Source organism: Aythya marila (genome assembly GCF_965140915.1).
Source record: "Aythya marila genome assembly, chromosome: 22".
Taxonomy (NCBI): Eukaryota; Metazoa; Chordata; class Aves; order Anseriformes; family Anatidae; genus Aythya; species Aythya marila.
Window position 1 is genome coordinate 4,216,804 of NC_139063.1, and position 109,851 is coordinate 4,326,654.

General features: G+C 57.4%; 4 protein-coding genes across 16 annotated transcripts in view; 3 read left to right on the forward strand and 1 right to left on the reverse strand.

Moving 5' to 3' along the window:
• The window catches only part of SESN2 (sestrin 2), a 10,227-nt gene extending 4,309 nt beyond the window's left edge, over positions 1-5,918 (forward strand). For 2 of the 4 annotated variants that reach the window (XM_082777484.1, XM_082777486.1), the window contains exons 2-10: positions 390-455; positions 1,296-1,493; positions 1,868-2,050; positions 2,341-2,550; positions 2,767-2,917; positions 3,056-3,171; positions 3,386-3,576; positions 3,733-3,877; positions 3,981-5,916. In XM_082777484.1, the coding sequence (XP_082633610.1) occupies positions 390-455; positions 1,296-1,493; positions 1,868-2,050; positions 2,341-2,550; positions 2,767-2,917; positions 3,056-3,171; positions 3,386-3,576; positions 3,733-3,877; positions 3,981-4,067 (1,347 nt within the window). In that variant the 3' untranslated portion in view covers positions 4,068-5,916. Of the gene's footprint in view, positions 1-389; positions 456-1,023; positions 1,150-1,295; positions 1,494-1,867; positions 2,051-2,340; positions 2,551-2,766; positions 2,918-3,055; positions 3,172-3,385; positions 3,577-3,732; positions 3,878-3,980 lie in introns of those variants that run through there. The other 2 variants (XM_082777485.1, XM_082777487.1) reach the window with 2 other exon arrangements.
• Positions 5,919-34,624: 28,706 nt separating this feature from the next.
• On the forward strand, positions 34,625-73,178 carry PHACTR4 (phosphatase and actin regulator 4). 8 transcript variants are annotated; one of them, XM_082777577.1, is made up of 14 exons: positions 34,625-34,671; positions 36,212-36,282; positions 59,048-59,224; positions 59,693-59,773; positions 62,722-62,886; positions 63,015-63,374; positions 65,942-66,521; positions 67,162-67,385; positions 67,823-67,973; positions 68,521-68,576; positions 69,449-69,510; positions 70,255-70,392; positions 71,073-71,149; positions 71,734-73,178. In XM_082777577.1, exons 3-14 carry the CDS (start codon positions 59,083-59,085, stop codon positions 71,747-71,749), a joined length of 2,052 nt encoding a protein of 683 aa, XP_082633703.1. In that variant the 5' UTR covers positions 34,625-34,671; positions 36,212-36,282; positions 59,048-59,082; the 3' UTR covers positions 71,750-73,178. The 8 variants fall into 8 exon arrangements, with proteins under 8 accessions (XP_082633703.1, XP_082633702.1, XP_082633706.1 ...); XM_082777580.1 differs by having other exon boundaries at positions 34,645-34,671; positions 36,228-36,282; XM_082777578.1 differs by lacking the exon at positions 34,625-34,671 and adding an exon at positions 35,095-35,116.
• Positions 73,179-74,367: 1,189 nt separating this feature from the next.
• Positions 74,368-83,185, forward strand: RCC1 (regulator of chromosome condensation 1). 3 transcript variants are annotated; one of them, XM_082777369.1, is made up of 14 exons: positions 74,368-74,401; positions 74,665-74,710; positions 75,123-75,160; positions 75,831-75,893; positions 76,790-76,856; positions 78,027-78,111; positions 78,231-78,418; positions 78,737-78,916; positions 79,013-79,109; positions 79,648-79,770; positions 80,002-80,157; positions 80,493-80,612; positions 81,036-81,188; positions 81,780-83,185. In XM_082777369.1, the coding sequence occupies exons 6-14, from the start codon at positions 78,039-78,041 to the stop codon at positions 81,953-81,955; spliced, it is 1,266 nt and encodes a 421-aa protein (XP_082633495.1). In that variant the 5' UTR covers positions 74,368-74,401; positions 74,665-74,710; positions 75,123-75,160; positions 75,831-75,893; positions 76,790-76,856; positions 78,027-78,038; the 3' UTR covers positions 81,956-83,185. The 3 variants fall into 3 exon arrangements, with proteins under 3 accessions (XP_082633495.1, XP_082633496.1, XP_082633497.1); XM_082777370.1 differs by having other exon boundaries at positions 76,795-76,856; XM_082777371.1 differs by lacking the exon at positions 76,790-76,856.
• Positions 83,186-90,479: 7,294 nt separating this feature from the next.
• Positions 90,480-96,862, reverse strand: OPRD1 (opioid receptor delta 1; the record flags this gene model as incomplete). Its single annotated transcript, XM_082777511.1, has 3 exons — positions 90,480-91,012; positions 91,701-92,050; positions 96,645-96,862. 3 exons carry the CDS (start codon positions 96,860-96,862, stop codon positions 90,480-90,482), a joined length of 1,101 nt encoding a protein of 366 aa, XP_082633637.1.
• Between the last annotated feature and the right edge of the window lie 12,989 nt (positions 96,863-109,851).

Here is a 109,851-nt window from a genome sequence, read left to right on the forward strand (position 1 = left end):
GGTACGCCGTGCTGTGCCTGGGACCCGCCACTGCCCCCGGGGGCTCCGATTTGATTTTTATTATTATTATTAATTAACCCCAGGGGGGCACGCGGGGCTGCAGCACCACCCGTGTCCGTGTCCCGCTGCCGTCACCGTCACCCCATGTCACACCTTGGGCTCGGCCACCGTGCCGGGGGGGGGGGATGGTGGCAGAGCAACACCCCGGCAGGATTTCATCAGGCACGGCCGGGACTGATGCAACAACCCCGGGGTGATGGTTATGGGGTGCCCGGCCGGCTCGCCGTGTCCCACGGGCCTGAGTCACCCTTCCGGGGCCACCCCCGCGTCCCACGGGGCCACTCGGGCACGGCACTGATGCCACTGCTTCTTCTCCCCCTCCCCCTTAGGACAGAGGGATCAAAGTCCCCCGGCAGCTGGGGAGGGGGCCCAGCGCCTTCATCCCCGTGGAGGAGGTAAGAGAACGGGGGGGGGTACACGTTGGTGGCTTTTTGGGGTGTGGGGTCCCTGCGCTGGGGGGGGGAGCAGCTGGAGGGGGCGAGGTGGCAGCACAGTGGGTTATGGGGGGGTTAACTGGTGGGGGGCACCCCTGGGGGGGCTGGCACCCAAGGGTGGGGAGGGGGTGTGTGGTGGGGGGTGGGATGGGGAAGGGTGGGGGTGAGGTTTTTAGGGTGGGGGTGAGGTTTTTAGGTGGGGGTGAGGTTTTTAGGGTGGGGGGAGCGGCTGTGTTGCCTCTCCCTGTGCCTCAGTTTCCCCACTTGTCCTAACACAGCCATGTTCCTCCCCCCCCCCAGCACCCAAGGGTGCTCCCCCCTCCTCCCGCCCCCCACCTGCTGGGGGGCTGTGCCCCAAACCCCCCGCTCTCCCCGCAGCCCTATCGCGGGGCCGCCGTCCCAGATGGTTCCTCCTCGGGCAGAGATAAGGCCGGGGTTTCGTCACCGCGGGGCTGGGGGGGGGGGGCCCGAGCCCCATCTCCTCCCCACCAAACAAACAACCCCAAACGACACCACCGCTGCGCTGAGCGGGGCCGCCATGGGGACCCCCCCTCGCCACCTGCCCCGTGGGGCTGCGGGGACGGGAATAGGGGCTGGGGGCACCCAAGGGTGCCCGTACCGGGGGAGGGGAAGCTGGCTGGGCACAGCCGGAGGGGTGAGTGTCCCCCCCCCCCCCCCCCCAGGGGGCTGGGTGCTCCTCGGCGTGTGGGTGCCACCACCGGGTGCTGCCCCGTGGAGGTGTTGGATGTTTTGGGGTGGGGGGCGGAGGGGGGTCCTGAGCTCACCCCCCGTGCCCCGCAGATCCTGCAGGAAGGCGTGGAGAGCAGCCGGCGGCAGCTGCTGATCGAAGCCTTCGTCTCGGCGGGGCGGGTGGACAACATCACCATGGTCATGGGGCTGCACCCCCAGTACCTCAGCAGCTTCTGGAAGACCCAGTACCTCCTGCTGCGCATGGACGGGCCCCTGCCCTACCACAAGCGCCACTACATCGCCATCATGGTGAGCACCGGGGGGGGCACGGCCTCTTAGGGGGTGTCCCCTGGGGTCCCCGAGGGGTTTGTGTGGTCCCAGCGGGTCTGCTGGGCTCCTGCTTGGAGGTGTGGGGGTGTGGGATCCCATGGGTGGGCACCCCTCGGGGTGGTGGTCCCGAAAAGCTTGAGAAGCCCTTCTGGGGTTGGTCCTGGGGTGCGCATCCCCTGAGCAGCTGGGGGCTGATTTTGGGGGGCAGGACCCCCCTGTCTGGACCCTCATCCCCAGGGAAACCCCCTGTGGGTGATGGTGGGGGGGTGGTGGCTTCTCCAAGGGCTTGTATTGGGGTTGGGGGGTCCCTGGGCAGTGCTGGGGGGGGGCTGACTGCTTGGGTCTCCCCGCAGGCAGCAGCCCGGCACCAGTGCTCCTACCTGGTGGGTCTGCACATGGGGGAGTTCCTGCAGGTGGGGGGCAACCCAGCCTGGCTGCAGGGGCTGCACTGTGCCCCCCAGAAGCTGCGGAACCTCAACGAGATCAACAAGCTGCTGGCGCACCGGCCCTGGCTCATCACCAAGGAGCACATCGAGGTGAGAGCGGGTGCCCAGGGCACGACACCCCCAAAATACGTGGGATTTGGGGCCGTGTTCCAGGGTACGACCCTTTTGGGGCTGGGGGGGTTCCATAAGCTGGAGGGCAGGGTCTGTGCTGCGCTGGGTGGATGGGGAAGGGGTGGCTTGGGTGCTGGGGGTGTCCTCCTGTCGAGGTCCCTTGGTTTTTTGGGGGGGCACATCCCAAACGCCCTCCCGCCCCCCTGCTTATCCTGGCTGTGGGGTGTAGGGGGACCGAGCCCGACCCCGTTCGCATCCCCTCCCCGCAGGCTCTGCTGAAGACGGGGGAGCACAGCTGGTCGCTGGCGGAGCTGGTGCAAGCCCTGGTGCTGCTCACCCACTACCACTCGCTCGCCTCCTTCGTCTTCGGCTGCGGCATCAACCCCGAGGCGGAGCAGGATGGGGGGCACGGCGCCAGGCCCCCCTCGCCCCACGGCGACAGCAGCCCTGCCTCTGAGGACAGCATGGGGTGCTTGGGGGTAAGGAAGGGGGTCCCTGTGTGGAGAGGGAAGGGGACAGCATTTGGGGGGGGGCTGGAGCGTGTCCCTGTAGGGCGGTGGATGTCCCCTGGTGCCATCACCGTGCCCGGAGCAGCTCCATCCCTTTGCAAGGCGTTGGGGGGACACACACACTGTGCTTGCAACCTCTCAGGGCTCCAAGCAGCATTAATTCTGCTCTTGCTCCCCCCCCCCAAGGGCAAGGACGCCCTGCAGGAGGTGGAGGCGCTGATGGAGCGGATGAAGCTGCTGCAGGAGAGCCAGCAGGAGGAGGAGGGCGTCACGCAGGAGGAGATGGCCACGCGCTTCGAGCTGGAGAAGACGGAGAGCCTGCTGGTGGCTCCCTCGGGTGAGGAGAGGCGCGAGGGCAGCGGGGTCCCTGCGGGCTGGGGAGCTCGGGGGGGGGGAAGGAGATGGGGTCCCCGCGGTGGGTGCAGGATGTGGCGCAAGGTGCAGGGTGCTGGGGGCTCACGGCCGTGCCTTGCAGACCTCGCCGACCACTCGCTGCAGTCCAGCGTCCTGTGCTTCGTGGAGGACCCCGAGTTTGGCTACAAGGACTTCACGCGGCGGGGCGAGCAGGCGCCCCCCACTTTCCGTGCGCAGGTGGGTGCGGGGTGGGGGCTCCTGCTCGTCCCACGGGGGTACAGCGGGGTCCTGGCACCGCCAGCGCACGGGGCTGGGACCAAGCTGGAGCCACCTCGGCTCTGAAACCAGCTGCTAAGATTTGGGGGGACCTAAACAGAATGGGAGGGGGGATTGTGACCTGATTTTGTCCCCCCACGGAGCACCCAGCCCAGCAGCATCCTTCCTCCTTCAGGATTACACCTGGGAGGACCACGGCTACTCGCTCATCAACCGCCTGTACCCCGACGTGGGGCAGCTGCTGGACGAGAAGTTCCAGGTGGTGTACAACCTCACCTACAACACCATCGCCATGCACTGCGGCGTCGACACCTCCATGCTGCGCCGGGCCATCTGGAACTACGTCCACTGCGTCTTCGGCATCCGGTGGGTGCCCGAGGAGACCCCAAAACCTCTCCCAGCGTGGATGAGGCTCACAAAACCCTGTGCCAACAGGGGACGGGGGTGTGGAGGAGGTCCTGGGTGTGCAGATGTGGGGGCTGGGGTGACGTGCTGTGTCTTTTTTTCCCCCCCCCCCCCCAGCTATGATGACTATGATTACGGGGAGGTGAACCAGCTCCTGGAGCGCAGCCTCAAGATCTACATCAAGACGGTGGCCTGCTACCCGGAGAAGACGACCAAGCGCATGTACGCGCAGTTCTGGAGGCACTTCAAACACTCGGAGAAGGTGCTGCCCCGTCCCCTTTACCCCTCCCCTGGGGCTGGGGGGGTGCTGAGCCCCCTGCCCTGATCCCGTTGTGTGTTTTTTTTTTTTTATTTCCCCCCCCCAGGTTCACATCAACCTGCTGCTGCTGGAGGCTCGCATGCAGGCGGCTCTGCTCTACGCCCTGCGCGCCGTCACCCGCTACATGACCTGACGGCCCCCGCTCCCTCCTCATCCTCCTCCTGCCCCCACCGCCGGGGGGGGGGGACACGGGGGGGAGCCGGGGCCTTAAAGACTTTGCTGCCGCGTCGCCTCCTGCCTTACGGGGCGTGGAGCTGGGGAAGGAAAAAAGGGGGGACGCCCCCTGCCCCGTATCCAAGAAGGGGGGGACCCCCGTGAAGCTGCCGGGGCCGTGCCCGTGTGCCCCCCCCCCCTCCCCAGGGGCTGTGGGGGTGCTCGACCACTCCGTGCCTTGTTTGGGGTGAGCCCTGATGAAGCCAAACCCCGATGAAGCTGAACCGTGCTCCTGGGGGGCTGCCCCCACCCCCAGCCCCACGGGGTGTGGGGCCGTGCTGCTGCCAAAAGTCACCGGGGAGCACCCAGAGCTCCAAGCCCCCCCCTCACCCCGGTGTTTCCCCCACCTTTGGTGCCCCAAGGACGTCCCCTTGGTGCCTGGGGGGCTCCTTCCAGGGCCCTGCCCGTGCCCCCCAACATTTGGGGCTGGGGGTGCCCCTGAAACGGGGTCCCAGGAACGGAGCCAGGTGAGGGGTGGCAGAGCTCCTGGTGCCTTTACCCCCCTCCTCGTGCCCTTTGGGGTGGGGTGGGGGCTGCTGCTGGGGCTGCACCCCCCCCCCCACTGCAGCAGCACTGGGAAACTGTGAAAAAATCCCCCAAATGCCCCTAATTCCCCCCTGCTCCCTCTCTCTGCTTGCTGCTGGGGCAGAGCCGGAGCCTCGCCCCCCCCTGCCCTGCCTCTCTGTGCCCCCAGCCCCCCATCCTGGGGGTCCTGTCCCCGTGTGACCCCCCCACGCTGAGCTTTTAGGCAGGAGGCGAGCTGCATCCCCCCCCCCACCCTGCCCTTGTCCTGCTCGGGGCTGAGTTGTTGGGTGTCACCCTGGGGTGCTCAATGGGTGCCAAATCCACCCTGCTGCTGCACGGGGGGGGGCAGGTCCTGCTCGCCCCCACACCTGGCTCATGCATTTGGGTGCCCCCACCCCCTGTGTGCTTTTGGGGGGGGCTGCTCCTGGTGTGTGGGGCTCACCACCTGCATCCGCAGGGCTGTTTTAAGGCAATAATTCCCTTTTTGGTGTGTGTGTGGGGGGGTGGCAGCAGCTCCCCCCCCCCCCCCCGCCAGGTCCCTTTTGGGCAGCCTGGCTCAGAGCCATGTGTGCCCCCCCCACAAGGCAAGGGGCAGTGCCTGCCTCTCACTCCTGCACAGGGCATAAACCTGGGGGGGCTTTTGGGAAGAGGGAAGGATGAGTGGGGCTGATTTTTGGGGGGGGGGAAGGTTTTGTAAAGGGTCAGGGCTGGAGCACCCCCCCCCCATCCCACCCCTGTCCTGCAGCTACCCCCTACCCCTCTCCTTCCCCCCCCTCCTCCAGCAGGGCCCCCAGTGCCCCCCCCCTCCCCTCCTGCACTTTACTGCACAGCCCCTTCCTTTTTTTTTTTTGGGGGGGGGGGTCCTTGGGGAAGGGGCTCGTGCAGCTGTGGGGGGGCCGTGCCTTCACCCCGATGTGCCGGGGCATTTCCCCAGGGTGCGGGTCGCCCTGGGGGTGCCTTGGGGGGGGGAGAGCCCCCCGCTCCCCCCTCTGCTCTCAGCATCTCCTCTTGGCTTGTCCCTGCTCCACCGTAGCTCCAGTTAAGTTATTTCTATTTTTGTTTGTTTTTTGTTTTTTTTTTTTTTGGGTGTATTTACTCCTGACCGGGCATGGAAGTGCCACTGTGACTTTGCTACAGATCTCGTTTGAAAAATAAAATTGTTCTTTTTTTTTATTATTATTGTTATTTTGTGCTTTCTGACTGCCTCAGAGGGACACTTTCCCCCTATGGGGGGGGGTTTAGGGCCGTGCAGAGAACCAAAAGGTGGAGGTGCATTTTCCCTTTCCCCTTGTTCAGCTCCCCATGTTGGTGGAGCATGGGGTGGGGGGGTTCCTGGGGTGCAGCCCTGGCTGAAAAATGTGTCTGCTTGGCTGGGGGGGGAGAAATGTGGGGGAAAAGCACACCCCCCATGCTCCAAGGTCCCAAAGGCACCCTCCTTGCACCCAAAATCCAGGCCCTGGGGTGCCCCTGCTCACCCACGTGTGGGTGTCCCCGGGGGGAGCAGCACCGGGAGCACCCCAGCATGGAGCTTATCAGGGTGGGGGCAGCAACCTCTGGCAGCCACTGATAACAGCCTGGGGGGGGGCTGATCCTGCACCTACCCCCTGCCTCCAGGTCTGGGGGCATCCTGCAGAGGGGCCGCATCCTGCCCCAGTGCTGCCCTAATGGGCACGGGGGTGGCTCAGAGCTTGGGGAGGGGAAAAGGGGTGCAGGGGGAGTACTGGGGGGGGGTCGGGGGGGGACACGGAGCCGTGTTTGTGCACGGAGCCAGCTGGGGCTGAGCCCTGCGGCGCTGACTCACCGCCTCCAAATTCCTCCCGGAGTTTTTCCAGCCCTGGCCGGGGCTGTGCTCGGCCTCCGAGCTGCTGACAGCTGCCTCTGGGCTGGGGACAGGAATGCAAATCCCCCCCCCCAGGTGCTGTTTTTCCATCAGGGCCCCCCCTGGGGACAGCACAGAGCACCCTGGGGTGCTGGGACCCGCGGGGCTTGGCACCAGACGGGGACCACGGCCACGTCCCCGGGGTCCCCCAATTGCTCTGGTTGTGGCCAGCCCAGCCTCAGCTGGGGGGGGGGGTTGGGGGCAGCATTTCAGCTGCAAATAATTGCATTTGCTCGTCAGGTTTTGAAAAGAAATGAGAAAAAATCTCCTCTTTTCGGGAGCTGGAGCAGCTCGGGAAATCAATGGCAACCATCAGAAAAAGGTCACGGGGGGGATTCAGAGCGCGCCTCCGCCCTTTGAGGGAGCCGAAGCGCTTGGTTCAAACGGGAGAAAATCCTCTAAAAGTGCCGCTTCTGATCACGAAGCCGGGAGGGGCCGAGCCTTTAGAAAAAGAAAAAAAAATAAAAAAATAAAAGTAAATTAAATCTCCTTTGCTTCAGCTTCTGGCAGAGCCAGCCGGGTGCTGCTGCCAGCGCTATCGGGTGTCCGGGATGGGAGCGAGCCCTGGGGGGCCCCGGCAGCGACGTGCCCGGCGCCGGACAGCCGAGCTGGAGCCCTGCGAGCTGAGCTGGGTGAATTTTGGAGCCCCGGGGATATCTCAGCTATGGCAAACCCGCGGCGGCCGTAAACACACGGCCGGTGTGCGGCTGGTGCCCCTCGAGGCTGGGTGGGCAGAGGTGGTGAGCTTGGGTCGGCTCCTCCAGTGCTTAAAAACACATCCTGAGCTTAATAATATGCGTTATATACAAAAAATCTGTGTGATATGTGAAGTATCTGTACGCACAGGTGTATTTGGGGTGGCTGGCAGCTGCCTGAGCACCAGCACCCCTCCGCACCAGCCAGCAGCACCCCAAGGATTTCTCCCTGGGAGATGCTTGCAGCCTGATCCCCACGGCAAATTCCCATGTCCATCCCACAGCAAGGAAGGGAAAACCCTTTTTGTGATGCATTCTGTAATTTCTGCCGGTCCCTGGTGGTGCCTGCAAGCTGCCAGCTCTGGCAGGGGCACCCAGCAGGGCTGGGTGGTGGCGCTGCGCCCCTTGGGCACCCCCATTCACTGCCAGGCCCCGCTGCGTGGCTGGGTGTAATGAATCCCTTTTGTTCCCCCAAATGCTGCATAACTCGGCCTCAGCATCAAGCCCTCATTTGGGCTCTGAATCCTCCCCCTGCTTATTTTAAACCCAGTGAGGATTTACCGCGGGCTCTGCTGGCGCCCAGCATTTCCCCTGCTTCTCCCCAGGGCACGTGGGAAGGATCCGGCCCTTCCTTGATTCTTTTCCACTTTCCACCTTCAGCACCCACCAAGCGGGGGGCGAGCAGGTGCCGTGGGCCTCCTTTAACTCATCTCCAGGCTCATTGCATCGCTTTAACCACTTCCTTTATTTTTTTTCAGGCATTCACGATTATAAACTAATTAATTCTTCACCTGGCACCAAACGGGGGCCTGCAATTTGGGTGCGTTCGTGCCATTTATCGGCAGCTCCCGTTGCCTGCCTCGCAGGGCAGGAGGCGTGTTAACAACCTCCCTACCTGTGGCTGGTGGCTGGGACCTGAACGCGGCGCCGAAATTGAGTGCGATTGCCCTCAATTGCAAAGCCCGGCGTGGTAATGGTGTTGGAGATGCAGCAATGCGGCGGGGAGATAATAATAATAATCGTGGGCTGTGCCGAACGAGGGCTTTCAGGCTGATGGAGCCCGAAGTGCTGCGCAAAATGTGCGTTACCCGAGGAGAGCCGTGCGCTGAGCTGCCCTTGGCACCGTCCTGATTGCTCAGCACAGCACCCGGGGGGGATCCTGAGCATCCCGAGGGATTCCCCGGGCAGGGATCGTCCTGTGTGGGGCCGTGGAGGGGAGTGGGGATGTCTGCAGCCCTTGTATCATCCTGGGGAGCAGCCACCTGAAGGCTCTCCATGGGTCGAGGTGCTGAGTTTGGGGCAGAAGCAAAGCGGCTGCGTGGTGGAGAGGGGGAGGCAGAGCTGTGGTTGCAGCACGCAGCTGGATTTTGTGGGGTGCTGGGGGCACGGCGACAGGCAGGGGGAGAGGGACTGGCCCTGCTGCTGCTTTAGCTCATGGGAATGGACCGTGTCCTGCCCCTGCGGCCCCAAATATCCCCGTGGCACCTCCTGAGCCTGGTGCCAGCCCCGCCGCCCTGCATGCCCCACACCATGCCCAGGCTGTGCGCATCCTGGGGCACTGCTGCGGGGCAGGGTGCAGGAATCAGGGCACACACTTGGCATCATTTTCTCAGCACTGAGCACTGCTTTTCCAGGTGGGTTTTACCCAAGAAAGCAGCTTCGCACCCAGCCTGTGCACCAGGGGCAGCCTGGGGTGGGCTCCTTTGGGTCCCCTGAGCAGCAGGAGCCGTCCCGATGGTGGGGGGGGGGGAGTCAGGGCCCCTCTGCAAGGGGGAGCAGAGCCTCCAAAACCAGCTCGACCCTTGCGGGCACAGAGGGGAAGATTTGTAGGGTCGGTCAGTGCTCTTCGCAGCAGGTAACGAGCTGCTGGCCGCGGGTTTGGGGGTGACAAGCTGGCTGTCACCGGGAAGCCGAGGCGCTGTCCTCGCTGGGGACAAACTGGGCTAATCCCGGGGGAACGGCGTGCTCCGGGCAGCGGGAGCTGTAAATCCCAGAGAGCTGCTGGAGCATTTCAGCTGCTGACAAGCAGCCAGGCAGGATCGATGCCATGGCAGCCTGCGAGCCATCCGGGGAGGGGAGTGGGGGGGCTGTGATTGATGCGGTGTCACCGGGCTGCCGTGACACCCCATTTGGGGTGCCCCCCCCCCCACGTCCCCAGCTCCAGGCCAGCCGGGGGCGAGGCACGGCGAGGGGTGCCAGACGATCCCAGCACGTCCAAAGCAAACAAACGGCACAGAGCTGGGATTTCAGCTTCAGAGGGGCCGCTGCAGCCCGCATTTCTTTGCCTGCCCTCGTGTTTGAGGCTCGAAGCACTGCCTGGCACCGCTGCTGTTGCATCAGCCGGTGCTGGGGAGGGGTTGGGGGTGTTGCTGAGCACCCCCCCCCCGGGGGCTGGGGCTGCGCTGCCCGCCTGCAGCTCCCCGGCGGCTCCGGGGCTTCGCTGGGTCGGCAGCGCCACTCGCTGGGAGCCTGCGGCAGGGCTGAGGGAGAGCTGCAAAGCTGCCCTGCTGCGGAGCTGTCCTGGGGTCCTGCTGCAAGGCTGTCCCGTGTCCCTGCTGTCCCGTGTCCCTGCTGCAGAGCTGCCCCTTGTCCCTGCAGCAAGGCTGTCCTGTGGTCCTGCTGCAAAGCTGCTCTGCCGCAAAGCTGCCCCGTGTCCCTGCTGCAGAGCTGTCCTGCTGCAAAGCTGTCCTGTGTCCCTGCTGCCCTGTGTCCCTGCTGCCCTGTGTCCCTGCTGCAGCTCTGCTTTGTGTCCCTGCTGCAAGGCTGTCCTGTAGTCCTGCTGCAGGGCTATCCCGTGTCCCTGCTGCAGAGCTGCCCCTTGTCCCTGCAGCAAGGCTGTCCTGTGGTCCTGCTGCAGCTCTGCTTTGTGTCCCTGCTGCAAAGGTGCCCTGTGTCCCTGCTGCAAGGCTGTCCTGCTGCAAAGCTGCCCCATGTCCCTGCTGTCCCGTGTCCCTGCTGCAGGGCTGCCCCATGCCCCTGCTGCAGAGCTGTCCTGCTGCAAAGCTGCCCCATGTCCCTGCAGCAAGGCTGTCCCGTGTCCCTGCTGTCCTGTGGTCCTGCTGCAGCTCTGCTTTGTGTCCCTGTTGCAGAGCTGTCCTGTGTCCCTGCTGTAAAGCTGCCCCGTGTCCCTCCTGCCCCATGTCCCTGCTGTCCCGTGTCCCCCCCTCAGCCCTGCCCCGTGCTCCTGCTGCCCACCAGCCCCGCAGCGAGCTCTCCCCGCATCCTCCCCTCCCACCCCCCCGCGCCCCTGCTGCAAACCTTCCCCACCACAAACCTGCCCCCAGCCCTGCTGCAGCCCGTCCCCATGTCCCCATTTCACAGCTTTCCTGCAAGCCCTGGCTCCCTGCTGCAGGTTCCAAGCCCCCCCCCGGAGCCCTGCCCCATCCCCGTGGGGTTTGGAGCCTCCCCTGCGGTGTGGGGGCAGCTTTTTGGGGTCTCCGTCCCATCCCCAGCACCACCCCTGCTGCAGAAGCCAGGAGCGGAGCAAACCTGGGGGGGGCACCCACGGCTGCCCCGGGTGTGGGGGCACAAGCAAAATGCCCCATTCTGCTGGGCACGGGGCTGGGGTGCTGCAAGGGGACACGGGGGACCCCAAGACTAAGGGGGGTGCCCCCTGCTGCAGCCCCCACGCTCTCTGCAGCCCCTTTCCCTCTCGTCCTTTTTCCTGACACCGCCGTGTGGGGGCTGTGGGGTCAGGGGGCTGCGTCCAGACTGGGGTCAGAAGTGTGGTTGTGGGGTCAGGGGGCTGTGTCCGGGTCGGGGTGGAGTGGCTGCATGACCTGGGGCTCGTTGTGGGGGGCAGGCTGCGCCCCGCCGAAGCCACGACCCAAAATTTTGGCTCTGGATCTGTGCCCATATTTTGGGGGATGTCATGGGGTTTGTGCCCCCTGGGGTGGGCTCGTCGCCTCGCCCAGCTCCTGTGTGGTGTTGGGGGCTTGGCTACGAGGTGCACGGGGATGGGGAGATTGTGGTGGGTAAAGTTTGGGGTCGGAGCGATGGAAGGAGGCTTTGTGTTTCCTAGAGCCGGCAGAAGAGAATTAAAGGGATTTATCGGGGGCAGAAACAGCCCAAAATGGGGTGGGGAAGAGCTGCAGCCTCGGTGGACCCCCTACAGGCACCCCGAGGTGCCAGGAGCACCCCGCAGGGCTCCGCAGCGCCACGGGGAGCGCAGAGCCCCCCCGGAGCCCCCAGAATTTATCTGTGGGGCAGCTTGAGGCCAGCGATTAATGGGGTCACACCGAGGAGCCGGGGGATGCCAAAGGGTTTGCGCCTCCCCAAATTGCATTTTTTGACGGATAAAGCCTCTCCAGCGCCCCGTGTCCCGTCCCTCCCGTGGGCAAACCCCAATTGCCCCCCTTCATCACTCACTACAAGCCCCCAGCAGCCCCCAAAGCCCATTGCCCCCCCATCACCCACCCCAAACCCTCAGCGACCCAAAAACCCCCAGCACCCCAAAAATCCCCAACACCCCCCAAACCCCATTGCCCCCATTATCCACCCCAAACCTCCAGCACCCCAAAATCCCCAGCACCCCCAAAACCCCATTGCCCCCGGCACCCACCCCAAACCCTCAACACCCCAAACCCCCCCAGAACCCCAAAAACCCCTTTATCCCCCCATCACCCACCCCAAAAAACCCCCATTACCCCCCCAAGACCCCATTGCCCCCATCACCCACCCCAAACCCCCATCACCCCCAAAAACCCCTATTACCCCCATTACCCCCATACCCCCCCCATTCCCCCCCTTTACCCCCAGTCCCCTCCCACTGCCCCTCCCCTCGGGCCGTGCCCCCGGGACTACAACTCCCGGCATGCCCCGCGCCCCCCCTTCCCCTCCCCTCCCGGCTTCCGGCGGGGCCGGCCCGGGGGAGCGGCGGCGGGCGGCAGGTGAGGGCGGGAGGGCGGCCGGGGAGGGGGGGGCGGCTGCGAGCGGGGCCCTCGGGGGGGGGGCTGGGAGGGGGTTGTGAGGGGGCTATGTAGGGCTGGGGGGAGTTATGAGGGGCTGGGGGGGTGTGTGAGGGAGTTTAGGAGGGGCTGGGGGGGGTTAGGAGTGGGGTTATGTGGGCATTGGGGGGGGTTATGGGGGTGGGGGGGGAGTTAGAAGGGGCTGGGGGGAGTTGTGGGGGGGTGAGGAGGGGCTGGGGGCGTTATGAGAGGGTTTAGGGAGGGCTGGGGGGGTTATGAGGAGCTGGGGGGTTGTGAGGGGGCTTGAAGAGGGTTAGGAGGGGCTGGGGGTGTTAGGAGAGGGTTATGGGGGGATTAGGAGGGGGTAGAAGGGGGGTGAGAGGGCGTGAGGGGGTTGTGAGGGGTTCAGGTAGGGATAGGGGGGTTATGAGGGGGGTGAGGGAGGGTCTGGGGGGGTTTTAAGGAGGGTCAGGTAGGGATAGGGGGGTTATGAGGGGGGTGAGGGGGTTTAGGAGGGGCTGGGGGGTTATGAAGGGATATATGAAGGGGTTGTGAGGGGGGTTAGGAGGAGCTGGGGGGGTTAGGAGGAGGTGAAGCTGGGTTATGAGGGCTTGGGGGGGTTGTGTTGGGCTTGGGGGGTTATTTGGGGGTTGGGGGGGGTCCCACTCCTCCTGCCCCAGTGCTGGGCCCAATCCTGGGGTCCGTGCCCCGTTGTGTGCCCGGGGGCTGTTTCACCCCTGGGTCTCCCCCAGCCGGGGCCGTTCAGTGCCAACACCCGGCTGTGCCGTCCCGTGGTGGTCACAGCCTGCGCCTCGACTTCTGCCCTCTGCGGCAGCCCCGGTGCCAATTCTTTGTTTGCTCCATCCCGTCCCAATGCTGTGTGGAACTTAAAACGCTCCCGCTGCGCTCGTTTAATGCTTTCCTCCTGATTTATTCCCCTCTTCGTCCCACGCCCGGCTGTGTTTGTCCAGGTGGAGGCAGGTGAGGTCTCGGTGCCCCTCCGGGCTGGCACCAGGAGGTGTTAGGGCTGCGGGAGCTGTGTGTCCCGGGACAAATTTAAAGCCCTTCTCCATCCTAAGCGTTGTTCCCACAAACTAGGAAAAGAAATGTGAATGCCTGCGATTGCTCCTCTGCTCCAGAGTGTAACGAAACCTTGACTTGGGTAGGAATGAGTGAGTCGTAAACTTGAAAGTTGCCTTTGGAAAACATCATCGGGTCCCAGACAGGGTCTCGTTGCGAGGGGAACGCTGAGGTTTTGTGTGGTGCTGCCCTGGCAGGTAACAGGATCGGCTCGGCTGAGTTCGCCTGACATGCTAGTGCTGTGGAAGTTGCACAGAAGTGTAATTAAAGTCCTCTGCCTGCTCTGATTTCAGTGTAAACGCCTGTTGCTCTTCAAACGCACTATTTAAATTAATCCAAATTACCCTTCAGAGCAGACAAGACCTAAAACTGTAATCTTACATAGCTTAGATTCCTTCTTAAATGAGAGTGGGGGGAATACAGCCAAAAGAAGGCCAGTTATGATGGAATCTTGTTGGCACGCGGCTGTGCCAATTTAAATTAATACCTTGGATGGTGACAGTAACAAATCCCTTTTCTTGTTCGGAGTTGGTTTAAACTTGTCCTTTCCAACAGCACCACAAGCAGCTGATCTGTCCTAAATTAACGTGGTTTTGAGCGTGTCTGTTGTGCTTTCGCAGGGCTCGCTCTGCTCTCAGGTGGTGCCTCGGAGGGTGCTTTCGTAAGGGAATTTTCCCTTCTGGAACACCAGGAAACAGCCGGATGGCCCTAAAAAGCCCTAAAAGATGGGGAGGGTCAGTCCTGCCAGGGCACGGGGCAGGGCAGAGAGGCTGCCACCAACAAGGGGGCTGTGATTGCTTCCTTGTTTCCATGCCGCTGGATCGGTGATCTGTGCTTAGGCAGCCTTCTCCTTCATTCAGTCCCTGGCTAATTTGATTTCCAGTTTAATTTGATGACAGTTTGGGGAGCCAAATCACTTGTATTTAAACAAATGGCTTCTATTTTGATCAAATTTCATTGTGTTTGGCGTGTGGTGGGGTATCACGTGTGTTAAAAACCGCTGACACCGCAGCTCCTGTAGGTCTGTCAGCCGCTGCTGAACATTCAGTTAGGAGCCGTGCAAAACCGGGGTCTGGCAGGGGATGTGCAGGGCAGCGGGGCTTCGGGCCGTGCTACAGTGGAAATTGCACTGATAATATATTTTTTTGTGTCTGGGCATGAAACAAGTTGGCAGATATCCCCGTGGTCACCTTGACGTGTTCAGTTTTTGGTGTTTTTTTTTGGGGGCTGCAGGGAGCGCAAGGACGGGGGGTGATGTCGGCACCTCGCTGCTGCCGTGGGTGGTGGTGGGAGCACAGCGAGCTCAGGGAAGGGGAGCCCCACGTCACGCTCACTCCGATTCAGTTTTTATTTGTTTGGGATGTCCCACGTACGTGTGCTGTGTGGGTTTGTGTGTGGATTTTTTCCAGCGGGATGGGAGCCCGTGCAAAGCCGATGGATGCGCTGCCATGGCAGCGTTAGGCTTTGTGTCGAGAGGGGAAGAAAGAAGTCCTTTCAGAGGTCTATTTTTGGCGTTTAATTAGTGGCTCTTGCTGACTTGTCGGTGCCGTGGTGAGAAGTGTTTCCAGTTCTCCTCTGTGCGCGGGGTCGTGTCCGTCCCCTGGCAGTCCCACCTGCGGCTGGGGGCCCCGGGCGCCCCCCGAAGCCTGCCCCCAAAGCAAAGGGCGCATTCCTGGCGTGCCTCTCAGGTGAGGCAGCGCCGTGGGGATAGGACAGCCGGGATACACGGCTCCTGCAGGGTCTCAGAGGGCTTTTTCTGGGCTTTCACATCCTTAACTTCTCTCTGCCCCGGAGGAGTTTTGTGTCTGTAAGGGCGTGATTCACCGATGGGTTTGGGATGGGTGTAAAAGGCTGCGCGTTTCCTCCTGTCCTGATCTGTTGTGGTCAGGGGGTGACCACGCAAAGCCTCGCAGGGTGACTAATTACTGGCATTTCTGCTCCTCGCAACTGGGGAATTGTCTTGGTGATGCTGTAGTGATGGAGGAGGTCACCAATCTGAAGGTGCTGCTCGTCCTGGTGCCCGTGCTGTCGGCTGGGTTCTGGCTATCAGCTGTGCCGAGATAGGGAGGTGAGAGGCAGCCTTCCTGCCCAGCTCCAGCCCGCCTGGCACGCCGGCTGAATTTCTTTGTTTACCCAGGACTGTGTGCTCTTTCCACGGCACACTGGGGACGGGGTGGGGGAGGGAGGACTAATTATCTCCAGAGAGAGGCTTTTAATGCTATTAGCCAAAGGAACGGGCTTCGTCTCGGAGCTGAATGAGTGGATTGTGTGAAGTAACACCAAGCACCAGTGGCAAAGATAGGAAAACTGAGAGCGCTCCAAAGGAGTGTTCTCTGCTCAGCCCTGGGAATAGATTTATTTTTTTCCCCCCAGTCCGTTGGCTAGCAGCGGCCGTGGGAGGAGGGAGTGGGTAAACAGATTGTTAACTTTTTTTCTTTTGTGTTTGTGCTTTGGGCACGCTGATTACAAAACAGTTCGGGATGGCTTACCTGCCAGCTGCGGGGCTGAGCTCCCAAGCGGAGCCGGGCGATGCGTTATCAGCAAGTAATTAACCGTGTCTGCTGGATGGTGGGGCACAGAAGGTGCCTGTGATGAGGTTGGGTTGTGCAAGCCCGGCACTTCCCGACCCCCTGTGCTGAGCTCCGAGCCTGACTGTTCCAGCTGCCTGCCTTCGGAAGCAGATTTGGGGAAGATTGTTGGACTTTGGTGAAGTTGAGTGGGATTTAACTGAGGGGTCTGAACCTTCTCACCTTGCGGGCTCCAGGAGGCTGCTGCTGACAGCACGGCCCCCCTGGCAGACAGGTTGGGCACTGACAGCCCGCTTTCCCTTTAGCTAACTAATCCACACAAGTGGCCCCCTTCGAGATGTGCTGCCACGGACTTGTCTAAAATCGATGGAGATTAATCCCCGCCATCGATTTTAAGCTGGAAGCAGCCTCCTAAGAGGTCCGGGAGGGCTTCCTTCATTGACTGCCTGTCTGCGGGAGGGGTGCATCCTTGTGAAGGTGTCTGCTTGTCTGCCCTGCAGACAGTAAGCTTGCAAGGGCGTAAGCAAGAAGAAATTGGCCTGCTGAGAAGCCTTGATTTGTAAACTTGGCTCACGGTTTGAGAGGCATCGTCTTGTTCCGTACCGGCGCAGCGTTTAGCACCAGGGCTTGCTCAGGGCTCTGCTGCCACAAACCCCGTGTTGTGGGGGGGTCCCAGTGAAAAAAAAACAAAAAGGTTCTGACCCAGGAGGTAAGGACTGCCAGCCAGCACTCCCTGCCACTTGCTCTGGTGCCTGTGGCTTCACAGAGGCTGCTCGTGGACGTGAGGCTTCCAGAGGTGCTTATGGATGGGGGAGAAGCCAAAGGTCGTCGCCTTCAGGGAGTGAGCTTTGAACAAAGCGTGCAGCTGTGCCTGAGCCAATTTTAAGGGGACTTTGGCATCTGCTGTGCTCACATGCCTTTGTGACGGTTGTTCTCTTCTCTAATTCTCCCTCTCCTACTCGCAAAGTCAAATCAGGAATTTTTGTGCTGCCAAGTAAAAGTCACTGGTACAGGCTGGGGGTAGTCGTCTGTTCGAGCAGTGCCTGATGGAAGCGTAATTCCTGTCAATATTACTTCTGTCTTGGCAAGACCACCCTGCAGATACACAGAGGGGCTGCTGGGGGGGTGTTATTGATTACTCGGATCTCCAAAGCTGCTCAAAAGGTTTTGGTGTGTTGTCAGGATCTGCGGGAAGCGGGTTTGCAGGTATGGCCATCGCCAGCGAGCCCACTCATCCTGGTGTGGGAAATTTCAGCAGGTTTCTGCAGGGACAGAGAATTTGGATAGGGCTCTGGCTGCCTCGGGTTCTCTGGGAACCCATTTCCAAGCTGCTCCATCGCAGTGTGGGCAGCAGCAATTGTGGGACCTGCAGAATTTTGGTTGCTGATCCATGCACAGGGCACCCTGGGGAGTCTTCATCAGCTGGGACCTAGCAGAGGACACTAAGGGGTATGCCAGCTGATTTGTGCTGTCAGCGTTTGTCTTGTTGGGGGTATTAAGTGTAGCCTGTCTGGTGCAAACCAGGTCTAATTTGCTGTTGGGTAGGAAATGGCAGAAGTAGGAGAAGTCCACTGGGGTTTGTTCCCTTGTAAAGGGTGTTTGGTGCCAAAAGAGAGCAAATAATTAGAAGCAAACTCTTATTCCCTTAGATCTCTGATTAGTAGCAGGAGAGAAAGGGGCATGGTCCCTGTAGGGTCACTGAGACTTCATTTACTTTGTGCTGAGAGGTAAATTAGGGCTTGTATCCTGCTTTAACTTGACCTGGATCCTGTTCCTCCTGGCTGTGGATCAGGCCCACAGGTGAGCAAGGGCACAGAATTTTTCATCTTGTACCTCCAAATCAGCTTCTAACGTACAGTCCCGTAATGATTGACTAAAAAAAGCCAACAGTGAGATTGCAGGCATGTTTAAACATGATTTCTCTTGGCTCAGCTGCGCCTTTTTAGAGCAATATCAACCTTTGGGGTGGAATTGTCAGATGAGTGCTGTCGGGCTGTCTTGGCTTGTGCTGTTTTACAGCAGTTTTGAAATTAGCTGTGGCTTTAGGCCATCTGGCTTTTCTGTTACCTGCTCAGTGCAATGTGAGGATAGTTAAGAGAGTGGATGCTGATGGAGCAGGGAAACTGGAGCAAAATTCATACCTGCTAACTCAGCCTGGCACCTGATGTTACAAGGAGTGGGTTTTGCTGCTGTTATTGTTCTGTTTCACTTGTCTCATAAATACCGGTGTGTTTTTTTTTCTGGATTTGAAGATAAATGGGGTTTACAGGAAGGGAAGTGCCCAGGCTGGAAAACTCTGCTCATGCGTGGGCTGCTCAGCTGCTCTGCCTGACGCCGGGATTCAGGCTGGCTCCTTTGCACCTCGTCTCGTAACGCACCCAAGTGACAGCCCCGCCGTGTCTTCTGGAGGCGTTGGTGGAGAGAAGGTGGGAAGTATTCCAGGTGAATTCACCAAACAAGCTTTTTGGGCTGTCTTGGTCATGCTGCAGTGCGTTGGGAAGCTGTCACAAGGCAGGGAGGTCGCTGTGTGAACACAGCAGGTTTGGAAGGCAGAGCGAGGGAGCGCTGCGAGACTGCTGCATCTCCGGAATCAGGCTGACACCGGTGATTACCTTAATCAGTAGTTCCCATCTGCTTCTAGCTTCAGAACGAAGCCTTCAATCTGAACCCTAATGGCTGGGTTCTGTACCCATCAACTAGTCTCTGAGCACGGGGAAAATAAGGATGTTTGGGTGGACAGGAGGCCTAATTTAGCTCCCAGCTGTGCCGCTGCCGTGCTGTTTGATGTCAGGCAAGCCACACTTTCCTGTACCTGTTTCATCCTCCGCAAGATTAAAAGTGCTTAGCGAGGGCGTAGTCATGCTCTTGTTCGTAGCTAGAGGGAAATATTAATTGCCTCTCAGCCTTAAGGGCCGTAATTAGCAGCCAGGTTATACTGGTCTGGGTCCCATCTCTTACGTGTTGCGCAGTGTGTCGATGCGGCCTTTAGGAAGGAGAACGTGAGTAACAGGAGGAAGCCTTTATCTGAGCCTCGCACGCCTGCGTTGGGTAAGGCCAGCAGCGTGGAGGGTAACTGCTGCTGTGGTTTGGCTGAATCAGTGGCGTTCAAGCAGTTGCTTCTTCGTCTGCACCATGTCCGAATGCATGTTGGCCACTGGGAACGTGCTTTTAAAGTTTGAGCTCTGCGCTTTTTCTTTATGTGAAGGCTTTGCCAGGCTTCACACTGGAGTTATCTGCCCGTGGGTATTGTTTTCAGTGGTGTTGCTTTACGGGGGAGGATTTTTCAGAGCTTTGCGAGTGTAATAAGAGCAAGCTTGCCTTGATTCTTCTGTAAATTACTGCTACTCGCGGGAAGTGGTATTTATAAAGCTGTTGTGCTGTGTTTCAGCGTGGAAAGGGAGGTGGCGGGAGAAACTATAAGGCATCTGTTTCCCTTTCATATAAACGGTGTAGGTGATGCTCTTGCATGGAGAGAGCAGCAGGCCTTGAATAAACACTGGATATATTAACATCTCTAACTAGTAAATTTCTGGGTAATCTCTTCTTTTAGGAGATTTATTCTGATTTGAGAGCAGCAGTCTCCGGGGAAAATGAAACCTCCTTTTAAATCCACTTTGTTCAGCCCTTAGACTGGGACCTGCTGCTAAGCCAGTCTTCCCCCAGCCTTCCTATGGCCCTTAAACCAAGCAGCCCGGAAGGTGAGGAATGTTAAAGGTTTGTGGGATCTCAGTAAAGCCACAGGTCTGCAGATGCTGGGGGTCCCATGGGCTGCCCACAGCGCCGGTCTGTGCCCTGCTGCTGGGCACTCCCGTGTCGGCCAAGACGTACCTTTGTTTCAGGTAGCTGATTCATGGCCCTGCATGTTTAATCACAGTTTCTATAGCAGTGAAATCTTTAACGAGAGGGTGGAGTTCGCTCACAGTTCACTGCGGGTTTGGGGTGAACATTGTGGCTGATTCGTGGAAGTTTTCTGCTGATGAGTGATTTTTATAGGACTAATGGTGTAGGATGTTCTGTGTTTGTGGTGCGTTAAGCACAAGCATTTCTTCAGTTTTTGTACTGTGCTGCCTTGCTAAGGACATGCAGGAGGAGGATTCCTTCTGTCGGTGTGATAAGTTTGGCTTTCCACCAGGATTTCAAAAGGATTATCAGTCAAGGTAGCAGAACCACTGGATCACACGTAGGTGGATGGTGCCGTGTCCTTCCAGCACTCTCCACAAATCGTTCCTTCAGGCTCTGGCATTATGCAGTCCCTTCTGTTGGCTCACATGCTGTCAGGGCACTCTTTACAACTGCTGTTTAACCCCACCTTCCTGAAAACCTCAAACTCCTAGGTGTTCCCAAGGTGACTTTGCTGCGGAGGCAATTCGAGCCTTCATTCTTAGTGCCAGGAGCAAGGATTTTCATTTGCATAATCAAGATAACATGCAGGATAGGGTTTCTTTGTGTATTTAAAGCTGTGCAGCATCTTGCTCTTGTGTCCTGGCAAAATATGGTGCGTTGTGGAGCTTATATTGCAGTGTTGGTCCGGGAGAAGTGCTTTAGCCGAATGTGTCCTCAGGAGCTGGCTGGCCATGCTAGCAGTGAGTCGGGCTTGAACAAAAAATTGCTAATTTGAAACTTCTATGAATTCTATGAAAACCTCGTCTTGAGGCTGGCATTAGCAGTTGCTTTGGAAGAAGTGTGACAGCTTGTGCTGTTGTTTGCCTGCACCACTGTCCACTCTGTGCATCCTCGCTTCCCTTTGGAGCATCAGTGCTGTAGAAGCAAACAAAGGGAGCCTTCTGGCCCCAACCTCAGGTTCTGAAGTGGCACAGGACTTGCCTCTGACAGCGAGGGCAGCTGAAACAGCAATGTGCTGGGAGAGGATTTGTATCTGCGTGAATCAGAACTGGTGAATTGTCAAGAGTCTGCCAGAGACACTGGTTAAAAGTCCTGGTGCTCAACTGCATGCAAGGTTCACTGGCGGCAGGCTGATTTTTGCCCGTGTCCCATGGGTGTATTGGGTTAAACGGCTGTTTGTAAGTGCCGGCAAAGCAGTCGGGGTCTGTGACACACGGGGAGGTGTGTGCCAGCAGGCTGCTCAGTGCTTCCCTTTGTGGTGTGGCTGGGGACAGCCTTCTGTGCCTGTTCCTTGGGGTTTCAGGTGCAGAGAGGCTTTTCCTGCTGCTCGGAGGCATTGCAGGTAACATGAAGGTCTCAATTTATTTGCCTGTTCAGATTGTGTTGGAGGGAGAAACTCACTTCGAGTTCTGCTTGTCGTAGTTGGGGCATGAGATTTTCTCATGGCTTGAGTCTTAATTTCAGCATCCCCACAAGCTCTGTCTTCAAGAATAATGACTTGCTAGAAAGCTGTACTTCAGGAAGCCTCTAATGGGGCTGGGTGTGTAGCAGTGGCCATTTGCCTGCCTTTAAAGTAGCCGGCACGGGGTGCAACGTTTGCTGTCCTTTAGGGAGCTCAGCAAACAGTTTCATTCAACGTCCTCCTGGCTTTTAAGCAGATGGGGTAGATTTTGTGAGCCTGGGCAACCAGAAAGGTGGTTCTGTCAGGTGGGACACCAGGTTGGGTGGGATGAAGTATAATGATGCGTGCAATTCGTAAGAGCGAGTCTCTGCCAGATTCCCTTAAGAGCTCGTAGGGGGCCACAAGGAGAATGAGGAAGATTTCACAGCCTCTGGTGCTTGTTGTACTCTGTGTTTGTGGCAAAGCACGCCAGGAATCTCTTCCTGCAATGACTTCTCCCCTCAGCAAAGCCAGCCGGCCCTGCCATGACTCCCTGCAGGCCGCGGGGCCTTTGCTGGTGGCCATGAGGGAGGCGTGAGGCCGGCCCCCACTTCAGCATTTTATTGCCCATTCTCAGGGCTATCGCTTCCTTTTCAAAGGGCTTATTTCCTTCCTGTACCGTGGTGTTGAATGGGAGGAGGGCACACAAGAAAGTGACGGCCTGTGGGGGTGTCCAGGGCAGGTCGCACCTCAGCCCAACCAGGACCCGCTCTCAGCCACAGGCCCCACAGCCAGAGGGGTGTTAGGGGATGGAAGTTTAATCAGCCTGCAAATCAAGCTGATTTGGGCTGGAGCACTGCCGATGTGTGTCATGGTCCCATAACAGCACGGTTTTGTTAGGCAGGCTCTGCTGTGAGGCTTTGTGTCCATGGTCTCTGTGGGACAAAGGCTGTGCTGGAAGCGGAGTGGGGCTCCTGCATGGCACGGCCAGCAGGAATCTGGAAATGCCTTTAATTGTGAGGGGAGCAGGTGGCTTTTCCACCCCTGTTTATTCCAGCGTAGAGTGGGGTTTTGTTGCTGGCTGCTCCGAGGAAATGGGAGCAGTGAGGGGCAGAAGGAACTGGTTGAACTGGAATCCCAGTGCTGCCAGCCTTGGGCTGGGAGCTTGCTCAGGGAAGCGTTTCAAAACCCGGGGCTGGCAGCGGTCGGCACTGCAGGGTTTTGCTCCACAGCACATTGGGAGGGTTTAATGGTGCAGCTTTGTAGCAGAGACCTCAAATCATCTCAGAAACGTGAGCAAACAAATCCTGTTTTGTCAAAATCGTGGATGCTCGGGGGTATTGAGCTTCGACAGGCACAGCTTGGTCTGAGTGGTGCAAATGGCACGGAGAGGTAAGGCTGGCACCTTGATGTGGAGAGGGTGAACGGAGGAGCAGGCAGGATCTGATGGATACCAGTGGGTTTTTTCAAGCCTGTTTGTGGTGCTGGGAGCCTTGCTGCCCTCCTGCCTTGGTCTTATCCCTTCTCCGGGACCGCAAGTGGCGTGCTTCAGTGCCAGACCTCTGTTTTGGGCTGCAGCTGTGTAAACACCTAAAACCGTTCCACGCAGAGAAGAAGAGGCCCTGTGTATTCACTCCTTTCCCTTATACTGGAACAAGTGTTTGTGGGCCATGTGACAAACAAATTGAGGAACTGAATTGGATTAAAACCAGCTGTTTTTTCAGCAGACTGGTTTCGGCTGGGGTCAGCTGCTCTGTGAGCTTCCTGATGCCAGCACAGAGGAGGGCCAGGCAGAGCTGCTCCCTGCAGCCGAGTCTGACACCATGACTCTTTCCGTGTGAGGCATTTGGGGTTCAGGTGTGGTTTCTCTGGTCTGTGCCTGGTTGTCCTCTCCTGGTGCTTGCACATTGACTTGTGCTGCTCCCTCAAGGAAGCTTTTCTGTTCAATTGTTTCTTCAGCTTTGTTTTCAGCTCAAGCTGACCTGCAGTCCGTGACGCTGCAGGCACGGAGGAGCTGAGCTGAGCTCTGTAGAGTTCAGGTGGTTGGCTGTGGGGGCTCCTCGGGGCTGGTAGATCTTGTGGGAAACCCGTTCTTTGCTTTGGGTCATGCAGGTGAATGCTTCCTCCTGTCAAAAAGCTTATTTTGTCCGAAATTCAGTCTCATGTTATCAAGTCATTGGAGAAGTTGGGGTGCTTTGGCTCTTGCTGTGGTGAGCTCTTTGCTGCAGAAACAGGAATGGGACACAAAGACCTCCTTAGTTTGTGCTGTGGCAAAAGCTGCCTGCAGCTTGACTCCACAGCAAGATGGTTAATATCCAAGAGGTAGCCTGAGACCAAAGGGGAGCCAAATGAAGAAACTGGCCGCTTCATTCCATTTGGCTGTTAAAATGAGGATGGAGCTGGGGAGGTGTCATGGTTGAGCGGCCTGAGCTCATCCCAGTGGCTCCCTCACCCATCCCAGGGACAGGAGAGGCCACACAGGAGCAGTTCCAGACCCCAGCAAGTGGCCCTACATCGCCAGCAGAGCGTGTGCCTGGTAGCTGTCCCTGCAGCCCTGCGTGCTGGCTGCTGGGTTGTGCAAGCACACGCGTGTTAGCTGGTGTCCCAGCGAAAGTCACGGTAGGTTTGTGTTCTTTGGGTGTGGGTGTTTTACAGCTCACCTGATACCAGCGTGGCTGCTCGGTGCTGTTACCCAGCTGCTGGCTGTAAGCTGTGTGTCCAAACACTGCTGTTTGTAGACACCTCTTTAAGAACCGGAGCGTTCCTCACATGGAGTCATTTAGGAAATGCCTATGTATAGGCAAACCCCAGAGCTGGCTGAGAAGCACCCTCTGGCCTCAAGTGAATTGCATCACCTGTCCAGCTGATGTCAGAGGAAGGATGCCAACCAGTCCTGAAGGCTGCCGTGAGCGTCAGTAGTTGTCAGAGGAGGCTCAGGATGGTTCAAGCTGCAGTTCCTTTTCACAGCGCGATAGCCAGTCCTCGATGACCTGTTCTTACTGCAGACTGAGCTTCCCTTTAACAAACCTGTCACCGTAGGTTGGTGTAATCTATGCAAATGCAAGCATTTTTTGTCCGTGTCCTTTCAGCACGGCTTGGCTGTGTGTTTGGAAGCGCGGAGAGACGTGCTGGGTGTTGAAGGCAGCGAGGCTGGTGAGCTGGGAAGGCTGGGACCGAGCCTCTTATCTCACATAGCAGAGCGATGCGGCAAGGCTGCTGAATGTGTGCCCTGCACATGTGCCAGGGCCCAAGTACGTGTGGGAGAGGGCTGCTGGCAGCCAGGCACTGGGATCTGTTCCTCAGAAGGGCACGGGGCCGGGGCAGGGATGGAGAGGTGCTGAGCCCCACGTACATCCAGCGGCACTGCACGTGAGCAGGACACGCTGTGCTTCCTCCCTGGAGCTAAGGGCATCGCCTTGGAAGCATGGGCTGTGCCAAAACATCTTTCTTCTCTTTCAAATGGGAAATTTCACCACCTGCTACCACCTTCTGCTGGAGCTGACCCCAAGAGGTTTTGCAGGACAAATGTCAGCTTTCATTTAAAATGAAGCCATTCCCCAGCTGTAGGTAAGGACACAACCCTCACGTGATTTCAGCATCTCTTTCCGTTTCCAGATATGCTTTCGGCTTATACGTGTAGCTTCCAGATCTGCATGCAGCTTTCTACCTCCTGCAGCTCTCTGAGTTGCCTTTGAAGTCTTGAAAGCAGAGTCAAGTGGGTTTAGTTTCTCTAGTTTGTATGGGTCAGCAGGGATTTAGGTCCCGCTAGGGTTAACATCTCTTACAAAATGCAATATGGAAGAGGCACATTGAGTGACCACATCCTTCATTTTCACGCCTTTTTTACAGTTTCACTCCTTTTTTACATGTTGGGTTGTGCTGATATAGGCGAGTCCCTTCCCTTCTTGATACTCGTCGGGAGCGCTGCTGGAGGCGGTGGGGTTGGGGTACTTGTGCAACCATTCCTCATGCCGGCACCTATCAAGAGGCCTTGTTTGTTGAGCAAACCAGCAGTTTCTGGGCTGGTTGATAGCCGTGTGGGGGGGTGAGCGTGTTAACGAGCCTGCTCCGATGTCCAAGGACACAGCACTTGAACAGAACAAAAAGGCTGAGCCTGGCATATGAGAGAGATCACCAGAAAGGCGCAGCTTCCAGCTCATTTTTAAGGGTTTTTCCCTGTATAGATTTGGATTTTAACTCTTGTGTGAAGCTCCTGACGTGCGGTCACCGATGTTGACTCGTGCCCACCGTGAGAGGCGTGCATAATTCTTGCTCAGCTCTTGGATCTTGCCGAGGTGAGGTGAGCCACCTGGGTGTGCGGGGCAGTCCTGTGCCTTCGCCAGGCTCCTGCCTGCAGGCACCGCCTGGGATCAGTGTGGTTTTGTCACCCTTGTTACAGTGGAAGGTCCTTTTGTGGCTGAGAAGCAGCAGTGGTTCGTTTGCTTGAGCTCTTACCGCAGCTAAATGCCTGGAAATTGTCCTTTCTGAGCTTGGGTGAGTGAAATGGCAGTGGGAGGAAGTGTTCCTGTTCACGGGGTGGGTGTTCAGGAGTGTTGCTGCTTCTGTGCGTCAGTTCTGCAACTGTCCCGAGCCCTGGTGAAGGATAAAACCTGCAGCAGGTCTGGCAGGAGAATGGCCGAGTGTGAATGAGCAGTGGAGTTGATCCCTTTCTTATTGAAGCTGGAGCTGTGGAACACAAGCAGAATAAATTATGCGGGGAGGGCTTCTGTAAGGAAATGTCTCTTAATCAGAAATAATTAAATTCTACAATCAGGCGATTAAATAATTAAATCAGGCATAATTGAATTGTTACATTGAGATTGGGAAGGACAAAGAAGGCTGCAGCTGAACTACAAACTCCACCCAAACTGTTTAAAACACTGAACCAAAAAAAAAAATGCGATTTCAGGTTGCTGGAGAGGTGGTGGTGTGACTGCAGGGTGCCCACGCAGAAGGCAGGGGTTTGGTCCCAAGCAGCTGAGCTGTGTCCAGCTCGGGAGCGCTGACTCGATGTTCAAATCAGCGAAGTCCCCTACACAGCGCAGGTTTCCAGTGCATATTTTTTTTTCCAAGGAGTGCAAACGTTGTTGTCTTTCAGTGCAGAATTTTAGAGGTGCCTCTCTTGTTCTTCACTGTGCACCGGTGGGAGCGTGGAGTTTTGCCAGTGGGTTGCTTTTCCTGGAATGCAGTCGGGTGTGCGGTGGTGGTGAGGGTGCCTGCGGTGCCTCAGGGAGGATTTGGCATCCACAAATGCCCAGCAGCAGCTCCTGACTCAAATGCTGGCTTCTTTTTGAAGCCCAGGTGAGCTGCTTGGGAAAGGGGAGATGCTCCTCAGTGTTCAGTCTTCCTTTTCAGGGTCTCAGCGCTGCTCCTCCCCTGATACAATACAGGACTCTGGCAGGGAGCATCAGGCTTCAGCTTTGGGGCCGCATCTCTGCTTGCTGACATTTGTGAGAGCTTGACAGGGGCTAAACTAATTCCCGTTGCTTCTCAAGCCAAAGGAAACACTTTGCAAGCTGGCCTTGCGACGGCTGAGCTGAAGAACGGCCTCATTTCGGGGAGGAAATGGTGGTTGCAAATGAAATCTCCTACCCAGTCATAATTACGGGGGCATTACCGCAGCATTAGCGTGTGCTCAGCTACTTTGTTTTCACTGAGAGCTTGACGAAAATGGAAACCACAAAACTAAGGCAAAGGTGGTTTGTATTTTACCCCAGAAGCCAGAGGTAGGTAACCCTTCATTACATGCCCTTTGGGTGCGTGTCCTGGTGGTGTGCACGCCGTGACGGGAGGCTCGCCTCGCTCCGACATCCTGACAGGCTCAATCCTGTGCTTTGGGGCCAACAGCTGCAAGCAGGGAGCTGGGCTCGTGCTTTTTTATCCTTTTAAAATGGGTTTTGTTGTCTGGGTTCTGTGGGGAGGCCCTGCTGGGCTGTAAGAGCAGCTCTTGCTGCTCGGAGAGCTGCAGGCTTCCCTGGGGACAGGGAAACCTTTTTGCTGAATCCATGCTGCACGCAGCTGAGCCCAAGTGGATGTGGTGGGAATCGCTGCTTTGTCTTCAGCAGGGGGTGAGGTTCTTCACTGGTCCCTGCACAGGTTCAAAAAGAGTGGGAGATGTTAAAAACAGGGGAAAATGGGACTTCACGTGTGGGTCATTCATTAGGAGTTGGACTTGATGATCCTTGTGGGTCCCTTCCAATTTCTATAATATGTTTGGCTGGCAGGTACGTTTATTTCTGTCACAAAGTCGCTGTCACAAGTCTGCTTTGTGGCATTGGGTCTGGCTCCACGTGGGCTGTCCTGGGCTTGTGGGCTGTGCAGGTTCCTCACCTCGCAGGCAGGACTCCTGTCGCTTCCAGTTGCATCTGCACTTCTCGAAGGATAACGTAGATCTGTTCTTCTTAAAGTAAATCGATGTTCCCTGCGAGGTGAGGTACGAGGAGGAGCTGCTGGGCGAGCAGGTATGCACTGATCACAAGGAATTTTAATTTGTTGGGATGGGTTGTGTGTTAGGACATGGTGGGAAGGTGCCAGCTGCGGAGCTGGACCCAGCTGCGGGATGAGCAGGGGCTGGAGCCCTCCTCCAGCCACATCTGCTCCCCCAAAAAGCCAGGGTAGTGGTTTGGGGAATGCAACAGGATGGGAAAGATCGGGGAGAGAAGGAAGGCTTGTGTTGGTGGCCGGCATTTAGGGTGGTTTAGGGCGGTCAGGCTGAAGCCTGCCTTCTGGGTGTGAAACCAAATGTTTAGTGTGCTGCGTGTTGGTTTACAGATCTTGGGTGGGGGAAATTCAAGACTTGGTTCTTCTGAATATCCACAGGCCCGAGGAACAGGGACCACGCTGCTGAATGCCTTCCCTTTACGCTGGTGTAGCCCTCTGAAAGATGAATGGGATGCCAGGCATTTCCCGGTCTCCAGTGTGCTTCCCATTACCGCACTAATTAAATCTGTACAGGCCTTGCTCTGCTGCAGGAACCGAGGCTGGTACTTCTGGAGCTACTGAGGCATGCTGTGGGAGCTCAGGCAGTGATGATATTGCTCCTGATATGGGACTGCTGTACTGGAGAATTCAGTTTGTCATCTCGTATGTTTTGAAAAGCTGAAAGAAATAGTATGTACAGCCTAGGTTTGGGGCAAATCAGCTGTATTTGAAATATTTATTGGCCTTTGCCTGCAGCATGCTGAGGCAGGGGCTGGTGAGTTGGGGTCATTTCCTTCAGCCCCACTGCAGAAGTGAGTTGGGCAGCTGGAGAAATGGGGTCCTCTGTGGGAACTGCTCTGAACACCTCGGCTCTCCTCCTCCTCTCCTTCTGGGGTGCCTGGGTTCGTCAGGGCACGAGCAGAACGTGAGAATTGCCTCTTCACCATCCAAATTTATTAACACATTTTGGTAATTTGTGAGCATTGATAGATTTAAGTCCTGGCTCATGGTTTTGTGGATGACCAGAACATCTTCGATACCTGCTTTTAATTACATCAAGCTTGGTCCCCCGGCTTTTTTCTTACAAATTTCTGCTCCGGGTTGCCTTTAGTTCCCATCTCAGGTCTGTGCAAATGGGTCATCTTGCTCAGCCTGCCATGACTGTGTGTACGTCTTCCTCTAATGTACTGGAGAGGTTTTTGCAGTAGAGCTGTTCTGGGGGCGTGGGGCAGTTTCTGAGCGATGTGGTTACGTGCTAGGTGTGCCCGCCAGCCCGATCCTTGTCTTTTAGGAAACCTCTCCAAGCTGAATTGCTAAACTTTGGGCAGACAGAGAGGACAGGGCACTACATACCAGCTGCACACAGACCTGTGGTGAGCTGCAGGTGTTGAGCGCATCTGTCAAGCCTTCTAGGGAGACTTCCACATCTACTCAACAGCAGAGGTAAAGCTCAAGTTTTACAATTTGCTGTCATCTAGGAATCCGGAGGGGACAGACTCTTGCTCTTGGTGGCTTGGGGGTTGATCAAGGAATCGCCGTGCCTCGCTGCCTCCCTTGGGATGCTCTCATTCAGTCAGCTTCCCCAGTACGTATGGGCACCTGTGCAGGAAGGAGAGCACCTGCCCTCTGTGCTCGTCAGCCCTTCTGCTTGAATTTTGCACTGCCTCTGTCAGGGAGATCATTTTGGTCGAGGCAAGCCCTTCAGCTGCTTCAAGGGCAGTGCGCAGGGAGGCTGCTCCGCTCTGTTCCTGCTGCAGGCTTTGTCCCCGAGCACTTCCACACCTCCAGAGCTGCTGAGCGGCTGCCAGGAGGTCTGGAGGCGAATTGGTGTTTGCTGTCCTGCCAGCTGCATAGAAATAGCATTTGTCACCGGGAGCTGGCTCTGAAGTAACACCACATTCGACTCGGTGCCATGCGTTCTTACAGGCTCCTGGCTTTTTTGTTTTGGGTTTGGTAAACACGGCTCGCTCGGTGAGCTGAGACGCCTGGGAGAGGCTGGAGGGGGCTTTTTTTGAGAGTCTGTGAGCTGTTTCGAGCAGGACAATGGAAAATCTTGGCTGTTTGGCACGTTAGCTGAGTAGGCTGGCCAGGTGGGAGTGCTGTTTGGGAGATTTCGTTTCTTTTTGACGTGGTTTATGATGGAAATTATCCCGTCTTGAAGAGGGGGAAACTGAGGCACGGCCAGCCCAACGCCTTGTCCGAGGCTGAGCACTGCTCTGCAGTGGAGCTGCAAGTGCTCAGAGGTCTGCACAGCGTGCTGGTGAGCGTGAGGGTTCACAAAGAGCTGTAAAAGTGATGAAAGAGGTGAAAAAAGCCCCTGGCCGAGCACACCTCGCAGCCACAGAGGACGCAGCTCCCTTCCCATCCAAAATCCACGCTGGTAATGTTATATTACTGTGCCACCCACAGGCAGCTGCCACGCTGCGGAAAAATATTTGCTGTTTACTTGGGGAACCCGTTATTAAATGCTGGATCTGTGACGGAAAGCTGCTGGTTTCATCTGCGGTGTCGCCTGCTCTGTTCAGATTCCTCAAAACCAGTCGTTCGAGTATTCAATTTAAATTGCATTTAGGGTTGTTATACCTCCGAATTTTCCCTCTCTTCCCGTTACACGTGTCGTTTCTTCTACAAAATCTTTTCCTTTTGCCCAGCAGCCGCCGTGTTTGGCTTTTCTCAAGTGGAGCCATGCTGCAGGTGGCAGAGCTGGGACCCTCATGAAGCCGGGGAAGCTGCAGGACCGCTAATTATCGGTGCCACGATCCGTGCTCGTTGATGCGCTGCCAGCTCGGGCTGCGAGAACGACTTGGTTTAATCTGTGTCACTTTACTGAGTGGGAATATTCTGATTTACCTCCGGGATGCAGAGGAGTTGACCTCCCCTGCGCCCTGTCTGCGATTTGCGTGGAACAAACTGGGTCAGCGGAGGCTGCTCGGAGGATTTGGGAAGCAGCGTTTTGTAGCAAACGATGTTGGAACGATGATAATTGAAGGACATGAGCAAAGCAGGAGGTTTTGGAGGTGGAGATCATTTGTTACTAGATGAAGTCAGAAAAACAGAGGAGCGTTTTGGCTTCTGACCTGCAGAAGGGCTCGTGCGTCTCCTCCTGTCTGTCCTGCTTGGTCCAACGAGAGGCTGGAGCTCCCCTCACACCTTGGCTTTAATTTTTAGTAGTGCACTTGGTGTGCTTCCTCTGTTCTTTTTTTTTTTTGCTGGCATGCAGAAACTGTGTGCCAGGAGAATTTCCCTTGTGATATTTAAACTCTTCTGCACCCGTGCTATAAGCTGCCCCTTGGGAGAACCGCGCTGTGCCGTTGAGTTATTTCGCTTTGTGGAAAAGAATTTTAATATTGTTTACCATGCTCTTAATCTTAGGGCTGGCGGATAAATTGAGTTACTTTAGCCCTTCCCCTGAGGACTTCACGGGGCTTCATGGGCAGCATACCCCTAGTATTAGGTGGAGTTATCTCAGCTTTGCAAAAATCCTCTCTTCTGTCTTCCCGGAATGAGTAATTGAGGGATGAGAGAATAAAATGTTGGTTTTACAGTGCGTTTATGAAAAGGGATGGACAACCAGCCCTGGTGGTGCAGTTGGTAAGGTTTTGATGTGAGCCCAGCCATGGGCATTTCTGCAAGGCCGGGCTTGGTGTGCTGAGAGAAGTCCTTCTGGTGGCTTGGTTTGGGTAAAATTTGGCGAGCTTGAGGCTCAGAACCTGCCCGGACCGATGAGCAGGCTGCTCGGTGCCAGCCTCGGTCTGCCGGCCAGCCCTGTGCGTGGTGTCCCCGTGTCTGTCTGTCTGTCTGTCGGCTCCTGCGGGTGCCCTGCGGGTCTCGGCTGTCCTTGGGCCCAGGGGGAGCCGCTCTGCAGCGCGCATTTCACAGACACGGCCGTGAAGCAGGGATGGAGCTGGCGGCCTGAGCCCAGCTCATGTTTCGCTGATTGCCTGACTTTTTCCAGCAGCACACCGGGTCACGGGAAAGCGTCTTCTGGGAGGTCAGCGAGCGAGCCTGGGTTCGTTTTGTGGGCGCTAGCTAATGGGCTGTGCTAATGCCAGACCTGGTCCTCGGGCTAGCTGCTGCTTATTAACACCTCCCTCTCCCTCTCCCCTGCTAATGGGGACAGCTCGGGACCGGTAGGAGAGCATCCTGTCCCTCCCCCACACCCTTTTCTTTTTTTTTTTTTTTCCAAGCAGCCTCTGGTTTTGTCTCATTACAGTCAGAGCCCTGTGGTAGCTGCCCAGCCGCTGTCTGGGCTGAGGGCTGGTGATTTAGAGCTGAGCCAGCACGGAAAACGGCTTCTGCACGCCCAGGGCGAGCCCGCTGGGAGCCGCCGCGGAGAGGCAGCGTGCCACCTCGCGTTGGAGGAGCTGTCAGCTCTCTGCTTTAGCCAGGGGGAAAAAAAAAAAAAGCAGCCCACGCTGATTTGGTTTTAGTTGGACTTTTTGAAACATCCCGTCGTCGTCTGAAAGAAGTGATTTGGTGTCAGAGGAGGAGCCGGGCAGCACTGGATCAGAAACCTGTGTGAGGAGAGCGGTGCAGCTAATGAGCCTCGCTGCCAACGCATCCGAAAGCGCGCAGCGGCCGAGGGCTCTGGGCAAGGCTCGCTGCTAATGAGAACACAAAGTGGGGGAGCTGTGATCAGCTGTGATCAGCCCTGCCTGGCTCAAAAAGCACGGTGCTGCAGTGTGCAGCTTGGCAGTGACTTGGGGTCCGGAGCTGGGGCTTTTGGGGTCCTGCCCCGGCCCGTGGTACACTCCTGCAGCGGTTTGGTTTGCATCTGGGTCGGCTCTGCCTGGGTGCAGGGCAGCTGGAGCAAGGAGCAGTGACGTGCACGGAGATCTGGACCCTGCAGTGCTGTGGGACTGCACACAGTGGAGCTGAGCCCAGGGGCAGAGCTGGGGCCGGCCCCGTTCCCTGCTTTTCCTAGCAGAATCGGGGCAGAAAACGGCTCAGGAAGCACCACAGCACGGCTGCGAGGCCGTCCTCTCCTGTGTGAGCTGGAAAAAAGCCGTCACCTTGCTGTTGCGAGTTCAGAGATGGGTCAATGGAACAAGAATATATTCTTAGATTGGTACAAAGAGCTAAAAATAATAAAAAAAAGGGCAATGTGTTTGAACTAGCGAGCCAGACAAAGGCTGTGCTCCTGCTGGCCGGGGTGCCGAGGGGCATCGAGAGCAGTGGCAGGAGCTGTGCGGGGAGCACACGGCTCGCTGGGCAGGGGAACCTCACACAGCCACCGAGGGAACAGCCGAGCACTCGAGGACACGAAGCATCAGTGGGTTTGTAGCATGGGCGGTGCTCAAAGAAACGCAAAATCCAGGTTTTCTCAGACTTATGGACCTGCTGCCTTCAGGGAGGAGGGGAACGCCTGATGGTAGGGGCTAACAGTGATTGTCTCCTGCAGGCAGCAGTTCCCAAATAACCCGCTGCTGCTCAGCACTGGCAGCAGGGCACACGCTGCTTGCTCCGTGGCTTGGGTGAGCAAGTGCCCGTTCCCTAGCAAGGCAGAGACAAATCCAGGCTTTGGCAGCCTGGTGGAAACCTGGGAGCCCTGCTGCTGCTCGCTCTGACTCTGCTGTGCCTTTTAAGCCGGTTCTATTAATAAGCAGCTGGCTGGCTGCAGCGCTGTGCTGCGAGCATCCCTCCTGGTATGGGCAGAGGTGCTCGCAGCCGCGCTGGCAGGCGATGACAGATGTCCTTGGTGCCTGCAGCCGGTGTCCAGCGGCGAGCGGGCTGCCAGCGTTAGTATTCCAGGCACAAACGTGCCCCCTGTAATATGCAAAGCTCAGCGCAGCCTGTGCAGGAATGCCCTTGAAAGGCAAATTAAAGCCAACTCCCTGGTGGCTTCGGGGGAGTAGGAGGGCTGCTGTCATCTGGGCTGAGGTTAGCGTAGGCTTTGAGGTGTCTGCTTGTGTTTCTCTCCTGCTTTCCCTTCCCGACGGGGCAGGCAGGGAGACCTGACCTGCACACTCCCCGTGCGGTGGAGCTGCTCTAAGGGGGGGTTTGGTCTGTGTGCAGGGGCTGGCTGGATACCCATAAAAACCTTTGTGCTCTTCTGCCTTCGGTGGGGAGCCTTCAGCCTGGTTTTTGCACGTGGTGTCCTTGTTGACGCAGGCTTTAGGATAGGCGTTGTCCATAAGGTGTGAGTTAGCTCTATTTTAGTGGTGTTAATGGGTTAAGCTGGGGGGATTCTCAGCGTGTTTCCTGAGGAACTTCATTCAGCACAACCCGCCTCCGAGGTGAAGACCGCCTGATGTGCTTGGGTGCCCGACTCGCTGCCCCTCTCCGCACGGACAGCACTCCTCCGTGCAAAGCTTTTCAGAAGCTGTGCTTGCCAGCAAGATTTTGAGCATTAATTAATTAATATCGAGGAGCTCTCCCCGTCGCAGAATGCTGCCGTGGTGCTGCTCCGGCTGCAGCAGAGAGGTAGCCCGGAGCGTGGCTGCCTGATCAAAGGAAGCCTCTCGCCCACGCAGCTGAGCAGAGCGAAGCCCCAAAGCCCTGCTGGCGATGGCTTGTTCAGAGGCACCTCCAGCGGGGCCACCGCCGCCGTGGGAGCCAGCACGTGCTGGGAGCTCAGCTGGTTGTGGGCTCCTCAGGATGGGAGCTCCCCCTTTCTGGAGTGCTCAGCATGTTTTTATGGTGCCGCACGTGTACGTCAGAATCGAGATGTCTCCTGATTTCCCCAAAACGAGTTCCTCTTGCGCCTCATTTCAGAAGTTTCTCCAAAGAAAAGCTGGGCTTGCTGCTAGCCCTGCTTCCTCCTTCTTGTCCTCTCTCCCCAGTACAATCAGATCTGTCTTGACATTACGTGAGCTCTGCAATACTTCCGTGCACGTGCCGTGCTGTCTTTGCTAGATAAGCATTAGCTGTTCCCTTTTACGGGAAGCACATGTCCTTTCGAGGAGGCGCACGTGATTTTTTTTTATTTTTTTTTCCCTGGGAGGGAAGGTTTGATGCTTTGCAGTTGTCACACCTTGACTTTGTTTCGCTTTTCTTTCTCATTGACCACAGAAGTGCTCAGAGGCTGCTGACGTCTTCACAGAGGGGTGAAGGCACCACGCTCTTGTTCCTAGGTTGCTGGGGCAGGATTCCTGCTCTGGGTTCTCTACATATCAGTTAGTGCGGGCTGAGCAGAGCTGGTAGGGAAGTGAAATGAAACCCAGGCTTTGGTCACGCTTGGAAATTTAATTTGTCTCAATTTTGTTTCCTGTTTTTGCAGGAATTGCTCAGACAGCTAGTGAGCAAGAGGAATGGAAGAGAACACCGGTGAGTACTTTGGTGCTTTACCATCGGTTGTTGACCTGTTCTTTCTTCGTCTGCTCAGTACTGTAATGAACCTTGTTATTTTAAACTTCATGCCTTTAATTCAAATGTAGATGAGTAGAAAATGAGATTGTTTGGCAGATGCATCAGTTGCAGCTCTACTGCAGTGATGGTGCGGATCAGAACCGACCAAAGCTGCATACTGTACATCTGGAAGATCTTTTTTGAAATCTCCCATCTGTGAGAGCTGGAATACAAGTTTCTTGAATATCCCAAGCTCTTGAAAACAAACAGCATCCCCTTTCTGAATAGGCAGGAGGCTAGGAGTTCTGAGCTGGTGTGTGATTTGAGCGAGGCACGTGGCAAGCCAGAAGGAAGGATCAGCTCATGGTAGTTCCTGATTTCTTTCTGATTTTATTTCCCTAGGCTGCTCTGTCTTGCAGAAGATGTGAGATTTTTTTAATTAAAATTTGGCTTTAAAGCTCTCGCTTTAGGCACTGCCTACTATTCGACCTGAGGCAAGCAGACTCCTTGCTGTGAGGTTTAACTGATGCAAGCATTCGGTTGCAACTAAAACTGGTGGAGTTCTGGCTTAAAGAATGCTTCAGTGACTTTTCCAACTGTTTGGCTAACATGGTGGTGGAAGGCACTGGCTATCCAGCCTTTTTTTCCCCTGCCATTGATGTGGGATTTGCATGAAAGCTCTTGCCTGCCCCGCGGGAAGCCGGTCTCCATGAAGCATGTTAACCTCGCATCTTGTGGACCACGTTGGGGCAGTGGGTGAAACCTCCCCGACTTGTGAGGAAGGGCAGCTGCGTGACCACAGCTGCTATTTCTAGATGACTCCTCTGCAGTCAGGTGATGCCATCCTTGAAACGTGAGAATCGATGTACTCGTCAGCAGCGTGGTGTGCTCGGCCTGGCAGATCTACCAGCCTGTCCGCTGGAGGCTCGGTTTTGACTCGCACAACAGCTCCGAGCCAAGTGCATGTGCATAAAAACACGTCAGGCTTATAATCCTGGTGGCAGGAATTGCTGCTGCGGCCTCTAATTGTTAGCCTGGAAGGTGCACATTCAATTTGTGGTGATTGCTTTCCCGTACGGTTTGCTTGTGGCAAACTAAGCCCAGCTGCTGCCTTTCTGGGGGAGGTGGGTGAAGGGAACGCGGTGCTGGCAGCCGAAGCAGTGGCTGCGGAGATGACAGCTCCCTGCTCAACCCCAGGACGTGGGCTTGGAGCCTCTCGAGGTTCCTGGGAGCTCTGGCTCCTGATTTGAGCAGCGCTGGTGGCCTGGGATGGGAAAGGCTTCGTGTCCTGTTCACATTGTGCCAGCTGAAGAAGAGCTGCCTCCCCTCTCCCTCTGAATTCAGCTGTGAGGGTTGAGGATGGAGCATCTGTGCTGGTCTTTGCATGCACAGACACCTCGCACAGCTGGCTGTGGAGCTTGGTGGTGGTAGCGCTGGGAGCTCCGAGCCCCGCGTTAAAGGCAATATAAACAGATGGGTCTCTTATTACTATTTTTTTAAAAATTACTTTGCTTTTAAGGATGCTCATTCTCCAGGTGCTGCTAAGCTCAGGACTCCTGGCTTGTTCCGGGCACTGAGGCTGGAGATGAGGTAAGGCGGAGCTGCGTGCAGGAGCTGTGCTCAAGTCCGTGCCCTTTGTTCCTTCAAAGCCTGGTGCTTTTTGATGTATGGCTGTCCTTCCCTGGTTGTATATTAACTGCACTCACAATGCTGCATGGCTGGCTTTTGTTTTAACTGCATTGGCGCGTGTTCAGAGCTGGTGCGCTTCAAATGGCCACTGGGACTGCACAGTCGAGCATAAATCCTTTTTAGCTGTCAGGCTTCACTAGCCATGGGTGGGTGGGGGAGCTCCTCCTTGGCTGGCTGCCCTGACTAATTAAAAACGAAATTTGCTGTTGTCTTCAGATTTTAATTCATGCTCATCCCCGAAGACTCGTAGGAGCATGGTCTCCAGGCAGCTGCAGTGAAGTTTCAGAGCTTGTTTATACACGGTTATTTTAGAGCAGGTATGCAACTTAAAAATTCGCTCTCAACCCAGCCACGGGCTGCTTTTCCAAGCAGAGAGAAGAACGTACAGGAACTTCTTGCAAGCCTTGGGCTGTGGCCCTGAGCAGCTGCCTGTAGTTTAAGCTACCAGGTCAGTGATGTGGATGTGCATGCGTTGTGCAGCCAGGGCAGCATCAGGTGGCCGAATTTGTCTCTCGTGCTGGGCTAAGCAAAATGAAATGACTTTGCTGTCGGCTGTGTCTGTATGGCTGGCACCAGCTTAGAGAATACGTAAAGGACTGGAGTTGCAGCAGGTTATCAGCCTGAGCCTCCAGCTACCGAGCAGTGCCGTGAGCCTGCTGGAGGCAGAGGAAATGTTGGGGTGGTGGGAGCGGGGAGGTGGTGGCAGCGGGGAGTGGGGGCACAGCGGGGCAGCGTGCTGCCCCCAGCCCTGCGGGCGGTGGGAGGACGGAGGCTGGCGAGAGGAATAAATGAGTCCTGAACAGATGCTGTGTGTCGGCCGTTTCTCCTCTTGCTGAGGTCCCACCTACGCGAGTGATCTGCTGAAGGGAAATAGCCCTGGAACATTGCACCCCGATCAGATCCTTCCTGTCGGAGTGCTGAGGGTGAAGGATCACGCTCTATTTTCGGAGCGTGTTGCATTCACTGCCCACGCTGCCCAGACCCCTCCTGGAGACCGCTCTCCTCTTAGGCTGCTGTGAGCTAAGCTTCAGCCTTTTTCTTAGTGCAGGGATCATCAGAGCCAGCATCCCATCTGCCTGTAAGTCGGGAGACCTTAGAAAGCAAATTTTGAAGTGGAAACTTTGTGCCTGGTGGGATGAGCCTCACCTTATGCCCGTGGTTCCTCGAAAGCAGAGGCGTTGGATGGACCTGACGAGGAGAGGGGCCTGCAGCTCACTCGTGGTGTCTGAGCTGAGCATTCCCCAGTTGCCATCGGGGAGCACAGCGCTGCCTTTTGTCATAGGAAGCTTCTGCTCTTGGGTCCTTTTGGTTCCTGTAGTTCAGTGCTCCCTTGAAAATCTCTGCTCGTGGCTGCAGACTTTGTGGGTATTGGGATAAACCTCGTGGTAGGTTCCCTAAAGGGTCTGAATCTGTGTGGGACAGCTGTGAGGAGTCCTGGGAAGCAGTGGAGCAGCCTTCTGCACCCATGGGCTCCTGCCCAAAGCTGCTTCTATTACAGAACAACACTTGAGACAGTGAATTTATGGATGCCTGAAGAATCTTCTGCAGTTATTTCTTTACTCGAGGTTGACTTTCATCACCCTATCTCATGCTGTGCTACTTTCTCCCAATTCTTTTCCTACTAAAAATAGGGAATGCTCTTCAAGTCCTTAACCTCTGTGCAAACAAAGAAGTAATTTGTTTTAGCGTCTAAGCTGGCTTCTGGGCTACGTGCCTCATAAGGAAACCAGTGTGACACGAATCTGCTACTTTTGGACACTCAGACTCCAAATATAGCCCGAGGAAAGGAAGGGGCTCAAAATGTGAATATTTCTATTGCACTAGCTTTGCTGCTTGGTCCTGGCAGAAAGCGTGGCTGGCTTCCCAATTCCCATTTTTATCCCTAAAAACGAGAGCAGCGCCATCGGACGCTGAGGTTCAAAGCCCTGATGGAAACGAGTGCGTGATCGTGGCACGTGCGTGGGGAGCAGGCTTTTAGATCGCTTCTGATCCAAAGCATCCCTGCGGAAGCGATGCTTTATAGCAGGGTGCATCCACTGCTGCCAAATTCTGGCAACCCAGCTGTGTCAGAGGAAGCTGAGATCAAAACCAAGCATCAAGCCATCCCGGGGCTGCATCGCCCAAGCAGGTTCTGGCTCTGCTGCCTGTGATGCTCAGAAGTGATGGATGCTTTGGTCAAGGTGTGCTGCTGGGAGCCTGTCCCAAGATGCTTTAAGCACCAGCTTCCAGCAGCCTGCTGCACTGGGATCCAAAATAACCCTTTGCTTTCATACCTGGGATGTGTGGGTTCCCTGCTGCTGCTTTTCCCTGACCCCAGGAGCTGGGCATCTCCTCCTGGTGGGAGTGAGCAGAAGGCTTCAGCCTGGCAAAGTGTGCTAGGGGAAAACAAAACCTGCTCAGGAAAAAACCTGCTCGGGGAAACCAGTTTTCTGCTTCTGCACCAAAGGTGTCCGCCAAGCGGCGTGCTCCTCGCCGTTCCTTTGTTGATGAAGCCTTTTGTTTTTAGCAGCACAGCCGAGGGAGTGGCTGCTGGGATGGAAAATGTTTTCCTTGTGGGCTCAGTTTGAAGCCAGGGAGAGAGAGCGTGAGCGTGAGTCCCCACCTGGTGACTCCGGTGCAGATCAGCGGCTGGCAGCGGAGGCGAGGACTTTGCCAGCTGCAGGTGGAGCTGCCTGCATGGGACAGACCCTAAACCCGCAGCCCCATTTCTGTTTCAAGGCTTCAGAGCTCCAGGGCTCTCACTCAGGTCCCTTGGGTGCCTTTCCAGAAGGGAACGGTCCGTGTGGGGGCAGGCAGGTCACTCCGAGCCCTTTGCAGCCTCTGCAGGATTCGGGGCAGTGCTGGGGACCGGCTGGGTGCAAATCCCCTCGTGGTGACAAAGCCTCAGCTGGAGCTGAGCTGCTTCGAGGCTGCCACCAGGACAGGCGTTTAATTAGCTGCTTGGTAGCATTTAGGGAAAAAATTGTCAAATGTGCGCTTTTGTCTTGAACTGAAGTGATTTGGTGACGTGGTTCTTCGCTTAAACCAGGCTGCTGGAGGCAGCGTTTGTTTTTTTTCCTGGTTTCGATCTGCAGAGTCGAGCACAGAGCGTGGCAGTGTGAGTGCTTCCCTGCCAGAGCTCTGAGGACTGCCAGAGAAAACCAGTTAATGCCAACTAGCCAGTGGAAACGTCTTTGCAATGTCTGTTTCACAGCAAAAGAGCAGGTTTTCTTCCAGGAGGATGCGTGAGCTGCGATTCCCTCATGAGATCCTACAAATTACATATACAGCGGCGTAACTGTCTTGTGCAGTACCACAGAAGAGCCAGAGCAGCTGAGATGAAACAAGATTAAATGCTAACTGCAGCGGAAGGAGGCTGTGCTGCAGCACTGCGAGGAAGGCAGAGTCCTGCAGGTCCTCAGCCAGAGGTACTGGAGAGCTGCACTGGTCTTACTGGAGACCACTGGACTTGTAAGCAAGGTGCAGTCCAGCACGCTCTCTAACCTACCCGAGAGCATTATCCTAAGTAAGGAGAGCACTTGACACGTTAGGAAAGTCCTTTGGGATGCAATCCTGACAGCCTTTTGTTCTTGAATTTGCAATGGACATTCCTGCTCTCGGTGCAAATCAGGTGCTGAGTGCTGTCAGGGTGCCCGGGGCAATGCGTGCCGTGCTGCTGCTGTTCTGCCTCCTGCGTGTGCAAGTGATTCAGATCAGCTAGCCCTCTCCTGGTTGGCTTGGCACTTAAAAATTATTATTAATAATAATAATAAATTTTAAAAAATGCCCAGAAATTCCCCCTCTGAGCAATCAGAGGAGTCCAAGCTCTTGCCTCATCTCTCTGTGACTCCAAGCCAAGAGTTTCACAGATTTTTTGCTGACTGTCCAGAGACCTGATAACTCTGGCACCCCATTTCAAGCGGCTTCTAAAGCTGTTGTAGTAAATGGGCACGTGGCTTCTGCAGATAGCTCTGCCTGGAGGAAAGCAGCTTTCATTTTGGTGGTTTTGTGGTTTGGGGTCCAAGCTGCGGATGTGCTGGGAGGGAGATGCTTTGGTTTAAGGGCTGGCTGGAGCGAGGTAGGGGCGAAGGCTGGTGCTGGGGGAGAGATGCTGGACCCGCTGGAGCGCTCTGCGATGGAGCTGAGCAGTTTTACTCCTGGTATTAAGAGATAAGGCCTTGTAGGGCATGTAATCGATCCTCCGGGTGATTCAGGCCGACTCGCTGTGAAGTAGTGAATGTGGAGGCATTGTGGTTCGGTAAGTAGGGCACCGAGCAGAAGTGTTAGATTGCGAGAGTTTCTAGCTGTCATTTTCAGCCTGGACCTTAAATTCACCTTGCCCTCTGGAACATTGTTTTCCCCGAGTCCTCGGGAGACTTCAGTGGCGGATTTTATTGGGGCTGGGATAGGAGAAGCCTGCCTGGAACCAGAGGTAAGTGGGTTTAGTTTAAATGAAGTGATTTTTATTATTGCTGTTTCTCTTGGGTCGCGCAGCAGCAGTGTGTCTGTGCTGAATGGCAAAGCTGGCTTGGCAAAAACCCCAAACACCAGCTCTGAGTGGTGCCGCTGCCCCTGCGAGCTGTAAAGGGTTTTGGCTGAGCCAGTGGCTTGGGTTGAATACTCGCACGTCACCAGCGCTGCCTTATTGCTGCTTTTACCCCAGCTCTCATTTCTAAAGGTGCCTTTTTTCTCCCAAAATGCTTGAATGCAACAAAAACCCCGCTCACTGCCTGCTGTGTTTTTCCTGCAGGCGTGGGACCGAGCCGGCTGTGGTGCGACCAGTGATGAGCACGGCGTGGTCAGCTTGAGGGGTGCTTAGGGAAATTATTAGGGGATTAAATTAGGGGATAAATTAGGGGATTAGCCTGGTTCTGCCCTGCTTTAAGAAGTGCTGGTTTTAGGGTTTTTGAAGGACTGAACCAGCAGGGTCACGCTGCCTTTGTACTCCTCTGCGCTTTAAAAACAATAGAAAAGGCCCTAATTCCCCTCGAGCCGTTCAAACTGGGCTGCAAATGGCATAAAAAGTGCCCTGAGGACCTGGAAGGAGGCCGGGACGGTGCCCGAAGCCCCCCCGGCGCCCCCCGAAGCCCCCCGGCTGCTGCTGGTGCCGAGCCGGGCGCGGCCACCAGGGGGCGATCGTGACCGGGGCCGCGGAGCTCCGGGCTGGGGGGGGGCGCTTGGGGGGCACCCCAGGGCCCTCCTGTGGGGGTTTTGGGGGGCACTCCGGGCACCCGTGGGGCTCCGAGCTGGATGGGGGGCTTGGGGGGCACCCTGAGACTGTGGAGCCCTGCACTGGGGGGATTTGGGGAGCCCCAGGGCCCTGTAGAGCTCTGGGCTGGGTGGGTGTGGGGGGGGTCTTGGGGGCACTCCAGGGACCCGTGGGGCTCGGTGTTGGGTTTTGGGGGTCCTGGAGGGCACCTCGAGGCTGCAGAGCTCTGTGCTGGGGGGTTTGGGGCAGCACCAGGGTGCTGTGGAGCTCTGCAGTGGAGGGGTCCTGGGGGGCACCCCAGGGCTCAGCGGAGCTCTGTGCTTGGGGGGGGCTTGGAGGGGGCACTCCTGGGCCCTGTGGAGCTCCGTGCTTGGGGAGGGGGTCCTGGGGGTTGCCCTGGGGCAAGCTGCTGGGAGCCCTGAGTGGCTCGGTGGCACGCTGAGTGCTTTGGGAGAGCGATGGAAGGATAAAGGGAGGCTTAATGGGTGCAGCGTGTTGAAACGAGCCACCCCCGTGCTGGGGAAAGGTGGGATTTCAGGGGTTTGTGCTCCAAATCCCGTAGAAAACCAAGGCCTCTCCGCTGTGGGCTAGGAGCTGCTCTGCGTGCTGTTTGTGTTGTGTCTCCCTGGGCTCCTAGGGCACAGCACGCCTTGGCGAGGAAGCCAAGCCCTGCAGACCTGGCGGTCATCCCCTGATCACGATCCCCCGATTGCCTTTGGGGAAGACGTCCTTTGGGGTCAGCCTCGGTGCCTGCCTGGGAGCTGGGGCCCTGCAGCCAGCCCCCCAGGACTCACACTGGGGTTCAGCTGCCCCCAACCCCTTTGATTTTAGCATTAAATCTCAGAGACTTTAGTGGTGCCCAGCAAGGTAAATGCTGCTCCTTCCTATAGGAACGCAGGATTTTGTTCTGCCTGGGCACTGCGTGCTGCAGGGGTTAAGTTACGGTTGGCTTTGGGGAGGAAAGGAAAATCTCTCAAAGTAATTAACTTAAGATGCTGACGCTAATGAACGGCCTTTCAAAGCTGGGGCTGGTGGGGAGGGTTGATGGGAATCCCCTGTTGAATCAGTGACATTAGGGCCTTAGGAGTGATTCTGCAATTATTAGGCTGAAATGATGTTGAACATGAAGTTAATCCTGTTATCTTGCAAACATTGAGGAAACTGCTTGCTCTGGATAACTCTGTAATGGGATTATTCTAGTAAGTCTGGCACCCTTGACATTCCCTGTCTGTTCAGGGTTTTTTCTTACTTTCCTGCTCGGGGTACAGTATCCATCAGTCTCCCTGCGGGTAGTTTTGGGGGATGGTGTCTGGGGCACTGTTTCCTGATACTGATGGATTTTTTTATAGAATTATTTTGATAAAGAGCACCCCCATTGCCTTGTGAAGCGATTCCTTCCTCCGCAGCAAAGATCCCTTGAGTTCAACCCTAACGAAAAGCCTAGGAAAAGAGCTGAAGAGCAAGGACGAGTGTGAACTGAGCCCTCCTTCATCACGCTGTCGGTGAGCTCCCGTGCTGCAGACTGCTCCCGAGCCATCGTATGCTCCGAGCGCCATCAGCTCTGGTTTGAGAGCATCATCCTGCATCCCCGATAGCCTGTGGCAGTTGTTCTAGGCAAAAGCAGCCGGTGGCATTTTCAAATCATTGTCTCGAGGGTGTTCTTCCAGCCATCAGTCTGAGGCATTGCTGCTCGGCCGATGTCGGGAGCGAGACGAGAACAGAGATGATCCAGCAGGGAGGAGAGGAGAAAAGCCCTGCTGCACATCCTCTGGTTTGCTGAGGTTTGTTACGGACGTGATGCTTTCCTGCTGGCCCCACGGACCTCCAAGGTTTGGTGGCCTGAGTTTTAGGCAGGGTTTGTCACCAGCTGGAGCAATGGGACAGTCGCTGCTAGGTCAAGTCCGTGGCTGCAGCAGAGCAAAACGTGGTGACCATCAGTAGGGTCAAGAAGTGTTTTTCCTACAATATCCACTAAGTGAGCAGGTGACTTCATGCCAAACCAGGAATTTCCATAAATGTGGGCAAGTTCCATTAATAAGGGTCACTCACCTTTTAGTTTCCCAGGTTGATTTATTGTTCTTTTTTTGCTAAAGCCGATCCGAATCTGTCAGAACCACAGATTTTTTTTGGAGGCTTTTTTCTCCTCCCTTGAAAAAGGTGAGGGTTTGTTCTGAGGACTGCTTTGGAAGGAGGGATGAAAGGGCACGGAAAAAGGGTTTGGTGTTCACATTTGCACACCCAAAATTTTGTGCACCCATTCGAATGTCTTCTCTGTGTCCTGGCTGTAAGTACAGTTTGAGCAGTGTGCTTACTGGAGCCGTGGTTTCCAGCCTCGTTTGTGCACCTTTGAAGAGCTTTCGATGGGAAGTGCGGATCCTCAGGGTTAGTGAATTGAAACGTGCCTGCTTTCCTCAGTGGCTTTCGGACCCCTTAAAGGTAATTCCCAGTGACTCTCCCCGCGAGCTGAAGCCCTGAACTCACGTCTTGGCGCTGCTGCTCTCGTGCTGGGCGTTTCCAGGAGGGAGCTCTTCGGATGCCGTGCTGGGGATTTCACACCGATGCTCACCCGTGGGGTCTTCCCCCCGCTCAGCAGTGCCTGTAGGGCTGCATTCTTCAATCCCAGCTCATCTCAAGGTGTCTGACACAGCCGTGAGGTTTGCCAGGGCTGCCGTGGGCAGGAGCCAGGTGGGTCGGCTGCGCTGCGTAGCCCGCTGACTTTTGGGGGCTGGAGGTGTGAGTACAGCTCGTGTGAGCCTGCCAGGGTTGGCTGTAGGCTTCTTGGCTTACATACCTGAAATAGTAGCGTGCGGTAGCTCTTGTGCTGCAAAATTTGTCTGAGGGGGTGAGCAAATATTGGAGCAGCTGGCCCTCGCGGAGCTCACGGCTGCTGGTGGTCCCAAAGCTGGCCCTGAAGGGCTGTGGGGGCTGTGCCAGGCTGTGGTCACGGCTCTCCCCTTTCCATTTAGCCCCGTGTCCTTCAGGCCCTGCCTGCAGCAGTGCTCGGAGGCTGTCTGCAGCCCCACGTGCAAGCGTGAGCAGGCAGGAGTGCTGCCTAATAGGTTTGGAAGGGATTTAGGGTGGCAGCTCCTTTTGGGGACACCAGGCAGGGTCACCGTGGCGCTCTGCAAACTCAGCAAGTGGGCAGCCGGCGGGGCGAGGGATTTGGGTGAAATTTGAGGCTCCTGGCCATGGGCGAGGGGTCGTGTGTGCAATGGGGGAAACGGCCTCTGGGACAGACAGCTTCTTGCGAGGCTACCACGAGCTGTGCCTCCCGACCCGTCGGCGTTATCTCATCTTGTGACATTTCCTTTAATTATACGGAACGTCCTTGACGCGGTAAACAATGGCCGTGGCATTGTCTCTGCAGCCCGTGAGTCAGGCACGGCTCAGGCGCCCTTCGGTGTGGGGACGGGGCTGGGGGCAGCGGGTGCCGTAAGCTCCCTGCCGGCCGTGGTCGCCTCTGCCCCTGGCACAGGCACCTGCCCCGTTTTGCTTTCAGAGGACCTTTTTTGGGTTGTTAGGAGGGCGCTGTATGAAGGCAAGGGATGGGGTTTGGGGAGTACAGAGCTCACATTCGGCTCCTGCTCCTCCGAGCCTTTCACAATTCTCTTCCCCCAAGCAAAATCGGGGGCTCAAAAAGGGTAAGGAAGGGGACGGTCCCCATCCCAACCCCAAGCTTTGCTTTGGCCACGCCAGCAGCCATCTCTCGCTCTGCCCGTGTCAATCTCTCACCCTGCTGCTGCCCGGGGACACCTCGGAGGTTGAGCAACAGCAAATATCAGGAGAGCAGAGGCTGAGGCTCGCTGCTGAGTGGGACCCGTGGGCTGGCCGTGCCACTGCCCGGGGTGGTCCCCGGTGGCTCCACGAAACGTATTTGGCTAGATGAACTTCCTAAGCATTATCTGGTTCCTTAAATAGAGAATAAAGCTTGTATCAACATGAATCACAAAGTTGATAAACTGGAATGGTTCCTCTCGGAGCTGTCTGCTCGTATTGAGCAAATATTTATTCGCATTGTTTCAGGAGGCATATTTGTGCAAGATGGAGGTCAAACCTGTAATTACCTGCTGGGTCCGCGCTGCTCCAAGTGGTGCTGGAAACGCACCGCGCTTGGAGGAAGCTTTGAAAGCCCGGTGTTGGTGTGCGATGCTGAAGCTGTGGTTTAAAAACTGCAAACTTTCCACCGGGTCTGAGGCGCACGGGTGCAAAAAAAAGCATTTTGTGGTGAAATTTAAGGGGCTGGAGCCAGAGCTGCTGCCGCTCCTTTTAAACGCTGCGCCGTGGCAGGGAGCTTGGGTTTCTCTTCCAAGCGTATCTGCTGGAGATGATCAGAAGCTGAGATTGTGTGCCAAGCTCGCCTTGCATCTTAATGAGCAGCTTCTAGCCTAGTCAATAATTAAAGCAGAGCAGGTGCGGTGGAAGTTGGGTGTTCCCCAAAAAGCTAAACCAAGGCGCTTTTGTGCGTCCCCCTGGCCTGAGCCAAGCAAGGGAAGGATGGTAGGATGCCCTGGCACTGGCCGGCTTTGTGCAGGAATTTGGGAAAAAAAAAATGTAACCGGGGACTGAGGCGCTCTAGGTGTCAAAGGGTAATGGGGCTTCTCTGCAATGGGCCCTTGGAGGTGGTGGAGGAAACCCCGAGATGTGCTGCTGCAGTTTTGGGTTTTTGGAATGAGGAGCACGTGCACTCGCCGAGATTTTTGTGAAACGTTAAAAAGGAGGAAACTGCTTTTAAAGAGCTCATCCTGCCCTTCGTCCTGGCGAGCGTGTGGGCAGGGAGGCTTTCAGCTCTGGGGAGTCTGCAGTCCTGGAGGATTAGAGATAGGAAGAGAGAGGTGGGACCGTGAGCTGGATGAATCAGAGCAGGGGTCGTTCTTGCTGTCAATTTGCAGCCTCCCTGTGGTGCTTTAGGAGCTTCTCCCACCCTTTTACAGGTGGCACGGAAGGACAGACCTCGCTGCTGAAGGGCTCGGTTATTTCAATCATGTCTGTGTAAAGCTGCCAGGTATTTGGGAGCGGGGCACCCAAAGGAAGGGCACCGAGTGCTTGTGCTGTGCTGGTCCCAAACCAGTGCCTGCTCGGGGCTGGAGAGGAGAGGGGCATTTGGTTGGTTTGTGCTGGAGCTCTGCTCATCTCCTCGTTCCTTACCTCCAGCATTTTGCAGCCTTAGGTTCTAGGTTCTCCTCTGAATACCCCAGTTCTGTTGTCTGGGGGCAGTTCTAAATAGGTGTAAGAAGAGCCAAGCCGAACGTCGTGTTTGTCTCTTCCCCCAACAATGGAATAATTAATGTAATTTTCCCCGCGCTTTTGCTTAATGTTTTCCTAATAATGTAGCTGGGAGTGACAGATGGGCATCCTGCCGCCCAGTGCCTCGCTGTTGGGAATATGCTGTTGCTTTGCTGCTGCCTGATGCTCTGCTGGAATGCGGCCTGGCTCTGTGCTTCCTTTGGCTCCTGCCCAGTGTGGCCGTGACGCCGCTCCGAGGTGCTGCAGCGAGCAGCCTGGCGGCACTGGAGGTTCCCTGGCCTGAAGCTGGCACAGCCGTGAGTCACCGCAGCCACCGACCCAGCCACGATGTGACCGCATCTTTAATTTCCAGGACTGCATTCCTTCGCCTGCCCTCACCTGCAAACAGGAAAATCTCCCTCCTGCGCGGTGAGCGGTGGCAGCGAGGGGCGAGGAGGCGCTGCAGGTGATGTGGTTTCAGCGCCGGCTGAAATGGCTCTCGGTGAAAGCTGCATTTCCTCTGCTGGGAAACAAATTTAAGGGGTATCGTGGCCTCAAACCCGGCCCCAAAACCCTCTGCACGGCCTCGTTTTGCTTGGGCCTCTAGCTAAGCAGCTCCTTTCCTCCTGGCCACCCTCTTTGACCGTGAGACTTCCCAGTGGTGTGCGCTCTGCTTTGCTTTTCCTTCCTCTTGGTGAGGCCGAACCTCCAGCCGTGCTCGGCCCCGCTCGACATCTGGGCTCCCCACCGCGGCACCGCCATGTCCCGGACTGGGCGGACTGGTGGGGACTGGAATGCTCTGGGAAATGGGAGTTTCCCGCTTGGAAATGTCACGGGAAGCACCGAGGAAATCACGCGGTTCAGGAGCGCTTACCTCACCGCGCTCTCATCCGAACCAGCCCGAACAATGCGGTGCCAGCTGCCTTATAAATAAACTGCTTTCCGTTTCCACGCCGGGTCTGGGGCTGGCTCGTGGTGCCGCGCCGGGGGAAGGAAGAGCGTCACGGCGTGTCGGCTCACGACCTCCCAGATGGACTGCCTGGCTTCCTCGTGCTGGGCTGCTGCTGTCATGAATAACTTCCACGTGCTCCTTTCGAGCCCAAAATGGGCAGTTTTGTAGGCAGCCAGAGCTGCTGTAGGGTTTTTTTTATGCTCTCCCTATTCTGTTGAAGGCACTGAGGATTGCTAGCAAAGGAATTGCGGCAGAGTCTGTCCTGATTAGTGCTGTTACCACCTTTTTTTTCTCATTTCAACCCTGGTAAAATGTTGCCATGGGCCTGTACGCGTGCGTCAGGCGGGTGCATTTTTGTCGAGGACGGAGCCCCAGCCTTCCTGGGCAGGAGGAGGACGCCCAGTATCGCCGGCTGGGCGCAGCCCGCTCTGCGGGGAGGGGATGGCTCAGGAGTCCTTTCTCATGTCCCCACGGCTGAATCACGGAGCACAAACGTCTGAGTCACCGCGGATGAATGCGGCGTTTCACGTCGGTGTGAGCCGAGATGCCAACAGCAGCGGCTTTATTAGCGCAGCTAATACTCATTATGGGGTTCATTAGGTTCTGAAGTGAACCAGTCCAGGAGGGCTGCTTTTGCAGCGTGTGGAAGCAGGCAGTGCCACTTGAACGCCAGGTTTTTAATGGGATGCCGGCCTGGATGGAGAGGAAATGAAACTTCAGAGGCGAGCTTTGGTGTGCGACGTGCCCCGCTGCTTGCTGCGGGCGTCCGCTGCCCGTAACCGCTCCTCTCACCTCGTGTCACCCGCTGGCTCTCCTGAAACCCCAGAGCGTTTTCCTGCGACTTTCATGGTTACTAAATTTTCAGAAGGAAACGTCAAAGGGACTGTCAGCCGGTGACCCCTTTTGCTTTCCTGGAGAAAGCTATTTGCTATTTCGAGCTCTTCCTTCTCGTGGAGGCCTTCGCCTGTCCCCGAGGAGGAGCGGCAGTACGCCGGTTTCTCCCGCACGGCAATGTCAGATGGGGATTTTGGGCATTTGCTACTTGTCCTTGCTCAAAGCGTGGATTTTCCTTTAGCCTAGATGTGCAGCTGGCTGGGGGCTGAGGTTTTGCCCCCTGGCTGCTGTTGGTGGAGCTGAGGCTGAGCCCCGAGCATCGGGGCGCTGCGCTCCTCGTGCACCACTGGCAGAGGGCTTGGGCCCGCGGCTTTGTCCTGTATTTTTCTCCTGCTGTTCCCCCCCAGCGAGAAGAGCTGCTGCTGCTATTCCTAAAGAGCACCTGAAATCCAGACCCGGCTGCGATGTGACGTGCAGATCTGCAGTTCTTCGCTCCTCGAGCAGCTCAGCCCTGCCTTTCGTATGCTTCTACATATCTTAACGTGAGCACCTTTGCCAGGTAGCCTTGTAGATTCCCTTCAGGAAGGTTCGTTAGCCCTAATCAGTGGTACAGCAATGTGGAAGTGCTTTATTGCAGCTTGTGATTTCGCAGCCCGGCGAGTTGCTGTGCGGCACCGGAGCCTGAGAAGCTGTCGCTGTGCATCCTTGGGGAGTGCAGCATCGGTTTAAACCTCTCTCACTGAAACTCAGACTAATGGTTCCTGTTCCACTAACGCAGAAACAAAGGGTCAGGCACAGGATTGTGCTTTAACCACCTTCCACGTATCTTCTGTCCTGCGGCTCAGCTTTGTGTGCTCTTAATTCACAGCAAATGCGATGTAAAATGCAACAGCTTCAATCTCCTGGGAAGTCAGGCAGGTACGGAGCAAGTGTGCGGCGCTCTGCAGCCCTCGGGTGGGTTTTGCAGACCTCCTTCCAAGCAGGACAGCTGATGCACGGACTTGGATAGAGGCTGGAAGCCATCTCTCCAAACTTTGTGGGTCCCTGCCAGATGGCTGCATATTTAAATGGCTTTAAAATGGCTTTTCCTTTTGTTTCGAAGCAAAGAGCCTGAAATGAGGTGGAGCATGCCCATAACCAGTGTGTTTAATTGCCCACAAGGAAAATGGATGGAAAGTGCCTCCAAGCCTGAGCACTGCGGCTGAGCAGGGACCGGTGGTGGGAGGGTGAGAAGAGCAGCGCTTCCAGCATCATGCATGTGTCCTGCGCGAGGGAGGAGAGTGGCATTTGCTCGTCCACCCCCTCGTGTCTGCTGATCCGTGCTCCTCCACCTGCTCCTGCTGTCCGTCCGTCCATCTGTCCATCCGTCCTGCTGGCCGTGCCACACAGAGGCACACCCGCTTCCCCCTGTGTTTTTGCAGCTGTGCTTCAGAGGCAAGGAGCGGATTTTGCGAGCTGGATGCCTGGAGTGTCAGTGGAGGGACCGAGGGCATCGACATCTTCCAGGTGTCCTTGTGACTTTGGTGCAGTTTCATTAGGCTTCACCACGACCCCTGCCCTCTCCGGTGTGGCTGCAGAGCTGCCCCTGCGTGTGGCGGTCTCATTTCAGTTGTTCCACCAATGTGCGCTGCTCCCAGCTGGACCAGCCCCAGTTGATAATCTTGGATTTTGTTGTTTCCCAGAATAGCAGCTTTTTGTGTGTGTGTGTGTTTCGCTACTGGGACTGCTGCAGCAGCGAGCTCGTCTCGAGCTCGCCCTGGCTGATATTCAGAGGCTGAAGCAGCGCGGCTGCCGGCCTGGCAGGAGCAGGGACCTCGAGGGCTGCAGCAAACCCTGGTGTTTGAAACCGTTTCCAGGAGAAACCTGGATGTGTCAGATGGGTTCGGGTTTCAGATTAGTCACTTCTGCGAATTCCTGCGTGTTTTTGAAAATGTTCTGTTTCCTCTGGGCTAAGACAAAGCTGCTGAATGCTTCAACGTCGCCCCGTCCCGCTGCGTCTGTAGGACACCAAAGCCCAAACACAAACTTTGGGTGAAAAAGAGCAGAATCCGAGTGGGAGTATTTAAATTCTGTTGTGATGCAAATGCTGAGAGGGGCGTTTGTAACCGTAGCCATCGAGATGAGATGCGTGTATCAAAAATAAACTTTTATTTCCCTTACCGAAGCCCCTTTGTTTAATTTAGAGGAGAAGAGCCTCTCCCCGCCCTCCTACCTTCCCGGTAACTTTAGCGGAGAGGGGAATTGTTGTTAAATCCTACTTTTATCATGCACCTGGCTCTGTGCACAGCAGCTGGGGCACTTTGTGATTCCCTTTAACCCCAGGGCTGTGTTACAGCACGGGGCTTTCCCCCCCTGGCTGTGCGTGGCTCAGGTAGGCTCTCGGCACCCCTCCGCTCTCCCTCCTGGCTCCCAGCTCTTTCAGGGCTGGGTGCTGGGAAGGACCGAGGGGTGTTGATGATTTGGGTTGTGCAGCTCAGTGGCTGGAGCCTTGGCTGTCTCCTCCCCTTCCTGAGCTTCAGCCCCAGCCAGCGCGGCTCTGGAATGACAGGCATTCCTGCGCCAGGGGAGCTGGCATGGGCGCCTATTTATGAGAATCAAGTGCCTGGGCTCCGGGGGACGGGGACGGGACCCTCACCGCACACCCTGACACCGCTTCGCCTCCCGTAGCCGCCGCGCTCGCCCAGCACTGGAGCCTTGCCCATTTGTGGCCGTGGATTTACCATTTCCAAGGGCTCCGGAGCTCTCCCGGGGTCCCGGCTGGTTTTTCTCTCCCTTCCCGCTGCCTCCCGGAGAGCCGCTGGGGTAGGGATCGGATGGGGCAGCCGCACTTCTCCAGACCGGTCAGTCCGGCTGCTTTTGGTGAGTAATGGAGGGCAAGGGAGAGAGGGACGGCGGGGCAGGACCGCAGGTGAAACGGAGGAGTCGGGAGGGGAGGAATGCAACGCGGGGCTTGTGTAACCTGCGCCCGGCTGGGAGCCGGGAGGAGAAACGGGAGGAATCACTCCATTTCCTTCCTTTCTCCTCCGTCCCGCGCGGTGCTGCGTTCTGCTGGTCCACGGGCAGGCTCCGAGCTCAGGTTTTTAGGGGTGGCTGCGGGGGCACGAGCTTTGCGAATAAAACTGCCTCCTTGTGTGCACAGCACCCCGCTTTTGGGGCTTGGCAGTCGCCTCTCTGCTTGTTTTCTCTCTCCTCTGCTAGGTTGCTCTCGGCTTGAGTTTTAGCTGATGGGGTTTGGTGGATGGGGAGAGCCGATCCTCCCCTGTTTGAGGCTTTGGGAGCGGTGCTGCTTCCCAAACACCGCCCGGTGCCGTGCCTGGGACTGGGATGCGCTGGAATCTGTTTCTGCTGTCACATCCCCAGGGCTGGCAGCTGCCCGGCCCGAGCTGCCTGCTCCGTGCACCAAATTAGCTGATTTTTACAGAAACACTTGACAGCAAGCTCCCCGAGGGACAGATGATTTCTCTCATTCTTTTTCACTTTTATGACTTTGAACCTCCCGAGCGTTTTTAGGGCTCAGATTAAAGCGGTGACTTTGCTCCCCACCCCCGGTTCGCTCTGGCTGGTCTTGTTCAAGAGCTGCTAAAAATAAGTGGTATTGAGAGAAGAAAACTTCATCCTTCTCCGTGGCGATGGGCAGCGTCTCCTTGGGTTTAGGGGCTGGTAGAGGATGGATACGCCCCGTCTCGGCCTCATCTCTCACCAGGCACCAGAGCTGGGGGTGACTTTGAGAGGAGTGGGGTCACCGGCACGATGATGCTGCGCTGTGCCCGAGGCTGGAGGCCGGCAGCCCGGGGGTTCCTGCAGCTGGTCTCGGGTCTTTGCTCGTGGTGCTGCTTGCGGAGCTCCTCTGGAACAAATTGGGACTTTGGAGAGACGGCTGGGGTGTTAATTTTGGCACGATGCTGGTGAAAAGGAAGGTCAGGGGAAGATTATGGTGATCAGCAATGTGCAAAACCCGAGGGCTGGGACTATTTGAGGCTGCTTTGTGATCGCAGTCTTCTCTTGCTTTAAGGTCAGGATTTGTGTCTTCCCCGGACCCTTCAGGAAGCGCGCGTGAAGTTTCCGAAGCTGCTATCGGAAGCTAGAAACGTTCACTCAAAGCGCTTTTCTGATGCCCTAACCTTAACAACGCTTCCATCAAAGGAGTCTTTGTTTGCTTGTTGGGTCGGAGCTGTTCGCTTGAAAGCGTTTTGCATTCTGAGCTGCTCGGCCTGGCACGAGGAGGCTGAGTAACCCTGCGGCCCGTGCACCGGCGCCGTTTTGGCAGCGGGAGCGTTTGTTGCAGCGCGGGCTGGGCTTCGCAAGGCGCTCTGGCTGTAGCCTGAGGTCCAGGCTCTGCTGCAAAACGTGCTCCCGAGGTGCGGTAACGTCGGGGTTGTAATGAGCAGCAAAAAGCTCCCGATGCACCTGCAGGCCTGGGGACAGCACAACAGCTCGGGGAACGGAGGTGATTGAGGTGCTGGGAGCTGCTGCCGCGGCATCGAGTGCCTAATTTGTCCTGGTGACGTCTGGCTTTCGGTGAAGCACTCGCAGCGTAGCACGGCCCCGTGAATTGACAGACCCACAGCAGCGAGCCTCGAGGCCACGGCTGAGGCAGAAGTGCCCGGTGAGCTCCTCGTGAACAGAAATCCTGGAGCTTGAGCTAATTACCAGTTACCACTCCAGTGCCACCAGTCACTGCTGCAGTAAGGGATGGGCTCTGGGGGAAATGTGGTTTGTCCACAGTAGCAATCTGGCTCCGGAGCTCACGATTTACACGCTGTGAGTCCTCTCCAGAAGGAAATGAGAAAGCATCAGCGTGTTCTTCGTGGGGCTCTGTCCAGAAGGATGGAATTAAAGAGCTCTCCCATCCCCGGACAGGGGCAGAGATCCTGCTGTACCGCGGGTGAGATGCATCTGCTGGGACTCAGGGCGGCTCTGCCAGCCCTCGGGTGTCTGCAGAGACATTTTGGGGAGAAAAGCAGCAAGTTCTCATCTTTTCCTAACAGCTTTTGTCCTGTCCTGGGGCTCGCTGACCCTCCTTAGAGGAGGGTTGTGCCACTTTGTTCATGAGCACTGGAAATCAGCCGTTTCCCTCCCAGGCATTTAGGAATAGAATATGAATTGTCAGCATCTGGGAGCCGCTGCTTTGATTTCTTCACATCCTCCTTGCTTTGTTAGGGTCCCCAACTTGGGCCTTGAAGTGATTTTCAGTTTATGTAATGGTGTGTCAGCCCAAAACAAAATAAACTTCTCCATAGCCCTGCTGGCTTTTGATGGTGTGTGGCCTGAGTCGAAACGGTTCCAGAATTCACCAGGACCCCGTTCTGCAGTGACCTGCGCTCGATGCAGCTTGGCTCTGATTTTAATTCTTGAATTCTCTGCCCCAGAGGCCCAGCTGTCTCGTAGTGTCGCAGGTATCCTCCCTAGGAGAGATGACCCTTAACGAAGTAAAGGATTTTTGTTCATGTTGGTGCCTGAAACCTCTGCGGTGCCTTTTTCTGGGCTGGTAACACACTGCACAGAAGGGTTTTTTGGGGGTTGAAGGGTGAGAATCAACTGTATTTGCTCTTGTGACAGCTTCTCCTGCCTAGGACCTTCATGGGGCTGTTAGGCCGATGTATTTATGTGCTGGTCTTTCCTGCAGGCCAGCTAGATAGCCGCTTGCTGTTGCATCCCATGAGAACAAGCGTGGCGTTCCTCTGCCCCCGCAGCTCTGCCGGTCTGACCCCGGAGAGCCGAGGGGAGCAGTGAAAGCTTTGCCACCTTTAACAGGAGCGGCTGCCCCAGGCCTGGCAGCAGCTTTGGGAACAGATGACACGTGCCGTACCACAGCCACGTGCTGAGGGCGCCGAGCTTGGGGACCAACTGCACGTCTCCAGCCTCTGCCGCCGAGGTGGCTTCTCTGGGAGAACATCGCGGCAGCCACCACCTACCCCCCGTGCCCTTGCCCACAGGGTGCAGTGGGTGAGGAGCTTTATTTCTGCCTGGGTTTTAGTGGTGAGATGGGAGCGTAAACGCATCGCAGTCTGCAGAAGGAGGTTTGGAAGACCAGCTGGCCAGGCGGCTCTTGGACTCGCCGCGTCCCTCGCTGCTGGCACCATCGCAGCTTTCTGCCTCCTCGTGTCTCCAGCCCGTGCCAATCGTGTGACGCTTCCCGAGACTGCTGCAGCCCAAACGTTTTGGGTTAACGCAGATCTGATGCTTAAACAGCTCAAATTCACCCGCTTGTTTTGGTGGAGCAGGATCCGGGCACACACTGAGCATTACGGAGGGATCTGCAGCGGCTTCAGGTAGGGAAGGGAGGCAGCAGCCGGGGCACGGCTCCATCCCCAGACCCACAGGGTCTGTCCGAGGCATGGCAGCAATGCACTGAAGTCTCAGCAGGTGTTTTATCACGGAGTTTTCCTCAACCAGGGCTGTGCAGCAGGGTTGGGTGAGGACTGCGGGTGTCGGGGTGCGCTCTGACAGCTCCCGGCCACTCCAGGGCCACTTGGCTGCGACGGGCACTTCGCGTGGCTTTGGTGGAAGGGCTGAGCAGCTCGTTCTCTGGCACGGGGACACACTGAGACCTGCTTACTGGAAAGCTCTTGACCTTCTCATGACTCCCCTGGCTTTACCCAGGCCCGCACAACCTCGCTTAACCTTTCCCCATAAATTTAAAATGCATTTTCCAGCCCAGGACCACAGCGCAGGTGAGGCTGACTCCCTGGGCGCAGACTTGCCACACAGGTCAGCAGCCTGAGTGTGAAGGCATCAGCTTCTGATGCTTCTCCTCCTTCCCTCTGGGTCTGGTTCCTCTCTCAGCCCCACTGCCAAGCATCCCCGGTGCTTCCCCTGCAGCTGCCCTGGGTATGAGCCACAGCCTCGGACCCTCCTGCCCCTCATGGAGGACAGCGAGGAGAGGCACGGAGAAATCCACCTTGAAATCCGCCTTGCCAAGGCTCCTTTCACTGCGAGGTGCCCTCTCTGAGCACCCTCTCGTGGGAATTTGAGGTGGAAACAGGCTGTGGCTGGAGGAAAGTTCCTTTTCCAGGGGTGCGTGAGCACCATCCAACGTGAGCAGTCACCAAACAGGGAGGGTGTTGAAGGTACAGCTCCAAGAGCACACCTACAGCTGCCGAGCTGCCTGCTAATTAGCAGCAAAGGCAATTCGTAATTGCATCAGAGCAGGCTATTTTAAATGTCTGTGTCCACACGGTAATTATGGGGTGGGAAGGGGAAGTGTCACGGCAGGGATCGGGCACCCCGGGCCCTCCTGAGCAGCCTCCCTGTGGAGCTGGAGCCCCCGGGTGTGCGGGGAGGGAGCTGCTCTCATGGCATCAATGCCTGGGTTTTGCTCTGCTGGGAGCACGGGGCGGTGAAAACGACTTGGGTTGGGGCTGTGCGCTAGGGGAGGGCGCGTGGTGTGCCCGGCCCCCCATCTTCCATGGCTGTTTCTGGGCAGAACTGGTGCTAAAACACCACAACTGGGTGTTTAAAACACCAAAACCCAGTGTTTTCGTGTTGGTCAAGCCCTGATTCACGGCACAAGCCGCGGCACGGCAGAGGAACCAACCTGCAGTTATTAGATATCGATGGCGAATGTCATGACGAAACCGAGCTGTTGTGTTAACCTGCCTGCTCGCAGCTAGTGGCAGCCAGGCACCTGGTGCAAAACTCCACCCCGAGCTGGTATTCGGGTTCGACAGCCAGGCCTGGGCTGCAGGAGCTGGTGAAACAGATCCTTCCCCACGGGATAAAGCTCGCACGTGGGCTTTCCCCCACCCTGCTGCCTCCAGCTGTGCCTGGTTTGGGGTCGTGGTGTGTCCCCGATGGTCCCCACTCATCCTTTTGTGTCCATTCCTCCTCCCCAGCTGCTCGGAGGTGACCGGCGGGGGATTGCTCCTCGTCCTCCCTCTAATTGGAAACGGAGACACCGCAGCTCGCTGAGGTCTCCCTTCATTAATCCGTGGACCTGACCGTTGAGTTTTCTTTTAATAACTCGTTCTGCTTAGCGCAGCACTCCGACGGCTCGGGTGGCAGGGCACATAGGTTACATTCCTGAGGGCGATTCAGAGAAGGGACACGCACACACACACACACACACACACACACGTGAAACGAGCTCGGTACGGCCGTCTTCGGTGCTGATGCTGCCCCTGGGAGAGGTGTAGGGCACCGAACGTGGGCTCGGAAGTGCCTTGGGTGGCTCTTGGGATCCAAATTCAGCACGCGGCTTGTGCCTGGCGAGCAGTGCCGTGAATACTGCTTCTTCAAATCGCACGTACCACTCGGGGTAATGTGCTGGTCTCTGAAGAAAGTGCCTCTGAGCATCCAGACAATTCAGCTCTGGGTTTCTGGGAGCTCGAAATGCCATTTTGTGTGTCCCTGCTTCCTCCCTCCCTCCCTCCCAGCAGAAAATCACAGAATAGAACCACACAAAATCGCGGCTCGGTGCTGACATCTCGGCTGCTACGTTCCACCCAGATGCTCTCCTGTTACCAAGCCAGCTTTTTTAAAAAGCAGCTCGGACACTGAATTATCATCCTTTTTTTCCCAAATAAACGTGGACTGGCATCGGTTTCTCACTGGCTGTGAGTGAGCTTTCTGTAAGGGGAATGACTTTATGTTAAAAATAAATAAATAAATCCACTCCCAAACCCTCAACCATCACTGCATGAAATTTGGAGTCCAGTAAGCAGGAGGAGAGAAACTTGTGCAGCACTGGAAGGATCGTGAGTTTTAGGGGAAGTCTGAAATGGCCACAATCAGCTCTGCAAATAGTTTTTTTCCCTGCTGGCTAGCACAGCAGCAGGTCGCTTCCCTGCCACTCCAGCCCCTTGATAAACCTGTGTCCTGGGCTGGTTTTCCTCTTCCTCCATCACAGCTTAAAGACCACACTTCTCACATGGGATCTGGATCCTCTTTCTGAAATATTCTCCATTTTCCCTTGTGCTGCGAGCTCTTCTCTTCCCTGCTGTCCACTGGTCTTCGTTTCGCTTGTGCTCAGGGCAAGAAGCTGGGATCCTGCTGTGCTGTGACCCCCTGTGCCCACCCAGCTGCCCCAAGCTTCCGAAATCCCACGCCGGGCAGCACTGCAGCTCCACCAAAAGTCAGCAGCTGGGGTTTTCTGGGTTTATTTCCCATCCTCTGCTCTTACCCACATTGGCAGGAGTCTGCTTTTATGCACTGGAGTCTGTTGTCCTCGGCGGGTGTTTGATGTGACAGGTACGGTGTCAGCTCCTTGCCCTCTGCGCGAAGAGGCTTTCCCCTAAAATTCCTTTCCCAATCTCTTCGCCCCAGGAGCTGGGATTGCTGGCTGAACTCACCGCCTGGCCCAGGGGGTGTTGGCTTTTCTGCAGGCGCATCACAGGGGCTTGTCTGAGACTGACTGAAGGGCCCTTGGGATCCCAGGAGGTTTGCAGACTCCACACTTGACCCAAAGGCTCAAACATGAGCTGCACAAGGGCGATGTGCAAGGCAGCACCCCAGCCTGGCACAGGGTGTTGGACAGGACCTTTGTAGGACCAGAGGAAGTCTCGAGGCTGTTCCCCATGGTTTGTGCTCCCACGGGGCTGGGGTGCTCCCGTCTTACCCCGTGCCAAAGCCAAGGATTCGCAGCCTGCAGGCGAAGACCACGAGCAGCCCGCCAGCTGCCTTCACTTAGGTTGTGCATGCTCAGATTTTTTTTCCTGCAGGCTCTGCTGGATTCTGCTGACTGTAAGCGTTCCCTTGTAAGCGTTCCCTTGTAAGCGTTCCCTTGTAAGCGTTCCCTTATGTTCCTTGTGTTTCGCCCCATACCCAGGAACCGGCAACGCCAGGCGGGCCAGGACTGGAAGTCACCAGCAGGGTTTTGTGCTCTGGTTGCACTTCCCAAGTCGTTCCTTTATGAAATTTGCTGCACTAAGGCAGGGTTTTTCTGCACGTCCCTTCCCACCTCCGTGTCCTTCTTGCGTTGTTCCCCAGAGACCCGGAGTGCAGTAGGTGGAGCGCGGGCCCGTATTGTGTTGCTTTCCTGTGTGGTTGTTGCTCTTGGCTGGCGATGCCGGCCTGATTTAGAGAGGAAAAATCAGCGAGACGGAGCTCCAGCACGGGTCTGGCAGTTGTGCTGTGCGTAGACGGCCACGAAAAGGGGCTCTGCAGGCTGGGGGCTGCGTGTTCGTGTCCTGACATGGGTCTAGCACCCGTCGCTTCCAGCTGCGGATGAGAAACCGCAGTGGTGATGCGAGGTCCTTGGGCGAAGCTGTGGCACGGCAAACTCCAACTAACCCTCGGTTCGTCAGGAGGTCTCTCAGCAGTCCCCCTTTGCACTGTTAACTTTGGACACCCCCTCCTCGTCTCCCCGAGCCAAAGAGCAGCGGGTGACGTGGAGGCGTGGAGTCTTGCTGCCTCCTTTGCATGAGCACACGTCGCCGTTTCGCAGGGTGCGAGGGGCTGGCTGGTGGGAGATGGCAGCTGTCCTCTGCGGCACGAAGGTAAAAACTCCCTCTGTGTTCTTCCCCGTGCAGCTGAAGAGGTGGATCACCCCCCGAGCGATGCCGGCATGGGGGTCGATGTTCTGGAATCGGGCGACACCACGCCTCCCACCAAGAGAAAAAGCAAGTTCTCGAGCTTCGGCAAGATCTTCAAGCCTTGGAAGTGGAGGAAAAAGAAAAGCAGCGATAAATTTAAGGAGACTTCGGAAGGTAAGGGGGGCGGCAGGGTGGGAATCCCTCCTCCAGCTGGGGAAGCTGCGCTGAGCCCGCTGCCTGCTGAGGGCGGCTCATGGCCACAAACCTGAGCACCGGCACACGTGAGAGCCAAAGCGTGATTTGGGCGATGGGCTGGCACCTGCGAGCTCCCCAGAAACACCTTGCTGCGGAGCAGTGCTCACAGATGAGCAAATTCCTCCTTGGAAGGAAGCTCCCGAGGCAGCCGCGGGGAGGGAGGGTTTGCTCCGTGATCACCAACCTAGCGCGAGGCGCAGGCCTGGGCGTGCAGTCCTCCCACCCTCCTATTAATCCGGGCAGTGCAGTGAAATTCGAAGCCCTTTTACTTCTTCCAGAGGCCTTTAAAACAAAAAACAAAAACAAAAAAAAAATCGTCTTGAACTTCTAGCCTACCCTGTTTTCTGAGTGCTTTTCTTTTTTTTTTTTTTCCGATTTAATTATCAGTTTTAGAACGAAAGATTTCTATGCGAAAGCCAAGAGAGGAGCTGGTAAAAAGAGGGGTTCTGTTGGAAGACCCTGAGCAGGGTGAGTCTGCACCTGAGCTTCTCCTCCGCCTGTCTGTGTTCTGTGTGGCTCACCTTCCTCTGGCAGCACCCCCCCTTGATTGCAGCCCTCCTTCTCGGGGAGGCAAATTTAAGGGCTCTTACTTGCTGACGTGGTTCTTGTCTGTCTGTCTTGCCCTCCTCGCTGTGCACCTGGCAGGGAAGGCAGCCTGCCTGCCTGGTTAGGAAGATGTCCCAAAAAAAGAGCAGTGCCTGGCTTGGACATCTTTCTGCTGCCAGCGGGCGTCCTGCGTGTCCCTCCTCACCCTGTCCCTCGTGTGCGTGTCCTGGTCCAGCCACCCCGTCCCGTCCCGTTAAGCCCCTCCAGCACATTTGGGCTCAGCACCTCTGGCTTGTTCCCATCACACTGACCATCGTGGGAGAGGCGCTGACCTCGGAGTTCAGGTTTGAAGGCTTTAGGCATGGAAAAAGGAGCCAGGAGCTGCCCTGGGGTAGGGGGATTTCCTTGAGGAGTTACTTATATTTGGCCCTGTTGTGGCTTATTGAAGGTTTTTATCGGGGTGGCCCTTTGGGGACCCAGGAGTTGGGCTCGGTGATCTTTGTGGGTCCCTTCCAACTCGGATATTCCGTGATTCTCCTACTTTGTCATCCCTGCTGTCTGAACTGGGGTCAACCTGCCAAAATAACCCTTCGGCCAGCTCAGTTCACCCTCGGGTGTAACAGGGAGAGGGCAGGAGCGGTGGCAGAGCAGCCCACCTTAGCTTTGGCTAAGCCCACGCTGGTTCTTCTAAGGGTGGGTTCTTCTAAGAAAGGTACCAAGTGGAAAAGTGGAGGTAAAATTACAAAAAAAAGGTGGTTTTCAGAGCCAACCACTGAAAGCTAAGCTGCGAAGTAAAAGCTAACAGGGTTGTTTGCAGCTGCCCTGTAATAAAAGCCACTTACAGCCACCTGAGGGGGTGAGTGCTGGGCTGGAGGAAGAATTCCCCGTGGTACACGAGTGTAGGAGGTCACAGGATGAAACTGTGGAGGAGATCAAAGGCCTCGTGTAGCAAACTTCCCGCTGGAGATGACAGAGGAGAGGTCTTCCAGACGGTAAGGCTGGACCAGAAGCGTGGCTGAGAGGTGGAATTGTTTTCTGCTTGCAGTCATCTGATCTGGCCTCAGGAGCAGGAGATGGTTATAAACGGGACAAAGTGCAAGCCCAAGGGATGAGGGAGCAATCAGGATTGTCAGGGGGGTTAGATTAGAAGGTGCAATACCTAAATCCCTTTATTCTATGATTTTTAAGACCCTGGAAGGGTCATGAGATGGGGGGGTAGGTTTCTGTATTTCCTTGCAGTTTTACAACCTGCTCTCACAGGGTCAGCTAATTCTCTTAGGCGAGTCCATAGCAAAAAAAAATAGATAAATCTGGAAACCCCTGAGCAAGCAAGGAGGTGGGGAAGAGGCACAGCAGAGGCTTTTTGAACCCCGGAGGCCGGGAGGTCGTGCTGCTGGCCCTGACCTTGGGGGAGGCTGCGGGAGCAGCGAGGAGCCGGCGCTGTGCTGCAGCTCCCTGCCGGAGAAGGGCACGCCAGGTGTGAATGACTAAGGAAAAGCAAGATCGTACTGTTCCTGCCTCCCTGGCTGAAAACTCCGGCTAGCCAGAGGCGATTGCTGCTATAAAAAGCTCCCAGCTCATCTCTTGAGTTTCAGCCCTGGCCGGGGAGGAAACTCCCTCTTGCTGCTGTCTGCACTTCCTGCATTTCAGGGAAGGGCAGAGCTGTTTTCCATCTCCTTGCAGGAACCAAGGCTTTTTTTTTTTTTCTTTTCTTTTCTTTGCAGAAAAAGAAAGCCTGGGGAGCTTTCAGCTTGGCACCTTTGCTTTCAGCTTCTGCATAACACCGGGACACTTCTGCATAACGCCGTGCTCCCCTAGGGGAGGGGAGGGAGCATCTCGGGGTGGGGAGAAGAGGGCAGGGGGATAAATCAGCAAAAATTGGAGCAGCAGAACGTGCTACAACACCTGGCAGGCTTGTGATGCTGTCCACGAACTGCCTGAGAGATGCTAGGCTGAAAATGCTAGGGATTGTGAGTCAAACGGGTGCTGTACGTGCTCAGGTTTTCTTGAAACAGAAAGCGGTCAGAGCAGGCACTGCCCCTTAAGAGGGACGTGAAGCCTGAATCTGGGAGTAATATTATGAGGTTGTCCTGTCAAGGCAGTTAAGGAGGCAGAGCATGGTTGAGGATTTCAGCCATTGGTAGAGCTTTAAGCGCTCTCAGAAGCATCAGGATCAAGCAGGGCTGAAAAGATTTGATTTATTTATTTACTCCAGAAAAGGTCTTGCTTCTGACATTTGGGAGACTCCATGCTGGCATCTACGAAAGCAGAGGCTGTCAGGCTGATGAAGATGCATTGTTACATCTGATTAAAACAAAGGTGAAAAGTGAGGAAAGCTGCACTGCGGGCACAGCAGTCATCTTTCTGCCCAATTCAGAGTAGAAACGTAAGGAAATAGAGGTGCTCCAGCTCATTTTAAGGAATGACCAAAATCTACCATTTCGTGTCCAGTAGAAGACTTGGTTAGTGTTGGATTTTGTGTAGCAGCAGAAAATGTGATTGCTGTGTTGGGGTGAGGGGATGTGGAAGCTGCTGGAGGCTCACTGTGACCCCAGCCTTGCTGGGCACACCAGTAAACGTGGCAGCATTCTTCCTAAATAAGGAGGCAGGTGAAGAGGCTGCTGAAGAAGAAAAACACTCGATGGCACCCAGTGCTGTAGTATTTTGCTTGTTGATAATGAAATTGAGAGCTCTCAGCCCGAGCTGGGGTTGGCTTTGCTGTGCTCTCCACTGCAGGAGGGAGGCAGAAGATCAGCTCTTGTGGAAGCCAGAGAGAAATCGGTGCAGATCGGTGGCAGCTCAGCCACGTCTCTTCTCTCTCGTGCTTTCTGAGTGTTTTCTCTTGTTTCTCTCCTCCCGTCCCCTTGCAGATGGTGAGGATGCAGAGAAGCTGAACCCGCCGGCCCTGAAGAATGGCCACACGGTCCCCATCGGTGGTCCCGGGGCCGGTAACCCGGACAGCCAGGAGGAAGAGCCCCCGAAGTCATCCAGCCTTAGGAAGCCTGTTCCAGCTGAGGAACCAAAGAAAAGACAAGGTAAGAAAGCAGAGTGTGCAGGGTTGGTTGCTTCAGGTTCGTATGGGACTAGCTTTGAATTCTCACCTGATTCTTCCTCCCTCCTCTGGGCCGTGCAGCCTCTGTAACGGAGCTGTCTCACCTTGCAGGCTCATCCAGCAGCCAACCTGGTCCCGAATCGGAGCCAGCGCAGGAGCCCCACGTTCCCAGGCAGCCTCTTCTTCCTCCGAAAAGACCTCCCTCCACGTCCCAGGAGGCAAACGAGGTGCAAGCCAAGGATCCAGCACCCGCCAGCAGCGCCGCCAAAACCGCGCCCACCACCACGGCCCCCGTGGCAGCAAAGACAGTCAGTTCCACAGCTGCCCCCTCCCCAGCCCCCAGGACTCTGCCCCCTGCTCTTGCCGGTGCCAACACTACTGCTCCCGTCACCACAACCAGCACAGCTCCTGCCAAGCAGCCTCCCGTCCCGCCGCCCAAGCCCGTCAACAGGAACAGCAACTCGGTGCTAGGTGAGTGCCTCTGCGAGCTGCCGTGGTGGGTGCTCCACGCACAGAGGGGAGAGACTGTGCTTTGGTATGATTTAGAGGATCTTGTATCACAAACGTTTGGTAGTTTTTGCTGAAAACAGCTCAGTTTGGGGTTAAAAGATCTGCCAGCGTGTAGCCAGGGCATCCGTGTGCTGAGAGCAATTCCTGGAGTGCTCTGCCCCGAGTCACCCGCTGTGTCGGACGGGCACGTTTCCTACGTGCTTGGAGCTGAATCTTCACACTTAGGGAAAGAAAGAAGCGTCTGAGCTCTGTTTCTAAGCAGAGGAGCTGGGAGGAGTTCCTTAAAGCTGAGGTCCTGCCCTGGTCAGGACTTTTCGAGGCGCTGCTGGGGAAAAAGAGCCATCTCCAGTCACCAGCCTGGTCGTGTTTCTCAGGTCACCTGCTGAGCTCTGCAGTGGGCCAGCAGAGGTGTGGGGATCTCAAAGCGGAGCCGTTCCGCAGGCGTGGTTTGGGAGGCAGCGGCAGGAGCTGAGGTTGTGTGCAAGTTACCATCTGAACCAGCCTGGGCCACTGCTTTCCGTGCAGACTGCATCCCCCTGCTCGGTTTGGGGCTTCTCCTTGCCCTAGCAGGTTGTGCAAGTGACCTCGATGTGGTATTAAACACTCCCGTATGCCAGACCAGCTCGATTAGTCCGACCGTGCCTGAGCACCCGATGAAATGCTTTCTTGTTTTCTTTAAGCTGCTTGCACACGTCGCAGAGGGTATTTGAAACGCCCCAGCACTAATTGCAGGAGGTACTTGTGGAACAAAAACTGGGGCTGGAGACAGCAGGCTGGCCGACGTCTGCCCGGACCCAGCCTCCCCAAAATCCGGGGCTGGGTGCAGCTGCAGGGGTGCGGAGGGGAAGGGAGGAGAGCAGCCAGCCCCTCGTCTCCTGGAGGAGAGAGCAGAGGCACGACAGATCTGTGGGTGCCATCGAGGCACGAGCCTCGTTTTGCTGCTGTGGACAAGCAGCAGCAGTGGCACTGGCTTTGGGAGGTCTCTGGTGCACGCTCTGACTCCAGATGTGTTTCAGTCGTGCTGCTGTAACCCGGGCAGGGAGAGCTGTCGGGGTGCAGACCGCCCGTTTGGTCCCTCCTGAAGCCGCTCTGTGCTCTGAGGCAGCAGCTGCAAACAAGGCTAAGGCAACGCTGGCCCTTGGGGACTGGGATTTTAATCAGCTTGAAAAAGAAAGCAGGGCACGGGGTGCCCTCCGGACGGCTGGGAGCTCTGCGCAGCCCCGGTGCGTGGTGCTGGGGGCTTCAGGAGCAGCAGCTGCTGGAGCAGTGGATCCGGCCGTGGTGGCACTCGCTGTCTTCCCTCCTTATCTTGCTGGTTCAGGAGGATGCTTTAAGTGGTTCCTGGCCCTCTTCTGTCTCCTCTTTCTCCTGCCAACTTCTCGGTCCCTTTCAAAATCCGTCTGTCTCTACCCAGAGGTGACCCGAGCCTGGTCCCGCCAGGCTCCAAGCACGGCGGAGGGGACACTGCAACCCCTCCGGGCTGGCGCTGATGGGAGCTGAGGGCACTCGGTGTTTTCCACAATCTGGCTCTTAATCTACGAGGGGAAAGTCTAAAAATGCTAAACATCCCAGCAATGTGCCCACCTCTCTCCAGTTATGCGGCCTTATCTCGGCGGGGCGCTCCCTGCCCGCAGCACCCTCTTGTGGTGCGCGACTCCTCCAGCTCCCTCGTGGGGCCGGGCTCTGTGACCCTCCTCTGCTCCGCTTCCAGCAGCTGGCAGAAACCTTTCCAAGCCCCACGGGTCACCAGAATATCGATGCTGAAGGCTGCAGGCTCCTACGGCAAGAGCAGAGCGGTCTTCACGGGTGCAACTTCTTCCCTAGGACCTCAAGGGTGTTCTAGGAACCTCCTGCAGCTGTTTTTCTTGATATGATGTGATTCCAGTTTCTTCCCGTCTCCTCCATCACCCAGACAAATCCGATGAAGATTCAAGGCTCTTATGTAGTTTTGGAAGCTTTAGTGGTTTTTTTTGGAGCAGGGCAAACGCTTGTCCTCAGGCAGGAGCTGCCAGCAGCAAGGTGTCCTTGGGCTGGGCTGGCAGATGAAGGGGATGGGGAAGGGGAAGGCACGCTGCTGCCTGCAGCTCTGCTGCCTTTTGCCTCCAAATAAATCACAGAATCACAGAATCACAGAATTTCTATTTCTTCAACATGCAAGGGAACCATCAACACAACCGGAGTCTGGGGTGCCCTGCATGTCTCAGATTCCTTTGCAAAGGGATGCTGGAAACACAGCCACGAGGTGCCCTCCATCCATCCCTGCGCTCCTTGGCCGCGTGCTGGCTCTGGGGGAGCTCCATCTGCTGCCATCCGAGGGGCCCGCGTGTGCCTGGCTGCTCTCCCAGCCCTCACCTTTGCTGCGGGAAGGGCGCTCTGGAGGCTCGCAAGCTGCTGATTGCTGGCCCCTCGTAGCAGAAGAGCAGTGGAGACGGTTGGGGCCGAGGTTCTGAGTCCGTTGCTCTTACTCCACGCTGGCGAAGGGCACCCGGCTGACGCCCCGTTAACTTTTGTGCTCCTTTGCTTTCCAGCGGAACTTTCTCAAGCGATGAACAGCGGAACGGCCTTGTCCAAGCCTTCCCCTCCTCTCCCACCGAAGAGAGGCCTCCTGCCTAGCACCACGACAGAGGCAGCACCGGCTTCCAAGCCCCCGAGCGACAGGACGCTGACGGCAAGCCGCCCCGTGCTGATCCCCATGCACATGGCCCCCGCGTACCCACCGCCCTCGCCATCGCCGCCGCTGCCCACGCACGTGCCACCGGAGCCTCCCCGCGTGCCCTTGCCCACCTCCACCCCCGTCCTGGACCCTCCCCGCTCCCTGGACCTGCCCAAAGAGCCCCCAGCTCCTCCCGAGGACTTCAGGCCCCCCGAGGCGGCGAAGAGGACGGCGGAGCAAGGCTTCGGCGAGCCCCACGCGCTGCCGCGCCTGCCCCAGGTCCCGCTGCACATTCGGATCCAGCAGGCGCTGGCCAGCCCCCTGCCCGTCACGCCGCCTGCCGACGGCTCGCACCGAGCCCACTCGCTGCTCTTTGAGAACGACGCCTTCGGGGAGGACGGCGGCACGCTGGGCAGGACGAGGTCCCTGCCGGTCACCATCGAGATGCTGAAAGTGTGAGTACCTCCCCGGCACCTCCAGTGCTTCCCCGACGCGCTGGAGTTGTGCCCCCTGCTTCTCGCCCCTCAAAGAAAGCAGCCCCGGTTTCTTTGCAACACTCCAGAAACCCATTTTGCCCCTTGGCTGAATCTTTCAGCCCCTTAGGGGCCCCGCTGCATCTTCCCTGTGAAGTTAACCCCAGTTCTGCAAATTTATCACTCCCAGGGAAATGTGTTCCGGAGTACAAATGCAGGCTGGTGCCAGCAATCAGGCCTGGCTTTAATTGCACGAAGGCAGAGCGAGGTTCTGGGTTTCATCCAGTCGTGGCCTGCATAACCTTGCCTTTTGCAAAGGGAAGCAGGAAAGGGGCTGTCTCGTGTGTACCAGAGCTGAACCTGAAAGTCCCAGAGCAGGGTAGCGAGAGGCTCGCTTGTTTCTGCGGTGAGCCTGTCTCTGGCATTGCCCCCGAGAGCTCCCTGTGCTGTGGGGAGAGGATTTTGGGGGACGGAGCAGGGTCACGGGGCTCTTCTGTCTCTGGTTACGGGGCTCCCCCAGACCTGCCTTCCATGGGCTGAGTGCAGCCAACAGGGCTTCACGTCCAGGGGATTCCCCGGCCCCGTGGGATGTGTTGAGATGTCATTGTGAGCTTCTCGTTAGTCCAGACGATGAGGAAGAGGAAGAGGAAGACCAGGAGGAAGAGCAGGCTCCGGGCCCCCGTGTGTATATCGGAGATGTGCCGTCCGTAACGATCATCCCCAAGCTGGTGCCCCAGGTGCTGCCCGAGGAGCAGGAGGGAGACGAAGGGATGAGCGACTCTGACTCGGAGGGGCCCATCCTGTACAAAGACGACGAGGATGAGGAAGAAGATGAAAGCCATAACAGTAAGGCTGTGACATTGCAGCTCCCTCCTTGCCCCTGCTGAGCTCGGTCCTGGCTGTACCGTGAGCTGTATCAAAGAGCTGGCTCACGCAGCGCTTGCAAGCAGCTGGCTCTTGGTTTCATGCCCTACCACGTCCTCTCCCCTGCCTTTTCAAAGCCTGCAGCAGCCAAACCTGTGCGTTCATCTGGTGAGATGCTCTCCCTCCAGCCGCAGATGGTTAATGCAATAGCCTGTGCTGTCTCACCCCTTCAGGTGGGGCGGCATCAGCCGAGCTGCTGGCATGGCGCAGGGATGCTGGCTGCCGCTGTGCTGACCAGTTCTGGCACAACTGGGAGCTGTGGTGCTGAGCTGGGAAAGCAAACCCCGGGGAGAGCACAACTGTCGGGGCTGTGCTCGGGTTCTGCAGCCCTCAGTCACATCCCATCGCTCTCCCCGCAGGCACGCTGGCTAACAAAGTGAAGAGGAAAGACACGCTAGCCATGAAGCTGGGGAACACGGCCGCGGTGCAGGAAGAGAAGTTTGTCTTCCCTCGGAAGAGCAAGGAGGAGTGGAATGAAATTCGGAACCAGATCGGGTCGACACTGACCAGGTACCACAAGCAGAGGAGGGTTACGTGCGAACTGTTGGTACGGCCGGGGGGGGTACTGGACAAAGCTGGTGTCTTGTCGAAGCAGCCTCTGCTGTGAAGGCTGGAATCTTCTCCTGGCATTGAGCGGTATCTCCTAACAGGCCTCTGGTTCCAGGTGTTAAATGGCTTGGGAGGGGAAAATCTCAAGGGGTACAGAAGCATAAAATACAGATGGCCTGTAAAGATGAGGACAGATGCAGGCAGTGCTGATGCATCAGTGCTGAGTGAAGCTGGGGCTGCTGATGTTCCAGTCGCTGCTCATCTGCCCTGAGAAGTTTCCCCTGAGCTTTTGGGGGTCACAGCGCTTCCCTAACCTGTGCCTGGGGCTGAGCAGCTTGCTTGAGCAGAGGGGAGGAGAGCCCCAGACAGGGCAGCAGTGATCTCCAGTGGTGACTGAGCAGCGCTGAGGAGGTTTGGGAGCACTCAGACCACAAAGCAGTGGTGTTCTTCATCCCCTGCTGATGGATGACCAGATGACAGGCGCCTCGTGTGTTCTGCTTTCCTTTAGGCGACTGAGTCAGAGACCGACAGCAGAAGAACTGGAGCAGAGGAACATACTTCAACGTGAGTAACGCTCCTCCGGTGGTCCTAAGTAATACAAGCTGCCGTGTTTCCCATCTCACATTTTAGTACGTGGATACGTGGAGTCTGCCTGAAGTGTACAGATGGAGATGCTGTGGTTACATCACTGTAGGAAAGCAGATCTGACTTTCCCCAGTACTTTGTTACCATCGGGACCTGGATAAAATCAGGCCTTCAGCAGTGGCACCAAGCAATAGAGTTCAAAGCATCACATTGTGGCAGCACTACCTGTCCCCTGCCTGAAACCTCAGGGCTAAATATGTGAACTGGTTAAGACTCTGCTCTGAAGTTACACAGCAGGGACTGTTACAGGTTTCTGTTTGGGCTGGACCTTTATTTGTGGCCCAGACATTGCAGCGTTGCCCTGTACCATCCAGAAGGCAGCAGCTCGCTGTTCAGTGAGCGGTGTTTCTCGTTGCCACACCTTGTTCTGCAGCACTTTTAAACATCTTTGGGGAAAGGGAGATGTCAGTTCAGGAAGTTTCCATTTAAAATATTTATCTGCACTGCTGTTCTCTTTAAACTATTAGTATAATAGCTTTGGGGAAGAGCAATCTGCAAAGAGGCTTGGCTGTGTTTTGACAGCATGGCCATTAATCTTTAACATACATGCAGCTGGAGAGAATGACTCAGCCGTGCCATTATGGCCCACGGTACCACCGGCACTCGGAGGAGTGCTCGGTGAGTAAGGGTATGGAGCTGGGCTGCTCCCTCTGCCTGTAGGAAGTGCAGAAACGTAGTCAGGCTGATAAAGCTCGACATTCTTCTCTGTTCGGGTCCAGAAGGTGCTTTTTAAAACCTGTGATGCTTACCGGGAAAAAATCGTTTTTTTTTTTTTTTTTTTCCCTTGGCAGCGAAAAATGAAGCCGACCGTCAAGCCGAGAAGCGAGAGATCAAACGCAGGCTCACCAGAAAGGTACTGCTGGCCGTCGTGCTGCCACTGCCATCTGGCTGAGCTGTCGGGGCCGGTGGTGGCTCTGAGCACGTCGCAGGCGCCTTGCTGCGGGTGCAGTCACGGGGCTGTTGTGTAACCGTCCCCGGTGCCCTCGGACTGCGGGATGCGGTCTGTCAGCCACGGCCAGCCCCTGGCACCACGGCCGGTTTTGGTGCTGAGGGCTCTGAGGTGTAACAAGCGAGGTGAGCTCTGCTTGGCACCTGGCACAACAGTTTTGCCCGTGCTGGCCTGTTCCAGCAGTGCTTCAGTGGCCGCGGCATTCGCACCAGGCTCCCCAAAATGCATTTCACAAACAACAGCTCGCGAGAAGCTGAGCAGAGCTGCTTGTAGCTGTGATGCCCCAGTTACTCGCTGTTACACGTGGCTGGGGAGTATCTTCCAAGGGCCTGCAGATATGAGACGTGAGTTCTGCTGTAGCTGAAGCAGAGAATGGGCTTGGTTCAGGGGTGTTGTGTGGGGCCACCCTGCAGTGGCTGTTCCCAAGCCCCTCGTTTTGTCTTCCTGGGAGTGTGGCCTCGGCTCTGTCCTTGTGGCCTCATGAGCCAAACAAGACCCGTTAGAGGTACATTGTGAGAGGATTTGCCTGGTCCCCTGCAGGCTGCATCGTGAGCAGGACCCCAGTGTCCCAGCGAGGGAACTGGTCTCTGTTTCAGTCTCTGGTCTCTGGGGACAAGGCACACACTAACTTTCTGTTCTTGCATTCAGCTTAGCCAAAGGCCTACGGTGGCAGAGCTGCAGGCCAGGAAGATCCTGAGGTTTAATGAGTATGTGGAAGTGACAGATGCTCAAGACTACGACCGGCGGGCAGATAAGCCGTGGACGAAGCTCACTCCGGCTGACAAGGTACCAGGGAGCGTCCTGTTCCCAGGCGGGGCAGGGAGCTAGGTCAGGGTGTCCCCAGCAAAAGGCTGAGAGCCAAGATTTGCTCTTTTTTCTCTTTTTAACCTCTGCATCTTTCCCTCTGCCACCCCACCAAGCACCACCAGCGCACCATCACCCACGTGTGCTGTACCCAGCCCTGTTCCTGCCCCCTCCACGGTGACAGGGAGCCCACAGGGGCACTGCCTGTGCTGCAGTGAGACCTGTCTGGGCTTCTGGGTGGTATCAAAGGTTCGAGGCACAGGGTGCTGCTTGGGGGAGTGCAGTTTTTCAAAGGCTGAGGCAGGTTTAGGCAAGCTGGCGGGGAAGACGCCTGTTCTCATCTTCCCTGGCCACTTGTGGGGACTGCCCGGTGTGGAGGAGGTGGGGCAGATTAAATTCTGCCTGGTGCGAAGGATCTGTGAAAGTTTGGGTGGCTGCTGCAATCTGAGCTCCTTCCTCTACCAAAAGGAGCTGAGGGACTGAGGCTTATGTTTAAAAACTGCTCTTATTCTTCGCTTCGCCACTGAAAGGTGATGGAGATCTGCCCTGAGCAGGAGCATTGGAGCCACGGCACCTTCTTGCCGTGTCTGAGCTCACTTAAAAGGAGGGATAGAGGGTTGTGTGCCCCAGCAGCAGATGAAGATCTCTCCCTTTTCCCGCAGGCTGCCATCCGGAAGGAGCTAAACGAGTTTAAGAGCTGTGAAATGGAAGTCCACGAGGAGAGCAAACAGTTCACACGGTGAGACCACAGCGCTCGCGTCGTCTGTGCCGTTGGGGGAGCTGTGCTGCGGGGGTGCTGCTGGGAGGCAGAGCATGAAATCCTCAGGAAAAATGACCCATGTGGCAGCTGCACATTTAACATCCCTTTCCACCTTGGTGTTCTCGGGTGGCAGGAGGAGTACCTGACACGAAGAGGTGCTCTTCCCTAAACTGGGGGGATCCTGGAAACTCAAAGTGGCCAGCGGCTGGTTTGGTGTGCTTCTGAAAGCTGTGTGAGGCTGCAGATGGACTGAGCTTTTCTGGGGCTAGAGGCATGCGGCAGAAGCCACAGCCACAAAGCACATTGCTCGTTAGCTCTGAGGTGACCCATGCAGGAACCTGTGCGAGTGATTCTTCCTCCTGCCCCCAAGCTGTGTGGCTGAGCGTCTGCAGAGCACAAATGCTTTCGAAGGCAGGGGTGAAACTGTCAGCAGCTTCAGTGAGGGCTGAGAATTCAGAAATGATTCAGTTTATTCTTTCTCACAATCTGTAATGCTTCAGTAACCGTTTAACCCAAGTTCCAAGGATGACACTTTGGTGTTTTTTTTTTCACTTGGCTTTTAGGTACCATCGACCATAATCTTCCAAGAAGGAGCAAGAGACCCAAGAGGACTGGAAGTTCTCTGCGTCCCTCTCCTGGGCAATACAGCAAGGGTAGAACCTCGACTCTTCCAAGATTTGCCTTCAAAACATATCCAGAAAAGGGCTTTCGGCCAGGGAAGGGGGAATCCTGTCTGAATGTAGCATTTCACTGGAACAAACACGTCTCGAGTGCCATCGGGCTGGAACTGAACACTATACCTCGCGCAGCTCAGCAATACGCCTCTCCTCGGCGCCAGCATCCCTGCCAGGAGTCCACGCACGTGTGAGCGAGCAGTTCCTTCCCCAGCTCCCTTTCTGTCGTGACGGGCCCGGTTCTCAGCTGTACATACTCCTTTTGGGTGCAAACCCCTCATTTCCTCTCTCTTTACCTAGAGGAGGGAAAAACTTGGCAGCTCTGGTGTCGGAGAGCTGAGGAATGGAGAGTGGATGTGCGAGGAAGCACGTGTGTATATTAGCTGTGTACAGAGAACCCTGTGCAGATGCTGAGCTGGCAGACAACTGACACGTGACTCGTAATTTTTTGGATTTGCTCGCGTCTGTCATATCTTTAATGTCCTGAATCACTACTGACCAACGGTTTGTTGTCCTGGAAGGGAATTGTATAGATATTAACATATGCTGCATCTTTTTTTTTGTAAAAAAAAATCAAAACAAAAGAACTTAAAAACAGGAAAAAAAAGGCAAAAAACAAAACACAAATGTATAAAGCATTCCCTCCCTGCTCTCTCACACCTGCGGTGATGTTAATGGATCTTGTCTTGAGAATATCTGGGCTCGTTTAACAAATCACAGAACCAGGAAACGACTGTTGCCTTTTTAAAACTTTTTAATTTGGGGAAGCTGTGGTAGTAGTAAATTCTTTTTATCGTCGCTTCCTCTCAGATGTTTTTTTTTTTTTTTACTTTCCCAAATCAGGGTGAAACTTGCCTTTTCTCATTTTTACAGCAAAACCTACTGGAAACTTGATAATTTCACTGTGTGGGTGGAAGGTGCGGGGAGGAGAAGAGGCTTAAAAAAAGTGACCTTAAAATAGATTACTCTTGCTCTTCTGAGAATCTCGTGTTGGTTCTTCCGAAACTTTGGGTTCGAAACCTGGTGTGGGCGCCCTGCTGTCTCATGCACAGAACTAACCCACGTGTGAGGTGCCACTAGCCACGAAGGGACTATCACAGGCCCATGGGGTGTGGGAATGAAGAGGGGGGCTCGCCTCCATCGCAGACGTGCTGGCGTGGTGCTCGGGCTGTTTTGGGAGCCCTGTGGCAGGCCGGGCCTCGCTGCGCTGCCTTCGCCCTCAGGGGGTGCGCGTCCCTCACAGCTTCCCCGTGTACAGTATGGCTGTAGACTAAATCATTGCGTTGTATATCTGTCTCCTCATCAACAGATTTTAATTATTGAATAAAAGTATTTTAGGATTTTTTTTTAAACTGTTGCTCTGGTTGTGTTTTAATGGCTCCTGTTGGAGGGGGTTGGGGGTTCACAGGTCTCTGCTCCCCAGAAGCAGGGGACATCGTGAGGTGGAGGGGACCCGCAGGGATCACTGGGTCCAACTCCTGGCTCCACACAGCACCACCCCGAAACCAGACCCTGTGTCTGAGAGCATTGTCCAAATGTTTCCTGAGCTCCGGCAGGCTTGGGGCTGTGCCCACATCCCTGGGCAGCCTGTGCCAGTGCCCGACCACCTCTGGGTGCAGACCCTTTCCCTCACCCCCAGCCTGACCCTGCCCTGTCCCAGCTCCATGCCATCCCCTGGGTCCTGTCGCTGTCCCCAGAGAGCAGAGCTCAGCGCCTGCCCCTCCGCTCCTTGTGAGGGAGCTGCAGGCCGCCATGAGGCCTCCCCTCAGCCTGCTCTGCTTGGGGCTGAACTTTTGCCTTAAAAGTCAGTCAAATAAACTCTCAGAGGCTCACTTTGGGTTTTAGGAAGCAGGCGTTCTTTAATTGTGGCACCAGACACAAGGGATCATCCCACCCAGTGTGTGCACCCAGTTATCTAGGCTACAGCCGTTACATACAATCAAACCATGCACATCCAGCAGGTTTCCGGGAAATAACCAACACATTCATACATTTTCCCATAATTCATTAAAATATGTAAATGGCCCTAACACGTGCACAATTGTTCCCACTGGTGCTTTTTTGGGGGGAATCTGGTGATTGTCAGTGGTCTCCCTCACAGTGTTTGCTGCATGAACCCAGGCCTTGTGCATGCTGGGGCCGTCTGGTTCTTTTTTATCTCATTCCAGTTTGGGCGTGCACACTAAATGAAGTGATTTCTCCTCAGCAAGAGCGCTCAGGCGTTGGGACGGGTTGCCCAGGGAGGTGGTGGAGTCCCTGTCCCTGGGGGTGTTCAGGGAGAGGTTGGAGGTGGCGCTGGGGGACAGGGGCAGGGGGTGGGGGGGGTTCCATAACCCCAAACCCCCTCAGCCCCTTCCCGCCTTCCCACTGCGCATGCTCCCCCTCCCGCTGCGCCCGGCCCCTTTCCCGCCAAAACTCCTTTTGCACACGAGCCGCTCGGCCCTCCCTCTTGCCCTCCGCACATGCGCGCCCAGGCCCCGCCCCCGGCCGCTCTATAAATACCGCCGCGCGCAGCCCCTCGTTCTCTTTCCACGGCGGTGGGCGGCGTTTGCAGAAGGTGAGCGGAGCGCGGTGCGGCCTTACCTTCATCTCTCTTTTTTTTCCATACTATTTTTTTTTCTCGTTTCTTGTCTTTTTCCCCTTCTCCTTACTGTGGCGCATGGAGCCGGTGACCTTCATGAGGGCTGCGAAGGGCGGTGCTGCTCGCAGCCAGCCCCGGGCCCACCGCGGCCTACCTGCGCCGAGCGGCCTGAGGGGAGGGGGATACCCCGAGGGGGGGGGGCAGCGCCGCCTCTCACCGCCTTCTCTCCCTTCCCACAGGTTCGTTCCTGATGCTCGGGCCGCTGTCGCCCAGTTTGCTCCACCAGTGAGTGTCTGCCTGGGTCTGGGGGGTCATAAGAGGGTGTGGGGAGGCCGGGAGGAATTAAGGGGGTGTGGGGGGGCTGGTGGTGGGTATAAGGGTGTGGGGGGGCAGACCCCAACGTGGACATCCGGAGAAGTAGCTCTCTCATGGCTCTGTCCGTGTGGCGCACGGGAGCGTAGGCCCTCGGGCCTGTGACGTACAGTCCCCTTCCACGACGTTGGAGAACAAGCCGGGCCTCGAGTCTGCAGCCTGCATATTCCTACTGCTTCTCTGAGCCCTCGGGCCGTTACAGAGGAGATAAACCATGCAGGAAACAAATTACACAGGGGGGCTTTAGTCGGGGGCATGGGGAGACAGGGGGGTGCAGTTTGGACAGTTTCAGCAATTATTTAACGCCTTTTCTTTGTTGTTTTAGTTGAAAAGTTCGATGTTCGTGGAGCACTGCTTTGGAAGGTGAGTGATTCTGCACAAATGTGTAGTTACCTTGTCATCTTGATAGCTTCCCCTTTAAAAAAGCTTTAAGTACTTGTTTTGAACTGGCTTATGCAAGTTCAAATGGATCAGGGGTTTGAAGTCATGAAATGCCAATAGTGTTTAACAGATATTAATAGATGTTTATACATACAATTATATATACAATATAGATGTTTAACAGCAAAAGTTAGTTTGTGAGTTCCTTAGATTCTGAGCTTTTGTTGGACTGATAAGAGGCCTGCTCCTAAATACTAGAAAAACGGGGGGGAAAACTGATGAAGTGAAGGTGAATGATGGGGCGTAATTGGCTTTTGAGGCCTTACTATTCTGTAAACTGCAAAGTCATGGAGGCCCTGGCTTAGGCGCTTGCCCTTGTGAAACCTGACCTGGCTCAGCCATTTTGTCATCTCAGCCTCATCTGAACAAGAACAATCCGTGTGCAGTCAGACTCCCATGTTAATCACTCCCAAAGCAGACTTGTTGTTTTTTTACCCCTGGGAAGGACATGTCAGTAATGTGGGTGCTGAAGCACTGGGGAGAAGGGAAATGGAAGGCATGTGGTTTGCTTAACGAGGGCTGGGGACATGTGGCTGTATCCACGTGGGACACAAGTAATAAGCTTTCTTGTTTTTTTTTCTTGTTGTTGCAGACAGGGATAAAGGCTTGTGAGTGAGTGCCACCAACAGCAGCCTGCGTACCCAGTGAGGGTGAGGTGAGTGTGCCCCAAGCACAGCTCCAGCCCAAATGCTGAGCAGAGGTGGTGGGCAGGGGTTTGGTCCCTGCAGGGGGTACAGTCTGAGCCTCTGCAGAGTTCAGAGTGAGCTGGAAATGGGAGAAGGTGCCTACATGTGGTGACCTCCTCAGACCATGTGCTTCATGCTGGGGGCTTGCAGTGACCTCCAGAGCACCCAGAGGCTGTGGGGGGTTGTGTGGCTGCCATGAGCAGGGGCTGAACCCCTGTGGGCAAGCTGCACCCTGAGGAACATGTGTGAAGAGCTGGGGGCTCTGGTGGGTTGCCATGCCTCATCTACACCAGCTGGGGAGAGTGCCTGTCCAAGTACCACCTGAAAAGGAGCCCAAGAAGAGAAGTGAGGCACTGGGAGCTGTTGTGGCTGTGGGGGAGGCTGCCTGGTGCTGGGGAAGGGGGTGAGAGCTGGAGCATGGTGTGGAGGTGGTGTACAGCTGGTGGGCAGTGTCCATCTGGGAAGTTTGGGGTTTCTGTGTTCTGGGACCTGTGATGCTGTGCCTGACAAATAAAGATCTTTGAAATGGTGTTGTGTGGCTGTTCTCTCTGGTATGACTGCTAGCCCTTGGTTTGCTCTCTGAATGGAGCTCAGAAAACCCCAAGGAAACATTCCCAATTCTGTGTTGCTGTGGGGTTGGGTTCCACCCCCTTAGGTGGGTGCAGCCTGTCCTCTGCTCCTGGGACTGGGAGGCTCAACGTGACCAGCACTGGGTGTACTGGTGCAGACCCCAATAGTGAAAGTTCAGTAACTTCAGAGCCCTCAGTCTGGGGGTGGGGGTCTGGGGGCTGTACCTCTGGCTTTAGGATTAGATTAGGACTTGGTTAAAGTTAAACATACTCAGGTGTTTCTCCCCTCTGTTAAGTGAAGGACTTAGAGCTGCTTTAATTCCTGGTGGACCTGTGAACACCTCGGGAGCTCTAACCCTGCCTGTAAGTAGCTGCTAGTGCTGGCCCCAGGGCTGGGGGGGGAGGGGGGCTCGGAAACGTATTAAAAGTGGGGAGGAGAAAGCGAGGGGGTGTCGGGGGCTGGGCAGCAAATTCCATGGAGGAAAAGTGAAAGTGAGACTTTGGGGGGGAACGCTGAGCTGGGGAGGCTGAGCGAGTTGTGGTGCTCGCTTTGGGGAAAGAATTGGCTAAAACGGGGCTGAAAATTGCTCTGGAGGCTGGGGCCAGCGGCTTTTTTTATTTGAGGGGGGGGGCTGCCGGGCCCCTGGCCGTGTTTCTGATCGCTCATGGGGCAAAGAACGGAGCTGGAGGGGCTTGTGGGAAGCTCCCCAGTGGCGTTCATTGCCTGGGGGGGGCAAACCCCTTGCTGTGAGGCTCCCCCCCCCCCCCCAAAAAAAAAAAAATCACCCCGCGTGGGGGGGGATGCTCCAGGTCCCTCCCGCACCGCCCCAGCCCCTCGTTGGGGGGGGTGCAGCCACCCCGGGGCTCCCCCACGTCCATACCCGGCCCCCCCCAGCAGCCACCACCAGAGGGCGCCGGTGCCCCCCCGGTGTCCCCCCCCCCGGGGCCTTCCCCGCGCATGCTCGGGGCCGGGAGCGCGGCGGCGGCGGCGGAGGTGGGAGCGCGGCCACGGGGCTGGGGGCACCGGGGGGGCACCGGGGAGGGGGGTGGGAAAGGGAAAGGGGATGGGCACCGAGGGGGGGGGGGCGGGGGTCGCTGCTCTTCCCGGTGGGGCGCAGTTTGGGGCCCCCCCCCGGCTCAGTGTTGGGCTGGGGAAGGCCGGGGAGGAAGCGGAGGGGGGTGGTGGGGAAGGACGGAGGGACGGACAGGGGGCGGGCGGGAGATTCAAACGGGGATTAGTGGGGAAGGGGCTGGGGGGGGCCCCGGGGGGGCACAGGGGGTGCCACCAGTCCCTGGTTTCTCCCTGGGGTGGCCGCGGAGGGGTTTGGTGGGGAGGGCAGAGCGCGCTCGGGGCACGTGGGGGAGGAAATGTGCAAGGAAAACAAAAAATGGGGAGGGTACAAACCGGGGGGGGTCGGTGCCCAAATCCTCACCCTCAACCCCACAGGGGATGGAGGCTGCAGCGATCGCGGGGTGCCCCGGGGGGAAAAATCCCGGCTGGGTGACCCCCCAACAGCGCCTTTGTCTGTTCAGGTCTCAGCCACCATGCCGGGAAAACGCGGCGCAAAGAAAAGCCCCGTGCCACAGGACGAGTCTCCTGCCAAGAAAAAGCTTAAAGGTACGAAAACTCCCCCAAAAACTCCCCTGGGAGGCCCCTAAATTCCCTGCGGGGCTGTGCTGGAGGGGTGTCCCCCCCCTGCAGCACGCCCCATGGCTCCTTTCTGCCCTCCCCCGCAGTCAGCCACCCGTCCCACCGCACGCAGCCCGGCCTGGTGCTGTCGCTGGGGCAGGGGGACGTCGGGCAGCTGGGGCTGGGCGAGGGCGTGATGGAGAGGAAGAAGCCGGCCCTGGTGCAGCTGCCGGAGCTGATCGTGCAGGCGGAGGCAGGAGGGATGCACACCGTGTGCCTCAGCGAGACGGGCAAGGTGAGAGCGGCGTTAGGGCTGGTGGGGAAGGGGCAGCGCGGGGACACCGGGGGGAGGCTGAGCTGTGCCCCCACAACAGCTCGGGGATGTCCTTGTGTCCTGGAACGGGGTCAGGATCAGACCCCGCTCCGTCCCCGTGATGCTGTGGGGTGGCACCTTGCAGGGCTCCCCTGCTGCAGCTCCTGGATGGTGTCTGTGCCACCGACCTCAAAGATTTTGGGGTGCAGAGGGACGAGTTGGCCTGGTGGGGCTGCGTCCCCTGGCTTCATGCATGTCCTGTTAAATTCTGCATCCCTTCCTGACCGGGTCACCCTGCAGATCTACACCTTTGGCTGCAACGACGAAGGCGCCCTCGGGCGCGACACCTCGGCAGAAGGCTCTGAGACCACCCCGGGGCTGGTGGAGCTGCAGGAGAAGGTGGTGCAGGTCTCGGCGGGGGACAGCCACACAGCAGCGCTGACGGATGACGGCAGGGTTTTTGTCTGGGGCTCGTTCCGGGTACGTCGATTTCTTAGGAAAGCATTGGAAGCCCTGCGGGGGGTTGCTGGGCTGCTTCAGTGACTCACTTGGGTGTGTGTGTGTCTCCTCCCGCAGGATAACAACGGGGTGATCGGCCTGCTGGAGCCTATGAAGACGAGCTCTGTCCCTGTGCTCCTCCAGCTCAGCTCACCTGTCGTTAAAATTGTCTCAGGTGAGCCAGGTCCTGGGTGTGTGTGGGTCAGGTTGCTGGACGAGACTTGGCTGGCGGGTGAGGGTCCAGAGGGTCCGTGCCCTTTTTCCTGGGTACAAGGGTCTGCTTGCTCCCCTCTGGCTCCTGAGTGAGCAGACCTCGTGTCTCTGCCAGCCCCAGTGGTGTTTTTCAGTCAGGTTGGGTCAAATATTAACGTGTTTTACAGTTTAGCTGTACAGTTAGCTTACAGTTGGTCTGAAATGCTTTATGGTTAGTGCCCTGACTGCCGCCCCGTGCGGTTGGGGCACTCACCCTCTGGATTTTCCCTGGCAGAGCAGCCAGGGAATTCATCCAGGGCCCAGGTGAGGTTGGGGGTGCCTCTAAACCATCCCAGTGAAAGTTCTGTGCAGTTTCAAATGGAAAAATGGGATCAGCAAACCCCATTGAATTCTAGAAAGATTGGACAGCCGGGGTTTTGCTGTGACCCCTGGGTCTTGCTGGGGTCCCTGGGGATCTGGACGGTTATTGCTGCTCGCTCACCTCCCGCGTCTCCCCGCAGGGAACGACCACTTGGTGATGCTGACGATGGACGGCGACCTGTTCACATGTGGCTGTGGCGAGCAGGGCCAGCTGGGGAGAGTGCCAGAGCTCTTCGCCAACCGAGGAGGGCGGAAGGGGCTGCGTGAGTGGCTCTGGGGCTCGGGGACACTCGTGGCTGTGGGGAGCAGGCTGCGTGCTTGGGCTCCAACACTGAGCTTTGCTGAGGAGCAGAGACCCACACACCCACCCCAGCCCTTCCCCAGCAGCTCAGGGGCTTGTTTGTAAATCAGTTGCTTGAGTTGGGTGATCAAAGGGGTGATGAAAAGGGTGCAGAGCGTTAGTTCTCATCCCACGCCTCGTTTCTCGTCCCCAGAGCGCCTGCTGGTCCCGCAGCGTGTCCCTGTCAGAGGCAGAGGCAACAAAGGCAAGATGCGCTTCCAGGACGCCTTCTGTGGGGCTTACTTCACCTTTGCTGTCACGCAGGAAGGGCACATCTACGGCTTCGGCCTCTCCAACTACCACCAGCTGGGTGAGTTTGCTTGGTCCCTCCAGATCTGCTGCCTTCTTGGTGGCTTTGATGGGGATCCAGAGCTCCTTGAACCCACCGTGCGCTCCCAGCGCCCAGTTTAGGACAAACTGGAGCTGGAAATGGGTGGGGAGATCACCCTGCATAGCTCTGGGTTTAATTCCCAGCCCTCAGCCCATGGATTTGAGCAGAAATGCTCAAACCTTCAGTGCTGGGACTGGGGGAACTGGGCTGTGAGTGGGGTGAGCCCCAGGGGGACGGCTCAGTGCCGGTGCCTGGCCTGGGCTGTCCGTGCCCCTGTTCCTGACGTGCCGGGGTTTGTGCATCCCGCCCCGCAGGCACCCAGGGCACCGAGCCCTGCTTCTCCCCGCAGAACCTGACGTCCTTCAAGAACTCCACCAAGTCCTGGCTCGGCTTCTCCGGCGGGCAGCACCACACTGTCTGCGTGGACTCGGAGGGTGAGCCCCAGGGAGGTTGGGGGGGGCTGGGAGCACTGAGCACTGCAGGGCTCCCGTGGGGAGGTGTTGGGGTGCGGGGGAGATGCTGAGTCCCTCTGAGTCCCTGACACCAGGGCAGCGTGGCTGTGGTGTCTGTGTGAGCCATGCAGGGGCTGTTTGGCTCTTCCAGAAGCACAATCCAGTTGGAAAAGTGGCATGGATTTGAGGCAAAGAGCTGGGGTGATGACAGGAACCCACGTAGGGTCCTGTACCCCACTGTGCAGCTGGGGGGCCCCAAGTTGGGATCTGGGGTGTGCTGCGGGACCGGGCAGGGAGGAGCGGTGCTCCCAGCCCCTCTGGGATCAGCTCTGGGGGAGGAAAAGCCTGCCTGCAGCAGGCTTCCCTCCGCTTGGAGTCACCTCCTGCACATCTCTCCTGCTCCAGGTAAAGCCTACAGCCTGGGCCGGGCCGAGTACGGCCGCTTAGGCCTCGGGGAAGGGGCAGAAGAGAAGAGCACACCCACCGTCATCCCCGACCTCCCCAGCATCTCCTCCGTGGCGTGCGGCGCGTCGGTCGGCTACGCTGTCAGCAGTGACGGTGAGTGGCAGGCACCCCCTGCCCACGGAGCGCTGCCCACCCCTCCTCTGCCCCTCCTGGGGGGCTGCCCAAACACCTCAACCCCCCCCCGGGGCTTCATCACGGGCTGCTGGGGCAGAATTTGGGCCAGGTCCCAGCGCTTGCAGCCCCTGCCAAGCACCCAGCCCGCGGGAGCCAAGCAGCAGCTGCTCAAATATTTTTGTGGGCACTTAGCAGCAGGGTTTGGGGAAGAGTGTTGACCCGGGAGGGGGTAGCTGAGCTGCTGGTCCCTTCTCCAAGCTGTGAACTCGGCTGCTGCGAGAGCTCTTTGTGCTCTGGCATTGCGCTGGCTTGGCTGGAGCACGTGCAGCCCACAGCTGTGGGAAGGATTTGCCTGCACGAACAGGCGGCGTGTTGATGGATGGGGGGGGAAACCTGGCTTAGAAGCAGGCTGCGTGATGAAAAACTGCTTTGAGGGAGGCCAAAATACCTCAAAATACCTCCCTTCTCTGCTTCTAACCCCTGCCTGCTTCTCTGGCACTTTCGATTTCCCCTTGCTTGGGGATTTCAGAGCTTTGCCCAGACCCCAAACTCATCTCTCCTCTGTTTCAGGACGAGCGTTTGCCTGGGGCATGGGCACCAACTACCAGCTGGGCACCGGGGAGGAGGACGACGTCTGGAGCCCCGTGCAGATGACGGGCAAGCAGCTGGAGAACCGCGTGGTCCTGGCCGTGTCCAGCGGAGGCCAACACACTGTCTTGCTGGTCAAGGACAAGGAGCAGAGTTGATGAAGCGGCTGCAGCACAGCGGGGTCGCGGGGCCCGCGCACACACCCACCTTCTGCCCTTGGCCCCTTTTTGGGAGGCTGGTTCCCAGCTCTGCTCTCTCGCAGACCACGTCAGGGAAGGCAGGAGGGCTCCTGGAGCCGGGCCCCGAGGTGTCCTGGCGGTGTGCGCGTGGCTGGAGCAGGGGTCTGCAGGGATGCTCGTGTTTTCTGTCTGCAAGTGTCTGTCTTCCCATGGTACCAGGTGCTCTGCCAGCTCCTCCAGTTCAGCTCGGTCCTAACCTGCTCTCAGTGCAGTGACTAGATGGGTTTTCCACCTTTTTTTTTTTTATTTTTTCCTGGCCCAGCAAAGCTGAGTGCCTTGTGCTTCACTGCACAGAAGGTTTGGGCAGCCAGCTTCCTGAGGTTCCCTTGCTCCGACGTCCCTGGGTGCTTCCCCCCACCCCCTTCACCTGAACATCTTTTACCTCTGTGCCCAGGTCTCTCCCGGTACAGATCTGTCTGCTGTCGCCCACCAAAGCCCCCTGGGCTTGTTAGGGTGATGTCTCAGCCCAGCAGAAACATTCCTGTGCAGGAGGGAGCTCTCCTTTTGTTTCCCTCTCACACACACTTCTTGCAGTGGCGCAGAGGTGCTGAGGGTTGGATTCCTGTGCCCCACGCTGGGTTTTGCAGCCTGGGGAGGGGGACGGCAGCTGGGTGCTGCCCGGGACACGAGGAGCAGGTGCTGCGAGTGGGACTCCTGCTGCTGGAGAAGGTGGGCTGCTCCCAACCACCTCCACTTCTGAGTCTGAGCCAAAATCCCCCCAGAAGCGAGGCCAGGAGCAGGATCAAACATTTCCAACCTCCCTCCCTCCATCTCTTTTCTACAATCTCTTCCACTCTTGCTCTTTGCTCCCGTCACCTTGGGAAGCCCAGCAAAGCCGATGCCACGGAGGGGACTCAGTTCTTCTAATTTTCTCTTTAATTTTCTCCTCCACCTGGCGAGGAAGGAGCTTCCTTTGCTGTTAAGGCCTCGCTGAGAAGACAGAAACCAAACCCAGCTATGCACCTAATCCCTGCAGACTGCGGGACTCTCCCTGTTGTCCCTGGTTCTTGCTCCAGCTGGTCTCGCTCCCTGTGCCCGGCCTGCCCCGGTTTTTCTTTCCGTGCTGCCTTCCAGGTACCTGGACTGAGGGGGGGGCTCCGAGGAGAGATTTTAGGTGTTAGAGCGAGAGGGGGAGGCGGTGGGTGTGTGTGCGGGGCAGGGGGGTGGGACTGGGCGTTGTACAATGGCTTAGGTCGAATTTTTTTAAAGCAAATGTAAAGTATTTTGGTTGATTGAGGAAGAGAGGAAAAAAAAAAAAAAAGTAATCTTTTAATGTTTGGAATAAACTGAGTTTTGATAAACCCCGGGCTTTCCCCTCGGTGTGGGGGTGGGCAGCACCTCCTCGGGCACAGTGCTCGGTGCCGAGGGGCTGAGGTTTGGGGTCTGTGTGTGGCCAGGGCTGGGTGCGGGTGGCCAGGGCGCTTTCCATGGGTGCGGGGACACCCTTGGGTGCTGCCTGCACCGGTGCCTGTGCCCGGGTGCAGTTTGGGGACGCGGCCGCAGGATGGCAGCAGGAGGAGGCGCTGGGGACGGCAGGGCGCAGGGAAGCGGGGCGAGGAGGGGAAGGGTCCTGGGGGTCCCGCTCGCCCCATCGCAGCAGGGGACGGCTGTGGGGTGGGGGCCAGCCCCATCCTGCCCCCAACACCACCGGGGAGCTCGGGCTCATTGATGGGAGCACATTTACACTGCAGACAGAGCATCAAGGCACTGTGACCGCATCCTGGAGCCTCTGGTGTCTGTTCCTCGTTAACCAGTTTGGGAGCAGGTTCCTTAATGAGCCTCCAGCCGGGGATTTGGGTTTGGGCACGTGGTTGGTTGGGTAACGAGGAGCTGGGCTCCGGGCAGCCCCAGCTCTGCTGCTCCTGCATGTTTTAGGCTCGCTTTGAGATGCATTTGGGGATGATTTGGGCATGCAGCTGGAGAGGGGAACTGAGCAGAAGGGGAAAAAAAAAAAAAAAAAAGGAAAAACAAAGAAATTAGAAAAAAAGGAAAAAAAAGAAAAGCCATCCCACTAAAGAGCTGTGCTTGGTGGCCGTGGTGCTGGGCTCACAAACAGCTCCTTTATTTTCCGTGTAAGCGTGATGTTGGGATGTGGACCCAGGGAGCATCTTTTTTTGCCCATTCCCTGTAATTCACCACCCGTGTGGGCTGAGCCTTGGGCACGTGCCCACCACAACCTGATGCTGCTCCCCGGGACCCTCGCCCCCACTCCAACCCCTCCACACCCCATAGGGAAATCTCTCCGGGGCCTGATTCCTGGGGACAAGCTCCACATTAATGCCTGTTACTCCAAAACCAGTGTGGCTATTTTTACACCCCTTCCAGGGAAAACAAACCAGCTCCCCCCCCCTTCCCTTTGCAGCCCTTTTCCTGCGCCCACCAGCGGCGCCGTGACGCAGGGCTCTGAATTTGGGCAGCTCCGGTGCGCTGTGCGTCTGCACGCGCCTCGCTCCGACCTATTTAGAGCTAATGAGTGCGGGGAGCCTTAATCCTGCGAGACGTGGGGATCCTCTGGCGGCGCGTGGACGGGGTGATGCTGACAAGCTGCCTCGGCCGCGGGGGCTGCGGGAGCGGCTGCTCGCTCCGCTGCATCTCCAGCCCTGGCGGGGTTGGGGCTGGTTTGGGATTAAATGGCTTTGGGGGCTGGGTTTGGGGGCTGGGGGTGAGGTGTCTGGGGTTTGGGGGATTTGGGGCAATTTTTGGGGGGTGTGAGCGCCTCCTGAAGGTGATGGCTCGTTCAAAACTCCGTGGAAAGCATCTTTAGGAAGAACAAAAGGTAAGGGCTTGAGCTCAGCCCGTTGCTGAGCCCCTGCTCCCATTTTGGGCCAGTTTTTGCAGCATGGCACCATCCCACACCTGCCCCCCAGCCTCATCCCCAGCTGGGAGCTGCTGCAGTTGGTTGGGAACAAAACCCCAGCACCCACCCGCCCCACTTGTGGGAGCAGAAACCATCCCCTCGTGGGTGAGGAGCCCGCTGGAGCTCTGCAGAGCTCGTTGGCTTTCCAAGAAAGAGGGGGGAACGTGGCTGGGGAGAACAATCGCACAAACAGCGGAGATTAAAATTATCAGCCTCGATGAATCAGCTCGCGTTGTCTTGGGAGCCGGAGTGACGCTTCGAGGGGAAGTTGCTCCAAATTTGGGGCAGGATGAAGCCCCTGCGGACGGGGGTGGGAAGGAAAACAACCGGGGAAAGGGAAACGTCTCATTAACGTGGCTCTGCGCTGGCAGGTCCATGGAGGGAGGACGGGGGCGTTTGGGGGATGAGGAGGAGGAATTTGGGCCCACAGCAGCTGTGGGGTGCAGGACTCGGTGCGCTGCTGGGGGGTGGCTTTTGTCACCTTCCCCGTGGCTCACGCTTCAGGAGCTGGGACCAGAAGGAGCTCAGTGCTGCCTTCACCACGCACCAGAGCAACTCAACATCCCCAGCACAACGCTCCCAGGTCGGGTGCCACAGCAGGGGCAGAGCCTTTGCAGCACGGGGGGGTGACAGCAGGAGCGGGGCCTCGGGGACAGCACCCAGCGGCCGTGCCCAGCTGCCCTGCGATGTGTGGGGGCCACCGAGCCCCCCAGCCCCCAGCTCCCCCTGCCTGATCCTCACCACCAGCGGCTTGCACAGGTCCCGTGCTCCCCATCCTCGTGCGCCGTGGTTCGGCGTGTGCAAGAAGTGCTTGGCGTACGGGAAAAATACGATCGTGATGTGGGTTTGGGGCTTCCAGCATCTGCGGAGGATGAGCGCTGCGAGGCTCCCTGGGCTCGTTGTGTGCGCTGAGCGCTTGTTGTGCCGCTGTTGTTCTGGTGGCTTGCTCGGATGCAGAGCAGCTACCTGTGCAGCGCTCCCCAGGGACCCCCGGGAGGGAGCCGCGTCTGCCTGCGAGGCGGTCTGGGGGCTGCTGAGTTGATTTCTTGTCCTCCTTTTCCTGCCTTGAAGAGGAAATGAGCTTTAATTAGTGCAAAGTTTCCTGCTGGCGTCCTTTTGGGAGACCTGAGCGGCCTTTGGCAGCTTTTACACAGCCCCACACACACCGGGGCTCTGCGCTTTCTCTCTCCAAGCCCTAACCCTAATTATGGCCCCCACCCGACACCTACGTTGCCAAATCCTCCCATCAAACAGCGCTCACAATGGGAGCCTTTTCTCCCTGGGCTCTGGGAGCTGGCTAATTAAACTGCCTTGTGCAACATCGTCAGACCTTAATGAGGAGTCTGCAGCCGAACTAGAGGGCTGGGCATCTGCCCCACCTGGTCCCACTGGTAAGGGCAGCACTGAGCAGGAGCGTGGGCAGCACATCCCAGTACATCCCAGTATAACAGGGCTGGGCACTGGAGTGTGCTGGGTCTGTGCTGCCAGTGCAGGGCTCAGCTGCTTTTTAGCTTTGGAGTGAAGGCACGAGTGGAGCAGGGTACGTAACTGAGAGGAGGGGAGGGAAATATATAAAAAAAAAAAAGCCCTGGTAATTATTCACGGCGGGTTGTTTTTTGCTTTTTAAATGATAAATCACAAGTCAAGAAGCATCTCTTCAGGCCTGAGAGCCTCAGCGCATCCCAGGCTGCTCTGCGGAAAGGGTGGTGGAAGATATCTCCGTGTCCTCGCCACGACAGGCAGACTTAGTCATTTCCTTATGCATAATAATGCAATTATGAAGTCAGTCTAGACCCGTGGTGCAGACAAAGAAACTGGCGGCTGCGTAATTAATCACACGTGTAAGAATCAAGCGCGTTACATTAGGGTTCATTATTTTGTGGAGTGATTAAAAAAGAGGAATGTTCGCTGCAGCAGCAAATGTCTTCTAGGATTGCAAATGTGTTCCCTGAAACTCTCTGTGAGGTGCGTGTGAGCAGGGGCTGCATGGCAGCACGGTTGGCACCGCCTTGTTCCCAGGGCTGTGAAATTGCTGGAGCCGGTGCTGGGGCTCATTTTCTGAGGGTCCTGGATGAAGGGAACCAGGTTCCCCCTCCTGCCTGCCCCCTGGTTCCTCACATCAGCATTTTGACCTTCACAACTTTCCCTTTCCCTGGCTAAGGTCCCAGGGATGCTGTGCTCCAGCCCCGTCGCAGCGCTTCCCAAGGTGCCGTGCCAGGAGCGATAATCACCCTAAAACCCAAAGTCTCATTAAGCGGCAGGAGAGTTACAGGCTCCAACGCCCCTTTCCGTTGCATCTGCACTAAATCCTCATTTGCATTTAAATTACAAATGTCATTTGGGCCAGGCTTTGAGCGGCTGGGCTATTAAACTCAAACTGTATCTTGATGACCTGCGGCGGAGCCGCCTCGAGCGCCAGCGCCGCTGGTTTGGTGCGGAGCAGGGCTGCGTTCACCCAGCATGGGAGAGGTTGTCAGACCTTGAAGGTGGAACTGCAGCGATGCCTCGGTTCGGAGCAGGACAGAGGATACTGCTCACTCTGTATGGGACTTTTCCTTTGGGATTGGGGCATTGGCCCTGCGCTCCCTCAAAAGAAAAATCCTGCTTTGTTTGAGCTTGGCAGCCTGGGTGGGAGATGTGGGGTGTGGATTCATCTCTGGGAAGCTGTTGTATGAGCCCCCTCGAGTGTTGTCTCATTTACGCTTGCCTTCCACCACTGGAGATGAAAGAATTGGGGTGAGCACCCTGCTCTGCCCCCCAGGTGCTGGTTTTCCTCCCCACAAGGGTACCATGGGGAGCACAGCCCCTCCCCGACCACCAAACCCCCCAAAAGGCATCCCTGCTCATTTTCAGCATCCGAAAATCAAAGGAGAGCTGGAACCTCTCGTCTCTCTCTTTTTTATTATTTAGAAAGCACGGATCCTATACAGCAATGCCAGCAAATCACGAGGACTGGGGGCGGTGGCTCAAGCAGGTCGAGGTCCGGGCAGGGGACCCGGCACCGTCCCTGCCCCGCGGCTGGGGCAGAGGGGATGGGGCTGGGGGGCGCGGAGCCGCTTCGGTTCCGTGCACCTACAGAGAGAGGTGTTCGGGTACAGGGGTATGTATAAGCACACAGAGTGCCCTCCGAGCACCCAGCGGGGGCAGGATTGGGCCCCACTTTCTCGGGCTGCTTTTTGGGCAGGCGTCACTGCGAGGAGAAGCAGGGTCAGCCCGCGGGTGCCTGCAGGGCGCTGCTGAGAGGTGCAGCTGGTTGGTGCTCCGGGTCTGTGTCACTCCCAAGTCTCACATGCAGCATTTGCCATCAGTGGTCCCTTTTCCCCACAGGTGTTCCTTTCTATTCAGCAAAACCTAAACTGAGAAAAGCCACGACCCCCCTGCAGCTGCCTGACTGCAGGAGTTGGGGCATTGTGGGGAACCTTCGCTAATCAGGGACAAAACCTTGGCACACATCAAGCTATCAACAAATTCACACCAACAACCTCTGCCTTTCCCTGTAAGCATCTGGGGTTTTCAGCTCCCAGCTCCTGGGGTGGAAACAGGGTTAAGTTTTTCCTCCACCTTCCATTTCTCCTCGTGCTCCTGCACCGCCCTGCTCTCGCTGCGTCCTGGCTCCAGCTCTGCCAGAGCGTGGGTGAGTTTAAAAAGTAATGACCACGAGCCTTTTAACCTGCTTTAAGGCCATCACAGCGTGTTTTCCAGCAGGCTGAGTTTGGCAGGGCTCCCCAGACGGGAAGAAACCCCCGTGGGGTGGGAAATGGTTCCCCTGCATGGTCACCTCCCCGTGACGCAGCACCCAGAGTCTCGTCCCTGTTTAGCCACTGCTGCCTTGGGAACTCTGCTCTTGGCACTGGCGTCTCCAGGGGACACCGAGGCACTGGCTATGGTGATGTGGGGTCATCTGATTTTTTGGGAGTATCCCCAAATTGAGCTCTCAAGTTGAATTTTAGCCTTATCCTGGAGTTTACGCTGAGATGGCTGTTCTGTGGGGCAACCCCCCACTGCCGGGAATCCCCCTCCTGCAGGGACCTCAGCACAAAGCAGCTCCACACCAGGAGCCTTTTTCACCAGATGGGGCTGCGGCTTCTTCCCCCAAGGGGGAAGGAGGTGGAGAGCTGAATTTGGCAATCTGCAACTGCTTCTGGACAGCTCAGCATCTCCTCTCATGGAGCCGAGGCTCACCCTTGTGGGATGTGTGAGAGCCTTTTCCTCAGGCAGGGAGGGATGCGTGGCAGAGGAGACGGATTGCTTGCGTGCCCCAGAGAGCCTTGATCTCAGATCCAAATGGGCAATTCTGCCCCATTTGGTCCTTTGAAAAAACAAATTTGCATCGGCTGCCTCGTCGGCTCTGCCTTCCAAACGGGAAGGCTGCAATTTGCACCAGCTCTGCAGCAAGGTAAGGCTGGTCTGGGGAGGTAATGGCCTTCATTAGGCTAAATTGATGCAACTGGAAAAAAACAGAGCCACCAGCCAGCCTCTCCTTCCAGCCCACGAGCCCCAGGTGCAGCCGGGTGCTCGTCTGCTTCCTCCAGTAGCATCAATTTGCCCAATAAAAGCTATTACCGCTCCTCATGAGCCCCGTCCTTTGTGGGCCGTTTGACCTCATGGGCGCAGACGTGGCTGCGGGAAGGTGAGAGGAAGGAAGGGTTGCAGCTCCCATGGACCTGTCTGTAAGCATTTAGCAGTGGAAATGCAGTCCAGAGCCCCCGGGGCCAGCACCACCACAGGATGTGTGCCCTTCGAGCTGCTGCTGGGAGAGCGGGACAGAGATCCGGGTGAGTGCCGAGCATGAAATGGCAAAATCTCTGCTTCTGGTCGGTCCTAGGGTTAATTTTCAGCACAGCGAAGGCAGGTGGCAAATCCTAAACTCTGCCTTGTGTATCTGTGGGTTTATAAACTGCCGGGGAGTTTATAAGGGCCGGGGAGGACGAGGGGCTGGATGTGCCACGCTCCCCAGCTGCGCGCCGGCACCGCTCATCCATCCTAATCATATTAGCGCTGCGAGAAACTCCCACGAATTGCTCCTGTAATGAAATCTTTCTTGGGCTTAATGTCTTTGGAGGCTGATGGAGGAGGAGCAGTATCCCATTGCCCTGCTGGATGGGGGGCTGGGGAATTTGGCACCGGTGTGTGGCAGCAGGGGACGTGTTCCCCTCCAGCCCCTGGTGGTGTCGGCATCGTGTCCGTGTGCAGGGCTGCCCTGGCTGCTCTTGGAGATCTCAGAATAATACAGCAATAATATTAACTGTCAACAGTCATCCTCCAGGGCCAGTTCTAGTTTGAGGGACTCCAGTAAACCAGTGGCCACCAGTGGATTTTCCTTTGGCCATTCCCACCGGCTGGTGATGGCAGAAAGAAATCCCGAATGCTTCCAGGCACGCAGCACATGGCTCCTTGCTGCTCGGTGAGTCCCCGTTCCCCCATCTTGGGTTAAAATAAATTCTTTGCAGCCAAATGCTTTCAGTCTCGGTGGCATCGAGCGACGCCGGGGCCAGCACGCTGCTACAGCTCCGTGGTGGTCACCTGGGTCACTTCGGAGCGCAGCTCGTCCCCCCCGCCGCCCCGCCACCGGCTGCCCACGGCTAGTCATGCCGGCTTGGTGCGGGCCTCGGAGGGGGTGCAGGTGGAGACCTGCTCCCGCACGGTGTTCCGGGCTCGGGAGAAGCTGTTCTGCTCCACGCGGGCTCGGAAGGGCAGGCAGAACTCTCGGAAACACCTCTTGAAGTTTTCATCCAGGAAAGCGTAAAGGACGGGGTTGAGGCTGCTGTTGGTGTAGCCCAGGGCAATGCAGAAATGCAGGCTGGCCACCACGTAGGGGTTCTTCTTGTCTATGTCCACCAGCGTCCAGACGATGACGAAGATGTGGATGGGCGTCCAGCAGATGATGAAGGCTGCCACGACCACCAGCACCATGCGCGTGATGCGCCGCAGGTTGCGGTCCTTCTCCTTGGAGCCCGAGAGGAGGCGGACGCTCTTCAGGCGCAGGATCATCAGCCCGTAGCAGATGGTGATGACCAGGATGGGGACCATGAAGGCGAAGATGAAGACGCAGATCTTGGTCACGGTGTCCCAGTAGATGGGAGGATCGGGAAACTGCAGGGTGCACAGCACCATCCCGTCTGCGGGAGAGAGGATGATGTCAAAGAGGGGTTAAAAAGGAGAGCAGAGAGTGTCTGCTTGGAACAGTCTGCTTTCAGCTGCTTTGAGCATCTCCATCCTTGGTAAAACACAAGGAGATGTGTGCCCACCTGCCAGCTCTTCACAGAGATTCCCCAGGAGCTGTGCCACCAGCCCTTGGGGTGCCCAAAGGATGCAGCAGGTACCAGGGACCCGTTCCCTGCAGAGCCTCCCGGGCCATCCCCACGCTGTCTCCTCTTATCCACAGCACTGAACATGTCCCCGTGCCACCTGCTGGAACCTGTCCCCTTCCTCAAGCTGCTCAGAGCTTTCCGAGCAGCCAGGGTCTGGCCCCACTGAACAGGAGCTGCTGAGCGTGGTGTGGGCCAGCCGGGGACTTCGCAATAAATCCTGGGCATGGGCTTAGGCACCTGATTTGCACCCCAGAAGCGGGAGCTGAGGAGAGGCACTGGGGGGACTGGAGGTGGGGATGGGGCAGGACAGCTTCTGGGGCTGTTTCCAACCCTTTTTCCCATTTCCCAGGCAAGCTGGGAAGTGACACCATGACAATTTTCCATGGTCCCGTGGAGGGGTGACCTTCACTGAGCTCAAACCGGGGATGGGACCGGGTGGCTTGGGTTTGCCGGGACAGATGGCCCAGGAGGGGACCTTTCCCCCGAAGCCACTTGCCTTTCGACTTGGTGACCGCCATGACCATGATGGGCACCCCGATGACGGAGGAGAGCACCCAGATGCAGACGTTGATGATCTTGGCCTTGGCCGGCGTGCGGAAATCCAAAGCCTTGACCGGGTGGCACACGGCGACGTAGCGGTCCACGCTCATCATGGTGAGGGTGAAGATGCTGGTGAACATGTTGTAGTAGTCAATGGAGAGCACCACCTTGCAGAGCAGCTCCCCGAAGGGCCACGTCTCCATCAGGTACTTGGCGCTCTGGAAGGGCAGCGTGCTGGTGGCCAGCGCGTCCGCCAGGGCCAGGTTGAAGATGTAGATGTTGGTGGCCGTCTTCATCTTAGTGTACCTGCGGTGGCAGAGACGGGAGCTTACAGGGGGTCGGGGCTGGCTCGTAAGGCTTGGGTGTGCACTCAGTGCTCTTAAGGATGAGATGTTGCCATCCACCCATCCCAAAAGCTTTAGAAACCACAAATATTTTTTGTTTTCATTTCCCATTGAGTTTTGAGGGGTTAAAAAGTATCGCTGAGCAAATGTGCCCATTTTGGGAAGGGTGAGGGACTCGCTGCTGTGTTGGGTGAAGCCAAGTGGAACCCTTCCCATGCAAGCCATTACCTGGCCAGGGAGTTGACAGGAGTTAAAAAAAAAAAAAATACATTAAAAAAAAAAATCTGGATAGCTTTTCAGAGAAGTCTCTTTTCCAATTAAATCGATTTACTCCATTTCCCTGAATCAGTTGCACAATGTCCTTTACCTCCCGAAACCTCCTTTATCTGATTTTCCACCCAGTAAATCGTGATTATCTAGCTTGTTTCCCTGTTGAGTTTACTTGCAGAAATTGGATCGATTACCCCCGGAAACAGGCCATCTGGAAGCAGCTCCACAAGCCCGGCTGGAGCTGCTCGGTGGGAGCTTTTTGGGGGAAGCCTGGCTGCGTCGGGCTGTGCCCGGCCAGGCGATGCGGGGCCGTTCGCTGCCTGCACCCTTTGCTGGATGCCAGCCCTGGTCCTCCTCACACCATGGTAGGAGAAACACCTGGAGCTGGGTGCCAAGACCAGAAGGTCCCCAAAATCTGGAGGTCCCCGGGGGTCAATGCACTGGGGCTGGGTTGGGGCAGCTCACTGGGAGCCCCCCCAGTTGCTTGTGGGGTGCTGGGGTCAGGGCTGTGCCAGTGTCTCCAGCCCTTCCCGCGTGTTCCCTTGCAGCGAGCCCCGTGGCTCGGAGCATCCTCCGCAGCCCCCAGCTCGTTTAGATGCAGCCTAATTAATTAACAAAAGTGTTGGCCTGGATGCCAGCTTCTCTGTGCTTGGGTGCCCTGCCTGCAGCGGGCACGGGGGGGGCGGTCTGAGAGCAAGGGGGGGGCTGCGGCACTGCAGAGACCCCGGAGCGAATTTGGATCTGGTGTGCAGGGAGGAGATGGTGCTGGGTGAGTGTCAGGCTTAGCTTGTAGAAAGACCCCGCCGTGTGTTTTGGGTGCATAGAACAAATTGGGGAGGCATTCGGGGGGGGGGTGGAAGGGTTCCATCTCCTTTGGATGCTGCTCGGCTGGAGAGCAGCACACCGGCTCGCTGCGTGGAAGATCAGCAGGGATTTGGTTTGCCCTGCTGGGGGGGGCTCTGTACCCTCTGTAACATCCCGACCCAGAGCTCTTCCCCATGCTCCATCCCCACAGCTCAGCAGGGTGAGGGGAGCCCATCAGGGGGGCTGTGGGCCCCCAGTTCTGCTCCCCATGGAGCCAGGAGCTGCAGGAGTGGATCTGGTGGAAAATAGCAGCGAGCACATGTGGCCACTGGCCCCTTGCCCAAGGGGGGAGAACATCTGATTTGAATTTCTTTTTTAAACACAACGTGAATTTGAAATTTCCTTGAAAAGTCCTTTCCAGTATTATTTCCCGGGGTCTTTTTTTTGTGTGTCTGTGTGTGTGAATGCATCTTTCCGCAAACTTTCATTCCAGGTTAAACAAAAACCTGAGCATTTTTGTCGTCATCAGGTGGGGTTTTTTTTTGGCTCACCTAGGTTAAAAATAGCCGTTTCAGGTAGATTCACACTTCTTTGATCTCTGCTTTCTGCGTGAAGTGGAAAATCCGTTGTGGGTGCCGTGCTCTGCCAGGCGCGCTCAGCAGCGCTGGGTCAGCGCTTCTGCAGCCCGCTGCCAGCTGTGCCAGGGCCACAACCCCCTCCCCAGCCACATGGGGCTGTGCTGGTGAGGCAAAGCAGCAAAGGGGGGGGGCTCAAAAGGACCCCAGAGCTGGGATTTGGGGATAGGATTCAGCCTGGGACCCACAGGGGGGTCCATTGTGGTGCCCCCTCCCTGGGCTGCCCAAGACATGGCTGCTCCAGGCAGAGCGCGGTGCCGCCTTGCAGCCGCCTGTGCTGATGGAGCTCCCGGGGCTGCCAAACCCATCGCAATTAAGCGAGTGCCTTGATTGGGAAGTTAGGCACTTGAAAGCAGCAATCTGGAAGGGCTGGAGGGAGAGAGGAGGCTTGTGTGAGGCACGAGGGGCTGAAGCAGCAGCCGTACCGCAGGAGCGAGCCGGTGTCTGCGCTCCTGGACTCCCCCCAAGCTCCCCAAACCTCTCCAAACACCCAAGTAAAAGAAACTACTTGCAAAACTCCTGGAGCTGCCAAAAGCCCCCACTTTGGGCTGAAAGAGCCTGGTTTTAGGAAGCCTGTGCCCGGAAAAAGGATGCTCTGGCAGCGGGCACGGGAAGCTGTCGTCCGCTCTGGGCACTCGCACGCCTGAGTGTGCAGCTGCCAGTGACGTCCAGGGGTATTTTTAAAAGCCCTGACAATGCGCTGCTAATTGCACGGCGATTGCTGTCAGAGGGTGCAGGGGAGGCTGGGTGCTGGCTCTGAGCTCGTGTTTTGGCTGCCCTGGGCAAGAAGCAGTTTGATTTTTTGGCTGGGCTGGGTCCTTGGGGTGTGCAGTGGGGGTGGAGGGAAGGAGAGGGGTCTGATCCCAAGCCGTGCTGGGATCCCAATCTGATCCCATCTGATCCCGATCCTATCTTATGGCCTGATCCTGCAGGACATTGGGTGGGCTTCAGCAGGGGAACACAGTCCTGGAAAAAAAAAATCAAAGAGGGAGCAACTCTGCTCACGTAGCGAGTTGCTCCATCCTTCCTCTGCTCTCTGTTGCACACGCACAAATATCCAGGACCTCTGAGACCTTTCAATTTCGGGAGCCCAAGCGCCCACCTCGGCTTTCAGAAAAGGGCTCTCATGCAGATGAGCCCCCCCACGAGGGCCCAGGCACGCGAGCAGCAGCTGGGGGGCTCGGAGGATGGCGATGGTTCATCCCCTCGGAGTCGCCCTGAACTGCAGCGTCAGCTGCCGGGGCGGCGAGCGGGGGGGCAGAAACCATGGAGATGGGGTCCCTACGTGAGTCAGGCTCCGTGAGCAGCGTGCAGCAATCAGGTTACTTAGCGAGTTAAATGACAGAGGATGGTGTTTGCACATTAAAGGCTTCTCCGTTTGCAGACGCCTTCCCTCCCCTCCAGCGGGCTGGAGGGGGTCTAACGGCACGCATCCTTCACCCTGACACCGGCCGTGCCGTGTGTGCCTGCAACAATTACTGTAATTTGCTTTATCTGGCCAGGGATGATTTTAGTGGATGAAAAATCCCTTCCGGGGCCAGGTTCCCAGCTCTCCGTCCTCCCTTCCCACCTCGGGGGCTGCAAAGAGGCAGCAGAGGCGCCGGAGGAGCTGGTGGGAGCTGGCTTTGTTCCGCAGGTGAGGATGCTCTGCACCTCCTGTGGCTCGCCTGCGTGCTGAGCCTGCTCGCTGCCGGCCCTCCTCATCCCTCCTCGATCCCAGAGCTGTTCCTCTTAGTTTTGTACGGGGTTTGGAGAGTGGGTCCCTGCTGCATGCCTGATTTCAGGGTGGGAACCTGCCCAGGAGCCAGGTGCTGACTTGGTGCAATGGTGGTTGTGTGCTGGGGGGGCAGGAAATGGGGAAAAATGGGGAATTTCTTGCCAGCCCCGGTGGTCTTGTGGTTATTGTTCCTTATAAACTGCAGCCGGGGCTGCATTAACCCCTGGTACCCAGGCAGGATCAGTGCGGGGCCGTTCCCCAGCAGGGAGGGAAGGGGTGTGCGGGGCCCTTGGTGCGCTCCTGGCTTTTCCCTGGGGTCCCCCCTGGCCAGCGGTGCCCCCCGTGCTCCCGAGGAGATTGCTGGTCGAGTAAGAGTGTCTGGATCCGGCCCCGAGCAGCTCCTCTTGGACAAAGAGGTGTGGGCAGGGGACTTGGCACCGGGGTGGGGCTGTGGTTGGGGTGGGGGCAGCGTCCGGGTGCGTCCCCCCCAAACACCGGCTCCCACGTCCCCTGTGCAGCTTTGTGCACGCGCCGTGGTTCTGCCTCTCGCACGGCATCGGGCACACGCACGGCTCCCCCTCACCAGGGCACCCCACGCACGCGTGTGCGCTCACACGTGCTCCTCACACACGTCACACACGTCCCTGCCGGGCACACCCAGCTCGGTGCTACCTGGGCGGGGGGGCGAGCCACGAAGGCAGCACCCGGGGCACACCCACCCTCACCCGGGGCACGCTCACACCCTGTGCACACCCCTGGTGCACGCTCACTCCCCATGCACGCTCACTCCTGGTTCTCTCACACGTGGTGCACACCCAGCCCTTGCTCCTGTGGCCATCCCTTTCACTGTGCACACTCACTCTTGGTGCACACTCACTCCTGGTGCATGCACACCCCCGGTGCACACTCACTCCCCATGCACACTCACTCCTGCTGCTCTCACACGTGGTGCACACCCAGCCCTGGTGCACCCTTGCGCCTGTGGCCATCCCTTTCACCGTGCACACTCACTCCATGTGCACACTCACCCCTGCTACACGCACACCCCTGTTGCACACTCACTCCTGGTGCACGCGCACCCCCGGTGCACGCTGCCCCCCCCGGCACCCTCGCCCGCCCCCTGCTCTCACCGGACGATGCCGTACATGACCAGGACGTTGCCCAGCAGCCCCACCACGCACACCACGGAGTACAGCGCCGTGATGACGATGGCGATGAGGATGGAGGTGGCGTCCTTGGCCCGCGGCTGCCCCGTGCCGTTGCCTCCGGGGCCGGGGAGGGGGACCCAGGCGGTGCCGTTGACCCAGGCCGTGGCCGGCTCCGTGGGGAGCTCCGTGGGCAGCTCCATGGCCCGCGGGCGACCGCGGCCGCGCCGTGCCCGCTGCGCGCATCCGAGCGCCGCGGCTTCGAGCCCCGCTCCCGGCGAGCGCCGCCGCCTCCCGCAGCCGCGCGGCGGCCGGGGGCTGCCTATAAACGGCCCCGAGCCACGTGGGGACGGGGGCGGGCAGGGCCGACCCCCCCCCGCATCCTCCCCCCCTCTGCACGGCTCCTGCCTGCATCCCTACACCCCCCCCCGACCCCGCCTCTGTCCCTGCTCCTTCCATCCCGCTGCTTGTGACACCCCCTCGGTTCTTGTGTGTCCCCCCCCGGTCCCTGTTACACCCCCCCGGTCCTTGCTGCCCGCCCCCCCCCGGTCCCTGTTACACCCCCCCAGTTCTTGTCCCCCCCCCTCCCGGTCCTTGCTCTCCCCCCAGTCCTTGCTGCCCCCCTCTGGGTCCTTTCCCCCCCCCCCCGCGATCCATGCTCCCCCCCATCCCTCTCCTTGTTGCACCCCCCCCAGTTCTTGCTGTGCCCCCCCCGTTCCTTTCGTTCATCCCCTCGGTTTTGGCCCCCCCCCGCCCAGATCCCTGCCACCTCCCGGGGCTGGGGGGCAGCGGGTGCTGTGCGACCTGCGGGGCTGCTTCAGTTTTCCTTTGTTTGGAAGACGGCAAATGGGGGGGCTCCCTTATCCCCCCCCATCTCCCCTCCCGCTGTTTTTTAAGAAATGAGGGGTTTGGGGGATGCTGCAGGGTGATTTGGGAGGGGTGCGGCGGGGTGGGGGCTTGGGGGAGGCTGAGGGTGGGACTTGGAGGATGCTACGGGGCAGATTTGGGGGGGGGGTGCTGGAAGGTGGGGGGCAAAAGTCTGCAAAGCAGGGGGCAGGAGCTTTGTGCTTCCTTTTGGCTCGGGGGGGTGCTGCAGGACGTGGAGGGAAAGCCTGGTACCGCTGGCAGCTGCTCCAGCCCCGGGGATGGGTTCTCATTCTGGGTGGCTCTCCGCGAGCACAAAGCGCCAGCGGTGCCAAAGCTTCCCAAAAAACACCTGGGAGGGAATCAACAGCTTCTCATTCACCCCACGGTTCGGATGGGAAATAAACAGCTCCCGGGCTGCTGTCTGGGGAGGCAGCCCCATGCACGTCCCTGCTGTGCCGCTGCCACGGGCACGGGAGGAATTTGGGTGCTCACGAGCAGCCTGGGTGCAATCTGTGCTTCCTCACCGGGTCCTGAGCTTTGCATCCCGGCAGTGAGGGTCGCAGGGATGCAGCAGCCCCTTGGGTGCTTCCATCCCTGGGAGGGCTTTGCCAGGGGGCACCGAGAGCCCAGGCAGGGCAGAGGGATGCGTCCTGCCCATGCAGCTCCCCTGGGACGCGGTGTCCGAGCACCTTCCTGGAGCAGAAGCAGCCTCCTGGCCCCGGAGCAGCGCAGCAAGGCCCCGACGTGCACGGCTCTGACGCAGTTCAGCTCCCGATCTGTCCCAGTAAGAGGAAAGCACCGGGTCAGGGAGGGTGAAACCGCTTTTAGCGGGGCTTCAGGGGAATGAGAAGTGCTTCGGAGGAGGGCTCGTCCCTTTGCTTGGCTCCCTGTGTGGCTGCAGACCCGGTGCTGACCCTTTTCCAGGGGGTTCTCTGCAAGAGAATAATCATCCTGGCAGGTTCAAGCAAATGCGTCCTCCTGGCTCAGCTCGGGCATTTTTATTTTTCAGCTGGAATGTTAAAAATAAACCCAGCGGATACATAAAACAAATTGAAAATCTTTAAAGGGCTTTACTGCTCATCCGCCCGGCTTCGGCTGTTGCTGCTCCGCTGGCCGAGCACCACGCAGGCAGGGCACGTGCTGCGGCTGTGGTCCCAAAAAGTGGGGAAACTGAGGCAGCAAGGGCACGTTGGAGGGGAGAGCACAGCCTGGCTGTCACCACGCATGGAGCATGAGGGCCATGCATGCGAAGGGAATGAGTCCTTGTGAGTCCTGACCCTGCTGCTGGTGCTGGTCCATCCCCACAGCCCCACACACTGCTTCTCTCCCCATCCCTAATTTTAGGGGTGCTGCTTTGTCCTGGGTCAAGTCCTGCTGTCATATGGGGATTGCTCCTCTCAGGATGTTTTCCGTGGCACCGCCTTAGCAGGATGCTGCCTCTGTGTCCCCTCCAAACAGCCCCTGCTTTGGGGGCTGAAAATCAAAGTGAAAATCAAACCGGCATGGGGGGAGCGGTGCCTGGGGCTGTCAAGCAGCGGCTGAGGAAAATTCATGGTGCTCATCTGCTGGGCGAGCTGGGGTCCATCCGGGGGAATTTACAGCCACGACTGCTGGCGGCGGTGCTTTGATTTACTCCGAGGTTGCAATCTTGACAAAGCGTATTTCACCACGTGAAGACCCTCTTCCCCTCCGGAATTTATTGGTTTTCATTAAAAAGGCAATAAACAAAACGCGTGGGGGCCGTGAATCTGCTCTGGCAGGGCTCCAGCCCGAAGCCGTGGGCATCGCTCAGCCTCAGTGCCAGAGGCACGGCGAAAAAGGTTTCTGTCCCCAAGGTTTCCCAGCCTGGGGGGGCCCTGGGGGGGCCCCCATTGCACATTGCTGTGTCCCTGCTGGAGCTCAGCCTCACACCATGGCTCGGGCAGTGCCACGAGGGCTGCGCCCCTGTCCCCATGTCCCCAGAGCAGCGCAGCCACTCACAGCCACACAACGACCTAAACCCTGGTGTGGCAGCCGGTTTAAGTCCTGCTTGTGGCAATTCGGGGCTGTGACGCACAGGCAGGAAGCTCTCCTTTTTATTGCCTCGCCCCTCCACTCTCCCCAGTGCTTGGCGTCCCTTTTTGCTGGATTTCTGCCCCAAACTGTAGGTGCTGCTGGGCACCGTGGCCTGCCGTTTGGCTGAGAGGTGTTTTTGGTGGGATGTCACCGCTCGATGCACGGCCTTTCCCTGGCTTTTCCTTCAGTTTCCTTCCTGCCTCGCCTCCCGGTGATGCACAGGCAGGTTTGTGTTTTGCTGCTAAAGCAGATGTCGCTCAGACCCGGGGCTCAGCATCCACGATCGATGCTGCAGGGACAGGGACCGACGGTGACACCGCTGCGGGTGCTGGGACCTGGCCCCATGGCTCGCCGTGATCCTCCCCAAAGCCCTGGCATGAGCCTGTGCTGGATGGTACCCACAGGCACATCGGCATGCACAGTACCTGAGGACCTTTTCCTTGAGCTTTTTCTTTCTTTGTCTGCTTTTCTGCCTGCCCATTTGGTGGTGCTCAGCAGCGTGTTGACTGATGGAGCGCAGCAGCCCCGGGTGCCTGAGCTTGAGAGGGGCAAACGCAGCCCCAGGGCAGCAGCAAACGGCTCCGACCCTCAGCAAACCCACGGCACCAGGAGTCTGAATGAGATGCAGGTTGGGAAGATTCCCAAATGTTTCATCTGCACCCTGCCAAGAGGGGGAATGTGGTTCCCAAGGCTCTGCTGCTTGCAGCAGGCACAACCCCTCCTGCAGGGAGGGCAGCGAGCGCGGCACCGCGTGGCACCGGCTCCTGTCGAGCCCACCAGCTCCTTCCCCTTCTGCTCAGCAAAGCTGTCTGCCCCCAAGGGCACGTTGTGGGGTCTGTGGCAAGCCCTAAAAACAGCAGGAAGCGTGGTGAGAGGAGACAAAGGACCGGGGGAACATCAGGCACGAGGCAGATGGGTTAGGCGAGCCGTGGGGGTTTGCAGATGGGAGGCTAAAGGCAGGACCTGGGCTCCGACAAGGCTGGGAACCCGGAGGGCTTGGCCCCTTCAGGCAGGCTGGAGGATGTGCTCGGGGCTTCTCTGTTCCTCTCATTGTGTCTGAGAAACCCTAGAGGTCAGCGGGATGGAGGCACGCAGAGCCCAGCTGCTGGTGAAGCCCCTTTGGGGGGGCTCTGTTTGCCCCCAGCTCCACTTCTTAGAGGCCTGCCCTGGGACAGGAGCAGGATCCCACCTTGGGGAATGGCAGCACACGAGCAGGACGGGCAGCACATCGCCCTGCAGGTCTCGGGGGAGCTTTGGGATTTGCAAGAAAGGGGCTGACCAAACCAGATGCCCCACGAGGGGAGATGAGCCCCGGTACCCAGCGCTGCCCCCCCGGGCTCAGCCCTTCCTCTCCCCGTGCCGGCAGCAGCAGGTAAATGTTCCTCGGAGAGGAAAGCAGGCGGGTTGGTGTGCTTTGTATTCCCACGTCAACAGCGCCGAGTGTTTTCATACCTTGCGGGGCAGCTGCTGGGAAAGAACAAAGCCTGCCTGCCAGGGGAGTTCAAATTAGCTGAGCTCCTTCCCTGCCTCGCCGCTGCGCTCGGCTGCGTGGCCGGGGGGATTTCTGCAGCGCTCCCCCTCCGTGCTGGGGTCTGCACCACGGTGGGGCTGGAGCTGGGGTCGGGGGATGATTTGGGAGCCCCTCGCTTGGTGCTGGTCCCCCCGGGCTGCTGCAGAGCTCGGCGGTGTCCCCGATGCTGGCGGTGTCCCCAAGTCATCAGCTCTCGGTGGCGGTGCCAGCCCCGAGCCCCCTGCTCCCACCCAGAGCTGACAGATGCTGGGTGCATCAGGTGCGCCACCCTTACCCCCACTTTCCTTCAAAAATGCCTCTGTGGGTCGGCTCGAAATGCAGCTGATTGCTTTTTTGGAGGGGTCACCACCCCTTTTTCCTTCACCACCCCCATGCCTGGCCCTATAGCAGGGGTGGGGACTCATCCAGCGCCCGGCTCATCCATCACAGCACTGCAAAACCCTGCAATCCCCACGGGAGCCTTTTTCTTTTTTTCCTGATTGTTGCATATTTAGGTATTTTCACCCCTCCCACACCCACCCAGAGCCGCCTGCGGCTGACAATGGAGCATTGATTGGAAACTGGCAGCGTCTGCCTGGCTTTCGGGGGGCCCGGGCTGTCCTCCCCCCGCGTGCGCTCGCGTCGCCGCTTCGCTTTCCATCGGCGGCGCGTCGGGAGCGCTAACAACCAGTGAGTCAGCTCCATGCAGCATCCCGGGGAGGGGGGGTCCGGGCAGGATGCTGCTTCCAGATGCTGCTGGGATGGAGGAATTAGGGCTGCTGGGAATGGGAGCCCCCGGCTTGCAGGAGAACCCCGAGATGATTGTTTTTTATGGGGACCAGGTCCCCTGGGGTGCGTGGTGGCTGTGACGTGGGGACTGCCCCTCCTGGCCCCCTGTGGCACGCTGGAGGGACGAGGAAGCTGTGTGCAGGCACATGCTGCACAGCCTGGGGTGGGAAGGAGTTTTATGGCCAGGATCCCAAAGGAACGGGGTTGTGTTTGTCCATCTCCCTCTGGCTCCACGGGGGATTTGCGGGTGCCCCTTGCTGCGCGCCGGGGCAGGAACCTGTTAGACCCCTGGGTTACCCCATCCTGGTCATGGAGGAGGCAATTTTCCTTCTCAGTATACAAAACTTTTGCTTTTTCTGCAGCTTTGCACCTTCTGCCCACGCTGCCCAGGCAGCAGGATGCTCAGCTTTATCCCCACAGCCCTTTGCTACCCCTGGCTGGGGACCTGTTCCCGTCCCCTCCCAGGTGGCTTCTTGGTCCCCCCAGCCAAGACACGGCCACCACGGGGACACCCAGCCCTGCTCCATCCTCAGCCCGTGGGCCCACCGAGCTCTCCCGGGGAAGGAGGGGATGTCGGCTTCGATGCTGGGAATCCAGGTCAGCGCTAACCCAGATAAAATCCCACTGCTCTCAAACTGAGTGGGCTCAGCCCAGCCCCGCTCCCACAGCACCGCTTTGACGTCTCCGTGCTCTGGGCACAGACCTCAGCTCTCCCCTTTACTTATTCCTGTGCCCCCAAAAGTGTTCCCTGCTCCATCGGGATGAGTCGGTTGGGGTTGGGACGAGGAGAAGCGTGGTGTGCAGGTGGAAAAGCCCCGGAGGTTTGGCTGCAGCTCGTGTTTGGGCTGCGGGATGGAGCGCTGCGTGGCTGGGAGCCAGGGGCATCAGCATCAGGCGCCGCACCAAGAGCTCCTGGCTCTCTGCCTTCGTGCCAGGCGGTCCCTGCAGAGTGCCAAGACGTGGAGAAGGTCAGGGGAGCGGCGGCTGGTGCTTAAGAGGGTGCCTGATAGGGCTGACTCAGGCTCTGCTCCCTGCTGCCTGGTCCTGCTCCCTTCCCGGGGCTGTGGCAGGCGCCAGGAGCTCGGGCAAGGTGATCTGGGGCTTGCTGCAGGGAACGGGGCTGCAGCAACCCTCACCTGCATGGCTCCTGTTCCCAACCTTTCCTGGGGAAAGGATCACTTGGAACAGCTCAGCAAAGTGTTGGGGTTTTCCCTCGGCACTCAGACCAAGCCCCGAGGGTCTGGGAGCTGGAATCCAGAGCCAGGCTTGGCCGGATCCCAAGCAAGAGCTGAGAGCATCGGGATGTCGGTGCCAGCCCTGCTGCCTCTCCCAGTAAATTGCTGCATGAAACATGGGAAGCTCCACTTCTAGGGCCATGGCCCCGCTCCCTCCAGCACGGGGCTTCCTCGGGGCTTAGCTCCCGTGGTGCTGGCACCGGTATTTTGGTATTTCCTGAGGGAGAGCAGGCACCAGTGCGGGTGGGCAGAGCCTTCTTCCTCCCTCCTGCTCCCTGAGGCCATCCCAGCCCCACACCAAGCTGTGGACAGACTCGTGCCCAATCCCCCCAACCCTGCCTCCATCCCTGTCCCCATCCCTGTCCCCATCCCCAGCCTCAGCCCTGTCCCTGTCCCTGTCCCCATCCCCTTCCTCTGCACACCACAGCCCCAGGGGAGGCTTTTGCAGGGGAGATTTATTCTGGTTTTATTTTCTGGAGAGCCCTTGCCGGGCTGAACGCCTGCAGGTCCCAGCTGGCAGGTCCCCAGGGAGCCGTCGGCCAGCCCAGCCTGCGCTTAAATAAAGAATAGTAATGAGGAGAAATTGAAAGCGGCGATTTAATGATCAGAGCATCTCTTCTTGCCCATCTATCCATCCGTCCACCTAAATATAGACATACATACATTGTCTAAACACCAAATGCCAGCATCCCTGCTCAGAGCCAGCTGCCCGATTGCCACGTGAAGTGGCTGAGAGCCAAAGACAAGTATTTAAAAGCCACATTAAGCGACCGATGCCTAAAGCCCTGAAGGAAGCACTCTCTTGATAGGTGTTTATTTGTTGAAGAGAGGAAAGCAGGCCAGAAATATATATATTTTTTTCCCCTCCGAGGTTCTGACTGCTGTGGTTTGGGGCTGGATTCGCATTTGATGTGCAGATCCCTTCCTTGTGGAAGCCGTCCCTGCACATCCAGCAGTGCGGGTGGACCATGGAGGGCACAGGCTTGGCTAAAATTAGGTTGATTTAAGGTTTTTCAAGATTTTTATTTTTATTTAACACTCCCATGCAAAGGCAGCTGGGCATTCCCCATGGTATGGGGCACACAGGGGGTGCTGCAGGTTTGGGTGCTCCCGGCACCCTTGCCCCATGCCACCGCCGGCTTTGCTGCCAGGGGACAAGGGACAGCAGGGGGGGGACACAAAGCTCCTGGTCCCCTCTCGCAGCCCTCATGGGCTTCACCCTCACTCCAGCCTCGGTGCAAGGGCAGCTTTTAGCTCCTGGAGCACGTTACAGCCGAGCCAACCCCCGCGGCAGGAGCAGTGGGAAAGGGATGGAGCGAAAGCAGCAGACATCTGTCAGCCCTCTCCACGCTGCAATGGCAGGCTTGGAACCACACTGCCAGGACAAAGACAGGAATTGGGAGCAATTACAATAGCACAAGGCATGCACAGTGACCTACAAAGTGCCTGAGCCCCTGTGTGCACGGCTGAATGACCACGGGCAGGAGTGATACCGAGGCTGGAGCGCGGCGGTGCCAGCCTGTAGCCACCTCCATGGCACTGTTCTTTCCCCCATTGTAATCCAAGCTCTAGTTAAGGGCCTCACGTTGCTCCAGGAGAGGTTTAGATTGGACACTGGGAAAGATTTCTTCACAGAGAGAGTGGTCAAACATCGGGACATGGAGTCTCCATCCCTGGAGGCGTTCAAGGGGATGTGGCACCGAGGGAGGTGGTTTTGTGATGGGGCATCAGCAGCAGACCAGGCTGAGGGCTGGGTGTGATGATCCTGAAGGCTGTGTCCAACCTAGATATGATCCTAACCAAACCCATCTTCACGAGAGGCACCAGGGTCCCCCCCTTTTCCAACCAGTTGTGCCTCCTGGAGACCACCTGCCTCCAGGGAGCGATTTTTGGGGACCCCATGAAAGCAGGCAGCATCAAGGGAATCCAAGCGTCTTCCCAGGAGGCAGCACCCGCCAGCCCCGTCCCCCTGCACGCACAGCCCCATTTCCAGGGGAATAAATCCGCTGATAATTGTGCTCCATTAACGGCTCGAAATATTCCCCCGCTCCCAGGGCTCCGCTAAGCGATTCCCTCGCTGCTCACCAAGCAGCAAGCGCAGCCCCCCCGAATTCATGGCACGGCAGCGCTGTGGCCTTGAGGCTGGAGCTGTGGGCGGGTGGCAAAGGGACGTTTTCCCCTTGCCGTAGCCAAGATACCTTATGAGCAGAGCAATTTTTCTCTCGCCTCGTTCCCCTCCTTCCCTCTGTATCCAAGCGCATCCTCGGAGGGCCGGGATGAGTCACTGCAGCGGCAGCGATGTGAGGGCATCAGCACACGATTCCTCCAGGGACCTTGGGGCTCAGCAGCTCCCTTCACCGGGAGCTTTTATGCTAAGGGCAGCTCTGCTGCCCCCAGGAAATGCCAAGCGGATGGGCAGAGGACTCAGGGGACAGCCCCTGGTGGAGCTGGCTGCTGGCCCCAGCAGGTGAAGCGGGGACCGGAGGGATGCTCATGGACACATCGAGTGCCACGAGCGGAGCAGGATCGTGTCCCTCCCACCGCAGCAAACAGGAGCCCGGCCGCCCCTTCAGCCGCAATCCCTGAGCAGCAGTGGCTGCAGTTAACTCGCTAATTACATGCCCTGCACGGCCAGGCTGCTTTGCAGAGTGCAATTAATTAGCATTTGCTTCCCTGATGGTCGCTGACCCTGCCAGAGTCGGGAGTAAATTGGCTGCTGTGGGTAATGGCTTTGCTGCGCGCGGCTGGCGGCAGTGGCGCAGCTCCTGGGCAATCACTGCCTTGCAGGACGAGCTATTTATATTTCCACTTCTCAAGTCAAGGCAGCTTGCTGGAAGAATGCGGCCTCGTGTGCCAGCTGCTCGTGGCTTTTGGGCTCGTTCGGACCTTGGAGGAAAGGGGCACAGAGTTGTGGGGACACCCTGGGGCGCTTTGTGCCAAAGCAGAGGGTCAGCCAGGTGCTGTGCATGGCCAGGAGGTGCTGGGATGGTGCAAGGATGCTTTGGGGATGTTGGAGACAGGCAAACCAGGCTGGAAAACGTGCAAATATAATTTCCCTTCTGCAGCACAAACCCTGAGCTATCAGACAGGTGGGACGCAGCGCACCAGGGCATGGGAACCTCGGGGCGTGCTCCCAGCCCCTGCTCCATCCCCTCTGCCCCGCTCCTGCCCCAGGAGTCGGCGCCTGGCCCCGGGCAAATGGCACTAATTCAGAGCACATCCAGCCCCTGCTCTTCCTGGGAGCCGTGTGGCACTTCATTAGATCACTAAAGATTAATCTGCCGCTCATAATTGCCAAGTGCCTGAGAGCTCCTGGCAGGGAGGAAAACAAGTGTCAGGCGAAGAAGCCACCACGGGCTTGTTTTTGCCTTTGTTATTTAGGTCGTTTTACTGGTGCGGGGAGTGCAGGGATGGGGATTGAGCTGTCTGGGGAGAGCAAGGGGCATCTGCTTAATTTCTTGGGGTGTTTCTCTCGTTGCTGCTGGGATGTGGAGAGGGGCACAAGCTGGTCCTGGTCCTGCAGGACAAACAGCCCCCATGCACGACCACGGACCCGAAGCAAGAGCGGTTTCCATCACTGCCACCTCCGTCCCCCTGGACCCAGGAGGGAAGAGCGCGTGGCTGTGGAGGGAACGCGGAGCAGCTCATTTCCAGGGCGTTTTTTTTTGGGTTGTTCCTGGGGCTCGCTGCTTGGTTCCTCCTCCTCTGCCTCTTCAGCTGAAGGAGGGAAAAAAATATCCCTGCCGAGAGCTGTGATTTTAGGAAGGCTGAGATCAAAGCGCTCTGCAGACTCAGCAAACCTTGGCTAGGAAATAACAGGGCACCGAGTTGTCTTCGGGAAAAGTCACATCCTGTAATTTTCCATGCAGCTTGTTTCATCCTAGAAGCAAAGGTTTGGGTCCAGTTCAGTCTCCGCTGATGCATTTAATCACCAAAAGGCCTGGGGAGAGGCAGGGGGTGACTTTAGGGCACTGCATCCCCGCAGCTCAACGAACCATTTCCCTCTGCTGGATTGTAAAGGTTGCAGGTGACAGAGTGATTGTTTTTTCCTACATTTTTCAATAAAAATAAAAAAAGAAGAAGAAGAAATAATGCCCTCCAGCCCCTGTCAGTGGCTTTGCTCCGTGGGTTTGGGCTGGGGCACCCAGCCCCAGGCTGAGCACAGAGGTTGGGTGGTGGAAGCGGAGACCTTTGGGGTTTTTGGGGCTGAGCTTTGCTTTTGCCCTCGCCTGGCTGGGGCGGTGGGGGCCGTACAATGGGGAGAAAACGGGGTCGGGGGTGTGGAGCCTCTCCAGCAGGGCTGCTTTGGGCGATCACGGTGTTGTTCTTGGAGCTGCTGCAGAGCAGCTGATTCACTAAAATCAGCGCAGAACAATGAAGGAGAAGGGAAATTGCTCATCTTGCATCACAGCCCAGCGCTGGAGCAGGCACTGAGAGGCTCAGTGATTTATTTTTTTTCCTGCTTTATGCATATTTGTGCATTTTTTCAGTGCCTGGGAAGTCCTGTGTGATTGCACCGTGTCCCTCTGGCAGGTATTTAGGGACCTGCTGCACCTCCGACACCCCAGACCCATGGGTCCGGCCCCACTGAGGCCAAATCCCCACTCCCCAAACCCAGAGTGCAAGCAGCAGGCACCTTGTGCTGGAGAAAATAGAGCTTTGGGTGCAATTAAAGCAAAAATAAAGCTCTCCTCACCCAAGCAGCTGCATGCTGGGCTGTCCCCACCCTGCACACGCGGTCCCTGCACCGCCGAGCATCCCCCTGGGGACGCCAAGGCAGGAGCGGTGCGCTTCTCCCCAGGGAGCCAAATCCCCTCTCCTGACAGCAGCCAAGCAGCGAGGCCGTGCAGATAAATATTGCATGTGGCTTCGGAGAGCTGGCGAGGCAGCCAGCACCTGTGCTGGGTGGGTAATTACAGATCGATCCCTCGGCTTGACGAGGAAGCTGCTCGGCACAGGGATGGGGCATGTCTGTGGGTACCTGTGGGGAAAAGCCTCTGGACCTTAAAGGAGAGAGGAAATGCTGCTGGAGCTGTGGGTGAACATCAGGGGGGTTTCAGCCATGCCAAGGCTCCTGAGCTGTCCCCTCCTACTGGGTGCCAGCCCCCAGGTCCTCACCCCGCACTGAAACCCCAGCAGTGCCTTAACTCACCCCGTGTGTCTGATGGCCACCCCGAGCCCCAAAGCTGCAAATCGCAGCACGACCTCTCCAGAAACACATCTGGGGAAGGGACAAAAAGCCAAAATGGGGACAAGGGGGTGGCGGGGACATTCCCGGAGGAGCAGGGGCACCCAGACACGATTCATCCCCAGCCTCTCCGACCCGTTTCCAAGAAACCCGGGTGTGCTGCAAGCCCTGTTCGAGATCTCCCCACCTCTCTGCTCCAGCCCTGCGGCTGGGCACCCACCGGGCGCGAGGACCGGGGATGGGGTTGTCATGGAAACCGCCAGCACTGATTTTTTTTTTTCTTTCTTTCCCTTTTTTCTTTTTGTCAAGGCTGGAAAAAATGCGGGGGAGAAGGGCAGCATCGCCGCCGGGATGTGCTGCAGCGTTGCGTCTCCGGAGCCGTGCTGGTCACCAGGGATCTCAGCGCCCATCGCGGTGGTACAGCCCTGGGGGGGGATGTGATGCGTTTTTGGCTCCCCCCGGATGTGCCCCAAAATGTGAGCTGGGCAGGGCAGGGAAAGCAACAGCAGTTGGTGCCTGAAGCTGTGGCTGCAGCCCTCAAGCCCTGATAAAAAGGCAAGAGAAGCGCCCGTCCCCCCAGAGCTGTGGGGTTTCTCTCCCCTCCTGAGCAGGCTGGGGGATGTGGGGGGCAGAGGGGGAAGCCCCAGGGATGTCACCTCGTGTCCCTAAGGGGGCTCGGTGGGTGACATGGACCCTGCCTGGGCTCAGATGGATCCCAAATGCCATGGGTGTGGGGAGCAGTGCTTTGGGCACCGGGTTTTTCCAGCACAGCCAGGTGCTTACAGCATCCCCCGGCTCAGGTCGGAGGCTCGGCCCTGGGGACTGTCCCCAGGAGCCACCCAGAGCCCATTGCAACCCTGCAGGCTGCCAGAGGGACCCCCACTGTCCCTTGCCCCAGTGACTGCCCCCCAACACCCCCCAGAGCCCCAGTGACCCCCAGCCCTGTCCCCATCTCCCCCCTGCGCGCCGCGGGTCCCCGTGCTCTCAGGTGGCCCCGCTCCACTTCACAAAGCACCCGGCTCCCCGGGGGCCGAGCAGCTGCCCAGGGGTTATTTACAGCCCACTTCGTGCCTCCAAACAGGAATTTTGAGCAGGGCCCTCGCAATAAAAATCCTTTGCCTGTGTCCCCCCGCCCCCCTCCAAGGAGCTGCCGGGACGCTCGGTCACGTCCCTGCAGGACAGACGGACGCAGGTGGGTGCCAGGGCTCCGTTAGCCTCTTGGAAATTAATTTGGAGCCAGGCTCCCTCCGGTACTGCTCAGGCAGCTTTGGAGCCGAGGCAATGCCCAGAGGTAAAGCACCAGGAGGCACGGGGACGGATCCAGCCCGAAGGATCCAGCCAGGAGCGAACGGCACCACGACAGCCCCCAGCTCAGCACCAGCCCTGTCTTTGTGGCCATCTTAGGGGAGCGCAAATCCTGGACTGCAAAAAAATGGGGGCAGATCCCCCATTTCTCCAAATCCAAATCCATTTCCCCAAATCCAAATCCATTTCCCCAAATCCAAATCCGTTTCCCTCAAATCCAACTCTGTTTCCACCCGCAGTGGC

Excerpts from the sequence above, each read along its gene's own strand:
- PHACTR4 (XM_082777575.1), top strand. The coding sequence starts at position 51,392 with ATGGGGCAGCCGCACTTCTCCAGACCGGTCAGTCCGGCTGCTTTTG. Across the intron at positions 51,438-59,047 it reads GGTCAGTCCGGCTGCTTTTG|CTGAAGAGGTGGATCACCCC; the intron begins GTGAGTAATGGA and ends TTCCCCGTGCAG. Across the intron at positions 67,386-67,822 it reads AGAAGATGAAAGCCATAACA|GCACGCTGGCTAACAAAGTG; the intron begins GTAAGGCTGTGA and ends CTCTCCCCGCAG.
- RCC1 (XM_082777369.1), top strand. The coding sequence starts at position 78,039 with ATGCCGGGAAAACGCGGCGCAAAGAAAAGCCCCGTGCCACAGGACGAG. Across the intron at positions 80,613-81,035 it reads TGTCTGCGTGGACTCGGAGG|GTAAAGCCTACAGCCTGGGC; the intron begins GTGAGCCCCAGG and ends CTCCTGCTCCAG. Across the intron at positions 81,189-81,779 it reads CTACGCTGTCAGCAGTGACG|GACGAGCGTTTGCCTGGGGC; the intron begins GTGAGTGGCAGG and ends CCTCTGTTTCAG.